This window comes from Centropristis striata, chromosome 3, assembly GCF_030273125.1.
Source record: "Centropristis striata isolate RG_2023a ecotype Rhode Island chromosome 3, C.striata_1.0, whole genome shotgun sequence".
NCBI classification, from domain to species: domain Eukaryota; kingdom Metazoa; phylum Chordata; class Actinopteri; order Perciformes; family Serranidae; genus Centropristis; species Centropristis striata.
Window position 1 is genome coordinate 2,374,869 of NC_081519.1, and position 112,500 is coordinate 2,487,368.

A 112,500-nucleotide genomic window follows, 5' to 3' on the forward strand; every position below is an offset into this window, starting at 1 on the left:
GTCAAGTAAAGTCTTGGTGTTGCTTAGAAAGAGTCAAATCTGTTTACTAGAGCAGTAGTTCTCAACCTTTTTGAGTTGCGACCCCCAATTTAACATGCATGTTGTCTGTGACCCCCACTCACTGAACACAATCTCACACGCACAGTTCAGATCATACAACACATTTTGGACAAATAATGAGGCACAAAATGACCCAAAAAAGACACAAAATGACCAAAAATGACATGAAATTACCAAAAAAAAAGACACAAAATGACAAAAAAAAGACACAAAATGACCAAAAATGACATGAAATTACCAAAAAACACACAAAATGACTAAAAAAGACACAAAATGACCAAAAATGACATGAAATTACCAAAAAACACACAAAATGACCAAAAAAGACACAAAATGACTAAAAAAGACACAAAATGACCAAAAATGACATGAAATTACCAAAAAAGACACAAAATGACCAAAAAAGACACAAAATGACTAAAAAAAGACACAAAATGACCAAAAATGACATGAAATTACCAAAAAAAGACACAAAATGACCAAAAAAGACACAAAATTACTAAAAAAAAGACACAAAATCACCAAAAAAGACACAAAATGACCAAAAAAGACACAAAATGATTAAAAAAAGACACAAAATGACCAAAAAAAGACACAAAATGACTAAAAAAAGACACAAAATGACCAAAATAAGACATGAAATTACCCCAAAAAGACACAAAATGACCAAAGAAGACATGAAATTACCAAAAAAGACACAAAATGACCAAAAAAGACACAAAATGACTAAAAAAAGACACAAAATGACCAAAAATGACATGAAATTACCAAAAAAAGACACAAAATGACCAAAATAAGACATGAAATTACCCCAAAAAGACACAAAATGACCAAAAAAAGACACAAAATGACCAAAAAAGACACAAAATGATTAAAAAAAGACACAAAATGACCAAAAAAAGACACAAAATGACTAAAAAAAGACACAAAATGACCAAAATAAGACATGAAATTACCCCAAAAAGACACAAAATGACCAAAGAAGACACAAAATGACCAAACATGTTAAAGTTAAGCGTACGCTGCAGTAAACTATAGTTTATTAGCAAAGTTAAGAAAAAAAAGTGGCACGTAAGAAGCATTTTTTCTTAAGAATACTTTGAGAATCCGGCCCCAGATGTGTTACTCTTTATGAGGCATGTTTTCTTGTCGCATTTTGCATTATGGTGTGTTTTCTGGTACTTCTACTGCTCTGTGTGTGGTATTTAATATTTGGGATGTGTAATAAATGGGAGCTGTTAGAATAAGACCTATTATTTTAACACAAGATGGTGCTATATAACATGGTCTCACAGGAATCCGTGAAATAGCCACGGATTTGCTTAACTCAAAATCCGTGGAATAGCCATGGAATCACTCAAATTTCCGTGAAACTGACACGGATTTGGCTACAATGCAAGTTAATGCCAGTCATATCCCGTGGCTATTCCAACATACAAAGTGATTATGTACATTCACTGAGTGAATATTTAGAAAATAAAACATATATTTCTCGCTAGAAATGTGATCGAAATCCATTTTTATGCAGAAACTAAGTCAAAATATTGATTTTTTTCACTAAAAATGAGAAAACTCAAAAACTAAAAAGTTTTTTGTTCTGACCGCCGGGACCTTGAAAGTCACGTGACTTGGAACAAACCAATAGGAACAAATATTAACTTGCATTGTAGCGAAATCCGTGTCAGTTTCACGGAAATTTGAGTGATTCCGTGGCTATTCCACGGATTTTGAGTTAAGCGAATCCGTGGCTATTTCACGGATTCCTGTGAGACCAGGTTCTGCTATAACATGGTAAGCAGGGACAGGTAACTCGGCAGGTGATTCACATTATGACTTGATTACTGATTAACCTATGGGACGGCCTCAAGTGTGAAATGCATAAAAAGTGGTTTGTAACAAAGCGTTTTTTTTTTGCCCTTGAAGAAATAAAAGAAAAACCTGATGTAACCAACAAACCTGTGTGCTGTCCTCTTTCTTTAACAATACACTGTAAAAAAAATGTCAATTTTATGGTGAAAAACTGCTAAACCATGACAGTTAAAGGCCGTAAAATGATAAATGGGTTAATTTAGTTTCAGTAAAACACTGTACAGAAACACTGTAAATGTATATGTCAGCCAAAACAGTATTTTTTTTTAACATTTATTATTAATAAAATTATTAAAAAGACACAAAATTACCCAAAAAAATACACAGAATTACCAAAAAAGACACAAAATGATTTAAAAAAACAACTAAATTACTTAAAAAAGAAGCAAAATGACCAAAAAAGACAAAAAAATATTTTTAAAAAGACACAAAATGAGCAAAAAAGACACAAAATTACTAAAAAAAGACACAACATTTTAAAAAGACACAAAATTACCAAAAAGACTGAAAAACCTGATGTAACCAACAAACCTGTGTGCTGTCCTCTTTCTTTAACAATACACTATAAAAAAAATGTCAATTTTAGGGTGAAAAACTGCTAAACCATGACAGTAAAAGACGTAAAATGATAAATGGGTTAATTCAGCTTCAGTAACAATTAAACACAGTAAATGTATATATATCAGCCAAAACAGTATTTTTTTTTTAACATTTATTATTAATAAAATTATTAAAAAGACACAAAATTACCAAAAGAAAATACACAGAATTTCCAAAGAAGACACAAAATGGTTTTTAAAAAAAACGAAATTACTTAAAAAAGAAACAAAATGAGCAAAAAAGACAAAAAAATATTTTTAAAAAGACACAAAATGAGCAAAAAAGACACAAAATTACTAAAAAAAGACACAACATATTAAAAAGACACAAAATTACCAAAAAGACTGAAAAACCTGATGTAACCAACAAACCTGTGTGCTGTCCTCTTTCTTTAACAATACACTGTAAAAAATGTCAATTTTAGGGTGAAAAACTGCTAAACCATGACAGTAAAAGACGTAAAATTATAAATGGGTTAATTCAGTTTCAGTAACAATTAAACACTGTAAATGTATATATCAGCCAAAACAGTATTTTTTTTAACATTTATTATTAATAAAATTATTAAAAAGACACAAAATTACCAAAAAAAATACACAGAACTACCAAAAAAGACACAAAATGATTTTTTAAAAAAACTAAATTACTTAAAAAAGAAACAAAATGACCAAAAAAGACACAAAATTACTAAAAAAGACACATTTTAAAAAGACACAAAATTACCAAAAAGACTGAAAAACAATTAAACACAGTAAATGTATATATATCAGCCAAAACAGTATTTTTTTTTTTTTACATAAAAAAAAAAAAAAAAGACAGTACTCCACTGTAAAATACACTGGCACTGTGTTTGTAGCAAAAATATACTGTAATATATATACAAGCCATCACTTTTGCATTTATTTTCTGTAAAAAATACTTTTTCTCACTGTTAAATGTACTAAACACCATATCTCTAGCAAAAATATACTGTAATATTTAATGGTAAAATCTTTAAATTATGCAGCATTTATAAAAAAACAAAACATTACTCCACTATAAAAAAAACACTGGCAACGTGTTTGTAACAAAAATATACTGTAATATATATACAAGCCATGACTTTAGTACATTTAACAGTGAGAGAAAAGTATTTTTTACAAAAGATAAATGCAAAAATTTAACACCAAATCTCTAACGAAAATATACTGTAATATTTAATGGTAAAATCTTTAATTTATGCAGCATTTATAAAGTATTTTCTTGTCAATTATATGGCAGAACAGCGTTTCTTTTGATGGAAAAACGTTTTATTTTTTACGGTAAAATATGGAATAATATGGCAATCTTAAATGGGAAATCAACAGTGCTAATATAATTTTACCGTAATATTTAAAAAAGTTGCACAGTGTACGACCTACACTGTAAAAAAAAAGTCTGTAGATACTTTTACAGTGACCGTAAAATGATAAATTGGTTAATTCAGTTTTAGTAACAATGAAACACTGTAAATGTATATATCAGCCAAAACAGTATTTTTTACAGTTTTATTTTTTGAAAAATACATTACTCCAATGTTAAATACACTGTAATATGTATTAAATATATATATATATATATATATATATATATAAGCATCACTGTAATTTTTGCATTCCTCTTTTGTAAAAAAATACTTTTTCTCAATGTTAAATATATGAAACACCATATCTCTAACATAAATATACTGTAATATTTTATAGTAAATTTTTTAATTTATGTGGCATTTATAAAGTATTTTCTTGTCAATTATATGGCAGAACAGCGTTTCTTTTGATGGAAAAACTTATTTATACAGTAAAAAATGGAATAAAATGGAAATCTTAAACGTGAAATCAACAGTGCAAATATCTTTTTACCGTAATATTAAGAAAAGTTGCACCGTAATTATTACGGTAAAATTCTGGCAACCACAGCTGCCGTTTTTTTACCATAAAAACAACAGGGTTTTTTTTTTTACAGTGTACAGTATGCTGAAGGTTCACAGACATCCAATAAAAGTTGACACAAATATAAAGGCCAAAATAACACTTTACTTTATGCATGTTGGAGATATAGTGTGTTGAATTTCAGGAAAATATGATGGTACTCCTGTTGTTAATCATGATAAGTAATTAGATATGAGAATAGGGCAGATTAAATAATGTATAGCATCTGCCAAAGTGCATTTTCAGAATACAAAAAGAAAAACAAAATAACATACAATTAATGCAGCAAAAATGTAAAATAAATAAACAGAAAATAAGTGGAAGTGGGAACATGTCAAAAATGTTTTTTTTGTTTTTTTAACTTTATTTAAGTATTCAATTTACAAATTATGTCAAACATTAACACATAACACAATACATAAGAGCTCTTTCACAGATACAAAAACAAAAAGTCAATAAATGAAATAAATTAATTTACTGAATATATTCCCAAAGTCTCAGATAAGATAGAACCTAAATAATAATAAATAAATAATTAAATACTAATAGCTAATACAAAATCATAACATCATAAAATGCCAGAGAGTACATCAAATATCTTTTCATAGTAATCTAAAAATTGTGTATTCTTTTTATTTTTAATCAGGGCTAAGGATTTATAAAGTGAATTAAATTCAACCAAAAAATGAGGAAAGGTTGGCTTGGAGGCTGAACATTTTTGCTTATGAATAAAATATTTTCCCAGTAAAATGAAAAAATTCACTAAATACTGAAGACACTTGTTCTTCTTATTTTCATAATAACATATAACATATTTTAGGGAAAAACAGTATGACATGTTAACATGGGTGAAGACATTTATTTTGTGCAGAATAAGATAGTTATGATGACATAAATCATTAAAAAAAGAAAGAAAACAAAAAAATGGAATAAAATAGAATCTATTTTTCACAACACTTTCCCAAGTGCCCACAAGTGTCATGAATATTGGGTAAAAATAAATAAATGTGGCTCCACATATTGTACATATTGAATTATTGTCATGTTTCCAGCCTCTCCTGTCCTCTCCCCTCTGCTCTGTGTAAACAGCCTCTCCTGTCCTCTCCTCTCTGATCTGTGTAAATAGATTTTCAGTGAACATTTGTCATATGACCATTTGTCCCAGGAGAATCAATCATGGCTTTACAATGTCTCTGAAGGGCAGAATTTAATGTTTTTAACAGGATCTGGTTCGTGCAAACGGCATAATGTAATAATAATAATAATAATAATAATAATAATAATAATAATAAATAATGTATAGCATCTGCCAACGTGCATTATCAGAATACAAAAAGAAAGACAAAATAACATACAATTAATGCAGCAAAAATGTAAAATTAATAAACAGAAAATAAGTAGAAGTGGGAACATGTCAAAAATGTATTTTGTGCACAATAAAATAGGTATTATGACATAAATAATTAAAAAAAGAAAAGAAAAAATGCAGGTTGAATTTCTCTGATAAATTATGTTTTAAAAAATTTAAATAAAATAGAATCTATTTATACAACACTTTCCCAAGTTCCCACAAGTTTTGAATGAATATTGGGGGGAAATTATGGCTCCACATATTGTACATATTGAATTATTGTCATGTTTCCAGCCTCTCCTGTCCTCTCCTCTCTGATCTGTGTAAACAGCCTCTCCTGTCCTCTCCTCTCTGATCTGTGTAAACAGATTTTCATTGAACATTTGTCTTATGACCATTTGTCCCAGGAGAATCAATCACGGCTTTACAATGTCTCTGAGGAGCAGAATTTAATGTTTCTAACAGGATCTGGTTCGTGCAAACGGTTTATTTTTGGCAACATTTTAAATTAGACATGTAGAATAAGGTGATTTTGACAGAAGTATCACTATATTAACCTTTGTTTTGGTTACTTTTTCCAACGGAATCTTTTGTAACTTATAATCTATTCTCCCATAATGCCTGTTTTCAGTTTCTTTCTATGATACGTGGTGTATTTTCGGCAATTACTTAAATTACTTAAAGAAAGCATACAGGGTTCAAGAGGATAAATAAAAGAAACACAATGACCAAAAAAAAGACACAAAATTACAAAAAAATACACAAAATTATTTAAACAGACATAGAATTATTAAAAAGACACAAATTATTAAAAAAGACAGAGAATTATTAAAAAGACACAAAATTACCAAAAAGACTGAAAAAACACTAACTTACATAAAAAAAGACACAAAATGACCAAAAAGAAATACACAGAATTACCAAAAAAGACACAAAATTATTTAAAAAAGACACAAAAAAGACACAAAATTAATTAAATAAAAAAACTAAATTACTTAAAAAAAGAACAAAATGACCAAAAAAGACACAAAATTATTTTTAAAAAGACACAAAATGGCCCAAAAAGACACAAAATGAGCAAAAAAAGACTCAAAATGAACAAAAAGAACACAAAATGACCAAAAAGACTGAAAAAACACTAACTTACATAAGAAAAGACACAAAATGACCAAAAAAAATACACAGAATTACCAAAAAAGACACAAAATTATTTAAAAAGACACAAAAAAGAAACAAAATGACCAAAAAAGACACAAAATTATTTTTAAAAAGACACAAAATGACCCAAAAAGACACAAAATGACCAAAAAAAATTAAACAAAATTACCAAAAAAGACACAAAATTATTTTAAAAAGTCACAAAAAAGACACAAAATGAAATAAATATAATAATACATCAATAAAAGACAGATGAAACAGCAGTTTTTGCTTTAGATTTGAAACTACAGACTGTAACAACGTGAGATTTGCCTCTTAACATGTTACACCTCTTCCTCCTCACTCTCTCTTTCTCTTTCCCTAAAATAGAAACCAAGCAACTGCTGCTGTCTGTCTAATGATGCGTTCACTGCTCTGGGAAAGATGTAGTAGAAATGAGCTTTCACCTAAAAAAAAGCTAAATAAAACATGCAATCTCTAATTAAAAACTTCTTCATAAAAGCTCCTCTTTGTGTTCAGCCCTAGCTGATAATGCTCCCATTAAATCTCTAATTTACTTAATTAGTTTTTTTAATATTTTAATTTATTTAATTAATTACATCAATTCACTGTGATTTTTTGTTGGAATTTGCATTTTCTAATCAAACTTATTATATTTTTGTTTATATTTTATTTCTTTACTTTTAGAACTGGAGGTATATACATAGACTATATATATATATATATATATATATATATATATATATATATATATATATATATATATATAAAGACAATAACAACAGCAAAAAGAATTGTGGTCCAAATGTAATGTTTTCAGTAAAGTTACTTCTATTGATTTATTTTGACCCCTACCATGTTTTGTTACTTCATTACTTTATTTATTTTTCATTTCCCTTTATGTTTTATGTACGTAATCTGTTTAAATTAAAGTATTATTGTTTATTTGTATCATTGTATTGTTTGCCGATTTTTAAAAACACATCTGTCAACTCAAGACAAGTCAAAGTTTATTGATAGAGCACATTTAAAAACAACCTCAGTTGACCAAAGTGCTGTAGTTATTTGAATAAACAAAATCATACACAAATATAGTAATCAATAAAAAACAATGGAAACAATAAAATACTAGATAGATAGACAGACAGACAGACATACAGATATATATATATATATATATATATAAAAACTTTGACTTGACATGACATATGTATTTTTACAAATCAGCAAACAATACGATGATACAAATAAACAATAGTACTTCTAACGTATATAGTCGCTGTGCACTTGTGTTTTTTATGCACGCTGTTAACTGAACTTTATTTGTTTCACGGCACCTTACATTTTTATACCGTATATTTATATTTTATTCAATCTATCTATCTATCTATCTATCTATCTATCTATCTATCTATCTATCTATCTATCTATCTATCTATCTATCTATCTATCTATCATCTATCTATCTATCTATCTATCTATCTATCTATCTATCTATCTATCTATCTATCAAGTATTTCATTGTTTCCATTGTCTTTTTTTATTTATTACTATATTTGTGTATGATTTTGTTGTATTTTAAAAAGGAAATAAAAGAGTAAGAAGTAAAACAGACTAAGATACCATATATTTATAGTTTCTTCTGCACTACAATCAATACTCCTTCTTTAGACATTTTTATTTTCCTTGCATTTTATTGCTTAAATCTATCTATCTATCTATCTATCTATCTATCTATCTATCTATCTATCTATCTATCTATCTATCTATCTATCTATCTATCTATCTATCTATCTATCTATCTATCTATCTATTTGTGTATGATTTTGTTGTATTTTAAAAAGGAAATAAAAGAGTAAGAAGTAAAACAGACTAAGATACCGTATATTTACATTTTTATTTTCCTTGCATTTCATTGCTTAAATATGCCTAGGTTGTTCTTTTTATTTAATTGTGTTGTTTTTTTGTGTTCTCTGTGTGTAATGCTGCTGCTATCTATCTATCTATCTATCTATCTATCTATCTGTCTATCTGTCTATCTGTCTGTCTGTCTATCTATCTAGTACTTCATTGTTTCCATTGTCCTTTTTTTATTTATTACTATATTTGTGTATGATTTTGTTGTATTTTAAAAAAGGAAATAAAAGAGTAAGAAGTAAAACAGACTAAGATACCGTATATTTATATTTTATTCTGCACTACAATCAATACTCCTTATTTTATTGTGTTGTTTTTTTGTGTTCTCTGTGTGTAATGCTGCTGCTATCTATCTATCTATCTATCTATCTATCTATCTATCTATCTATCTATCTATCTATCTATCTATCTATCTATCTATCTATCTGTGTATGATTTTGTTAAATTTTAAAAAGGAAATAAAAGAGTAAGAAGTAAAACAGACTAAGATACCGTATATTTATATCTTATTCTGCACTACAATCAATACTCAAACTGCTTAAATATGCCTAGGTTGTTGTTTTTATTTAATTGTGTTGTTTTTTTGTGTTCTCTGTGTGTAATGCTGCTGCTATCTATCTATCTATCTATCTATCTATCTATCTATCTATCTATCTATCTATCTATCTATCTATCCATCCATCCATCCATCAAGTATTTCATTGTTTCCATTGTCTTTTTTTATTTATTACTATATTTGTGTATGATTTTGTTGTATTTTAAAAAAGGAAATAAAAGAGTAAGAAGTAAAACAGACTAAGATACCGTATATTTATATTTTATTCTGCACTACAATCAATACTCCTTATTTTATTGTGTTGTTTTTTTGTGTTCTCTGTGTATAATGCTATCTATCTATCTATCTATCTATCTATCTATCTATCTATCTATCTATCTATCTATCTATCTATCTATCTATCTATCTAGTACTTCATTGTTTCCATTGTCTTTTTTTATTTATTACTATATTTGTGTATGATTTTGTTGTATTTTAAAAAAGGAAATAAAAGAGTAAGAAGTAAAACAGACGCATGCTGGGCTTACACCAAACGATTTCCCAGTCCCAGACTAAAAACTGAAAGTCTTTAGTAATTCTAGGAGTTTTACTGGAGTCACAGCGCTCCGTCATCTCCATGGTTAAGTGTAAGGTAGTAATCTGCTGTTTCATATCAGTCTTTTCCTAGTCTTGGGTTTGGATCATATCAAACGTGTTTGATATGATCACAAGTCGCAGTGACGTAACACAATCAACAACCAATAGATGAGCAGATCGGCCAGTAAAACCATAGACATATATATATATGACATATATATATATGTCTATGAGTAAAACCACTTCGACAGGAAAAAGTTACATCATAACAATAATGTTAGTAAGCTCAAGCCTAAATACAAATATAGAGATGCAATATCTTTACGGCCGCAATCGGGATTTGGGGGCGCTGTTTCTTAGTAAAGAGAACAGTAGGGAGACCCAGTTAAAATGTATAAATAAATGTATGCCTATACATAAATAAGTAATAAATAATCGATAATTAATGTATGATTAACTAAATGAGAGTTGAAAGAGCTGATAAATATAAGTATTCAATTAAACACATAATTAAATAGGACATAAATGTATATCATGAATTCTTTTCTAAATTTTCCTTTCCTTTATTCTTCTTTATCTATTCTTCTTGTCTATTTTTACTGTAAAATAGTCAACTTTTCATGTCGGAAAAACAGAAACCCCTTTTCAGCTTTGTGAGGGGCATTTTGTGGCGTCTTCTTTTTTTTCCCCCCAACACAAAGCATTGCAAACACAAACATTGCATGGTAGGTAAAAAATGCCAAAGGAAATCTAGTTGTAGTCTTGTAAATAGTGACCCTGCAAGATTCACAGTCTTTGTAGAATCTCAGTGTGAGACTAGGCTGGGACTAAAAACTCTAAACTCTTGTCTTTAGATGTGAGCAGGTGTGAGCTGATAGTCTTGCAGGAGTCTTTCCAAATCTTTTCAAAGTCTTCTGGTGTATAGGTAGCATAAGATGTTGCATCTAATTTGCCCACCAGATGGCACACTGAGCACTTAAAACTCCTACAACTTCCGAAGGACGTGAACGCAGCGTGACAAAGGAAGCGAAACCGACACAGACGTCTCTTCGCCCCATGTGTCGCCCCCACAGGCGAAAGTAATGTCAGTTTTAACAACCGACACAATCATTCCAGTTACTTCCCGGTGCCGGTAACGTTAACTAGTCTGTGGTCCGAGTGTTCTGTGCCCCGAGAGAGAGGATCTCTCCGCGGTGTCGACTTCCTCCAGAGCCGGCAGAACCGGTAAGAAGAGTTCCAGCCGTTCCTCATAGACCATCTATGGTATATATATATATACAGCCCCAGCGTTAGCATTAGCACGGCTAGCTTGCTGTGGTTAGCTTGCTTCAGACGCCACTGGAGCTAGCGTCACTTAGCTTAGCGAGCTAACTGAGCTATTAGGCAACAACAAGAGTGAAAATAACGCTAGTTTTAACTCTCTGGAGGCTTTTTTTGGGTTATTTAGTCCATTTATGAATCCTTTCCATCCTGCCTGTATACACAACTTATAGAATGTTTAAATGCCATGTTGGTATATATATATATATATCTATATATATATATATATATATATATATATATATATATATATATATATATAAATATATATATATATGTAAGCATCACTGTAATTTTTGCATTCCTCTTTTGTAAAAAAAATACTTTTTCTCAATGTTAAATATATGAAACACCATATCTCTAACATAAATATACTGTAATATTTTATAGTAAAATCTTTAATTTATGTGGCATTTATAAAGTATTTTCTTGTCAATTATATGGCAGAACAGCGTTTTATTTTGATGGAAAAACTTATTTATACAGTAAAAAATGGAATAAAATGGAAATCTTAAACGTGAAATCAACAGTGCAAATATCTTTTTACCGTAATATTAAGAAAAGTTGCACCGTAATTATTACGGTAAAATTCTGGCAACCACAGCTGCCGTTTTTTACCGTAAAAACAACAGGTTTTTTTTTACAGTGTACAAATATAAAGGCCAAAATAACAATTTACATGCATGTTGGAGATACAGTGTGTTGAATTTCAGGAAAATATGATACAGGTACTCCTGTTGTTAATCATGATAAGTAATTAGATATGAGAATAGGGCCAATTAAATAATGTATAGCATCTGCCAAAGTGCATTTTCAGAATACAAAAAGAAAAACAAAATAACATACAATTAATGCAGCAAAAATGTAAAATAAATAAACAGAAAATAAGTGGAAGTGGGAATATGTCAAAAATGTTTTTTTTGTTTTTTTTAACTTTATTTAAGTATTCAATTTACAAATTATGTCAAACATTAACACATAACACAATACATAAGAGTTCTTTCACAGATACAAAAACAAAAAGTCAATAAATAAAATAAATTAATTTACAGAATATATTCCCAAAGTCTCAGATAAGATAGAACCTAAATAATAATAAATAAATAATTAAATACTAGTAGCTAATACAAAATCATAACATCATAAAATGCCAGAGAGAACATCAAATATCTTTTCATAGTAATCTAAAAATTGTGTATTCTTTTTATTTTTAATCAGGGCTAAGGATTTATAAAGTGAATTAAATTCAACCAAAACATGAGGAAAGGTTGGCTTGGAGGCTGAAAATTTTTGCTTATGAATAAAATATTTTCCCAGTAAAATGAAAAAATTCACTAAATACTGCAGACACTTGTTCTTCTTATTTTCATAATAACATATAACATATTTTAGGGAAAAACAGTATGACATGTTAACATGGGTGAAGACATGAGAACACAAAAATGTATTTTGTGCAGAATAAGATAGTTATAATGACATAAATCATTAAAAAAAGAAAGAAAACAAAAAAATTGAATAAAATAGAATGTAATTTTCACAACACTTTCCCAAGTGTCCACAAGTGTCATGAATATTGGGTAAAAATAAATAAATGTGTCTCCACATATTGTACATGAAGTTGTCATGTTTCCAGCCTCTCCTGTCCTCTCCCCTCTGATCTGTGTAAATAGATTTTCAGTGAACATTTGTCTTATGACCCTTTGTCCCAGGAGAATCAATCATGGCTTTACAATGTCTCTGAGGAGCAGAATTTAATGTTTCTAACAGGATCTGGTTCGTGCAAACGGCAAATTAAATAATGCATATAGCATCTGCCAACGTGCATTATCAGAATACAAAAAGAAAGACAAAATAACATACAATTAATGCAGCAAAAATGTAAAATTAATAAACAGAAAATAAGTGGAAGTGGGAACATGTCAAAAATGTATTTTGTGCGCAATAAAATAGGTATTATGACATAAATAATTAAAAAAAGAAAAGAAAAAATGCAGGTTGAATTTCTCTGATAAATTATGTTTTAAAAAATTTAAATAAAATAGAATCTATTTATACAACACTTTCCCAAGTTCCCACAAGTTTTGAATGAATATTGGGGGAAAATTATGGCTCCACATATTGTACATATTGAATTATTGTCATGTTTCCAGCCTCTCCAGTCCTCTCCTCTCTGATCTGTGTAAACAGCCTCTCCTGTCCTCTCCTCTCTGATCTGTGTAAACAGATTTTCATTGAACATTTGTCTTATGACCATTTGTCCCAGGAGAATCAATCATGGCTTTACAATGTCTCTGAGGAGCAGAATTTAATGTTTCTAACAGGATCTGGTTCGTGCAAACGGTTTATTTTTGGCAACATTTTAAATTAGACATGTAGAATAAGGTGATTTTGACAGAAGTATCACTATATTAACCTTTGTTTTGGTTACTTTTTCTAACGGAATCTTTTGTAACTTATAATCTATTCTCCCATAATGCCTGTTTTCAGTTTCTTTCTATGATACGTGGTGTATTTTCGTCAATTACTTAAATTACTTAAAGAAAGCATACAGGGTTCAAGAGGGTAAATAAAAGAAACACAATGACCAAAAAAAAGACACAAAATTATTTAAACAGACACAGAATTATTAAAAAGACACAAAATTACAAAAAAGACTGAAAAAACACTAACTTACATAAAAAAGACACAAAATGACCAAAAAAAATACACAGAATTACCAAAAAAGACACAAAATTATTTTTTAAAAACTAAATTACTTAAAAAAGAAACAAAATGACCAAAAAAGACACAAAATGACCCAAAAAGACACAAAATGAGCAAAAAAAAGACACAAAATGAGCAAAAAAAGACACAAAATTACTAAAAAAGACACAAAATTTTAAAAAGACACGAAATTACCAAAAAGACTGAAAAAACACTAACTTACATAAGAAAAGACACAAAATGACCAAAAAAAATACACAGAATTACCAAAAAAGACACAAAATTATTTTAAAAAGTCACAAAAAAGACACAAAATGAAATAAATATAATAATACATCAATAAAAGACAGATGAAACAGCAGTTTTTGCTTTAGATTTGAAACTACAGACTGTAACAACGTGAGATTTGCTTCTACACCTCTCCCCCCTCACTCTCTCTTTCTCTTTCCCTAAAATAGAAACCAAGCAACTGCTGCTGTCTGTCTAATGATGCGTTCACTGCTCTGAGAAAGATGTAGTAGAAATGAGCTTTCGCCTAAAAAAGTAAAAGAAAACATGGAAACAATAAAATACGAGATAGACAGACAGACAGACAGACAGGCAAACAATACGACGATACAAATAAACAATAGTAGATAGATAGATAGATAGATAGATAGATAGATAGATAGATAGATAGATAGATAGATAGATAGGTAGATAGATAGATAGATAGATAGATAGATAGACTTTATTTATCCCAAGCTGGGAAATGACAGTACTTATAACGTATATAGTCGCTGTGCACTTGTGTTTTTTAACTTTGTTAACTGCACCTTATTTGTTTCACAGCACCTTATATTTTTATACCGTATATTTATATTTTATTCTGCACTACAATCAATACTCCTTCTTTAGACATTTTTATTTTCCTTGCATTTTATTGCTTAAATATGCCAAGGTTGTTTTTTTATTTAATTGTGTTGTTTTTTTGTGTTCTCTGTCTGTCTGTCTGTCTGTCTGTCTGTCTGTCTGTCTGTCTATCTATCTATCTATCTATCTATCTATCTATCTATCTATCTATCTATCACACTGTGCAATAACAAAATAACAAATAATAGCCTGGTTCATTACATACTGTCTATGCACTTTATGTGTTTTTTATGCACACTGTTCATTGCACCTTATTTGTTTCATAGCACAAACATTTTTATACTGTATATTCATATTTATTCTGCACTGGGATTCTATTCTACTCCTTAATACATACTCCTTCTTTAGACACTTCCTTTTTGTTATTGTATTTTTATATTTTATTGCTTGAAGTATGCCTAGGTTGTTCTTTTTATTTAATTGTGTTGTTATTGTCTCTGTGTGTAATGCTGCTGCTACACTGTAATTTCCCAGCTTGGTATAAATAAAGTCTATCTATCTATCTATCGATCGATCTGTCTGTCTGTCTGTCTGTCTGTCTGTCTGTCTATCTATCTATCTATCTATCTATCTATCTATCTATCTATCTATCTATCTATCTATTTGTGTATGATTTTGTTGTATTTTAAAAAGGAAATAAAAGAGTAAGAAGTAAAACAGACTAAGATACCGTATATTTACATTTTTATTTTCCTTGCATTTCATTGCTTAAATATGCCTAGGTTGTTCTTTTTATTTAATTGTGTTGTTTTTTGTGTTCTCTGTGTGTAATGCTGCTGCTATCTATCTATCTATCTATCTATCTATCTATCTATCTATCTATCTATCTATCTATCTATCTATCTATCTATCTATCTATCTATCTATCTATCTATCCATCCATCCATCCATCCATCCATCAAGTATTTCATTGTTTCCATTGTCTTTTTTTTATTTATTACTATATTTGTGTATGATTTTGTTGTATTTTAAAAAAGGAAATAAAAGAGTAAGAAGTAAAACAGACTAAGATACCGTATATTTATATTTTATTCTGCACTACAATCAATACTCCTTATTTTATTGTGTTGTTTTTTTGTGTTCTCTGTGTATAATGCTATCTATCTATCTATCTATCTATCTATCTATCTATCTATCTATCTATCTATCTATCTATCTATCTATCTATCAAGTATTTCATTGTTTCCATTGTCTTTTTTTATTTATTACTATATTTGTGTATGATTTTGTTGTATTTTAAAAAAGGAAATAAAAGAGTAAGAAGTAAAACAGACGCATGCTGGGCTTACACCAAACGATTTTCCCAGTCCCAGACTAAAAACTGAAAGTCTTTAGTAAATCTAGGAGTTTTACTGGAGTCACAGCGCTCCCGTCATCTCCATGGTTAAGTGTAAGGTAGTAATCTGCTGTTTCATATCAGTCTTTTCCTAGTCTTGGGTTTGGATCATATCAAACGTGTTTGATATGATCGCAAGTCGCAGTGACGGAACACAATCACCAACCAATAGATGAGTAGATCGGCCAGTAAAACCACTTCGACAGGAAAAAGTTACATCATAACAATAATGTTAGTAGCTCAAGCCTAAATACAAATATAGAGATGCAATATCTTTACGGCCGCAATCGGGATTTGGGGGCGCTGTTTCATAGTAAAGAGAACAGTAAGCAGACCCAGTAAAAATGTATAAATAAATGTATGCCTATACATAAATAAGTAATAAATAATCGATAATTAATGTATGATTAACTAAATGAGAGTTGAAAGAGCTGATAAATATAAGTATTCAATTAAACACATAATTAAATAGGACATAAATGTATATCATGAATTCTTTTCTAAATTTTCCTTTCCTTTATTCTTCCTTATCTATTCTTCTTGTCTATTTTTACTGTAAAATAGTCAACTTTTCATGTCAGAAAAACAGAAACCCCTTTTCAGCTTTGTGAGGAGGCATTTTGTGGCGTCTTCTTTTTTTTCCAACACAAAGCATTGCAAACACAAACATTGCATGGTAGGTAAAAAATGCCAAAGGAAATCTAGTTGTAGTCTTGTAAATAGTGACCCTGCAAGATTCACAGTCTTTGTAGGATCTCAGTCTGAGACTAGGCTGGGACTAAAAACTCTAAACACTTGTCTTTAGATGTGAGCAGGTGTGAGCTGAGAGTCTTGCAGGAGTCTTTCCAAATCTTTTCAAAGTCTTCTGGTGTATAGGTAGCATATGATGTTGCATCTAATTTGCCCACCAGATGGCACAATGAGCACTTAAAACTCCTACAACTTCCGAAGGACGTGAACGCAGCGTGACAAAGGAAGCGAAACCGACACAGACGTCTCTTCGCCCCATGTGTCGCCCCCACAGGCGAAAGTAATGTCAGTTTTAACAACCGACACAATCATTTCAGATACTTCCCGGTGCCGGTAACGTTAACTAGTCTGTGGTCCGAGTGTTCTGTGCCCCGAGAGAGAGGATCTCTCCGCGGTGTCGACTTCCTCCAGAACCGGCAGAACCGGTAAGAAGAGTTCCACCCGTTCCTCATAGACCATCTATGGTATATATATACAGCCCCAGCGTTAGCATTAGCACGGCTAGCTTGCTGTGGTTAGCTTGCTTCAGACGCCACTGGAGCTAGCGTCACTTAGCTTAGCGAGCTAACTGAGCTATTAGGCAACAACAAGAGTGAAAATAAAGCTAGTTTTAACTCTGTGGAGGCTTTTTTGGGTTATTTATTCCATTTCTGAATCATTTTCTTCCTGCCTGTATACACAACTTAAAGAATGTTTAAATGCCATGTTGGTATATATATATATATATATATATATATATATATATATAGATATATATATTTTTTTTCAGCACAACCTCTCCTATATGACCTAATAATAATTGCTTTTTTATTCTGACTTACTGGATCAACATTACAAAATGGCTAATAAAGACTAAAAAAGACACTATATGATTAAAAAAAGACACAAAATGGCCAAAAAAGACACCAAATGACTACAAAATGACAAAAAAAAAGACACAAAATGACTCAAAAAGACACTAAATGACTAAAAGAAGACACTAAATGACTCAAAAAGACACTAAATGACTAAAAGAAGACACTAAATGACTAAAAGAAGACACTAAATGACCAAAAGAAGACACTAAATGACTAAAAGAAGACACTAAATGACCAAAAGAAGACACTAAATGACTCAAAAAGACACTAAATTACTAAAAGAAGACATAAAATGACTAAAGAAGACACTAAATGACTAAAGAAGACACTAAATGACTAAAAGAAGACACTAAATGACTAAAAGAAGACATAAAATGACAAAAAAAGACACAAAATGACTCAAAAAGACACTAAATGACTAAAAGAAGACACTAAATGACTAAAAGAAGACACTAAATGACTAAAAGAAGACATAAAATGACTAAAGAAGACACAAAATGGCAAAAAAAATTACACTAAATGACCTAAAAATGACACAAAATGGCAACACTACTAATGTCAGTTAGTTAAGCTGTTTTGTGTCGCAATTACTGAAAAAAATAAAAAAATAAATAACACTAACACTAAATCACCCAAAGCATTATTTTCTGCATTATATATTGAGTAAAAAATATGCCTTCGATAGGCCAATAATAATGGTCAATTGATATATCTTTTGGGTGTATTCAAAATTTTAGAAACCCCTCTCACTACACTACTCTTTAAAATTGTACCTATTGTAGCTTAATTGCAGACACTATTATACAGAAAAATGTAGCTCAAAGTAGAGCATTAAAAATGACCATAAGTGTAAAATTATAACCTCTCCACAATAGTTTGTACAAAACCGAGCCTTTACCCAGGAGTATTAAATAAACTGGCCACTAAGAGGATATAAAAATGTTAATTTTAGCAGCATATTTGATCAGTAGTCCAGTCCAGGAACTGTTTATACAGCTATCGGTTTCTAACCAATGTTTAATCTTTTCAGGTATCCCTCAGAAAGAAAAGATGCCTCAGAAACAGAAGTCCAAGTCCTGGACGGAGTTGAAACAAAGTGGAAATGAAAGTTTCAAGACGGGCCAGTACGGAGAGGCCACCAATTATTACAGCCAGGCAATCAAAGAGCTGGAGAAGTCCAGTAAGTGTTTCAACATTCATACACACTGTACATGGGTGGTTGACGTGACGCTCAATTTTTGTGTTCCCAGTGACAAATATTACTAAAATTTGATAATATTTCATTAGAATTAATGTTTTAATATGCAGTTCATTCTTCTACATCTAATCCATCTGCAAACAATGAGTATCGTTCTTCAACTATGCAAATATTCTGTTTTGAACATGACATTTGTCCACCTTTCTTCATTATCAATTAGTATGTCAGTTTTTCTCATTTATTTTTTGTTGAATCACTTAATTTCTTAGTCCAATTACAATTTCCCAGAGCCCAAGTTGGTTTATCTAAAATAAAAAAAATTCAGATTACGAATAACAAATTAGAAAATCTTAACATTTGAGAAGCGAGAACCAGTAAATATTTGACTTACTCGAGTTTAAGTTGCAAAATTTCAGAAATTCCTCATTTTTTCCCCCTCTTAAATGTGTTGCGACGTTCTGTAATATATATATTTATGTATATATATGTATATGTATATTTATGTATATGTATATATATATATATGGGTGGTTGACGTGACGCTCAATTTTTGTGTTCCCGGTGACAAATATTACTAAAATTTGATAATATTTCAATAAAATTAATGTTTTAATATGCAGTTCATTATTCTACATCTAATCCATCTGCAAACAATGAGTATCGTTCTTCAACTATGCAAATATTCTGTTTTGAACATGACATTTGTCCACCGGTGCAACTGTCCTAGGTAGCATTACTTATCTTAAAACAACTGTAATTTAATGAAAAATTAATCTAAATACATTAAAATACTTGAATGCATGTCATACGAGTGTTTACTTAATGAATCTATATCAGGGGTGTCAAACTCAAATACACAATGGGCCAAAATTTAAAACTTGAATAAAATGGCGGGCCAACATTGAACAAATAAACCTTTTAATATATACCAAACATGTTTTGCTTTAACATTAAATATGGAACCAGCAACGCTTATAAACATACAATATATAACTAAATAGTGCAGACATGCAAAATCTAATTTCAAATAAAAAACACATCAATGTCATTAATTTATTAAATAAAAATTAAATAAAAATCGTATGCCTCTTTTCTATTTGCATCCTTCTGATTTAAATATCAAAATAAACTTTTTCAACAGGTTAATACATTTAAAAATAAAATAACAATAATAAATCTAGTATTAGCGGTAAATGCGCCGTATAATACCGGCGGGTCAGCTTTTATAGTACAATAATAAGATAATAATTTGATATTGGCTCGCGGGCCAAATAAAATTACACTGCGGGCCAAATTTGGCCCGCGGGCCAGAGTTTGACACCCCTGATCTAGAGGATATAAGTGTTAAGGTCCCTATGTAGAGTTATTATGACACATGACATTTTGTCCTCCTGGAGCAACGCCATGATGTCGATATAAAACAGGCATTAATGTGACCACCCCATTACTGAGAGGGGTCCTTCCAGAACCAGGAAGGACAGAAGAATCTCTGGACACAAGATCACTTCTGTCTCAAATTATTATAATATATTATATTATTATACAAATATTTTCATAATATTACTAATATTTCCGTGCAGTGTTGGAACTGGTCGTCTTCAGGTAGTCCCTTGGTACAACGCAGTTTAAGCATTGATCTGAATATTTTTTATCAATTTACATTGATTGATCATTGAAAATAATGTAAATTGATAAAAATATTCATAACTAATATGCCTTGGGCTTATCTATCTTACCTGTCCAACATTCTCTGAATTAAATAATGACATTCTTTATTTTGTTGCACCGGTGGACACATTTTAGGACTACCACACCAAAAAGTTAATAATATGCTAAATATATGAAGAATTAGAAATGGACACATTCAGTTTTGAATTATGCACATATAAGGGAATATAATTGTATGTCATTTGACATATATTTTTGAATTATTCTTTTTTTTTCACTTTGAATTTGAGTTCACGTCAACCACCCACATTTAGATGTTTACTAGGTGCAAGTTTATTGACCAATGGGATGATTGAAAAAGCCATATCTGCATACGCATTTATTTAAATCAGTAATGAGTTTGAATTTTGTCAGGTTAAAAATATACTTTTTAAATGGTTACCGCACCAATTTGTATACAGAGAAGTTTTGGTTTCTTTGGATACCCATCAAGCAGATAATATCACAGGGAGAATACAATGAATAGTGAATCAGTTGTAGATGGAAACAAATATTTGTCTGTGTCTTCTTAGATGAAAATAGTTTTTACAGAGTGTAATTTCTCTCCTCAGATAAAAAGAACCCAGAGGATTTGGGCATTTTGTACTCAAATCGTGCAGCCAGCTACCTGAAAGATGGCAACTGTGCAGAATGTGTCAAAGACTGCAATATGTAAGTGTTTTTATTTGTGATTTATTACTGTTTACTTATTAACAATTTTGTACAGTGTTATTTGTGTATACATTTTTGTAGTTTTTGTTTTTTGTGTGTCAAATCACGTTATTTTTAGGTATACCACATTATTATAAATGTTCATCTTTCAGCAAAATTAAATAAATACAATTTAAAAAAATTAAATGTGAAAGTAAATAAATAGGGAAATCAATGCAACAGTAAATAAATACAGAAGCAAATTGAAACAAATGTCAATTAATGTCATTTTATAATGAGTTACTTTTGATGTTAGCAGCTTGTGTCCTCAATATTTTGTCCATGACGTTTTCAAAATAAGTCAGATTTAAAAAAATAAAATAAAAAGCTAAAAAATAAATAAAAATAATGATAAATAAATAGAAAAAAATAATAGGTAAAAACATAGAAAATTGTAAAGTTATAAAATTAACAAAAATAAATGAATTTTAAAAAATATTTTAAAAATGTATCATGTTACCAAATGAATGAATAAATACATGAGCACAAATCCAGGCTGTGAAGTGTTACAATGCACTGCTTAAATAAGTGTGTGTGTGTGTGTGTGTGTGTGTGTGTGTGTGTGTGTGTGTGTGTGTGTGTGTGTATTTGTCACTTTTTGTAGCCTGAGGAAACATTTTGTCTTTAAATTGTTTACAGAAAAAAAGAGAGAAAAAACCCTAAACGCCGGAAAATGGCCCCAGATTGACAAACATAAACGCACATTTGAGCTCTATTTTAATTAATAAAGTAATAATCAATCATGAACATGTTAAACTTACCAAGCACGCATCATTGTGTTGTAGTTAGGATGTTTTTCTAGCCGTTGATTGTCTGTTAAAGCTTTCAGTCTTTACCTTGTTCCAGCTGGAGATTGAGCCTCTTGATGAATATATCTTAACTAGTAAATTGACCATCTTTTTGTCCTCAGGTCTCTGGAGTTGTCTCTGTTCAATGTGAAGTCTCTGCTGCGTCGTGCTGCTGCCTACGAGGCTCTGGAGCGCTACAGGCTGGCTTACGTAGACTACAAGACCGCTCTGCAGATCGACTGCAACATAGCAGCTGCTCACGACGGCACCAACAGGTACCTGAGCTGCAGAACGGGCCCAGTGTCACATATTAGAAGTGGCCAAGAGCTTTAAGATTCATCCACTCTGGGAATTATTTTAACCCATAAGAACCTATGGTGACACGGGTGTAACAAACACTTTAAATCTTCTAGAATCTCCCATATTCAGCTTTATGCTTCACCTTAACCCATTAAATCCCAAAGCGACATATACTTAACACCCTGGGTGTGACTGGAAACAGAAATCTAAAGTAATTTAAACCCATTTAACAATTTTAATCTGTTAGAGTGTCCTTAATTGCATTTAACCCTATTAGGGATTGTTATTTGTTTTTATTTATTATTGATTTATTATTATTTTGTTACTAAAAAACCAAATCTGAAAAATAATTTGTTGTTGCACTATTGCACTATTAATGTCACAATTTAAATATATGTTGTGGAGATGCAGAGAAAAAGGCAAATTTGTGTTTCTGTAAGCAGAAAAGGTGTTGAGTTTATTTATATTAAAATAAGAAATATCATAAAAAATAAATACCATAAACACCCAATGTGACATATATGTCACATCGCAGATCTTTGACATTTAGGGGTAGTATTTTAAAAAAACATCATCAGAAATGTTCACTTGGTCTGTGGTATATCCCCCATAATTTTCGTTCAAGGATAAATAGGTCTGGGTTCTTATGGGTTAAAAAGATTAGGGCCGGGACTTTAACGTGTTTAATTAAGATTAATTAATGACACAAAAATTAACGCGTTAAAAAAAATTGACGCATTTTAATCGCGTTTATTTTTGCACCGCGGAACGTTTCTCACTGGATGAGTTTCAGGAGGACCGATTATACTGGAGCACCAACTAGCGTTGATGAGTTGATGATCCTGCCTGTATACACAACATAAAGAATGTTTAAATGCCATATATATATATATATATATATATATATATATATATATATATATATATATTTCAGCACAACCTCACCTATATGACCTAATAATAATTGCTTTTTTATTCTGACTTACTGGATCAACATTACAAAATGACTAAAAAAGACTAAAAAAGACACTATATGACTAAAAAAAAGACACTAAATGGCCAAAAAAGACACCAAATGACTACAAAATGACACCAAATGACTCAAAAAATACACTAAATGACTGAACAATACACTAAATGACTAAAAAAATACACAAAATGACTAAAAAAAGACACAAAATGACTGAATTATGTGTTCATTAGCAAATATTAAGTCTTTATTTTCAACTGACAATAGTGAGTATAATGGCTCCACTCAATTAAAACTAATGTAGTTCACCACAACTAGCGTTAATGAGTTGAGACAACAACAAACCACATTGAACATGAAGGAAGAAGCTGATGAGACCTTTGGTTGGCCCCGTGGATGATGGGACATTTAGTTACTAAAAACCAATGGATGGAAATGACAAAAAAAGACACAAAATAACAAAAAAAAGACACAAAATTGCTAAAAAAAAATAAAAAGACACAAAATTGCTAAAAAAAAGACCCCAAAAGACCCAAAAAGGGCACAAAATAACTAAAAAAGACACAAAATGACAAAAAAAAGATACAAAATGACCAAAAAAAGACACAAAATGACTAAAAAAGACACAACAACAGACACTGATCGATAAGAGCATGGTTGTGTTGCTAGGCAACAAGGAATTCACATATCACCATAGCAGCACATCGAGCCTCAAGTATCACCTCAATGCTAAACATATAGCAGCTAGCGGCTAGTGTGCTAGCTAGCGTGGATTGTGTTTTACTTCAAAAACCAAAGTATTCTAGTTTACAGAAGGTCGACCTACTTATAGGCTACCTGGATTTATGAAATGTTCTATATTTATAAATATGCTATTGCTACACTTAATGGCAAAAACTGCACTGGTCTGTTGGACTTGAACAAAAATAAACAATATTTTTGTTGCTTAAGCTTATGTATTCAGTCATTATTCAATGGTATACTAAAAATCCATGTGAAAAAAATTACTTCTCACTGTTCTCAAGTCAAATATTTATATGCGATTTAAAATGCGATTAATTTCAATTAATTAATTACAAAGCCTCTAAATAATTAGATTATTTTTGTTAATCCAGTCCCGGCCCTAAAAAAGATACTAAAATACTGAATCTTGTTTCTCTCAAATGCACATCTGTCTTGTCACAGTGCCAAAACAAACATGAATCCACATCTATAACTTTGAAATAGGTCGGCTTCCTGTTTATGGGTCAAAGACGAATAAGGATTTAAAATGTGAAAATATATGAAAGTGTCTAAAAATGCCTATTTAAGCTCTTTCTATGTTTATTAGACTGTTCTGTATACAACTCAACAACAGAGAATAACTTTAAGAATGAAATTTGCATATTTTTTGTGGATTGTATGCAAAATGTATAAAAAATGTCCTTCCCGGGTAACGGGAATGGATTTTAAAATAATTCAAATTTCTACCATTGTTAGCTTATAAAAGTTAATAGATATCAATTTTTAGAGTTCAACCAACAATTACTGCTCAGAAAAACATAGTTTTATCAAAAATGTTTGCGATGTATTTGGTTAGTTATACTGGAATGGGCTTATTAGGTGCTCTTGATCATACAATCTTTCATGCCAAAAAGAGAAGAAAACTGGAAAATGTATTAGAATACTTTACAGTAAAGGCAAAAATATTTGTCATTGTATCCTCAACTCAAGAAAACCTGATTGTGTAAGATAATATTACATTTTAGCTTAAATTACTTCACTGCATCACTGTTACCCGGAATGACATGTTGTTATCCAGGAAGGACGTACTGCAAGATTTCAAAGTTTTTCACTACTCATGAATATATCTTTTCAACAGTCATACATAGTATGAAGGGAGAGACACTGAGAACTGTTAAATATTTGAAAAATAATTTTTCAATCTTGATTTCAAAAACAGAACTGACCGTTTAACAGAAGACAAGTCAGGTCGAGAAAGAAAGAAAGAAGGAAAGAGAAAGAAAGAAAGAAAGAAAGAAAGAGATGGGGTCAATTTGACCCTTGAGGACGGTATGAGGGTTAAATGTAGGCATTTCATAAATTAATTTTGCCGGCATTTCATAAATTGTGTGCGGGGGGTTAACGACTCTGCCTTTTGAATGATCACAAATGAGGCCTCCAAACAAATCTTCATAACTCAAAACTGAGGATCTCACTATGTAAATTCATACATTTTCAGAAAGAGTAGGACCTGATGTATGTAGGGATGTACTGTATAAAGTGTTCATGTAGTATGAAATATGTGGACATGTTCATAGTTCAAACTTGGAAGAAGAAGGAAATCTTAACTGTTTCTATCATGAATTGAAGAAAAAATACAACTTAACATCATAAAATATCAGACACACATAAGTCTATTATTAATATAATATTACAATATCAACTTGATGCTTAAAAAATACGAAATAAAATACTATATTCATCAACATGTCCATTGTGGATAACAGAGGACATGTCCTGGGTAACAGAAGATCTTCGTTATCCAGGGAGGACATATTGTTATCCAGGGAGGACAAATAAGCTATTTTCCCGCCAAAACTTGGCCAAACAATGGCCTAGATAACTAAAACATAACGTAGTCTTCATCACATCAATGATAGATTTCACATGGAAAAGCCATTTTTTAAATAATAAAACCAGCATATGTTTTATTAGCGTTATCCAGCAAGACACATGATTTTAGGACATCATACACCAGTGACCAAAAAGGTCCAAATATCAGCATTTAAAGAGAGACTTATTGACCTTTCAAGAAGTTGTCTGGGTGCATCAGAGTCTTCTTGATTATGATGTAGCTGGTCAAATGACTACAGAAATGCTTTATGGGTAATAGTGGAATTTCAATGTCTGTTACCCAGTGAGGACATTAGGGAAATCCAAAAATGCGGACAAAAGTATTACCTGTGTAAAAATGTAAAAAAGCCTTGGGTTGTTACTGTATTAGTAGGTATTATTGCAAACAACACCACAATTATGCCCAAGTAGATTATGTATACATTTCTTAATTTTTTTTTATATTTTGTCAAATTTTTATAGTTAGATTTAAGCCCGGACGTTACTCAGGAAGGACATTTTGGTACTTTTGAGCACCATAGCTCCTTAAATGTTTATTTCTTACAATAGGTAATGATATAAGTAAGTAAAGAGGAGTGAGTTGGAGAACATAATGTAGTGTTTTAAAATGTTTATTTATTTATTACATAATAAATATGCTTCGGACCCTGAAATTGAGACGTCTCGTCTTTGACCCTTATACAGAGCACTTCTCACATCAGCCAGCTTGTCGTCTAGTTTGTGAGAGTGTGTGGCTGAATTTGTGTGCGTTTTTTTCTGTCAACCTGTTGTTAAAGTCAACAGGATGTTTTTATCTTTCCAGCCATCTTTGATGCTCTCTTTGCTGTCTGCTAGCTGTCCATTTGTTACCTGTGTTAATTTTGGCCGCTAATTTAGATTTATGCTGCATCCCAAAGCCCTTAAGTTTCGCCTCCTCTATCCTCTATCCTCGCTTGAACCGGAAGTTCTTTCGCGGGCGCCATCTTTAAGACCGTCCCAAAGCTCTTATTTGTGATCGGAGGATAGAGGATAGAGGATAGAGGAGGCATATCGGAGGAGGCACAAGCGAGGATACACGAGAGAATCCTATGCGGAAGTCTTTTAGCGGTGGCCCCGCCCCCTGACTCGTTGAATAGACGCAGCAGCTGATCGGACTGATGTTATACATCAACATCGCTGTAGTTTGATACCGGAGTGAAGACAGATCACAGATTAAACTAAAGTGTGTCACCACAAGTTTTATATTTTATTTATATGATTCACCATGTAATTAAAATCTGTTTTATTGTGACTCTGAACAACAAAAACACCACAAACATATTTCTACATTTATAATAAATTAAGAGAAACATCGCTCTAGAAGTTATTTTCCTTTTTCCTTTTTTTCCTTTTCGTGATCTGTTTTTTCCACCGTACAGATTTATTATGGATATTATTAAAGTAAAAAAAAAAAAAAACAGTAGAGAGTCTGAGAGTCTGTCCTTCAGCAAGAAACACTTTTACATCGTTTGTCATTTTCATCAGTACCACGCGAGGCTGATCATTACTGAGTGACATAATTTACATTTTACCTTCATCATCTAACCTAATAAAATATTGGCCGGTGTTCAGCGGACACAATCATGTTCTGGTATATTAAATAATTAATTTATCACCAGGATCGTCTACTACGACGGCGTATTAGGGCAATATACGAAATAAATAAATAAATAAATAAATAGGAACCCAGGGGAGAGGGACCCAGCCACCATGGCATGATTAAAAACAGATAACATGAGATGATGGTACTACATCACCACATTTCATTCCTTTCTACCTGCGGGATGTCTCTTCTTCTCCATCACTCGCTCTGTTTAAGGTGTTTTATCAGAGTGATCCGACTGACGCTCCTCCTCCTCGCGTTCACACGGAGCGCTGTCTCTCTTTCAGACCTCCTCTGCTCCTTGTTGACAGTTACAGTGTGTAACGTTCGTCTAAACTTTTTTCACAGCAGCAGGTTTATTGTTCCCAGCCTTCATTCCTCACGGTCATCCTCATGTGATGCGTCTTTACGCTGCCATGGAGCCGGGTTTATGGAATCTTTATTCATCTTTTTGAAGTGTGTGTGTGTGTGTGTGTGTGTCTGTGTGTGTATGTGTGTGGCACCGGACGGACCCAGTGAGGCATGGACCAGTATTACCCCCCCTCCCCCGGGTCCGTATTTTTTTTTCATACTTGGCCCTAATAGTTGTCCTAATACAGCAGCAAATAATAATTAATAAATTATATAAAGACATTCCCGTGCCCCTGAGCTGGACACAGTTCACAGTATAAATACACAATGGAGGTTGTTATTCATGTGCAGGTGTTTGTTAAACAGAGAAAACACTTATTATTATTATTATTATTATTATCATCAGTGCATGTCTCCAGCTGTTAAAGCGACTGACAGCTGATCCAGCTGTGATCTGCTGCCGCCGTCATTAGAAACGGACGTCGCTTCACGTGACGCTCCGGAGGGAAGGACGTCCCATTTGTCTTAAATCGTTTCTCCTCTCCTCGCTTCCCTCACTTGCGTCTCTCCATGCATCCCCGGTGGGCGGGACTAAGATGCAAGTGAACGGCGCAAGTGAGGGACGCATAGATGCGAAATAAGGGCTTTGGCACGCAGCCTTAGTCCTGGTGTTTAGATGCTTGTTAGTTTTAGTCACCCTTCACAGTTTTTGTCTGGTTTTAGTCCATGTTACAACCCAGTTGGGGTCTAGGGAAAAGGGAAGGTAACACAACGCCGGTGTACTCAGGCAAATACAGATTTTTATTGAGTAACAGCAAAATAATAATAATAATAATAAATAATGCATCAGTTTTATATAGCGCTTTTCAAAATACACAAAGACGCTTTACAAAATAAACAATGTTAACGAAAGGAGAACCTTCTTCAGGCTAGATACAAGTGGTATAAGGTGAGGCAATGAACAAAGGGCGGAGGGTGGCGCCAACTCATAAAACAAACAAACTAAAACAATCTTCCTAACTCGCTTTTCCCTAAAACTATCTTTCTACTTAAAAACAACAAACAAAGGAACTCTGGCTGACTACGCTGGTTTACTCTACACAAACAAAAATACAGAAATGCAACCACCCATAAACTAGTGAGACTAACAATGTAATAATCGGAGTGTGGGGTGAATAAATGTGAAAAAGAAAACCTAAGCCTAATGCCCAATAAACAGGAACAGGAACAATTCGAGCCTCAATTTCTCAGACACACACTGGGTTCTCAAAATACCTTATAACAAAGAGATACACAAAGCCATACAAAGACAAAGGAGGGCCGTCCACAGCCGCGCCAAGCTGCTCTTAAAGGAATAGTTCGGAATTTTGGAAATAGGACCTCATTTCCAACTTAGCCGGTGTGATATAGGTCGGTGGAGACCGTTTTCAGCACATTTTATGCAGTCCTTATTAGGGCTGCAACTAACGACTATTTTAATAGTCGACTAGTCACCGACTATTGAAACGATTAGTCGACTAATCGGATAATTAATTTTTTCTTAAATTTAGCATGAAGTTGCTTTAAATATGTGGCAAATGATAATAAACACAAGAAAGATGGGTACTTAAATGAAAAATGCATCTTTTATTCAACAATTCAGCTGCTGATTCATAAAAAAAAAAAAATAAACCTCTGTCCATTTTTTCTGGACAGGAAAATGTGTTTTATAAAACTGTATTTCTGCTCCATCAAGTGGGTGGAACTGGTTCTGGGTTCTGGATGTAGTCTGGGTTGAACTGGGCTCACCTGTTGGAACCTCGTATCACAGACCAGCACCAGTACTGACTCAGTGAGGAGCCTGTTGCTGCTGCACATCTGCTTCTTCTGCAGAAAGGCTCCATGCTGGCTCTCTGCTTCAGACTGCATGCATTTAATCTAAAATACGTTCGTCAGACATAACGTTAAAGCTCTCTTTTAAAGCGAAATAAACAAAACGTATCGGCTGAATGTTACTTGAATCTTACCGAGGCGAGTCAGACTCCGTTTGGTTCAACTGCCCGACGTGCTTTCTATTTAAATGCTCGTGCATCGCCGAGGTGCTGCCGTGATACGCAGGTCTGCTTTGCAAACCTTGCAAGTCATTTTTTTATTGCCGTATCCAGGCTAAAATGCTCCCAAACTTTCTAAGTGTTGGTACGTGTAGCTGTGTTGGACGCCGCAAGCGCGTACGTTACCGCTCGCGCTCGGCAGAGATTGTAATGAAGTGAGATGCCTCACTCTGTTGGAAAAACACGTCTGGCGACAATAGTCGACAATGGAATTCATTGTCGACTATTTCTATTATCGATTTTTGTCGACAACGTCGACGAATCGTTGCAGCCCTAGTCCTTATAGTTGCACAAGTCACTGTTGCTAAACTGGTGTTGAGCTAGCGCACGTCAACAGTAACATCCAGCCTGTCACTAAAAACAGCTTTACCTGCTCCGCAGAACACCTGAGACAGATGCATTATAACGTCGGACTATCCATGTACATGTCTGTGTTGATAGAATCATTTTAGAAATTAAACCAACCTTGCATTTTCAATGTTAAAACATTTTGAGGGACTAGTTTCTCAGCAGCAGCGGAATTTTACCTTGTGGGTTAGTAGTAGTGCGTCAAAACCAAACTGGTATGGCTGATTTGATAACACAAACTCATCCTCGTCGTCCTCAAACTCCGAAATCTCAGCATGGCTGGCAGTGGCCATAGTGTCCTGCTATCCTGTCTCCGCTATGACAGCACCTAAATAAACTCGCATGATTGTCAGCGAAACCGAAACCGTCTTCCACTGTAGCCTCACTAGCCTGGAGATAATATCACTCCGCCGCTGCCGTAGCCCAAGCAACAACCGGGAACAAAGTAGAAGCTATTCCAATGCTATGCAAGGTTGGTTTAATTTCTAAAATGATTCTATCAACACAGACATGTACATGGATAGTCTGACGTTATAATGCATTTGTCTCGGGTGTTCTGCGGAGCAGGTAAAGCTGTTTTTAGTGACAGGCTGGATGTTACTATTGACGTGCGCTAGCTCAACACCAGTTTAGCAACAGTGACTTGTGCAACTATAAGGACTGCATAAAATGTGCTGAAAACGGTCTCCACTGACCTATATCACACCGGCTAAGTTGGAAATGAGGTCCTATGTCCAAAATTCCGAACTATTCCTTTAAAGCCGCGCTGGAGGCAGGTGCGGCAGGTGATTGGACGCCAGACCAATCAAGTGGAAGAAGGCGGAGCCAGGGGAACACTCGATACTCGATCCGGCCTTCGGTGGAGGTGTTGCCCAGCGGGGATTGCGGTCCTGAGGCACAAACAAAGAAAAACCCAAAACACACACAACGTACCCCAAGGACGTAACGGTCCACTACAATTAATACGTTTTAGTCCAGTTTAAGTTGACAAAAAGTCATTACATTTTAGTTTATTTTTAGACAAGGTGTTTCACTTTAAATCGTTATTTTATTTGCTCTCTTCTAATTTATTCTTGGTCTTAGTGCTGTCAGATGTCCTTTTTAGTTTTTATTATATCTGATCAGAGGAATTAAGTGTTAATAATGACCGTAATCATCCTAAACCTCCTCATCAGATGATGTATTTTTTTGTAATTCAAAGTTTTTATTATCTTTTCATTTTTACAACATACAAACAAACATCAAACAAACCAGACAGGATGGAGGTCATAAAAAAACAAAAAAAAACCCAATAATAATAGTAAATAAATAAAATAAAATACAAAATCTGAAAATAAATTAACTAAAAACAAGACAGGCAAGTGAGTAGGCATGGAAAGCAAATTAACACATCTGTCTACCAAAACAATCCTAGCTTTCTTTTATCATATTTTCACAATTTAATCTCCCCAACATCTTCTCACATGCCACAGTCTCAGATCAGATATTTGATTTCAGTCAATCTAGTCGAGCAATTAATCATGTCAATCAGTCAAACTTATTTCTTGCCATTGCATTATGAAAAACATCTATTAAATTGAATTAATGCAATTCCTATGATTAGTAATGTGCCGTTCAGTAGCAGCCACCTAGCCGTCATGAAAGCCAATCCACATGAACCAACTTGGACAAATATGCAGCAATCGAGACCCCGAATCGACCAGGAAACTTTATTGTTAGCCTCATAGCATATTTGCCTAAGTCATATTTGAGCGTTTCAGAAAACAAGAAAAAAAAACAATACATACATCACACTGGTCTTTTTTTGGAACGAACACAGAGTACTTCTGCTCACTGAAATTCTGAAAATATGAACAGGTTCACTGCAAAAACTCAAAATCTAACCAAGAATACTTATCTTATATCTTGTCAAAATGTCTTATTTCTAGTCAAAACAAATCTCTTTACACTTGCAATAAAAAGTGTTTTGCTAGCGTTTACATCACTTCATCATGCCTTGTCGCAGAAATGTGATTAAAAGTAAAAACACACTTCTCCTAATCCCTTTGATTGACTGAAAGTACATTTATTGTCTAGAAAGTTGAAGAAACACGAACTAGCTTAGCAGATGAATCAAAGAGAAGACTTATTACCTCTTTGTCATGCGGTCGGCCATGTTTGTATGGAGTGGCAAAAATGCCACACAATGTCAAAGAGATGACGAAGGCAGAAAGTGATTTTGGACTCTAACAAGTGTTCAGATAGGGAGAACATAGACAATAAGGCAGAAAGATGCAGCAGTAGTAGGAGAGTAAAGTTAGGCAGATATCACAATTTGGCCAAAAAATGACTTAGGCAATTATGCTATGAGGCTAACGTTGTGTAACTTTAAACTTTATTTTCCCAGGATGACGAAGGCGCTGACGGAGGCAGACGGTCTCTCCTGGAGGGAAAAGCTGCCCCCCATCCCCACCGTCCCCATGTCTGTTAAAGAGAAGCTGGCCCAGAAAGCTACAGCCAACGCTGCACCAACAAACCCAACACCCAAACAGAACGGCACCAGTCAAACCAACAAACCTGGTGAGAAGAATTCTTCTTATAGCAAACCAACTTTGTTTCTTTTATTTAGCTTAAAAGACATAAGATTAGATTAGATTAGATTTTATTTGTCATTGCACAGAAATACAACGAAATTCAATGCACTCAGGTACTGGACTCATATAAAAAAAGCATAATAAATAGTAAATAACAAGATACATTCTTATCATCTCATCCCAATAAATAGTAAATAGAAAAGATACATTCTCATTCTCTCAGCACTTAGTATATTCATGTCATTCATTCACTGTACCATCAATTTAGTGCCATTGTATGCATTAAAACAATACTGTAATGTATTGTTTTAATGCATACAATGTAATGTGTGTCAGCTAATGTATTTTTATATACCAGTTTTATTATCTCTTTAGTAGGGCTGCACCGATTGCAATTTTCTGGCCGATCGCCGATTTTTAAAAAAAAAAAGCCTGACCTGCCGATTCCGATTTTGGCCGATACCGATTTTTATTGAAAAACAATAACACAGCAGTATTTTTCTTTAACAAATAAAGGAAATCACAATGTCTGAGGTAGTTAATGAAGTATTGAACTTAAAATAAATGGCAACAATTTACAGGACAAACTAACAAAAGAACTGCAACCATAAATAAATAAAGTGTCCTGAGTTTTTGGTTTAGTTATAGTAAAACATACATACAACACAGTCATGCAGAAGTACACAAACTTTCAGACCTTTGCGGAGGAAGATAAGATCACTAGATAGTCTAATCCAATCCACTTTATTTTATTTAGCACAATTTTAGCAAACACAAGGTTTCCAAAGTGCTGCACAAACAATAAATGGATAACACAATATAAAGAGATGTAGTAAACAATAGAACAGTAAAATGCAATAAGATAAAATAAATTAAAAATGGGATAAAAATAAAATGTAAAATGTACCGCCCGCACAAAATAAAATATTCATGTATACAAATAAAAACAAAACATAAAATCATAAAATCAACATAAAATCAACACTCTACGTGGTGTTAAGATAAGATCGGTTTGACGTAAAAGAATCGGCCAATCGCCGATTTGGCAAAATTAAGGAAATCGGTGCTGATCGATTGGCTAATTGTGTAGAAAATTGTAAGAAAAAAAAGAAATTTTTGGTATTTAAACCTGGAGATGTTTAAGAGACAGCTGCATGTTCACACCAAGGTTATTATAGTTAACGAAAACTAACAAAATAAAAAAAAACTAGAATTGAAAAAAGATTTTCGTTAACTGAAATAAAAATAAAAACTAGAGTTTTTAAAAAAACGATAACTAACTGAAACTGTATTGTGTGGTTACAAAACTAACTAAAATTAGAGTGAAAATGTCCTTAGTTCTCGTTTTTGTCAACTTTTTTTTCATTCATAATTCAGTGTTTCTATTTGAACATGCAACACATGGTGAATATGTTTACTGAGACTGGGATGTTTACACTAGAACCAAAATACAAAACACCCAGAACTGTAAGAGTTAATAAACTTATTGGGGCTGAGATGGATAAAATGGCAAAATTGATTATGACCTCTTTGAATCACGCACCCAACATATAGCCCATTACAAAAAAACTAAAACTAATAAAAACTAGACTAAAACTAATAAAAACTAGACTAAAACTAATAAAAACTAGACTAAAACTAATAAAAACTAGACAAAAACTTAACTAAAACTAAGCATTTTCAAAAAATAAAAACTAAACTAAAACTAGCAAACTCACTCTAAAAACGAACTAAAACTAACTGAATTTGAAAACAAAAATTCACAACGAAATGAAAACTAAAACATATGAAAAATCCAAAACTATTATAACCTTGGTTCACACCTTCTCTAGAAAACACCTTTTTTTTTCTTCTTCTCTGGTCTTCCCCATCACCTCAGCTCCCAGTGATAAAGACCTGAAGAAAGCTCAGGTCCTGAAGGAAGAAGGCAACGCTCTGGTGAAGAAAGGAGAGCACAAGAAGGCCATAGAGAAGTACAGCCAGAGCCTCAAACACAACCCCAACGAGATCACCACCTACACCAACAGGTGGGTCACCTCTTCATTCACACATCTTTATCTTTTATCCCTTTAATGGTCCATAGAACAGGTTGAGCTGCTGGCTGAAACTGTGTTTGACGTGTTCGTTTCTAATATATAAAGAGACGCCACAATTTCTTGTGGACATACATTTCTGTAAATATCTCTTGGAACTGAATGTTGATATCTATAACAGCTGTGTATCCTCTGACGGCTCCAGGTCTCTAGTTTGTGTTTATGAAATTTCACAAGGCTGTTATTATCCTGTGTGTATGTGTATATATATATATATACACATACACTACTGGTCAAAAGTTTTAGAACACACCAACTTTTCCAGAATTTAATTGAAAATGATGCAGTTTAATGTCTCAGTGTACTCTGAAATTAATGCACATTTGCAACATTTAAAATTCTTTATTGAGCATGATAGTGTTTGAAAGTAAAAAAAAGATTCAAAATCACATATTATGTTGGACTAAAGGACTAAAAAAAGACACAAAATGACCAAAAAAAGACACCAAAAGACACAAAATGACTAAAAAAAGACACAAAATGACAAAAAAAAGACACAAAATGACTTACAAAGACATGAAAATAATTCAAAAATGGACAAAATAGCCCAAGACTCCATAGAGTTAAGTTGTTAACCCATTTCTTGTTCCCTGAAAAAAGGCCTACTTGTATAATTCTGAAATGTACATTATTTTTCAGTTTTGGTTAAGCTTACCTTTTTTTATTTACCTCTGGCAGTTCACCACTTACCTTTGGACCCTTTCAAGCTGTTCATTTGACTTGAACTGCTTGAATTTCAATAAAAAACTGGAAAAATTGGGGTGTTCTAAAACTTTTGACTGGTAGTGTATATATATATATATATATATATAAACAAAGGTGAGCAGGAAATATTTATTTATGTATTTATTGGATCTCCATTAGCACCAGCACATTAGCATAGCTATTCTTCCTGGAGTCCAAACATTAAATCAAATTATCCATTCTCCGAGATCATCAACAAAACAAAAACAACAACAACAACAACTGTCATTACAGTCACAACACATATACAATCATAGACACTGACAAACATGTATCACAAGACATGACACAACACTTGTACAGTAAAATTAAGAGTCCATACACAACATACAAACACCATAACATAACAAACCTACAGATACCAAAAAATAAATAAAAGATAAATAAAGAAAAAGAAAATATTGTTTATACGAAGACCCTTGTGGATCCGTAGAGTTTAGCTCCTGCAGCTAAAAGAAACTGTTTTAGCAAAAAATATATAAAATATATAACATTTAAGAGGCTGAAAATTGCATTTTCATAATAACTAACAATTAATGGATGACCAAAATAGTTTGTGATTATTTATCTGTTGTTTGATGATTTCATTAGTCGTCTTTTTGCTGCAGCTGTGATTTACTTATTACATTAATAAGTGAGAAGCACCATCTTGTGGCACAACAGCAAACCACAGCAAATCTGTATGTTGATATATTTTCATACATCAGTTAAATCAGGGATGGGCCACAGGGCCTTGAAGTGTCCCTCAGTACAACTACGTGCATTTGAGCATGAAATCTTAAAAGTGCAGTGTAAAAATGCACAAAATAACTTATTGCAATTAATTTTGTCTGCTTGCACAGTAAGTGGTTATTTTTTATTTGCTTCAAACCTTTTGTGTTCCTGTTTAATACTGTTATACACTGCAAATGATTTGGTTTTTAAGATAAAACAAACTTAGATTTACAAGTGTGAGATAATTTATCTTGTTTTAAGAGTTAATTTCTTATTTTAAGCGTTCAACATGCTTATTTCTAGATTTAACAATCTTAATTTAATAAATCTTGTCAAGGTAAATTATCTGTCCATGCAGCAAGATCATTTCCCTCAGATTTACTGTTTTTATCTGGTTTTTAGACTTAACACCTTTTTTGCAGTGTGCATGCATTTCAGCATGAAATATGTTAAGTTACTGCACTGTAAACATATTTAAAATAGCAGTTTCATCATATCTGGTTCAGTACACGCTCCTATATGTGGCCCTGTGGTAGTGTCAATGAAAAACTGTGGTCCCCTGCAGCGTTTAACTCATTGAAGCCTGGAAAGCGGATACGTCATTTTGTAGTATTTGTATAAGCTCTCAAATACTTTTTGAATTTCATTTCTATCTGCTTCAGAGGCTGAAAAATCTATTATTTAGTAGAAGAGTTGACACTTTTTTTCCCAGAATTTTTCCAGAAATTAGAGGCTTATTTTAAAATCACCCAGCGATTTTTCAGGCCTCAGTGGGTTAAGTTGCCCATCCCTGAGTTAAATTATCAACAGCAGTTTACTCATATTTGATTAATCATTATCACTGACTTGTATTCACAGTCATTCTACATATGAAGTTGTTTTCTTTAATGGTTTAAACATACCAGGCATCTCTTTATAGACGTTCTCTGGTGTTTGATTCAATGTTGTGTGTGTTTGTGTGTGTGTGTGTGTGTGTGTGATCAGGGCGCTGTGTTACCTGTCAGTGAAGCAGTACAGAGACGCTGTCAGAGACTGTGACGAGGCTCTGGTGATTGACGGCAGCAACATCAAGGCTCTCTACAGGAGGGCTCAGGCTCACAAGGAGCTCAAGGTGAGCCAGTATTTTAGAATATTCCTCGTTATGAACGCCACTTCCTCATTTACACGCCAGAGTAATGAGGCGATCGCCCCAAAAAAAAGTGTCTGTCTGGAGAATTTCAGGGCGGGTGACAAAATAAAAAGCATTGCCTGCTTGATAATTGCTGATGTTTCCCCCTGGCAGCTTCTCCTCATCAGTATTCAACACACACACACACACACACACACACACACACACACACACGACACGGTGAGCTCAGCTCTGTACAGCTGCAGCTGTCGACTTTGTGTTTTTTGAGGTTTGCATTTTAGGAATAAATGTCCAGAAAAAAGAGTTGTGGCTACCCGATAAAACATAAACCAGCAAATCAATCAATATCCTTTATTTAACCAGGTAAAATTCATTGAGATTAAAATCTCTTTTTCAAGAATGAGCTGGCCAAGAAGGCAGCGCCATGATAAAATAAGAACAATCAACAACAATTCTCATACACTACATTCAACATCAATTAAAGTACATACAAGATCAGGGACCAGACTATATGAAGATTGAAATGAGTACAGTTAAAAATTAAATAAATAAACTGGTGACAGATGAAAAAGACACTAAAGTACAACCGACGATGCATATAGCTTCGTTTTTTTATCCCGTTTCTATACCTGGATAACCAAGAAAAAGGCGTGTTCCTCATCTCAGGTCTTTGTGAGCTTGATCACAAGATATATTTCAGGTGTAGAATTTAAATTTGGTTAGATTTGACTTTATGAATCCCACAGCGGGGAAATGTCTTTGTTCCAGCCGACCACAAAATTTTCACACAAAATTATTTCCCTTAAAGATAAAAAATAAACGATCTAAGACACTAAGAACTGTTCCTATTGTTTGTTTAAAAGTAGTGCAATAAAAATAATATGTATATATAATCGTGATTACAATATTGATCAAAATAATCGTGATTATCATTTTGGCCATAATCGTGCAGACCTACTATAATATTTGAACTCTTCCAGCAGGATAATTTCCCCTTAACCTTGAACACACCATGCTTTTTTGCACGTCTGCTTTCCATATTTGCATCTAGAGATTTGATTGCTTTGTGGAGACCAACGTCTCTTGCAAATGTGAATATGTAAATAATTGATCTAGAAGACATATCAAGACACAGATTACACGTTATTGCCTTGTGTCAATGGGAACATTATTTTCTGTAGCGTTTGTTTTAATATGAACGTTTTGTGTCTGGGATGAAAACCTGCAGTCCAACCCCAGGAGTGTTTTTTACTCTAATCCTTTAATTTAATTCTAAACAAGGTTATAATAGTTTTGGATTTTTCATTAGTTTTAGTTTTAATTTCGTTGTGAATTTTTGTTTTCAAATTCAGTTAGTTTTAATGAGTTTTTAGAGTGAGTTTGCTAGTTTTAGTTTAGTTTTTATTAGTTTTAGTTTTTTTGTAATGGGCTATGTGTTGGCTGCGAGATTCAAAGAGGTCATAATAAATTTTGCCTTTATTTCCTTTGGTTTATCCATCTCAGCCCCAATAAGGTTATTAACTCTTACAGTTCTGGGTGTTTTGAATTTTGTTTGGATTGTAAACATCCCAGTCTCAGTAAACATATTCACCATGTGTTCCTGCATGTTCACTAACCAGCAGATATTTAGTCAGAGCTACATAAATACATTTCACATCAACCAAAAAAGATGATGCAGTGTTTCCCGTACATGAATTCTGCACGTGACTCGGCTGTAGCGCGAATATAACTGAGTTACCCGAGGTACCTTTAGTTAAAAACACCTTTTGCTTTTTGCATAAAGTTAATAAATTAACAATTAACAAGTTAATACATTCCTTGGTCACCTTGTGAATCCACCGTAAGAGCTACGAGGTGGGAAAACAATAGCAAACATTATCATTAGCACTAGAGCTAACAAGCACTTTTACTATAGTTAAGACAACAAATATAGCCACTAATATATATGACAGAATAAAATAAACTTTAACAAACCTTGTGTCCTGCCAGTCAGCCACTATAGAAGCCTTTTGATACTTTATATCAACTTTATATGAATTACTACGCACTCGTTATTATTTACCGTTCGTTTTTTCATTTAACCGTTCCACCTGTTATTTCCTGTCACTACCTTTCAAAATAAAAGCACCCGTTTCACACTTGACAGCACCTTTTTTTCAAAATAAAAGCATCACAACGTTGTAAAACACCTAGGAAATTTACAAACATGAAAAACAAGCTATAAAATACAAACATACCAATAGGAACCTTGCTAAAGGTCATTTACAGTTGTGTTTAAAATAAATGTTAAAGTGATATAGTGATTGGAGTATTTACTACTTTTTACTGCTATATTTGATTTACTCCACATTAACAGTCTCATCATAACATGTGTTCCTATCAGTAGCAGCTCAAAACCAGATAATTTACTATATTTTATAAAGCAGTTAAATTAATATTAAGCAGAATTTAGTTCAGAGTTTTGGTCCGGGCCCCGTAACTTTCGTGGTATTGGTCATGTGGCCCCTTGGGGACATTAATTGCCCACCCCTGCCCTAGATGGTTATTTTTTTTAAAATCATTTTCTAATACTCAAGAGTTAAAAGTATTTTAAGCTTTATTTATTTATACAGACTAAAAAAAAAAATCATATTTTTCTATATATTTTTCAGTATTTTGTAATATCGTCAAGAATATCGTTATCGCAAAAAATCCCCCGAAATATGGTGATAATCTTTTAGGGCCATATTGCCCAGCACAACCCAAATCAGCCTGCAAATGATTCGTGTCACCGTTTCTTTTTTTTTTTACATTTATTTTTATTGAGCGCTGATAGTACAGGACATGTACAGAAATACAACATTCACAAAAGAAAACTTTGGACCAATGCTCACATCATTTTTAGTTTTTTGTATGAATTATCCCCCCCCCAAAAAAAAGTAAAAAAAAGAAACAACAAACAAAACCAAAACAAAACATGTAGGACACAGTATGCATTGCAATAACAATAATAATACTTATACTTATAGTAAGGAAAAATAATACAAAAAACAACAACAAAAAAAACCAACCTAGGCTCACCATTGCTGATGTCGTGTACTACACACTACTGTTCACATGAATGAATGTCACAAGTGTAAATGCTAATGCTAATGCTAATGCTAGAGGGCTGCTAAGTGGCTTTAAGTGGGCACAACCTTAAGTTTACCCAAGTATGTCAGCACTGGATCCCAAACAGAAAAGAATTTATGTGTCACCGTTTCTAACCCTTAACTTTTTCTTTTTATTGATTTTTCAGTGAAAAAAAAACCCACAAACATATAATTATACACACAGAACAGGTACATCAGACAGGGTCATCCATAAATACAGCAAAATACAATGGCAGGTTTTGTTCTAAACAAAGGGCTGACAGGTTATCCACAAGGTCACCGGTACAAAAAATAAAATAAAAAAGAACCCCATAACAAGCGGAAATGGAATTTATATATACATAATTATACTCGGGGAGAAACACTCCTGACCCAGAGGAATAATACAATAATATAAAATAAAAAGATGTTCCCACACAGAATATGTAATCACCTCTCATATATGTAGTACCTCCATTTCTTCCAGTATTGGTCCCCTTTTTCAGTACTGCATCTCAGGGAAAATGTTAACATTTCCATATTATAGATTTGCTCAACTATTCCTATCCAGTCTGAAATTGTTGGACACTCCTTGCTTAGCCATTTCCTGGTTATTGCCTTTTTGCTACTAGCCAATAAAAGTTGTAATAGGTAGGCCTGGGACGATAACATATTTTGCTGGACGATATATTGTCCCACAAATTATTGCCGATAAACGATATTATTGTCAACATGATAATATATCATAATAATGCACACCCTTTCAAATACAATACACTTTTATTTCTCAGTGTTTTTTACCATTGTAATTGTAATTTTAAGAACGTTTAAATATCCTAAATAAATAAAACAAACATTTTTTTTTTTTTTTTTTAAAGGGCAGCATTTATTTTGCGATGTAGCAAACTCCACTTTCTGTGAGCGCACAGCGTTTATATTGACTTTGTCGACCAGTGTTGACTGTCGGGACGAAGGCTCTGCATCTCCAGGTGCAGTTTTTTTCCCCAGCTGGGAAAACTGGGTCGGGTGGTTCTGCTTTAGATGGGCATGCAAGTTTGTTGTGGTGGCTTTTTTTGTTGCCACCACTTTTGAACAAATTGGGCATACAGGCTCGTCCGTGTGTTGATGGGCTCACCTTTTTCATTCGGTTTGAAACCAACATATTCCCACACCGGGGCTGTGGCGTTTGGCTTTGCAATCATCTTTTTTCCTGGCGTTGCTCCGCACGAGGCTCACCTGCTGCACTCTGTGTGTAGCCGATGCTAGCAGCCCTGCCTTCCCCACAGAGACAAAGAGACTGGATGACTGACAGGAGGGTTCACTCCGCTCATTCTGCTATGGAACAAAAGAGATCCAGCACAGAGTGAACCCTCTTGTCATCCAGCCTGCTTGGAGGCAACAGACGAGGAAAACAAACACGCATGCGCATGGCGATATATCGAGGCTGGCAAAATTATTGAGTTAATTTAATTTATCGTGCGATTAATTGATTTATTGATTATCGGCCCAGGCCTAGTAATAGATATCGGTCTTGTTTACTTATCTCGGTTGGTATGTTTCCTAAATAACCCTTCACTGTTTAATCCGTGCAGGAAATCAAAGCGTGCGAGGACGACCTGAACACGCTGCTCAAAGTGGAACCAAAGAACATGGCTGCCCTGAAGCTGCTGCAGGAGGCGCAGAAGAAGAAGTGACGACACATCAGGGAGAGTGGAGGCGGCGGTAAGGATCTGTCACTGCGTCCAGAAGGGAGGGGAAGTTCTAATCAATGATGATCTCATTACAAGTCAGGTGACAGAAAGAAAGAAACAAAGAGCTGAGCAGTGACACGATTCAGCTGCCTGAAGTCAAAGACTTGACCTGCGTTTCCCAAAAGCCTCGTTCACACCAAACACATGTCTGAGCGCTTCATTCTGAAAGGAACAAACATGAGATTTGGTCTCCAGACGCTTCTGGGAAAACGCAGCTTTGGTTGACGAGGGTGTATCAGGAAGACGCCTTTTGCCATGTTTCTATCCACCCGTTTTAATGTCACTGAGTATTTATGGTTATTTATAAGAGCTGAGATTATTGACACGCGTCATAGTTCTTACTGGGAATAAGCCTTTACTGTCACCACATAAAAGTTCAGCAGGTAATTGGCTTCACGTGGAGCATCCTAAAAAACGTTAAATTGATCAGTTACTATAGTTGCACGCAGTCTTTAAAGTTGGAAAAATGCTTAATTTTTGCCATTATATTTTTTTAAGGTTAGCTTTATGCTTAAATTTGGGATGTTGTGTAAAACTTAAAGGCCGAGTGCATATCTCAGTGGCATTAAATGATCTTCAAATGACAACAACATGGTTAATCGCTACTATTTGTGTGACAATATTTCGTCCAACAAAAGTGTTTATTGTTGTAGTTCTGGCCGTTCATGTTCTTCTGTTACCTGAAGGCATCGTAACTTCTAGCATGGAGGTTATTCATGCAACCTGCAACTAAATCCTGCACCAGGGATGGGCAACTTAAATGCTGCAGGGGGCCACAATGTTTCATGTTCACTACCACAGGGCCACATATAGGAGCAGCACTTAACCAGATATGATGAAACTGACATTTTAAATATGTTTACAGTGCAGCAACTTAACATATTTCATGCTGAAATGCATGCACGCTGCAAAAAAGGTGTCTAAAAACCAGATAAAAACAGTAAATCTGAGGGAAATGATCTTGTTGCATGGACAGATAATTTACCTTGACAAGATTTCTTAAATTAAGATTGTTTACAGTGCAGTAACTTAACATATTTCATGCTCAAATGCATGTTTAACAGTATAAATAGGAATACAAAAGATATGAAGCAAATACAAAATAACCACTTACTGTGATTTCTTTTTTTTTTCAGTGCAAGAACAGCAGACCAACATTAATTGCATTAAAAGAAGTAATTTTGTGCATTTTTTACACTGCACTTTTAAGATTTCATGCTCAAATGCATGTAGTTATACTGAGGGCCACTTCAAGTGAGGGTGCGGCCCGTAAGTGGCCCCCGGGCCTCCTGTTGCCCATCCCTGTCCTACACACTGAAATGTAACTTTAATTGACCAAACGGTGACAATCCACGGCTCCACATCAGAATCTGAACATCCAAACCAGACCAACCCACCTGTCCAAGCTTTCTCCTCTCTAAACCTTTATTCTGTATTTTAATTACAAGTAAACAACCATTTTTCACGTAATGTTCTACACTCAGGTAGTTTACTTATTTATCCTATATTTGGTTTTCTGAGGCTTTTCAGTGTGTCTGTGTTTGATTGATATCTCTTCTCCTCTTCGTCTTCTTCTTCTTCCTCTGATTGTGGTGAAACTCTTCTTACAAGTCAGATTGTACTTATGACATGAAGGTAGCATTACTTAATTTTTACTTATGTCAGTTTAGACTCGACAACCTCTAAACGTCTATATCGGTGACGTCATCGTCCTCATAATGTTTTCCTGCCTCTGTCACTCCACTAAGAGTTATATTCATGTTTGTTTGATGACTTTTAGAAACCGCTTCAGTTTGTTCTCTTTCTGTTTAAAAGACAAATATGTGAAACACGTGAAATTATCCTCAAACGGGTCATCATACACAAAGTACTGTCTCATTCTGCAATATCATTTTTTATTTCTTTGTTCCATTTCATTGTGTTATTATTGGGAAACAAGTTTAAAAAAAAAAAGTCTCCTGGGTGTTCCTCCTGTAGCTTGGCAATCTCCATCTTGCCTCAAGTGCCTGTCTTCTTCCTCCGTCTGCTGCTTTGTGTTAGTTCTCAGCCACAATGTTAGTTTCTGTTTTAAAAAATAAAATAAATTGCACCTCAAGTTCTGAGTACCATGGAAGCAGAGTTATGAAAACGCATCATCATCACTATAGGAAACTGAGCTCCTTTTGTTTTATCTCACTTCATCACGTTTCTGCTGTTTTTTGTAATTAGCTTTTTTTTCTTGCTTCTGTTTTAACTGCAAATAAACTTAAAAAAAAATGAACAGAACCAGAATTACCATGTCTTTTTATGATATTAAAGCAACAGTTCTACATTTGGGAGATGTGGTTGTTTGTTTTTGGCTGCAAAATGACGCGTTTGGGACCAAACGGGAGAAGAACCACCCGCTGGACAACTACAGGGTTCAGATGCTTGAAATCCTTGAAAATGGTTGAATTTAAATGTATTTTCAAGGTTTAACCCATAAGAACCCAGACCTCTTTACAACATACTTAACTTATATTGTCTTAGATTGAGTCATCTATTGATCATTATTATTACTGTTTATATATTTGTTTTCGCTTTCTGGGGTGGGGATTCTGTTCTGAGCGTTCCTGTATGTCTGTGTTTTATTGTGAAAAAACGTAATAAACAAAGTTTAAAAAAAATAAAAAAAATACAGATAATATACAGTTAATATCTGTATCTTTAAAAAATATATATCTGCACTGTAAAAAAACAATTGTATAAAAAATTAAAATTAAAAATAAGAACCCAGACCTATTTATCCTTAAAGGAAAATTATAGGGGATATACCACATAGAACACATTTCAAAGATCTGTCATGTGACATATAAGATACATTGGGCGTTAATTGTATTTGTTATTTCTTATTTTCAAATTTAAAAAAATTAGACATTTTCTTCTTACAGAAACACAAATTTGCCTTTTTCTTTGCATCTAAACATTTATCAAATTTGTGACATTAATAGTGTCACAATCAATTCATTTTCAGATTTGTTTTTAAGTAACAATAATAATAAATCAATCATAAATAAAAACAAATAACCATTTGCCTTTTTGTTTGCATCTCCATAACATATATCAAAAAATAATTTGTTGAGTTCCTTATTAACGGAATAGAATTGTTAAATGGGTTTTAACTTAACCTCGTCACAAAAAATACGCTTTCTAGAAGATTTAAAGTGTTTGTTACACGGTGTCACCATCAGTTCTTATGGGTTAAAAAGTGCTTCAAGGATTTTGGATAAAGTGTTTGTAAATGCTTGAAATTCTTCCTGTATTTCTCTTGCAATCTGACTATATCCATCTCTAGACTATAGATAATCACATGTTCAATGTAAAAATAATGAGTAGCCTATCTGAAATGAAGAGCGTCTTCTAAAAGTGTAACACCATCTCTGTTGCTATGGTTCAGTGAAATCTCCCCTTTTAGTATGTAAGTACTCATCTAAAACATGCAGTTTACAACAGGTGGAAGATACTGGAAAAGCTTGAAAATTTACCTTGGAAGTCCTTGAAAAATGCTTGAATTTGACCACTGCTAAAGCCTACGAACCCTGTTTAAAGGTCTTTTTTTCCCCTTTTTCTGTTGGCATTCCCACCACCAATAGGAGTGCTGAAGTGATGTAAGCTAGAGCAGCTGTTCTCAACCTTGGGGTCGGGACCCCAATTGGGGTCGTGAGATGATTTCTGGGGGTCGCCAAATCATTTTGGAAGTCAGCTCTGTCTCCACTGTGTTAAAGTGTTCATGTGTTTTAGTCTTTTTGGGTCATTTTGTGTCTTTTTTTGGTCATTTTGCCTTTTTTTTTTTTTTGTAATTTTGTCTTTTTTTTTTTAGTAATTTTGTCTTTTTTGGTCATTTTGTGTCTTTTTTTGGTCATTTTGTCTTTTTTTTTTTTTTTAGTAATTTTGTCTTTTTTGGTCATTTTGTGTCTTTTTTTAATCATTTTGTGTCTTTTTTTTTTAATCATTTTGTGGTCAATTTGTGTCTTTTTTGATCATTTTGTTTCCTTTTTCTGGTCATTTTGTTTCTTTATTGTGGGTGATCTGAACTGTGTGTGTGAGATTGTGTTCAGTGAGTGGGGGTCGTGGACAACATGCATGTTAAAATGGGGGTCGCGACTCAAAAAGGTTGAGAACTACTGAGCTAGAGGGCGGTTAAAAAGTCAAAATCCTGTTGTATTTTCCCTGCAGAACACACTGTAAAGCCGGGACTTAGCAGTTTTTTGTCAATTTGTCTGTATTTTCTTCAGTTTCTGTGTTTTTCATTCTGAGTTGTAGTGTGTTTTCTGTGTGTCTGTTATTTAAAAAAAAGTGTTTGTTCGATCAATCATTGTACACGTACGTTACTCACGGTTCCTCCTCTGAACATGTTAATCACACTGCAAAAAAGGTGTCTAAAAACCATATCAAACAGTAAATCTGAGGGAAATGATCTTGCTGCATGGACAGATAATTTACCTTGACAAGATTTATTAAATTAAGATTATTAAATCTAGAAATAAGCATGTTGTACGCTTAAAAATAAGGAATTATCTAACACTTCTAAATCTAAAGTTTTTTTTTATCTTGGTAAGAAACAAATAATTTGCAGGTCACTCTGCTCGAGCCAGTTCATCACTGCTTGCAATTAATTTTTTTTATTTTTTTTAATGTATCTCTTTTGTACATTTTTTGTCTTTTTTGGTCATATTGTGACCAAAATATGATGTAAAAAGACAATTGTTTCTTACTAAGATAAAAAAAAAAAAAAAAAAAAAATTTTGTGGGGTTTTTTGTCTTTTTGTCTCCATTTTGTGATTTTACATCTTTTGTTTCTTTTTTTTAATGTCTTTTTGTGTCTTTTACATCATCTTTTAGTCACAAATTGACCAAAAAAGACAAATGTACAGAAGAGAAATTAAAAAATAAATAAATAATTGCAAGCAGCGATGAACTGGCCAGAGCACAGTGACCTGACAATTATTTGTTTCTTACCAAGATAAAAAAAAACTGTCAGGTCACTCTGCTCGGGCCAGTTCATCACTGCTGGCAGCTTTCATTTATCTTGTTTTAAGAGTTAATTTCTTATTTTAAGTGTTCAACATGTTTATTTCTAGATTTAATCATCTTAATTTAATAAATCTTGTCAAGGTAAATTATCTGTCCATGCAGCAAGATCATTTCCCTCAGATTTACTGTTTTATCTGGTTTTTAGACTAAACACCTGTTTTGGTGCAGATAGGATTTTTGGGACTCATGCCAGCTTGTTTCAAGTCTATGCTATGCTAAGCTAACTAGCTGTAGCTTCATAGTTGCCATATAGACATATAGAGTTGTGCCCACAAACATATTGTATAGAATTATTTATAAAAGAAAACTGTCGAGTTGGAAGAGAAAACTAGTCAACCGACACATTTTCCAGCAGAATAATCGTCTAAGAACAATAAAAAAATAAAAAGAGACACACAACTAATGTTAGAAGACTTCAGTCATTCCTATTCACCATTAACCCGCCAATGAATATTTGGTAGCAGCAACTTGTTTTTTTAATCACAATCCACATCCCAATGTTGGGAATCACACCAGGAAAAACATTTTGTTGACATGTTTGAACTTCTCCGTCCTCAGCTGCAGGAGATCCCAAATCGAAAGTGCAACTAACATTAAGAAACGAGACGTGACTCATCATAGATCTGCTCCAATTGGAGCAAAGGTGAAGCTCAAGGACTTCCTTATAAGGAGAGGCCACTTACAGAAGAAACAGTTCAGGAAACGTTTGTTTTAAGACACAAGGAAGTTATGAACTACAGCTTCATTAACCCTTGTGCATCATTTGGGACATTATTGACCCAGAATTGTTTTGAGCATTTCATATAGGCTGAAATATGTGCCACCAGAAACTGAATTTGAATTATTTATATTTGAATTTATACTGTATAATTTGAATCATTGCATTGAAAGACTGCAAAGAATTGTAATTTTAAATTTAATTTATTAGTTTGGGACTTGAACTGAATTTTAATTTTGTGATCTGAATGTTGATTTTCTGCAATGAATTGTGAGATCTGAATGTTTAGTTCCAAACTAATAAATTCAATTTCAAATTACAATTCAGAGTCAGTCTTTCAATGCAATGATTCAAATTGTACAATACAGATTCAAATTCAGTGTTTTAATGCAATTATTCAAGTTAAGCAATTCAAATATAATTCATTCAAATTCAGTTTCTGGTGGCACATATTTCAGCCCATAATTTCAGCTCTGTTAATGCATATGGCAAATTTTGGCTATAGTGTTGTTTTTTAAAATTAGAAGTTTTTAAGTTAAACCTCAGGTCCTTATAAGTGATAATACATCTATAATATAGAGTATCCTGAGAACTGACGCTTAGACACTTCAGAAACCCATAAAGATAAAATTACACACATTTGCTGTGTCCCAATTTAAAAATGGCGAGCGAAGAAACAGCGACGCCGGCGGTGCAATATGAATTTAAATATAAGTATTTTCAGTTTACACTGAATTATATCACATAACTTACAAAACTCAAAGTCAAGCAAAAAGTATGAATAAACAAATGGCAGAATATTAAGCTAAAAGATAATAAACGTCATCTTGATACATTACCAGTTCAGTTAATTAATGCCGCCTCAGTCGCTAAAGTTATTAATTTATATGTGTCACATGATAATTTACTAAGTGCAAAGTATATGCAGCTATGCCATTCAGAAAATTATACATTTGTTTATTGTGTAATCTGGGACCGACAGTCTGCTTTAATCTTTTGTGTTATTTATAACCGTTTTTAAACTGAATACAAGCAACTCTGAAGGAGGAATCCTACCAAGGAAGGATCCTTGACTTTAGGATACAGCCATAGAGATCAATCACACTCTCATACACTCCTACGGGCAATTAAAAATCGTATTATTTCATGAATAAACCTAAGTGCGTGTTTTTGGACTGTGGGAGGAAGCCGTAGGACCCGATGAGAACCCATGCTGACACGGGGAGAACATGCAAACTCCACACAGAAGAGCTGCAGGCGGGAGTTGAACTAGCAACCCTCTTGTTGTGAGGCAACAGTGCTAACCACTAGACCACCGTGTCTCCTCCATTACAGCATAAAATCTATTTACTTTATTCCAACAGATTGAACCATTTTCTCATGTTTGCCTCACGGCACAAATTTATTTTCCTGGTTTCTACTATTATACAGTCATGGAGAAAAATATGAGACCACCCAGTGTTTTATTCAATTTCTTGTCCATTTTAATGCCTGGCACAACTAAAGGTACATTTGTTTGGACAAATATGAGCTATTTTTGTTATAATTATAAGAGTTTAATTTAAGAGCTGATATTTAGCCATTTTCCATGGTTTTCTGGATAATGATTTTGGTTATTATTCAAAAAAACAAACATGGAAAATGGCTAAATATCAGCTCTTAAATTAAGCTCTTATAAGCCATTTTTGTTATATTTGTCCAAACAAATGTTCATTTTAATACCTGGCACAACTAAAGATGCATTTGTTTGGACAAATATAACAAAAATGGCTCATAAGAGTTTAATTTAAGAGCCGATATTTAGCCATTTTCCATGGTTTTCTGGATAATGATTTTGGTTATTATTCAAAAAAACATGGAAAATGGCTAGATATCAGCTATTAAATTAAATTCATTAAATTAAATTAATTAAGCCATTTTTGTTATATTTGTCCAAACAAATAATCATTTTAATACCTGGTTCAACTAAAATTACAAGAAGTTGAATAAATGGTCAAATATTTTTTTCCATGACTGTTTATCAGACTGAAAGAAAATCCCCCTTGCATTCAGTTTATGGATTTTTTTAAAAAGTCACAAATAATATAGTTTTTGACAGACATTTTTGTCCACTAAGAACATTGGAGAAACTTTATGAAAGTGATGTACAAGGGTTAAGAATCCAACTATGTCATAACTGAATTACATATTTGAAACAAAATGTTCCTTTTCTTTCGAGCTTTCTGCTTCTCGGTTAAATGACGTTTAAGCTCCAGTATTTATTTCCATAACTGGAGAATAAAGTTGACCACAGCTGTTAATATCTGCCGAATCGTCACCGTCATTTATCTGAATCTGTACTTTTTGTTTGTTTTGTCTCGTTTTGTGTGAAATAGAAGTCAGAATAAAAGTATGCAAGATGCTAATAATATTTTTGAAACCATATATTGTCCGTGTGAACACAGCAGCTTTCTGTTATCCTGTTGAATATTTCTATATTTCTATTTCTGTGAGATAAACCCAAACCTCTGAAAATAAACTGCACATGTCTGAGGATTGGCTGGATGTTTTAAATGCTACTCCAGTAACTTCTTGACATAAAAGTCAAGAACCTTAAGTTTAACTCTTTTTTCAAGGTTTAAGAACTAAATTTGACTCAACTTTTTGTTTCAGGCTTCAATCTTGATCATCTGAGATGGAACGAGATGCTCTTATTTTGGAAAATGAGGAAGCAGGAAGTTAAGTGTACTTCCAGAGAGTTTACAATTCCCCACTTTATGCTTGCGGTAGATTTATCTGAATGTGTACTTTTTGTTTTGTTTGTTTTGTCTCGTTTTGTGTGAAATAGAAGCGAGAATAAAAGTATGCAAAAGCAGCAATAACATTTTTTAAACCATATATTGTCCGTGTGAACACAGCAGCTTTCTGTTATCCTGTTGAATATTTCTATTTCTGAGAGATAAACCCAAACCTCTGAAAAGAAACTGCACATCGCTGGATGTTTTAAATGCTCTTCCAGTGCTTTAGATCGTGTGAAATGCATCGTTTTCTGTTCTTTCCAAAAGAAACTAGGCGTGGTGCATGCTGTGCATCAGGAGACTCAATGAGAAAGTGAAAAACATGCGTCATTAACAGGCTAGTGGTGATAATAAACAGAACAGGGTTGATTCGGAACTGATAAAACCTTTATTTCACTTTAAATTGTCTTTTACATTTTGTCCTGTTTATAACATGTAAGGTGAAACTAGAGTTGGATTTTTTTTTTTTAAAAGACATACACAAATCTAGTATTACTTCAATAACCAGGGTGGGGGAAAGGTGTTGAAGGGTTGTTTGTTTTTTTTTGTAGTTTTCTCATTTTTATTGTTGTCCTTAAGCTAAAGTCTAAATTTTCACAACCACGTGCGCGCTAAGCAATAAAACCGTCACAGAAGCAAACTTTTTTTTTTTTGTCGTTTTTTTAGGATGTTTTTTTTTTCCTTTTTATTTTAAGCATAATACTGGTCAGTAAAAACAAAATGATTTGAGATACCAGATATACAGACAGGCTCGGTGCCACATTCACTACTGCATGGGATAATTTTTTTCCTTATAAAGCGTAGAATAACTGCCTTTTTGTTCAGCTAACGAGAAAAAGAGCGGCAGGGAGGAATAATTTTTTTTTTTTTACCTTTTAAACTTCAGTGCATGAAAACATTTGTCCCCAGCAAAAGAAAAAAAAACATTGAGACACATGACTTTTCTACACCTAAAGAGTGGAATGTCGAGATGGTTAGTGACAAGGTTATTGTGACACTGAGTGGATAAGAAATAGAAAATCTTTTTGAAGAGCGAGGGGCTTTTGATAGAGATTTCTCAAAGTGGGTCAATTTGCTTCAAACATAGAGTTTCTCTCTAAAGGCAGAGGGTCGCTGGAAAAAGAGAAACCACGCGGAGCGATTTCAGACACTTCCAACGTGTAGAAATATTGTAAAATGAGCCAGAAAAATGTACCGTTAACCGCTGATCGGGTGTTTTTTTTCTTCTAAATGCAGTCAAAAAAAAAAAGATAATCCAACATGTTTATGAACTCTAGCCTGAATACATTAACCGTGATCCAAACTACAGGTTCTCACTTCCACAAACAGATGATTGGCTGATCGGCTGCCGGGAGATTTGGCTCGACCTGTTGTGGACTCAATGGGACGCTTAAAATCGCTGCTTCCTCATTTGAACTTTAAAAGAAGATTAGCTGGCTTTAGCCTAAAGCACCGACTGAATAAAGTTGTTAGAATAAAGTCGGCTACACCTGTGTCGCAGTGTTTACTGTAAGATGTAACTTCTTGACAGATAAAAAGTCAAGAACCTTAAGTTTTACTTTCTTTTTAAGGTTTAAGAACTAACTTTGACTCAACTTTTTGTTGCAGCTTCAATCTTGATTATCTAAGATGGAACGAGATGCTCTTATTTTGGAAAATGAGGAAGCAGGAAGTTAAGCGTCCTTCCAGAGAGTTTACAATTCCCCACTTTATGCTTGCAGTAGATTTACATGCTGATAAATGTTGGCATGTCTTCTTGTTGGCAGATCACACCGCCACTGCCCCGATCTGTACCGGAAACATGATTTATTTATTTTCTTTTCTGCGGCATGTGGGAAGGTGTACGTGAGACAGATAACCTGTGAAAAAACATAATTTTTCTCTGCTCTTTATTGCATATGCAAGAATCCATTGCACCTGTATGAAATACAACCAATCAGAGCTGAGCAGTGTGAGACACAGCTGTCAATCATATCATTGCTTGTGTACTGCTAAGGTCAAATAGAAGATTCTGTTACTGCATTGCTTATTTCTCACCTCATATGTTTTTAGAAACATATTTTAGTTACTTTTTTAGCTGGAAAATGACAAAGTTTGAGCCCCCTTTTTTTGAAAACAGGCAAATTTTGTCAGCAGAAAGAGAAGGAGCAGATAGTTTCTTCCTCTTTTTGAGGCAGGCGACGTTTTGATGAAACGCTGCCTGCATCAAAAAGAGGAAGAAATAGAATAGAATAATAATCTGGAGCTTATTAGCATGCAGACATCTGAACCAAATTGGGTTTCCGGTACAGATCGGGCAGTGACACACACGATTCAGCAGCGTATGGAAACTTAAAGACTTTCTGTAGACTTTCTGTCAGTACAAGCACTTAAAGGGGCTCATAAAGGAGGGCGGGGGGAGAAAAAAGTACCAAAAAAATGCCAAAAGCATAAAACAGCAGCTGACTGTAACGGCTTCAAGGTTTTCATTGCAAGCAGGTGTTAACGAACAACATCGACAAAACCGTTTTTTGTTTTTCAAAAGACAGATTTACAGTTAAGCTCTAAAAATGTTTTACAATTTTACAGTTTTCAAAAACCGGAAGGAAAAGACTGATTTTTTTTTTTTGTTATAGACACACACACAAAAAGAAAAAAGAGCAATCGCAAGAGGGGGGAAAAAATGAACATGTTAAGGAATTAAAGTTGAGGGACAGCAGTACTGATGTTCAACAGCACCTTGACTGGAGGTGGATCAAAGGGAGCAGGCAGGTCCCGATTATGAAAATCTTCTCAAACATTAAGATGGAATGTATGCTTTTTTTTTTGTTTTTTGGGGGTTTTTAGTAAGTTTTCAAATCAGTTTTTAGCTCCGAACTGAAAATATGCAGAATGGGTTTGAATAAAACTTAATAAATCTCGGTTAAAGGGGGGAGAAAAAAAACTAAAAATAATAACCGGTGAGTGTTTGATTACACAGCAGATAAAACACTTTTGTTTTTAGACTTGTCAGTGTCACAATACAGCCTTGTAGGAGGACCCTTCTGTATAAACCTCAGCAGAATATCACTGCTGCTCAAACACAAACACGCCCCCTCCCAGCTGAATATTGTTTCTGTTTTTTGTCGCCACAAGATGATGATGATCAGGTGGCGAGGTGGAGGAAAAACTAAGCATCACAGTGTTTGTTGAAAATAAACGGACAGTTTAATAACCATTTTTTTTGTTTTGTTTAAATTGGAATAAAACCAGCCATTTGCCAGTACACTAAGAAAAGCCAAAAAGAGAAGGGATGGACAACTATATGAGTGCATTAACTCACTAGAGCGAGGAGGGGGGAGGGGGGAGGGGACAACTATATATGTGCATTAACTTACTAGAGGGGGGGGGGGGAGAACATACTGAGGTGTTAGGAAGGAGGGAAGAGGAGTGAGGGAAGAACAGAAGGAATGGAGGAGGGTAAAACTTGGGGATGTGGCCTCTAAAAGATAATTAATTTTGGAGTTTGGGGATAAAAACCCTCCCAGCGTGCTATAAGACTAGACTGACCAGAGGCCTGCCTTGGAGTGCCATGAACAAGAGGAGGAGGAGGAGGAGGAGGAGGAGGAGGGATGGAGGGGTGATGGAGTAGTTTCTCTTTTTCCCCACCTCCTTTTTTATTTATTCCTTTATTTTTAACATCATCTGTCTGTGAAGGTCAGGTACTATTCATGCTGTTGGTTATACAGAAGGGAAGTCGGGAGGCTGGGCTTGAAAAAGTGGGACGAGGGAATGAACGGGCTGTTTATGTGTACGAAGAGAGGAAGAAGAGAAGAAAGAGGAAGAGAGATAAAAGGAGGAGGAAGAGAGTGGGGATGGGTTAACAGTGAAGTGCGCTCTAGTTCTCTCCGTCGCCGGTTTCGGCCTCGTCTCCCTGGTTTTCTGATGTCCACAGCTGCAGGAAGGAGACAAGAGAAGAGATTTTAGTTCTTCCTGTTTTATGTCAACAGTCCTACAACAACTTTAACAGTAAAATACATCCAAAATACATTAGAAAAGTGCAGCAGCACGAAAGTTCATTACAAAATGCAGCACAAATTTAACCCTCCTGTCGTCCTTCCGGGTCAAATTGACCCGATCTGTTTTGACTATTCCTTCTTTCCTCCCTCCTCCTGCCTTCCTCTCTTCTTTCCTCCTTACTTCCTTCTTTCCTCCCTCCTCTATCCTCCGTCCTTCTTTCCTTCCCTCGCCCTCCTTTCTTTCTTTCCTTCCTTTCCTCCCTCCTTCCCTTCTTTTCTTTCCTCCTTCCGCTATCTCCTTTACTTTCTCTCTTCTTTCCTTCCTCCTGATTTCCTCTCCTTTCCTCCTTCCTTCCTTCTTTCATCCCTCCCGCCTCCATTCCTTCCTCTATCCTCATTTCTTCTTCCCTTTCCTTCCCTCCTTTCTTTCTTTCCTCCTTCCTTTCTGCCCTCTTTCCTTCCTTCCTCCCTCCTTTCTGCCCTCTTTCCTTCCTGCCTCCCTCCTTTTCTCCCTCCTTCCTTCTTTCTTTCTTTCCTTCCTCCTTCCTTTCTGCCCTCTTTCCTTCCTGCCTCCCTCCTTTTCTCCCCCCTTCTTTATTTTTTCCTTCCTTTCTTCTCCTCCCCTTTCTTTCCTCCATCCTCCTTCCTTTCTCTCTCCTTTCCATTCTTTCTCCTTTTCCTCCTCTCTTCTTTCCTTCCTCTATCCTTCTTTCTTTCCTTCCTTCCTTCTTTCCTCCATCCTTTTTTACTTCCCTTTGCATCCTCCCTCTTCTTCCTTCCTTGACCCGAGGACAACAGGAGGGTTAAAAGACAGTTTGTAGAATCAAACCATTGAATTATAGCCGTTTGGATTAAATGTTTAGGAATAACTGGTCAAATGCATTTGATCAGAAAACAAATAAAATACAAAAAAACAAAACAAAACAATACAGCTTTAACCAGTATCATTGATTGTAATCCTGGACATCATGAATCCAGGCAAACATGGCTTCTATAAAGAGTAGCGTCCTTTCAACCAAAATAAACAAAACATTTTTAAATAAACCCCCCCCAAAAAATATAATAAGCCCAACACCTAACATTAACCTGTCACTGGAAACAACTCAGAGGTTATTATAGTTAACGAAATAACCAAAAGTAGAATTGAAAATACATTTTCGTTAACTGAAATAACAATAAAAAGAGTTTTTTTTCAAAAACGATAACTGAAACAGTATTTTGTGGTTACAAAACTAACTGAAACCAACTAAAATTATAGTGAAAATGTCCTTCGTTTTCGTCTTTGTCAACTTTTTTCATACGTAAACCTTTTTGGTTGATATGAAATCTATTTCATCTATCTGGTTTTATGGCTTAATAAACTTATTGGGGCTGAGATGGATCAGACAAAGGAAATAAAGGCAACATTTATTGTGACCTTATTGAGTCTGGCAACCAACAAACACTAAAACTAATAAAAACTAAACTAAAACTAAAGCATTTTCCAGAAAATAAAAACTAATTAAAACTAGCAAACTCACTCTAAAAAACTAAATGATAAAACTAAACTAATAAAACTAATGACAAATCCAAAACTATTATAAACTTGGTGACAACTCATAAGTTTGTCATCATTCACTTTTTATTTTTATTTTAAATATGGCAACAACAGTTGCTCCTAAAAACTTGCATTACATTTTCAATGAGGTAGGATTCTGTTATTATAACTATTAAATACGGTGTATAGGTAAATTATATTTATGTTTTGTAATACAAGAAATGTTTAGACAAGGATTTTAACTCGTCATATTTAAGGAGAGGGGGTGGGAGTTTATACGTTTTACTTCTTCTTACTCCTTTTCAAATATGTATTCTACATGTTAAATGTTTTGTCTGACTCTTTTTTTATTATTTTGTTTTCATATTCGAAATAAACTTCAATTAAGCAATCAATAAAAACGCCTGATTGACAGGTTGCCTTTTCAGTAAGCATGTCCTATTTTACTCGTCCATATTACTTTAAACTGGACCATCATTTACTCAACGAACATCGTGCAGTATTAAAAAAAAACAGACTTGCAACTGGGACCATTAACCTTTTTTTTTTTTGCATCATAGGGCGTTGCCCAGGGCTACTTCCACTTCCTGTACGTGGTCTCAGACCGCGGTTTAAGCCCCGCCTCCTTGAGAAAAACTACCTGCATGTTTAGGTCAGGGTGTCAAACTCATCTCCTGCTTGGTTGGATCAAAAACCAGCAGCTACACCGCCATTTTTAGAATCAGTTTGACACCCTGTTTTAGGTATTTCCCTTCTCTAACACCCCTGATTGATACGATACGCTCGTTATCGAGCCTGTGAGGACCTCCAGCCAAGTGATAACGAGCAGATCATCATCAGGTGTGTTAAATTAAGGAGATACCTACAAAAATACAAAAAATCAGGGTAGCACCTCTCAGAGATATAGTCTGTGTTTAATCCACTGCAAAATATAAAAAATAGCCGCCAACAAATGTACTTTTTCCTTGGTTTGCTGCTGATTACAGTGTCCCAACTGTTTTAGGTAATTACTGAGCCCTTTAAAAATGTTTTAGCTGTAATATCAATTTTAAAGATTTATGTCCTCAGTAGGAACAGAGTGTCATAGACAAGGCTGGGAAATACTTCAGTAAAGTACTATCTAACACATTGTGATCTTGTGTTTTTTATGCATTTTGTTGACTTGTTGTACATGAAACTTGATATTGATACATTAGTCATCTACACTAACAGAAACAGAATAGACTGGAGCCTAGGGCTGGGCGATATGGCCCTAAAAATCACGATATTGCAGGCTATTTTTGCAATAACGATACTCTTGACAATATAAGAAATACTTAAAAAGATATGATTTTTTTAGTCTGTATAAATAATTAAAAATCTAAAATGTAGTTTGAAGTGCAAATCGCAACAGTTGCCAAATACAAAACAACTTACTCTTGACTCTTGAGTATGAGCAAATAATAAAAATATCCATTTAGGGGTTCCGGGGGCATATTTTAATGACATTTTGTAAAGGAGAATAAAGGTTCTTGTATGTTTTATTTAAGGCATCTTATTTTGACAGTCTTCTTGTAAGTTCTGTGGTGGATTCTCTTAACACACTGTGCTCTTATTTTGAAAGCTGCGTGTGTTTAACAACAGAGACTAAGTAGCTTTTTGTGATTAAAACGACTTAGTCGAAGTAGGAACGTTGCCAATATCATGATATGCATTTTTTTTTTTTAAACATAAGAAAAATATACTGATATTATTGTGAACGATATGATATGGCACACCCCTACTGGAACCTTTGCTGTACAATTAAATGCAAGCTTAATAAAACATCCCGTGCATTTTCACTTATGTTTGATTATGATCAAAGTTAGGCTAACACACAGTAAATACAGATGTTCTCTGATACATTTTGGTGCATGAAATGGTCACACACAGTGTGTACTCACAGTGAGGTTGTCCCTTAGTAGCTGCATGATCAGCGTGCTGTCTTTGTACGAGTCCTCGTTCAAGGTGTCGAGCTCGGCGATCGCTTCGTCGAACGCCTGCAGGGACCAACACAGAACATGTCAATACTTCTTAAAAATAACTAACATCCAAGTTAGATTTCTCTCCAGTTCCTCCTCTACGTTTGCTTTAGTTTTCTTATCATGTTAACCAGGGATGGGCAACTTAAATGCTGCAGGGGGCCACAATTTATCATGTTCACTACCACAGGGCCACATATAGGAGCATCACTTAACCAGATATGATGAAACTGACATTTTAAATATGTTTACAGTGCAGTAACTTAACATAGTTCATGCTCAAATGCATGTTTAACAGTATAAATATGAATACAAAAGGTTTGAAGCAAATAAGATTTCATGTTTTTGGTAATTTTGTGTCTTTTTTTGTTCATTTTGCGTCTATTTGTGTCTTTTTTGTGTTTATTTTTGTCTTTTTTGTTCATTTTATGTCTTTTGTTCATTTTGTGTCTTTTTTTGTTCATTTTGTCTTTTTTTGTTCATTGTCTTTTTTTGTGTCTTTTTTGTTCATTTTGTCTTTTTTGTTCATTTTGTGTCTTTTTTTGTTCATTTTGTGTCTTTTTTTATTCATTTTGTGTCTTTTTTTGTTCATTTTGAGTCTTCTTTTGTTCATTTTGAGTCTTCTTTTGTTCATTTTGAGTCTTTTGTTCATTTTGTGTTGAGTTTTTTTTGTCATTTTGAGTCTATTTGTTTATTTTGTGTCTATTTGTTTACAGTGCAGTAACTTAACATATTTCATGCTCAAATGCATGTTTAACAGTATAAATAGGAATACAAAAGGTTTGAAGCAAATAAAAAATAACCACTTACTGTGATTTTTTTTTTTTTTTCAGTGCAAGAACAGCAGACCAACATTAATTGAAAGAAGTAATTTTCTGCATTTTTACACTGCACTTTTAAGATTTCATGCTCAAATGCATGTAGTTGTACTGAGGGCCACTTCAAGTGAGGGTGCGGCCCGTATGTGGCCCCCGGGCCGCCAGTTGCCCATCCCTGATGTAAAGTAACATGTAGCAGCCTTTTGAGCCAAATTATTCTGAGTCGAGTTGGATGTTGTGATTTTTTCCCCCACAGTGGTGTGAACTTTATAATGCTCCACTAGACCTGAGTGCTTCTGTTAGCGAGTGTCTACTTTTCTCTAGACATAGTCTCTTGAGTCTCAGGGTTTAAACTGGTGACATGTGGAGTCTGTCAGGTTTGGAGGACTGCAGCTCTGCCAGGAGAAGAGCTCAGCAGCTGGAGGGACTCTGTTCCAACTAGCAACCTGTCTGTCCACCTGTCCCTCACCTGTATTACAGGGGTGGGCAATTAATTTTCCCAAAGGGCCACATGACCAACACCACGAAGGTTGCAGGGGCCGGACCAAAACTCTGAACTAAATTCTGCTCAATATTAATGTAATCGCTTTATAAAATACAGTAAATTATCTGGTTTTGAGCTGCTACTGATAGGAATACATGTTATGATAAGACTGTTAATGTGGAGTAAATCAAATATAGCAGTAAAAAGTAGTAAATACTCCAATCACTATATCACTTTAACATTTACTTTAAACACAACTGTAAATGACCTTTAGCAAGGTTCCTATTGGTGTTTTTGTATTATATAGTTTGTTTTTCATGTTTGTACATTTTCAAGGTGTTTTACAATGTTGTGATGCTTTTATTTTGAAAAGGTGCCGTCCAGTGTAAAACGGGTGCTTTCATTTTGAAAGGTAGTGGCAGGAAATAACCGGTAGAACGGTTAAATGAAAAATAATAATAATAACGAGTGCGTCATAATTCATATAAAGTTGATATAAAGTATCTAAAAGGCTTCTATAGTGGCTGACTGACAGGACACAAGGTTTGTTAAAGTTTATTTATTCTGTCATATATATTAGTGGCTATATTTGTTGTCTTAACTATGGTAAAAGTGCTTGTTAGCTCTAGTCTAATGGGCTGGATGTGGCCCGCAGGCCGCCCATTGCCCAGGTCTGCTGTATTACCATAAAACATGAGGGAAATAAGGAAATGGTTGTGCACCCACCTGCTTGGCCAGAGCGCAGGCCTGCTCTGGCGAGGTGAGGATTTCGTAGTAGAAGACGGAGAAGTTGAGGGCCAGGCCCAGCCGGATGGGGTGTGTTGGCTGCATGTCCTTCTTGCTAATGTCGAAGGCCTGCTGGTAGGCCTGCTGAGAGTTCTCCACCGTGTCTGTAAGACAGAAAACACACACATCAAACACAATTACACACTGTCATCCTGGACAATTCATCTAAACTCGACAAATGGTTGGTTGCTCCCTGAGCCTCCTACGGTGCAGGAGAGGATCTTATAGTAAATGACATTTATCTTATGGAGAGGATTAGCTTCTCCCTTCGCCTTTTTTTTGGGGGGGGGGCTATTTTGTCCATTTTTGAATCTTTTTTTTGGGTTATTTTGTGTCTTTTTTGGCCATTTGTGTATTTTTTAGTCATTTTGTGTCTTTTTGGTTGTTTTGTGTCTTTTTTAAATAATTTTATGTCTTTTTTCACAAAGATAAATGTGTTAAACTGTGGTCCAAGTGGGTTAAATATGTTAATCTGGAACAGACAGAAGGACTGTATGGATGACCCTCTAATGCCGTTTTGTACTTAAATCATTAGACCCAATAAAACATTAAATAATAGTTTGTATTACTAACATTTCATTTCGAAACTCCCTGGTGGATAATTTATTTTTCTTTTCTTTCCTATTTGCACTTTTACATATGCATACCTTTCCCAGTTTGTTCAAAATGTTCAAATGTAAAACACTTAACTTTCTGTATCTTGTTTCTTGTTTTGTAAACAAAAAGTGTCAGTTGGTGTAACCAGGTACTTTTCCCCCATAAAAATCTGATTATATACAGGAAAATAAATGTGAACTAAAATGAGAAAAACATTATGGTATATAACAAATTTTACATAATTTGTCAAAACTTTAGAAAAAAATGTTTGTTTTAGAATATGTTCTGCTCAATATTGACGAAATGTGTAAATGTAGAAATACTTAAAATCATTTGATGTCATGTTATGATGATTATTACATGTATAAATCCACTTAAATACACTGTAGGTGATAGGGTTGTCAAAAGAATCGCTATTCAAAAAAATATCGATACTAAAACGTATGCGGATACAATACTCATTTTCAAAAGTATCGAGTATCTGAAGCTTGTTATCATAGTTGCAGTTTCTTTTTGCACAACTGTTTTTATTATAAATATTTAACCTGTGGTTCTGTTAATTTTTACATGTTGCATTTTTCTTGTTAATAAAAATATTTCTGTTAAATTTTGGGGTCTTTGATACTTTGTGGTATCGAAAATGGTATCGAGTATCGAATATTTTCCTGAGCATCGGTATCGAGTTGAAAATTTTAGTATTGTGCCAACCCTATTAGGTGGATAAAGAATTTAATATTTATCATTCTTTTGTGGTTACACCATTTGACATCTTGCCAACCTTTATCTTATTTATCACTGAACCTTAAACTCTATCAAGAGGAACCTGTTTTACTGTGAGCTGCAGTGAATATATTCCTCTGAAAGCTACAAACGTGCTGCTCTGTGAGGCTAAACTAGAGCTACATGCTAACATTAGCATCCATGCTAACAGCTGATATTAACCAGGTCTGCTGTGTTTACTGTCTTAGTGTGTTTAGCACTAAATTAGCACTAAACACAAGCTATAAATGAGGCTGATGGGAATGTCATTAGGGCTGCTTGATTATGGCTTATTTTGGTCGATACTGAGAAAAAGATTATTAACATGATTACTCAATGACTTTGGAAACAAAGAGTCTGTTTCCGTGGTCTTGGCTCCAGTTGAACTAAACCTGCCGCTGCCGGGCTCAGAGAGACTTTGGGCTGTTGGAAAGGGCTGAAAGCTCTCTGTTGGAAACAAACAGGGCTGATTTATAATGCGGCTCATTAATATTTTCCTCGTTTATCTTGTTATCATAATTGTTGGAAGCCAAAATTGTAATTTAAAAGTAAAATTATATGAATTACGCAGCTCTAAATAACATTAGTTTTGCATATTTTAGCTATGACCTGAAGGGCACAGTAAGAAGGTTTCTCCTTAAAAACAATGTAAAAACTCTTCATCACTTATGACGCAGTAGGAGTGTGTGTGTGTGTGTGTGTGTGTGTGTGTGTGGCAGTGTCTGTATCTGCAGTGACCCCGAACTCTGCCTGGAAACAAACTTTTAACTCTATCTTTTTGGGCTATTTAGTCCATTTTTTAATCCTTTTCATCCTGCCTGTATACACCACTAAAATCATTTTGTGGTCATTTTATGTCTTTTTTTAATCATTTAATGTCTTTTTTGGGTCATTGTGTGTCTTTTTTGGGTCATTGTGTGTCTTTTTTGGCCATTTTGTATCTCTTTTTAGTCTTTAGTTTGTGTGTCTTTTTGGTTGTTTTGTGTCTTTTTTTAATCATTTTGTGTCTTTTTTGGTCCTTGTGTCTTTTTTAAATCATTTTTGTATCTTTTTTTAATCATTTTGTATCTTTTTTTTAGCCATTTTGTATCTTTTTTTTAGCCATTTTGTGTCTTTTTATAATCAGTTTGTCTTTTTTTGTCATTTTGTGTCTTTTTATTCAATTTGTGTCTTTTTTTAATCATTTAGTGTCTTTTTTGGGTCATTTTGTGTCTTTTTTTTTGGTCATTTTGTGTCTTTTTTTGGTCATTTTGTGTCTTTTTTTGGTCATTTTGTGTCTTTTTTTGGTCATTTTGTGTCTTTTTTTGGTCATTTTGTGTCTTTTTTTGGTCATTGTGTCTTTTTTTAATCATTTTGTGTCTTTTTTAGTCCTTTAGTCCAACATAAAATGTGATTTTGAATCTTTTTTTTTAACTTCCAAAACACTATCATGCTAGTCTGATGGAGGCAACAAGTCTGCCTTTAAGAATCAGACTATTTAAAATGTTGACCTGATGCAGCAAGATGGAAAGTCACGGGGTCACCAAAGTTATTATAATTCATCCTGAGGGGAATAGGAATTTCTGTATAATTTGTGCAAATCCATTTTGTAAATGCAGAAAAAAAAAAGGTAAGCTTAACCAAAACTGAAAAATAAGTAGGCCTTTTTCATGGAACAAGAAATGGGTTAACAACTTAACTCTATGGAGTCTTGGGCTATTTTTGAATTCTTTTCATGTCTTTGTAAGTCATTTTGTGTCTTTTTTTTGGTCATTTTGTGTCTTTTGGTGGGGTTTTTTAGTCATTTTGTGTCTTTTTTTGTCATTTTGTGTCTTTTTTTTTAGTCATTTTGTGTCTTTTTTTTAGTCATTTTGTGTCTTTTTTTTAGTCATTTTGTGTCTTTTTTTTAGTCATTTTGTGTCTTTTTTTGTCATTTTGTGTCTTTTTTTAGTCATTTTGTGTCTTTTGGTGGGTTTTTTTTGTCATTTTGTGTCTTTTTTTGGTCATTTTGTGTCTTTTTTTGGTCATTTTGTGTCTTTTAGTCCTTTAGTCCAACATAAAATGTGATTTTGAATCTTTTTTTTTTACTTTCAAAACACTATCATGCTCAATAAAGAATTTTAAATGCTGCAAATGTGCATTAATTTCAGAGTACACTGAGACATTAAACTGCATAATTTTCAATTAAATTCTGGAAAAGTTGGTGTGTACATACAGTAGTGTATGTGCGTCAGTCTGAAACCTTTGTTTTAGGACAATTAGTGCACATGTCAACCTGCCATCAGTAAACACAGTAGAGGAGTGTCACTATATACGCTAGGCTCAATTTCCTTTACAATGGCTGCTAAGCATTATGGGTTACTGTCTCTTGGCAACAGTCTGGAGGAGTCTCAGCATTAACAACAGGAGCTGGAGCAAAAGGATATAAATAGACGAGCAAAGAACTGTTTGATGAAATGATTAGGCTGTTTTTTTCCTGTAATCTTCATCTGATTATTTGTTTGTGACCTTTTGAAGGTGCTACAAGTCTGATTGTTAGTATCGCTGTCAGTGACTTGGTATGAATAATGTCAACGAATGACATCACGGCTGAGACTGTTCCCATAAACGGCCATTTCTCTCTCTCTGCCACATACATGATGAAAATATTCTCAAATGTGTTTTTATTCCCTCCACCATCCACACAGTGACTTTCTGCCTTAGAGACATGGAGCAGATCATCAAGCTGTGTGACCTTTAACCACATGATATAAAATACAGTGTAGACTGACCATCTTCTCAGTGACCGCCTTAATTATCTACTGCAGCTATTCTCAACCTTGGTTTTCATCTTTTTTGGTCATTTTGTGTCTTTTTTAAACTAATTTTGTGTCTTTTTTGGTCATTTTGTTTCTTTTTTTGATCATTTTGTTTCTTTTTTTGGTCATTTTGTTTCTTTTTTTGGTCATTTGGTGTCTTTTCTGATCATTTTGTTTATTTTTTTGATCATTTTGGTTCTTTTTTTGATCATGTTCTCAATTTGTGTCTTTTTTCAGTCATTTTGTGTCTTTTTGTGGTCAATTTGAGTCCTTTTTTGCTTAATTTTATGCTATTTTTTGATCATTTTGTTTCTTTTTTTGATCATTTTGGTTCTTTTTTTGATCATGTCCTCAATTTGTGTCTTTTTTCAGTCATTTTGTGTCTTTTTGTGGTCAATTTGAGTCCCTTTTTGCTTAATTTTATGCAATTTTTTGATCATTTTGTATCTTTTTTTGATCATTTTGTGGTCAATTTGAGTCCTTTTTTGCTTAATTTTATGCAATTTTTTGATCATTTTGTTTCTTTTTTTGATCATTTTGTTTCTTTTTTTGATCAAGTGGTCAATTTGTATCTTTTTTGGTCATTGTTTTATTTGTGGTAATTTTGTGTCTTTTTGATAATTTTGTGGTCAATTTCTGTCTTTTTTTGATCATTTTGTTTCTTTTTTTGGTCATTTGGTGTCTTTTCTGATCATTTTGTTTATTTTTTTGATCATTTTGGTTCTTTTTTTGATCATGTTCTCAATTTGTGTCTTTTTTCAGTCATTTTGTGTCTTTTTGTGGTCAATTTGAGTCCTTTTTTGCTCAATTTTATGCAATTTTTTGATCATTTTGTATCTTTTTTTGATCATTTTGTGGTCAATTTGAGTCCTTTTTTGCTTAATTTTATGCAATTTTTTGATCATTTTGTTTCTTTTTTTGATCAAGTGGTCAATTTGTATCTTTTTTGGTCATTGTTTTATTTGTGGTAATTTTGTGTCTTGATAATTTTGTGGTCAATTTCTGTCTTTTTTTTGATAATTTTGTTTCTTTTTTTGGTCATTTGGTGTCTTTTCTGATCATTTTGTTTATTTTTTTGATCATTTTGTTTATTTTTTTGATCATGTTCTCAATTTGTGTCTTTTTTCAGTCATTTTGTGTCTTTTTGTGGTCAATTTGAGTCCTTTTTTGCTTAATTTTATGTAATTTTTTGATCATTTTGTATCTTTTTTTGATCATTTTGTGGTCAATTTGATTCTTTTTTGGGTAATTTTGTGTCTTTTCTGACAAATCCCAAAGTATCAAGTTGTTACTCTCCAAGGAGTCTCTGTCTTGAAGTTGACTGTTACACACTCAGGAGGTCAGAATGGACCTTTAAACTGATAGCAAAGGACTTAGATTAAAAGGAACAATAAAATATTAAAATATATATATAAATGCACAGACAGAGAGATGTTTTAGTTATTGTCTGCTTCATTATTTGTCCAAAATTCGTCGTATCAACTGAGTTTGTCTGATCTGAACTGTGAGATTCTGTTCAGTGAGACAACATGCAGGTTAAATTAGGGGTCATAACATTAAAAAATGTTGAGAACTACTGATCTACAGTAATTATACTGCCTCAACATTAATACATTATTTAAAAGACACTTAAACCACACGCTAAATTATGCTCTTAAGGTCTTCAACTCTTTGAAGACACAGCTATCCCTGCTGACTTTCCATCTTTTGGAGCTTCAAGCTCTCAGCAATAAAAACGGTCACTTTGACCATTTTACTGCGAGCAATGAAAATGTTTAACTAGTTCCGTTTAATAAAAAGGAATATTTACTCTGAGAAACACAGCAAACAGTAACCAACTCTTGTTTGCGCAATAAAAAGAAAAAAAGGCACACTAGGTTAGGTTGATTAGCCGACTGAGTAATGAAACCTCCCTTTACTGAGTCAGACTCCCTCAGTCAACAAACGTCCGTTAACAAGACACTGAATCCTACTAAGCTCCATATGGAGGACGGAGCTGACAAAATTAAATAGTAAACTAACTCAATATGGCATTAAATGTACAAAAAAAATTGTAAATAAACAAATGTATGCATCTTCTAGCACAACACGACTTGTCACTAGCACTTATTACTGCACTAAAGGCTCTTATTGCACTATTCCTTGATTGTTCCCCTTTTTTCCCGTAAGTCGCTTTGGATCTGGTCTGAAAAATGACTAAATCTAAATCTAATTAATTGATGTGAATTTTTTTTCCATTTTAATGTTTTTTATTTACCTTTGTGCTAATTCTCCTACTTCTGTATCATTTTCTTTCTACATTTCTTTATTAATTTCTTCATTATATAAAAGGAGATGGCTGCTGCTGTGTCTTTTTTTGGTCAATTTGTGTCTTTTGTGGTCATTTTGTGGTCAATTTGAGTCCTTTTTTGCTTAAGTTTATGTAATTTTTGGTCATTTTGTGTCTTTTTTGGTCAGTTTGTGTCTTTTTTTTATCATTTTGTGGTCAATTTGTGTCTTTTTTGGTCATTTCGTTGCCTTTTTTGGTCATTTTTTGTCTTTTTTTTTGTCTTTTTTTGTCTTTTTTTGGTCATTTTTTATCTTTTTTTGGTCATTTTGTTTCTTTTTTGGTCATTTTGTTTCTTTTCTGGTCATTTTGTGTCTTTTTTTTGGTCAATTTGTGTCTTTTTTTTGGTCAATTTGTGTCTTTCTTGGGCCATTTGTGGTCATTTTTTGGTCAATTTGAGTCCTTTTTTGCTTAATTTTATGTCATTTTTTGGTCAATTTGTGTCTTTTTTTTTTGATCATTTTGTGGTCAATTTGATTGTTGTTTGGATAATTTTGAATGACGTATCCTAAATGATAAGTGTTGTAAATATATCGTCTCCATTATTAAAATGGTCACACTCACCCTTCTTTGTGTCCCCAGCAGCCACCTCTGACAGGTATCTGTAGTAGTCTCCTTTCATTTTGAGGTAGAACACCTTGCTCTCCGACTGAGATGCGTTGACAATGAGGAATTTGTCGAGCAGGTTCTGAAACAGACAAGACGACAAGGAAGGTTTAAAAACAGAATTATGAAGATCGACTAGCAGATTATTCTGTCTATTCCTCATACAGGAAAAAAACTGCCAGTACAAAAGTAAATAGACTTGATTACAGATTATTTGTGTCTCGCCACTGCAGCCTTTGCGAAATCAAGTGTTTGTTTGAGGCGTGGCGTTGAAGTTACCAACCGTGTGTGACGTGGAGGGTGTGGACACACACACACACACACACACACACTGCATAGTTAACATGTACGCCTGCACTGCTGGTTACCAACGGCTACTGATAAGAATCAGTCTTTGGTGGAAAGGCACTGAAGCTGCTGGTCTTTTGGCGGTTCTTACCAGCACATTGAGGCTGCAGGACGCTTGTTACATGGTAGATCTGGTTCTATTACAGGGATGGGCAACTTAAATGCTGCAGGGGGCCACAATGTTTCATGTTCACTACCACAGGGCCACATATAGGAGCAGCACTTAACCAGATATGATGAAACTGACATTTTAAATATGTTTACAGTGCAGTATCTTAACATATTTAATGCTCAAATGCATGTATAACAGTATAAATAGGAATACAAAAGGTTTGAAGCAAATAAAAAATAACCACTTACTGCGATTTCTTTTTTTTTTCAGTGCAAGAACAGCAGACCAACATTAATTGCAAGAAGTAATTTTGTGCATTTTTACACTGCACTTTAAAGATTTCATGCTCAAATGCATGTAGTTGTACTGAGGGCCACTTCTAGTGAGGGTGCGGGCCGTATGAGGCCCCCGGGCCTCCAGTTGCCCATCCCTGTTCTATTTTATCCGTTTACTGAAGGCATGACTTCCCTGTTGGGAACCACAGTATTTTGACTCCTGTGAACTACAGAATGTTGTATATCAATGAGCAGGACTAAGTTTTGCATCAATGCAATAAAGTACCTTGATTTGTCAGGTGTCTAATTTGCTGGATTTGACAAAATTGCAGTTATTTCATCCATTAATAGTTTGTTTTTTTCATAAGTTGTACCATTTTGCTATATGGGTCAATGACGTGATCTAACCCAGTGTCAGTTGGTGTAACCAGTCATTTTTCCCCCATAAAAATCAGATTATATATACAGGAAAATAAATGTGAACTAAAATGAGAAAAAATACAATCCACGTTTCCATTGCTACACCATGGTATATAACACTTTTACATAATTTGTCAAAACTTTTGAAAAAAAATGGCTGTATTTAGAATATGTTCTGCTCAATATTGACGAAATGTGTAAATGTAGAAATACTAAAAAAAAAAATTAATTTGATGTTTTTAAAAATGAAATTATATGTATAAGTCCACTTAAATACAATGTAGGTGGATGAAGTATTTAATATTCATCTTTTGTGGTCTGAAACAGTTAACAATATATATATCTATATAGATATATATATATATAGAGATATAGATATATATAGATATATATATATATATATCTATATCTATATATATATATCTATATCTATATCTCTATATATATATATAGATATATATAGATATATATATATATATATATCTATATCTATATCTCTATATATATCTATCTATCTATCTATCTATCTATCTATCTATCTATATCTATATATCTATATATCTATATATATATATATCTATATATCTATATATCTATATATATATATATATATATATATATATATATATATATCTATATCTATGCATTTTGTTAACTGTTTCAGACACTTTTTGTACACTTTCACCCATCTCTGCTCCTCCAACTGTTTCAGTGCCCACTCAGCATGAGAAGCGAGGCAGCAGTCAGAAGTCTGTAGTGGTTAACACGCCCACCAACAGCAGTGTGATCAACCAAAAAATGACAAGTACGAGTGTTTCTCCTCGCCATCCAGCAGTGGGCAACACGTTGTGAGCAATGTTGCACCCACACCGTTTGTTCCTCAACATCCAGTTTACAGCAGGGCTTAATCCCGACACAGCACCACGGTTGAGTTTTAGCCTGCATGCACGTTATTTTTCAGCATAACGTTGTTGGAATAAAACAGCTAACAGACTGCAGAGTGCTGCCCTCGGTGAAACAGGAGGTGATAGAAACTGACAGCAGTCAACACTCACACTGAGCAGGAAAGGAAACAACGCTGGAACATGTCTTGGCTTAATTAAAAGCAATTCATATTTTTAAATTCAATTTTTCTAGACTATTTAAAAGAAGAAATATCTGAATCCCAAAATTGAAAACAGAATACCTATCCAACGAATGAATATCCCAATAGTTAACCCATTTAAGCCGGGAAAGCATTACCGCATTTCTACCGTTCTTGTGTTATTCTACCATTAAAGGCGGGAAAGCAGATACGTCGTTTTGTAGTATTTGTGGTTTTTTCCACCTATTTTCAGTCTCTTGGCCAATGAAATGCATCAGAATACATGTGGGAGTGTCACAATGCAACATGGGACTTTTCCAGAACTTTGAAATCACCAAAAAAAGAAAAAAATGACCACAAAAATACACAAAACGACTAAAATAAGAAATAAAATGATAAAAAAAGACACAAAATGACCACAAAAAGACTAAAATAAGAAATAAAATGACAAAAAAGCCACAAAAAGAAACAAAATGATAAAAAAAAAGACACAAAATGACTAAAAAAAAAAAAGACACAAAATGACCAAAAAAAAGACACAAAAAGAGAATACATGTGGGAGTGCCGCAATGCATCATGGGACTTTTCCAGAACTTATAAATCATGGTGAAGACGACTATAGCGGAGGGAGCTCAGATATAACAGCTATAAGCTCTCAGATACTTTATGAATTTCATTTCTATCTGCTACAGAGGCTGAAAAATCTATTATTTAGTAGGAAGAGTTGACACTTCTGTTGAATCTCCAGAAAAACTTCAGGTTTTAGGGGCTTATTTTAAAATCACCCAGAGGTTTTACAGGCATTTTAGGCCTAAATGGGTTAAATATTTACACCTAGCCCTAGTTTGTAGTCGACCTATCAGTCTAAAATAGAAGTTACAGGAAAATAGCACAAACAATCTCTTCCCGAAGTCAAAACAGAACAAATATACTGTGTATTGGGGATTTATATATTGATGATATTGGTCTAATCAATAGGTAATAGCTGCTAGATGATGTCAGAGACGTATTTTTGGTCCTGCGGATGCATCAAAGCGATCCTCTGCTGAGCGTCCTGCTGCTTTAAGGACAGCCTGTCTCCATCCGTCCTTCCCTCCCTTCATTCCTTCAGCACCACATCACTGCAGAGGCTTCCCGTTTGACCTTGAAGATATTATTAGAAGCCTGCTCAGGCGCTAAAAATCCAAGTCTGGATTGACCTTGAGCAATTTGTCTTGTAACCTCCTCTCACCTACTCAGGACCTTCCAGTGTGACGCTTGTTCATGAGGAACTGAAACCGTTTTAAAAACGCCACAAGGTATTTTTTCCACATGCCTTCTGACAGGATCTGAGCTCCACATTTTGATCTGCTGAGTAAGACTCAACTCACTCTAGCCTCCGTCTTGTATGTTAAAGCAAAACTGTCCACAAATTAACCTGGTGCTGAAAGATAAAGACACGCTGGGTTCCTGAGACTGGAATGGCAGCTTTTTGGTTATCTAGAATCTATTTTTAACATAAAAACCCCCAAACTAGTGGCACACTGGTGGCCTGGAGATTAAGGCTTTTTGCCAAGGGCACCTTTTTCATCAGCACCCCATTGGGCCACTGCAGTAGCCTTATTGAAATTAATGAGTAGGCTGTTTTTTGTTTTTTTTTACCCATTTAAGCCAGGAAAGCATTACTGTATTTCTACCATTAAAGCCGGGAAAGTGGATACGTTGTTTTGTAGTATTTGTGGTTTTTTCTACCTATTTTCGGTCTCTTGGCCAATGAAATGCATCAGAATACATGTGGGAGTGTCCCAATGCAACACTGTGATTTTTAAAAAAAAACTTTCTTAAAGGTTTGGACAAATAAACTCATAAAAGCCACAGGTATAAGCTCTCAAATACTTTTTGAATTTCATTTCTATCTGCTAGAGAGGCTGAAAAATCTATTATTTAGTAGGAAGAGTTGACACTTCTGTTGAATTTCCGGAAAAACTTCAGGTTTTAGGGGCCTATATTAAGGTTTTTCAGGCATTTTTCTAGGCGTTTTAGGCCTAAATGGGTTAATGCAATGCTGCTGTTAAATATGGTTTTATTCTTTGGTTCAAAGAAGGTCATGAGCCTAAAGGTGGCGATATGTTAAAAACAACTAGTTTGTACGACATCGTCAATCCAAGTCGGAAGGCAAACCTGTCTATTTAAATATATCTTTTAGCCATTTTCCCAATCTTTATTTTAACCCATTTAAGCCAGGAAAGCATTACTGTATTTCTACCATTAAAATCAGGGGCGATGTTGTGTTATTCTACCATTAAAGCCGGGAAAGCAGATACGTCGTTTTGTAGTATTTGTAGTTTTTGTCCACCTATTTTCAGTCTCTTGGCCAATGAAATGCATCAGAATACATGTGGGAGTGTCGCAATGCATCATGGGACTTTTCCAGAACTTATAAATCATGGCGGAAGACGACTATAGCGGAGGGAGCTCAGATATAACAGCTATAAGCTCTCAAATACTTTTTGAATTTCATTTCTATCTGCTACAGAGGCTGAAAAATCTATTATTTAGTAGGAAGAGTTGACACTTCTGTTGAATTTACAGAAAAACTTCAGGTTTTAGGGAGTTATATTAAAATTGCCCAGGAATTTTAGGCCTAAATGGGTTAATAGAGAAAGGGAGAAAAAGGGGGTTGAGATGGGAAGTCATGCAACAAAGGACTGAGGGTCGGACTCAAATACGGGTCTCTACGGTAAAGACTAGCAATAAGCCACCAGGACGCCCCCAGCACACCTGTTTATAGCTGTTCCACTGGCTTCACTCAAAGGAGTGAAATGACTAGTTTACATAGGGGCGAGATGCAATGTTTGGTTGGCATCTCACCCTGATGAGTTGGGTCGATTGCTTGTTTTGCCATCTGGTCCAGTGTACAAGCGTACACCGGTTAGATTTCATGTTTTGGAACAGATTTCACTGAACCAGCTTTTCGTCATAATGACACTTAGTTTTAATGCCGGTCCAACCCTTAGTTGTTTAAATTGCTGCTTACTCAGGGTTGCTTGAAATCCTTGAAAATGCTTGAATTTAAATGTTGTATTACCCTGATGTCGATCCTACGTGTGATAAATGTAAAGGTGCTCCTGCCTCACTACCACGTGTATTGGACATGTCGGTCTTTAGGTAACTTTTGGACATCGGTTTTCCATGCACTATCAGAAATCCTTCATCATCATATTGGGCCCAATCCCTTGACTGGTATTTTTGGCATCGCTCCAGATTTGAATTTATCTAAAGCTATGCTCCAACTTTTTAGCTTTTGCCTCTTTACTAGCCCGACGAGTTATTTCACTTAAGTGGAAGGACACAGCTCCTCCTTCCTATTCACATTGGCTCAGAGACATGATATCCTGCATGAATTTAGAAAAGATTAGATACACTATTCGGGGATCAGAGAATAAATTCCACAAAATACGGCGCCCCTTCCTGGTATTTTATGAGAAACCTTCAACAATAATTTCTGAGTAGAGAAAGTGCTTGGAGTAGAGAAAGTGCTTGGATTTTGGATAAAGTGCTTGTAAATGATTGGAATTCTTCCTGTATTTCTCTTGTAATCTGACTATATCCATCTCTAGACTATAGATAATCACATGTTCAATGTAAAAAATAATGAGTATCTATCTGAAATGAAGAGCGTTCCTCCTAAAAGTGTAACACCATCTCTGTTGCTATGGTTCAGTGAAATCTCCTCCTTTTAGTATGTAAGTACTCATCTAAAACATGCAGTTTACAACAGGTGGAAGATACTGGAAAAGCTTGAAAATTTACCTTGGAAGTCCTTGAAAAATGCTTGAATTTGACCACTGCTAAAGTCTACGAACCCTGCTTAAAGGTCTTTTTTTTTCCTTTTTCTGTTGGCATTCCCACCACCAATAGGAGTGCTGAAGTGATGTAAGTTAGAGGGAGGTTAACAAGTCAAAATCCTGTTGTATTTTCCTCCTGCAGAACAGACTGTAAAGACGGGACCTAACTGGTTTTTGTCAATTTGTCCATATTTTCTTCAGTTTCTGTGTTTTACATTCTGAGTTGTAGTGTTTTCTGTGTGGTGTCTGTTATTTTAAAAAAAGGAAAAAAGGCTGTGTGTTCATGTGTACTGGAAAAGCTTGAAAATTTACCTTGAAAGTCCTTGAAAAATGCTTGAATTTGACCACTGCTAAAGTGTACGAACCCTGTTACTTCATACAATTGTTCATGGAAGGGGCGGCTGTGGCTCAGCTGGTAGAGTGGCTGCCAACTGATCGGAGGGTTGGTGGTTCGATCCCCAACCATGGCAGCCCATGTCCAAGTATCCTTGCACAAGATATTGAACCCAAAATGTCTCCCGATGCTGCGTTCATCGGTGTGTGAATGAATTTTTTTGGACATTTGTGTCTTTTTGGGTAATTTTGTGTCTTTTTTAAAGTAATTTAGTTTTTTTCTGTCATTTCGTGTCTTTTTTAAATTATTTTGTGTCTTTTTTTAAATAGTGTTGTCTTTTTTGAGTAATTTTGTGTCTTTTTTTTGTAATTTTATGTCTATTTTTAAGTAATTTAGTTTTCCCCCCCCCCCAATGGTGGCAGGTGGCACCGTTTAGGGTAGCCTCTGCCACCAGTATGAATGTGTGGGTGAACGGGTGAATGAGCGCTGTCTGTAGTGTAAAGGGCTTTGGATAAAAGCACTATACAAGTGCAGTCCAAGGCATTTACAGCATTGCACTCTGGGAGATAGTGGCCATCTGAGAGGCACTTCCATTGGAGCATAGCTGTGACTTAAAGGGCGTGTTGAGATCGACAGCAATGCTCAATAATCAATAATCACAGCTTCTGAAAACATGCAGAAGCATCTGGCACCTGGTTTGACTTTTGCCACAATGCAATCTATCATCACCTACAGACAGTACAGTGCAACAATCACATGCAAACACATTCTGGGTGGATTGCCTTGCATGGAAATAAGAGTAATTCTACCAAAAAACAAAAAAAAGCTCAATAACAACCTGCCTATGAGACAGGGGGGATAGTCACCATACTGCAGTAGTTCTCAACCTTTTTGAGTCGCGACCCCCAATTTAACATGCATGTTGTCTGTGACCCCCACTCACTGAACACAATCTCACACGCACAGTTCAGATCATACAAACTCAATTTATATGACGAATTTTGGACAAATAATGAAGCAGACAACAACTAAAACATCTCTCTGACCAAAGATTACATAAAATTAAGCAAAAAAGGGCTCAAATTGACCACAAAATGACAAAAAATGACCAAAAAAAAGACACAAAATGGCCCTAAAAAGAAAAATGACAAAAAAAAGGCACAAAATGACTAAAAAAAGACATAAAATGACCAAAAAATTAAACAAAATGACCAAAAAAAAGACAAATTGACCACAAAATTGTCCAAAAAAGACACAAAATGGCCAAAAAAGACACCAAATGACCAAAAAAGACACAAAATGGCCCTAAAAAGAAACAAAATTACCAAAAAGACTAAAACACATTAACACTTTAACACAGTGGAGACAGAGCTGACTTCCAAAATGATTTGGCGACCCCCAGAAATCATCTCGCAACCCCAATTGGGGTCCCGACCCCAAGGTTGAGAACAGCTGCCATACTGTACACTTTCTACAATATCCATGTCCATTATGAATAAAACAAGTGCATTCACTTAAAGCAGCTTAAAACAAATTCTCGTTTTTCACTTTCGGATCCGGCCAAATTATTATTCAGAAACTATAAAAAGGAGGATGACTGGGAAAATTCCTGCATAAGATAAAATACTGTTACTGGGGTATAGTCTCATAGCACAAAAACACCCCATTTTGTTTTTAAACCTACATACAGGCAGTCCACATCCCCCTCTACACACACACACACACACAACACTACATGCGACTTCACATGACTTGTGCTGCCTTTCTTGTCAGGAACAGGCAGATACTCTCTTGCCTCGGCACCATAAAGGCACAAAAATAAAGCAAAGATACCCAAGTGAGGTAGCAAAAAAAAGAGGAAAATTAAAGCTTTGTTTGACTCAACAGCTGCCAATACTGCTGCTAGCAACAATATCACTTCCCCCCACGAGTAAACTTGTGACTGGTATTCTTTCCCCTGCCAGGAGGGATCAGTGGCTCTTCCTCCACTGCTCTCCCCGTAATAACTTCTCTACCACTCATAGTCTAGACAGAATTGTCCAAAAAGTGAAAGTGAGGAGCATTTATGGGGTACAAGTCAGGAACCGGCCTACTTTACTTATTCCAAGGGTGCTGCATAAAAAAAAAAAATGGTTCCCAAGTGAAATTTTGAGTTTTTGACCTTCTCATTGTTGAGAAGGTCAAAGGTTGGACCATTTCCCCTTAGTTTTATTGTCAGTAGGCAATCAAAGATGAGGAAATTAAGTTTCTAGATCTATAGTCTAGGGTCAGAGCAAGGATATAGTGGAGGCTCAGTGCCTTTTTTATGTATATTTATATATATGCAAAATATCAACTTTTAAGGTGAAATTAAGCATTATTTGTGTGTTTTTTTTAAAGCCGACATAAATATTCAATCGATATCACTTTTAAATGTTCCAGTTGGTATTTTGCATATATATATATATATATATATATATATATATATATATATATATATATACACTACCAGTCAAAAGTTCACTCCAATTTTTCCAGTTTTTTATTGAAATTCAAGCAGTTCAAGTCAAATGAACAGCTTGAAAGGGTCCAAAGGTAAGTGGTGAACTGCCAGAGGTAAATAAAAAAAGGTAAGCTTAACCAAAACTGAAAAATAATGTACATTTCAGAATTATACAAGTAGGCCTTTTTCAGGGAACAAGAAATGGGTTAACAACTTAACTCTATGGAGTCTTGGGCTATTTTGTCCATTTTTGAATTCTTTTCATGTCTTTGCAAGTCATTTTGTGTCTTTATTTAGTCATTTTGTGTCTTTTGGTGTCTTTTTTTGTCATTTTGTGTCTTTTTTTGGTCATTTTGTGTCTTTTGGTGTCTTTTTTTGGTCATTTTGTGTCTTTATTTGGTCATTTTGTGTCTTTTGGTGTCTTTTTTTGGTCATTTTGTGTCTTTTTTTAGTCATTTTGTGTCTTTTGGTGTCTTTTTTTGTCATTTTGTGTCTTTTTTTAGTCCTTTAGTCCAACATAAAAAGTGATTTCGAATCTTTTTTTTACTTTCAAAACCCTATCATGCTCAATAAAGAATTTTAAATGTTGCAAATGTGCATTGATTTCAGAGTACACTGAGACATTAAACTGCATCATTTTCAATTAAATTCTGGAAAAGTTGGTGTGTTCTAAAACTTTTGACCAGTAGTGTATATATATACACACATAAAAAAAGACACTGAGCCTCCACTATATCCTTGCTCTGACCCTAGACTATAGATCGAGAAACTTAATTTCCTCATCTTTGTTTGCCTACTCACATAAAACTAAGGGGAAATGGTCCAATGACTGAGCAAGATGAGCAATTTGGTGGCCATTTGATACAAATTAGAAGGTCAAAAACTCAAAATTTCGCTTGGGAACCATTTTTTTTTCAGCTCCCTTGAGATATGTAAGGTAGGCCGGTTCCTGACTTGTACCCATAAATGCTCCTCACTTCTTATAGGAGGCCTTTATTCTGAAATCCATCTAGACTATCATCCCTGTCCACCATCTCCACCCATCTTCTCCTTTCTCTCTCTCCATCTTCACACCCCCTCGCTCCCTGCCGGCCCTTCCCCGTCTCCCTCCGTACCAGCACGTCTTGGCAGATTTCTTGGAGTTCAGTCTCAATCTTCATACGGTATTCGCGAGCCATCTGCTGTTTCTTCTCGTTCCCCTCCGTCTTCTGCTCGATGCTGGAGATGACGCGCCAGGATGAACGGCGAGCCCCCACCTAAAGGCAAACAACAACAACAACATCAACCAAAAACCATTAGACAACAGGGTCCGTACTGGTGCTTGAAATCCTTGAAAATGCTTACATTTTAATGGTGTATTTCCAAGGTTTGAAAAGTGCTTGGATTTTGGATAAAGTGCTTAAAAAAACGCTTGAAATTCTTACTGTATTTCTCTTGCAATCTGACTATAGATTATTTTTTTATTTTTTTATCTTTACTGAGGCCAACAGGTTACATACAACATAAGATATTTTCCCTTCTTAAAAAACAAAACATAATTTCTCTTATATGTACAGGTTCCTGATACATAGGAAAAGAAAAGAAAGGAAAAGAAAACTAAATCATAGAAAAGATAACCATCAGGATTTTCATTCTGTATCCATAGATATACATCATCAGTTTTCTTCCCAGGCCCAATTTTTTAACATTTTTACGTATTAACATTATGAACAGTTAGAACATAAGAGGGAGTTTCACTTTAATTCTCTGAAAGAAAAGAAAAAGGGACATGCATACACATAGATAATTACAACAAGACAAAAACAAAAAATACGATAATCACATGTTCAATGAAAAAAATAATTGAATATTGCAATTTGCAAACTGTACTTTTGGTTGTGTAAAGTGTAAAACCATCGCTGTCGGTATGGTTGAGTGAAATTACCCCTTTTAGCATGTAAGAAATAATCTAAAACAGAAAACTTTCAACTGTTGTAAGGTCCTGGAAAAGCTTGAAAATGGACCTTAAAAGTCCTTGAAAAGTGCAGTTGAATTCGACCGCTGAAAAAGTGTCTGAACCTTGATTATAAGACGACATCTTCTACACGTCACTGTAGTGACCAGGATTAAAACCTAAAATTATTTGCAGTTAAGTCTGAAATTATTTTACTGCAGGTTTTGCAGACGAGAAAAAAAAAAAACACAACATTGTAATTTGATTAAATACTAAAAAATATAAAGTATGAATAAAGACCTTACATTATCCCCCTGCCTCTTCATGGATGAGAGGCTGAGCAGCCAATTTTTATAAAAGATGGCAGCCTGTCATCACATATGTGACTGAGTTGATCTGATGCATCCAATTTTCATTTATTTTATTAAGGTATTTTTTTTAAATCTTTTTTTTATTTTTTTAATGAGCATACTTGGCATCCTGTGTTTATTTATGTATTGGTATTATTAGCATAATTGTTAATGTTTCTCTGCTTTTTTGCCTCCCTATATATTATTATAATACTATGTTTTTTGTTTTGTTTTGTATTTATTTTTCTTTTGTGGTTCTTTGTTCTAATGTACCCTTTAAAAAACAAAAATGTGGAAAACAGCTGTGGAATAAGTTATGTCTTGTACTGATGCTTATGAAGGCTAATTTCCAATAAAAAAATATATAAACAAAAAAAAAAAAAAAAAGACCTTACATTATTTCAAGATGTATTTGGTGTTATTGAGCAAATGAGATAAAGATCAAAGCCATATTTCCTATCCTAGCATTAGGACATGACAGTGCATAAAAGCCTGCTTCCCCATCATGTGAGGCCTACATCCAAACTAAACAATACAGTGACTTATACTATGTTCCTTGTGGGGTTACAGCAAGTACTAAAAACATGCAAGATAAAATGTACTGAGTGGTACTCAATGTTGGCAAGCATTGAATAAAAAAAAGCAAGTAAACCTCAATGATAACTAGAGCAGCAGTGCTGGAAAACCTGAGGCTGCTCTTACATAATCTGTGCTTTTATAGTTAGTCTATAATATCTTCATGGGAAAAAAAAATCTAGAAGTGACGAGCTAAATATATTAAAAGAAGCCAAATGTCAATATATTAACTGTCGTACTATAAATGCTGAGAATAGATATTATAAGATGGATTACAAATGTGTGAGGCCTCTAATATCTTACTGAAGAGGACAGCTCTGCTTTCAAAATGGCTTTTAACAAGTGACGAGCTAAGACAGGATATATAATATAGTGTACAGTCGGAACATTATGTCCGGTTGCCCCAAACCACCGCGAAAATGTTTTCCCGAGAAAAATTTGGCAGTCATTTGAGAAAAGACAGAGGCCATAACTTCAGAAGCAAATGTTCCTAGCTGCCACGAGTGTTAAGTCATTATCTTGAAATACACCACAGGTGTTTAATATGAGCGCTACAGTATATCGCCAACACTGGCATGCTTTTTTTTCTGACTTTTTTTTTTTTTGATCCATCTCCTCTACAGCCTGTCCACTGCTCCTGTCTGCATGTATACACTAGATTATTTACTTAAAGTCAAACACATATATGTATGTATGTATGTATGTATGTATGTATGTATGTATGTATCAAGGTTATAATAGTTTGGGATTTTTCATTACTTTTAGTTTTAATTTCGTTGTCTTTTTTTGTTTTTAAATTCGGTTAGTTTTAATTAGTTTTCAGAGTGATTTTTGCTAGTTTTAATTCGTTTTTATTTTTTGGAAAATGCTTAGTTTTAGTTTAGTTTTTATTAGTTTTCGTGTTAGTTTTATTTTTTTTGTAATGGGGTATTTGTTGGGTTTTAGATTCAGAAAGGTCACGATAAATTTCCTAAAACCAGATAGATGAAATAGATTTCATATCAACCAAAAAGGTTTACGTATGAAAAAAATTGACAAAGACGAAAACTAAGGACATTTTCTAGATAATTTTAGTTTAGTTTTAGTTAGTTAGTTTTTGTAACCACACAATACAGTTTCAGTTAGTTATCGTATTTTTAAAAACTCTCATTTTTATTTCAGTTAACGAAAATGTTTTTTCAATTCTAGTTTTCGTTATTTAGTTAGTTTTCGTTAACTATAATAACCTTGGTGTATATATATATATATATATATATATATATATATATATATATATATATACATATATATATATATATATATATATATATACATACATACATACATACATACATACATATAATGGAGTTCTTTGCTCCAGCTTGTTCTGCCTAGAGTAAATCTGCTTCAGTTTGTTATTAGTTCCATTTCAATGGATTTAGTTTAGGTGAAATTCAAGCACTTTTCAAGCACTTTCAAGGTCCATTTTCAAGCTTTTCCACCATCTTACAGCTGTGCTGTAAGATGGTGGAAAAGCTTACATATTTCTTCGAATACATACATACCAAAATTTATTATTTTAAGTTTTCATTTCAGGTTCTCCGACTCATTATATTTCTGTTCTATAGGATTTTGTTGTTAAAGAAATGCAGAGACAATTTTAAGCACTTTATCCAAAATTCAAGCACTTTTCGAACCTTGAAAACACTTTAAAATTCAAGCGTTTGTAGTTTGCATACATGCTGCCTCCTAATATTGTGTTACGTTGTAAAATCCAACTGAAGACTGAATGTTGACTCATTCAAATCTGTTCATCTATGTTTCAACTTCATATACATTCTTAGTTTGACACTGTTATTCTTCAACTTAGTTTATGGAGAAAATGTACCCGTTAAACGTGTACCCGTTTATTTCAGAAAATCTATTATCTGCATTTTGTTGTAAAATATGAGAAACTGGTAATGGGCTTTTTGTAATTATTTATAATGAGACTGAAGCTTTTGCTCGCTGCTTTTGAGTGGCTGAGTGCCTCAAGTTAACCCTTTGATGCACAACATGGGTCTAAAGTGACCCGATATGTATGAGTTTTTATGTTCTATATCTTTGCAATAAATTATTTTCATCATTCAGTATTCCAGATTTTCCTCGATTAGTTTGTTTTTGATCATCATACATCCTAATTTTTTATGTTTTATTTTATTAATTTTTGAATGAAATCCCTTTTTGTGTCACTACCCTTCCAATGCACAACATGGATCAAAAATGACCCAAATCCATGTTTTAGCTAGTTAGTTAGCTTTGCAAGCTACTTAGCTAAAAAATGCTTAACTACTTGGCTAAGTATTTAGCTAAGTAGCTTGCTAAGCTAACAACTTAGCTAACTACTTGGCTAAGTATTTAGCTAAGTAGCTTGCTAAGCTAACAACTTAGCCAACTTCTTAGCTAAGTATTTAGCTTAGTAGGTTGCTAAGCTAACTACTTAGCTAACTTCTTGGCCAAGTATTTAGCTAAGTAGCTTGCTAAGCTAACTACTTAGCCAACTTCTTGGCTAAGTTTCTTCTTAAAGTATGAGAGGCAAAACGGAAATAATGATCAGTTGTTATAAAAAAAACAAGATATTTAAAGAATACTTGGAATATTCAATCATAAAATAAGTTGATATCAAAAGATAGAGCACAGAAACACACAGCAAGCATTAAATAATGGGTCATTTTAGATCCATGTTGTGCATCAAAGGGTTATAGAAACTTCAACTCGGAGCATCTACAGATTTGGTGGGCCGCAAAAAAAACGTTTGAGCCAATAGATGGATGCCATACCACGTTCTTGTAGGCGACAGAGAGCAGGTTGCGCTCCTCGTTGCTGAGCTCCACGCCCTGCTCCGTCACGGCCTTCATGGCAGCCGCCATGTCGTCGTAACGCTCGGCCTGCTCTGCCAGCTTGGCTTTCTGCACCAGGTCGTTCTTATCCATTTTGAGGCTGCAGGGAGAAGAACGGGGGACCGGAAGACAGAGTTAGTGTTTGGACTTAAGCGCTGAGGCTCTCTCTTTACCAGCTGGAACGGGCAAAAAAGAAAAGACAGAGTGGGAGATTAGGCAGAATCGATGAGAACGACACAAAGACAACTGTGAGAGATAGTGGTGTGCAAAGATCTGAGGGACCGTGATATAAGTGGAGCGTGCAGAAGAAGGGGAAAGAGTTAAGGAAAAGGGAAAATCACTCAAGTGGAAAAGAGTATTGGGCGAGAAGTTGAAACATGTATAAAGATGCTTAACCATTTCATAATCAAATCACTTACACTGGCTAGGCAAAGGATAATTATAGTCACTGAGTGGATCCTAATATCACACACAGAAAGGTAACAAATAAAATGCAGCAGCAAAGACCCAGCAGCACTTTTTAAAAATGTCAAAAACCATTTCAATTCCAGCTCCCAGTTATTTCATCCCCGAGGGGTTTCTGCTCGCCAGATGAATCTGTAGGTCTAAGTAGGCCACAGCCTCGCCTCCATCTCCTTCATAGCACTGTTAACTCTGCACTCTGGGCTTTTACCACTTTTAAGCATCTACAATTTAATATTCAAATGATTTTAATAACTTGTATATCCCTTACTTCTACACGTAAAAGTGCTAAAGGGTAAACTATGGCACCAGAATCCAGGTACACCCCTCAAAAATGCAAGCCAACAAGTTTGGTCACTTGGTGGAATGAGAACTCTTCCACCAGAGGGAAATTCAAACACCACCCACGGTTCACTGATGTTGTGATGCCTCTATTTGTATTTAATTGTATTTAATAGTTTATGTTAACGGTGTTTTAAATGTTGTAACTCATCACTTTTTATGCTGCTTTCTTGGCCAGGTCTCTCTTGCAAAAGAGATTTTTTAATCTCAACGAGACTTTTTTTTACCTGGTTAAATAAAGTATGTGTGTGTATATATATATATATATATATACATATATATATATATATATATATATATATATATATATGTATATGTATTCCTGTAGGTTAGCTTCGTTTGTACCATTAAGGCTGAGTCCTTGCTGCGGTGGACCCGGGTTCGAATCCGGCCTGTCCGCATGTCTTCCCCTTTCTATCCATCACTTTCTAATAAAGCATGACCAAAAAAGAATCTTAAAAAAAATTAAAAATGTAACAGAAACTCCCAGGAAATGAGGGAGGAGGAGGGTGGGTTAGCTTCGTTTCACTACGACATCGTCGGTAAATCAAATAAAAATGACTTACTTCTACACATAAAAGTGCTAAAGGGTAAACTATGGCACCAGAATCCAGGTACACCCCTCAAAAATGCAAGTCAACAAGTTTGGTCACTTGGTGGAATGAGAACTCTTCCACCAGAGGGAAATTCAAACACCAGCCACGGTATTCCTCTAGCTGACTTTGGGCTTGAGGAAGGGTTTTCTTCTAGTTTCTTGTACTCTTTTTTTTTTTTCCCCTCTCTATTAATTACATTCTGGTTTTCAGCCAAAGCTGTTCCAAGCATTTTGTGTTTTTTTTCTAAGAGACTTTATTGGCAGATATCAGATTTAATTAAAATAGTTTCAATGAACGTGGTCTGCAGTCTGATCCGAGTTGTTTAATGTTAAGTCTCCGTGGATACCAAGTTCTGATCTAATACAATAAACATTACCTTTGATTAACAGAAAATGAAAGCGAGCCAAAACTTATTACATACTTGAAGTAATTCCACAAAGAATTAAAAGCCTGTTGTCTGGCTTTTTATTGTTCTTCATCATTGACAGCAGTCACAGCAGCTGTAGATGTCTATATTAGCTTTTCTAAATACAACACTGCTGTTTTATTTGAGTATTGCTGCGTGCAGAACTGCTCAAACTCTGTCGTGTTTCATGGGGACTGAAGGTGAACAGCGGTTTTTAAAGTCCTGCCACAAACTGATTGGACCGAGGTATAACGTTAGCTACTCCAGGATATTATTAGCTTTAAGCCTTCCTTGTGTGGATTCACACTAACACAAATAAATCTCCAAAGTCACAGTTTAAATAAAAAAACACTGCAGCAGCTTTTACTTTTAGAAATGGCGTCATGCGGATGTGCAGTGCCTGGCTTTAGAACAGTCAAAAAGCTTATTTTTCAATCATTTCACAGATCATTCTTCCAATTTGTTTCAGCATTTACCATATCTTCCTGCATATGCAAGGTGTAGAGAAGGTATTGTGCAGTAGCTTTCCCTTTAAGATCACTATGCTGTCAAGTTGCAACTGGTAAAGCACCCGTCAATACTGTGAACGGTGTCTTCTGTCTCAGCATGGAAACCTGCATCTCCTTTCGGAGGCCTCTCTCACTAGCACTCTTCTCACATCGACAGTTAGCTTTGTCTTTTTAGGAAAAGACTTCTGCAGGCAGATTTCCAGTCGTGCCATTTTTTTCAGATTTGATCATCCTATGACATGATATACAGTCATCGAAAAATTATTAGACCAGCCTTGTTTTCAATTTCTTGTTCACTTAAATGCCTGGGACAACTAAAAGGTACATTTAGTCATTTAGCAGACGCTTATCCAAAGAGACTTACAGGGAAAAAAGAGGAACAATCAAGGTATAGTTGGTACAGTTTTTTGGACAAATATAACAAATTAGCTCACAAGAGTTTAATTTAAGAGCTGATATCTAGACATTTTCCATGGTTTTCTTGATAATTTTTGGTTATTATCAAGAAAACTATGGAAAATGTCATTTCAAAATGACCAATTTGATGTTTTAGTGGTTACATTATGTGTATCAAATGCACATTATGTTGACATCATGGTGACCATTGCCCCTCCCAATTATTATTTGTGTATTCACCATGAAATTTAAAAGAGGCGGTGCATTCCCCCATGTGTTAACATTGTTCAGTCCATTTAATTGCTCATGCTTGTAAGCTAGAGCGGCACAATTTTGGTAAAAATATCTAGTTGTGATTATTTGAGCTGATATTGCACTTGTCATGTGATTTACGATATTGGAAGGAATGATCATTTTTGCACCATTATTCTCATTTTCCAGTTGAAAATAAATTAAAAATGTTACAAATGGTGTATTTTTTTGTGAGGATCTGTGCCAAAACAAATAATTCTGTCTGTAGAATACAATTTGTAGGCAGGGATCACAATAGTTTATTCAGAATTGTATTTTTTTTAACATGTTTTATCTTTGATATTGTGCCTCAGGTGATTTTGGATATTGCACATGTCCATATTGAAATTTCAGTAAAGTTTAGAATAATTGTGCAGCACTTAAATCATTTATCCCAGAGGTACTTTTAAATCACTTAAAAATAATTATCAGTAGCTCACATCACTCCAAGGATGGACAAGACAATATTTCCCATAAGTCTATACACATGTCATACTGCTTTGGTAGCTAAGGGGCAAAAAAATAATCAGAAAAAAAGTAATTCACAAATATGATCCTGTTGCCACTCTGATGGACTTCCTGTGGTTTATAGGAAGAAAAGCCTCACAGCTTGGACCGCACCAATGGCACCGTTCCAGTGCTGATTCAAGCGCTGAATCATAAAATCAATTATCTGCTAATATTGAATGCAGTTCTATTCATCCACCAAAAAGCAAAATGGTGAGACCATTAGTGTACTGGGTAATTATATATTCTGGTACCCATTTCCTCCATTACAAGGCACTTATTGGGAAGAAACCAGAGATCCCTCTAATTTCAACAGTATTGTTTTGTGGTTGACATAGAATCTCATAGTTTTTTAAGTTCCTTAATCGAGTGCGAGGTTGTGTTTTAGCAGCACCTTTTAATTGCATTAAATTGGTTTAAAAGGCAATAAATAAAAGATTAATTACCCTCATTATGTATTTAAATACATACAGATTAATCAATAGACAAGACACTGTTGGATTTTGTATTGGAATGCTAAACCACTTACAAAAAATGATTGCAGAACAGTTGCTGTTTACTTTATATTTATTCATTTATTTTATGAGCTAATCAATACATTAAATTACTTCTATCTTCATGTATTTTAGATCTTTAACAATACCTAATTGATTGTACATTTTTGCTTTAAAAGTTATTTCTAAAATTCTGCCAAATTTGCTAATTTCTTAACCTTCCATGAGTTAAATGATAGTAAACAATCAGATTCTGGGAAATTGACATGGCCATATAACACAATTAGCTTTAAAAATTGTTTAGACCAAACAATTAGTCTGTTTTTTGAGAAAATAAGCTAATTCATAGTGTAACTGCAGTCCTAGTTATGTTTATTACTGCTACTTTGTTTTACAACTTTCAACACAATGTTAGGAAACCTTAAAATATTGGTGCAAGGTGGTTTTCTGCTATTGCCAAAATCCACCCAGTGTTAGTTTTACTTTTAAAAAAAGTTGCTATTTATTTTTACAAACTTGACAACATGATAATCAAACAACCACAGACAATATAGTTTTATTTTGTATGGAAATGCCAATCTTATGAAAATGTAGTAGTAATGAGGAATGATTAAAAAAGGGTGACTATAATGGATTTCACATCTCTGACAAACATTTAACCTTAAATGTGCTAAACCATGATTTTACTTGTAAAACCAGTTTTTTTAAGCTCACCGTTTCATGTGTGAGTGGTATCAGGTTTATCAAACTAAACTCCTTCAAAAACCTTTTCCATTGATTTAACCACTATGTTTTTTTCAACAAACCAATGAATTTGAAAGGGGCATTAGTAAGCACAAACAGGAGAACATGCACATTGTAAATGTTAGGGAAACAGTAAAGGCTTTTTTGGCAAAGTTGAAAAGGAAGTGAATCTTCAGCCTGCTACAGGCTGCATGTGGCTTTAGTTTAGTTTAACTTTTTTATTTCGAACATGTGCCAGTAACACAACAAATGAAACTGAAAAACAAATAAATCCAATGAGAATAATCAAAACAATAGCAAAAAAAAAAGCTATAATGTGAACGCAACATGTCCAAAAAGGAGTAGGATGAAGTATATGCTTATTTAAACCTACCCCTTCACTACTCAATTGACATTTTCCCCCCCTAAACATACATATTTATATAATACATATTTACAAAAAAATAGATTAAATAAACAAATACATAAATCATTTATCACATATGAAAACACCCGATTGTTAAAGCCCTTCTTCCTCCATGTACCTCGTGAAAACCATGTGTTTGTACTGCTTTTTAACACGGTGCTGTCATTTCAACAACGTCTTCAGAGCTAATCTGATTCATTTGAGCATAGTCAGGGTTAACAATTTAACATTGCGTAAAATAAAGCTGATTGTGGCTACAAGTAGCGTTAGTTAACCGCCTCAGCGACCCGCAAATCGGTTAAAATTGATCCAAATTGGCCTCTTCGATCAGCTGGCAGGCCACCAACATGCTATCACTTAGCCATGCTTGCATGGTTAGCAGGCTTATGCGCACCGAGAAAAAAAAACGACTACATCATCTAAAACAGCACACAGAGACACGCTGGAGAGCCTGTAAAACCATCACCTCGCTTCACGTTTGACAAGTACGCTGCAAAAAAAAAAAAAGAAACACCCATCCAGGCCTTGAATATTGTGTCCTGAGGGTTTGGTCGGCCTGCTAGCAGCTACGCCCTCCTTGTCGCATTCCCCTGCGGAATTTTAAGATGGAGAGATAGATTACCAGCTAGCATGCTAACTGGACGTCATAGCACGGCCATTGGCTTTAAAACGTTAGCTTAGCTGATAGCATCGGCTGACCCAGATCACTTTGAATAGCGGACACAATTATTATGTGAGCTGAAAGTTAAGCTGAAATGATTAAATGCATTAAAAGGCATCTGTTCCGCTTCACCCCCTGTCCACTGTTGGTTAGATGATATCAAAAGAAAACGGTGTAAAAATGTAATGGAGGGGCTGGTACCATTAAGGCTGAGTCCTTGCTGCTGCTGCGGCGGACCCGGGTTCGAATCCGGCCTGTTCCTGCCTTTACCGCATGTACCGTCACTTTCTAATAAAGCATGAAAAATGCCTAAAAAAATAATCTTTAAAAAAACCTCTCGTTTAAAAATGTAACGGAAACTCCCGGGAAATGAGGGAGGAGGGTGGGTTAGCTTCGTTTGTACCACTAAGGCTGAGTCCTTGCTGCTGCGGCGGACCCGGGTTCGAATCCGGCCTGCCCGCATGTCTCCCCCTTTATATCTCTCACTTTATAATAAAGCATGACCAAAAAATAAATCTTTAAAAAAAAAAATTAAAAATGTAACGGAAACTCCCGGGAAATGAGGGAGGAGGAGGGTGGGTTAGCTTCGTTTGTACCACTAAGGCTGAGTCCTTGCTGCTGCGGCGGACCCGGGTTCGAATCCGGCCTGCCCGCATGTCTCCCCCTTTCTAATAAAGCATGACCAAAAAATAAATCTTTAAAAAAAAAATTAAAAATGTAACGGAAACTCCCGGGAAATGAGGGAGGAGGAGGGTGGGATAGCTTCGTTTCACTACGCCATAACAGGGCAGAGCAGCGGACATCGTCGGTAAATCAAATAAAATCAAAATTACTTTATTTATCCCCGAGGGTGAATCCAGTTAATCTGGTAGAATATCTGTTAGAATGAGCCTGATGGCTGCAGGAGTGAAGGATCTTTTGTATATCTCCGTCCTGCAACGGAGAGAGAGAGAGTCCACTGCTGTTTTTTTTTTTTTTTGGTCCATAAAGGTTTTGTAAAAACGCTGCAAGGCGAATAATAAATAATAAAGCCAGAAATATCGGTTAACCAGGCAGCTCAGTGATAGCCTTAAACGGGTAAGTTTTTTATTTATTAGCTGTACTTTAGCATTGGCTGCTAAAATGCTGCTTTCAACGACGGCCTCGGCGGCTAAGCTGTCAAAATGGCCAAACTTGGGTGCTGCTGCTTCTCCTCCCTACACGGTCACCGCGCACCACGCATGGCATCCACGGGAGTCTGGGCCTTCACGACCACCGACCGGCCCCGCACCTTACACCGCACATACAGCATTAGGTGCCAGGTGATTTTTTTTAGCGGGTTATTTCTCGCTCTTTGGCCACAAGTCTTGGCCTAAATCTTCGCACCCAGCCCTTAAACCACAATAGGCACCTTCCGCTGCAGAGGCAGGGAACGGGGCCACCGCTGGGGCTGCTGTCCCCCCGCTCCGAAGAGCGTCCTCACCCCGCATACAAGACAATAAACCAAGTGATATGTAAGTGAACTCACATTTAGAGCGTGCTAGGAATCCCGATTTTATTCTGTGAACGATGGGAGTTTATCGAGCCGTCCTCCGCTCTCTCACTGCTCAGGGTATTCAGGGCAGTACCACTTCCGCCTGCTCTGACACTTCCGCTTCCTCTAAACCCCACCCCTCCCCCCGCCAGTATCCATGGCGACCGCGCCAGGGGGTTTCCCGAGCATCTTGCGAGGGGCTTTGACGTCAGAGAGGGACCATGGCAACCGCTACGGGATGACGTGCGCCGGTCTCCGTGGCAACTGTCTCCATGAGGCCGCTGCGCTGCTGTCGTATCTGAGTTCAGCATCGTGTCAGCTGACTGTGTGTGGGTTCTACACTGATTTATACTGTTATACTCTCCCTCCACGCCACCTACACACCCACTGCAAACACTCTACCATCATCTTCATCTCTACTGTGTAGCCTCTGATTCATTTGTGCATTTTAAAAAAGGCTACAAGGTTAATTTATCTGTCATTTCACAATTGAACAATGAAATGTAATTTGTAGCCTCTTGATGCTGCACGCACACACACCAGGGATGCTCAAAGTTTTGATGACTGAGTGCCAATTTAGGGAGCCAGAATATTATTAAAGACCATCAATCCCACTACAAATTACTGAATGCATGCTCTAAAATGGAGGGTTAGTTATTTTATAGATTATTCCATATATATATATATAATATATCAATATATATATATATATATATAAAAGATATATTGATATATTTTTAAATGTGATATGGAATTAGACCATATCGCATATATCAATATAGTTCAAACACAAATTACTGAATGCATGCTCTAAAATGGAGGGTTAGTTATTTTATAGATTATTCCATATATATATATAATATATCAATATATATATATATATATATATATATATATATATATATATATATGTATGTATATATATATATATATATATATAAGATATATTGATATATTTTTAAATGTGATATGGAATTAGACCATATCGCATATATCAATATAGTTCAATTTTTTTCTTTTATATAGGCCTATATATATATATATATATATATACCCTCTGGTATACATTGATTGATATATATTAAAAGGTTTATTTGTTCAATGTTGGCCCGCGATTTTCTTCAAGTTTTAAATTTTGGCCCATTGTGTATTTGAGTTTGACACCCCTGCTATAAAGTCTGGAGCTATTTTGTCCGTTTTTGAATCCTTTCCATCCTGCCTGTATACACCACTTAAAAATGTTTAAATGCCATGTTGGTATATATTTTTTCAGCACAACCTCTATATGACCTAACAATAATTGATTTTTTTATTCTGTCTTACTGGATCAACATTTTGAACCAAAAAGGAACAAAGAAGAAACTCTGTTTTTTTCTAGTAGTGTGACTGTATTTTTTTGTGTCTTGTGTGTTTAGCGTAACAATTTTGGTCATTTGGTGTATTTTTTAGTCATTTTGTGTCTTTTTGTGTCTTTTTTTGGTCATTTTGTGTCTTTATTTGGTAATTTTGTGTCTTTTGTTGTCTTTTTTTAGTCATTTTGTGTCTTTTTTGGTCATTTTGTGTCTTTTGTTGTCTTTTTTTAGTAATTTTGTGTCTTTTTTGGTCATTTTGTGTCTTTTGTTGTCTTTTTTTAGTAATTTTGTGTCTTTTTTGTCATTTTGTGTCTTTATTTGTCAATTTTGTGTCTTTTGTTGTCTTTTTTTAATCATTTTGTTGCCTTTTTTGGTCATTTTGTATCTTTTTTTAATCATTTTGTGTCTTTCTTTGGTCGTTTTGTGTCTTTTTTTAGTTAGTCCAACATAAAATGTGATTTTGAATCTTTTTCTTACTTTTGAAACACTATCATGCTCAATAAAGAATTTTAAATGTTGCAAATGTGACCAAAGGTGTCAAATCTACCATATAAGAGGGTTCCATCCAGTTCTATCATTTGATACTAAATCTATTTGAGCTTGTCTCCAGTTTTACTTGGTATATCATCATCAAACTGAAACTGGCCTCATGGAGTTTACAGCCAGAACTTTAGAGGTAAATGTACAGTAGGGCTCCACGCTGCTTTGTTTTCTAGTCTGATGGAGGCAACAAGTCTGGATTATTTGGAGCTTTTGGACTCCACAGGGTTAATGATGATGCAAGGGTTAGAGCCCGTTGGATTCATAACTCATGGATCCGTGTTTTTGTTTTGTTTATAGTCTTCCACGTTCTAGAGCAGTAGTTCTCAACCTTTTTTGAGTCGCGACCCCCAATTTAACATGCATGTTGTCCGCGACCCCCGCTCACTGAACACAATCTCACATGCACAGTTCAGATCACCCAAAAAAGAAACAAATGACCAAAAAAATACAAAATGACTAAAAAAAGACACAAAATGACCAAAAAAAGACACAAAATGACAAAAAAAAGACACAAATTGACTAAAAAAAACACAAAATTACCCCAAAAAGACACAAAATGACCAAAAAAGGAAACAAAATGACCAAAAAAAGACACAAAATGACTAAAAAAAGACACAAAATGACCAAAAAAAGACACAAAATGACTAAAAAAAGACACAAATTGACTAAAAAAACCACAAAATTACCCAAAAAAGACACAAAATGACAAAAAAACAATGTTCAATGTTCTTTTACATGCCTCTCCTGTAACAAATGAAGATTTAATTCACCATTGCCATTATCTTCTGATCTGCCATCAACTTTTCTGCACAGAACACTCACAGAACCTGCTCAATTGAAGGTTTTGTTTTTAGTTCAGCGTGTTTGTCTGTTTATCAGCAGGATTAAAGTTCTGGCCACATTTTGATGAAACTTGGTGGAAGTGTGTCGTATGGGCCAAAGCAAGAACCCATTAAATGTTGGCCTCCACTCACCAGGCAGACACAGGAATTATGTTTCACTTCCATTAACAATGTAAGGTAGAGCAGGCGTTGGTGGGGGGCGGCACCCTCTGAGTGCACTTGTAGCTTGTTTTTGTTTTAGTTACTCTAAATTTCATGTGAGGCACACAGCACATCAACAAATAACGGAACAATGTGTGTGCACAACAATATTTTATTATGTTCACCTGTTCAACTGCTCGTGAACTCAAATATCTAGTCAGCCAATCACACGGCAGCAACTGAACACATTTAGACACGGTGAAGACGAGCTGCTGGAGTTCAAAGTGAGCATCAGAATGAGGAAGAAAGGTGATGCAAGTGACTTTGAACGTGTCATGGTTGTTGCTCTGAGTATTTCACAAACTGCTGATTTAACCCTGTGGAGTGTCCAAAAGCTCCAAATAATCCAGACTTGTTGCCTCCATCAGACTAGAAAACAAAGCAGCGTGGAGCCCTACTGTAAATTTACATTTCATGTTGGACTAAAGGACTAAAAAAGACACAAAATGACCTAAAAAGACACAAAATGACTTCAAAAAAGACACAAAATGACCTAAAAAGACACAAAATGACTTCAAAAAAGACACAAAATGACCAAAAAAGACACACTAATAGACACTAAATGACTAGAAATGACTCCAAGTCGCCAAAAGCTCCAAATAATCCAGACTTGTTGCCTCCATCAGACTAGAAAACAAAGCAGCGTGGAGCCCTACTGTAAATTTACATTTCATGTTGGACTAAAGGACTAAAAAAGACACAAAATGACCTAAAAAGACACAAAATGACTTCAAAAAAGACACAAAATGACCTAAAAAGACACAAAATGACTTCAAAAAAGACACAAAATGACCAAAAAAGACACACTAATAGACACTAAATGACTAGAAATGACTCCAAGTCGCCAAAAGCTCCAAATAATCCAGACTTGTTGCCTCCATCAGACTAGAAAACAAAGCAGCGTGGAGCCCTACTGTACATTTACCTCTAAAGTTCTGGCTGTAAACTCCATGAGGCCAGTTTCAGTTTGATGATGATATACCAAGTAAAACTGGAGACAAGCTCAAATAGATTTAGTATCAAATGATAGAACTGGATGGAACCCTCTTATATGGTAGATTTGACACCTTTGGTCACATTTGCAACATTTAAAATTCTTTATTGAGCATGATAGTGTTTTGAAAGTAAAAAAAGATTCAAAATCACATTTTATGTTGGACTAAAGGACTAAAAAAGACACAAAATGACTAAAAAAGGACACAAAAGACACAAACTGACTAAAAAAAGACACAAAATGACCAAAAAATGACAAAAATGATCACAAAAAACACAAAAGAAGACACAAAAATGACTAAAAAAGACACAAAATCACCAAAAAAGACACAAAAGGACTAAAAAAAGACACTAAATCACCAAAAAAGACACAAAATGAGAAGACAAAATGACCAAAAAAAGACACAAAATGACCAAAAAAAACACAAAAGAAGACACAAAATGACTAAAAAAGACACAAAATGACTACAACAAGACACAAAATGACAAAAAAAAAAACAAAAGAAGACACAAAATGACTAAAAATGACACAAAATGAGAAGACAAAATGACCAAAAAAAGACACAAAATCACCAAAAAAAGACACAAAATGACACAAAAAAGACACAAAATGACCAAAGAAGACACAAAAAGACTTAAAAATACACAAAATGACCAAAATTGTTATGCTAAACACACAAGACACACAAAAAAATGAGTCCCACTAGAATAAAAACCAGAGTTGATGACAGGATCACACACAATCACAAGATCACATTTATGTTGGTTTTTCTTTGTTTCTTTTTGGTTCTAAATGTTGATCCAGTAAGTCAGAATAAAAAATCAATTATTATCAGGTCATATAGTGAAAAAATATATACCAACATGGCATTTAAACATGTTTTAAGTGGTGAATACAGGCAGGATGGAAAGGAGAGTTAAGGCTTGTTGAGGTCGTGGTGGTGTAAAGGGGGTTGGGGACTCTTTGGACCCTTTTGTCCACAGCCTCCATGTGCTGCTGGAAGTAATCCCAAAGCTCAAATCATCTCAAATCATCTCTTGATCATGACAGAGAGTTTACTGGACTCAAATGGCCCCAACAGTCACCAGATCTCTATCTAACAGAGCAACTTATTGAACATTATTCAATCTGCAGCAACTGCGTGATGCTATCATGTCAATATGAACCAACGTTTACAGCCCCTTGGTGTATTTATGTCATAAAGCCATACGGAGGGTAACCCACTAATACCAAGGTGTACCTAATAAAGTGGCCAGTGAGTGTATATGGGCTATACTCAAAATATAATAATTATAATAAGAGTTGTCATACAAAATGTATATAAAAAACACCTCAACAGATATGTCAAGACAAAAGCTTTGTCTGATTATTTTTGTTACTCATAGCTGTTATATACTACATAATTATTGGCACTCAATAGATTATTCTAAAAACTACTAGCTAGGGAGCCACATCCTACAAGATCTCTAAAGGAAGGTTAGACATACATGTTGTTGTTTCTTTCTCATTCTGAATGCAAAAGGACAAAAAAAGACACACAAAACAACCACAGAGAAAACCAAAATTATTACAAGAACTCAAATTGGAGAGATGTAAAATGACTAAAACAGGGGTCTCAAACTGAAATTACCTGGGGGCCGCTGGAGGCAGTATAAAATGACCAAATCAAAAAAAAAAAAAAAAAGACACAAAATGACCAAATAATTACACAAAATTACTAAAAAAGACACAAAATTATTACAAAAAGGCACAAAATGACACAAAAAGACAGAAAATGACCAAAAGAAGACACAAAATGACCAAATAATTACACAAAATTACTAAAAAAGACACAAAATTATTACAAAAAGACACAAAATGACAGAAAAAAACCTAAATTACTTAAAAAAGACACAAAATGACACAAAAAAACCTAAATTACTTAAAAAAGACACAAAATGACACAAAATGACCAAATAATTACACAAAATTACTAAAAAAGACACAAAAATATTAAAAAAGACACAAAATTATAAAAAAGACACAAAATTACCCAAAAAAACCCCAAAATTATTACAGAAAGACACAAAGTTACCAAAAAGACACAAAATGATTTTAAAAAGACACAAAATGACCAAAAAAGACACAAAATGACCAATAAAAGCAATTAAAGGGACCTTCCACACACAACACGGTAAAGTGCCATTCATATAAAACTCACATTAAACTTTCATATCAAGGTGGGGGCCACAAAATATCGTCACGAGTTTGAGACCCATAGACTAAAAGGTATAAAACAACTAGAAAGATTATAAATATGACTAATATACAAATAGAATAGGATTTATATGGTTATAGCACAGAGAAGCTCTTCTGACTTGGTTAAGGATTTGTGAATTACCTTCCCTCTTTATAGAATAACACATGAGATTAAAAGAAAAGTTAATATGTTACCCATCAAGAAATATTAACTTTGTCTGAAGAACTACTCTGCATGAAAACTTGATGTCGTCACCCACAACTCTGTTGCTCTTAAAGCCTTTTCTGTTTAAATACCTGCACCTCTCTGCAGCAGCCACTAGATGGCAGGAGAGACTGCTGGAAGTTTGAATGTGGCTCTTTACTGCAGCTCTGAGCTGTTACTGTGAATTAGGTAGTATCTGTTTAATAGGATAAAGAACAGTTATATGCTTATTATAGATACATGTATAACTAATATTATCATCGCCATTATTTTGATTTAGAGCTTTAAAAAACACCAACATTAAGGTAAAAACATTGGAAATTTGAAAAAGAAGAAAAAAAGTAGAGAAAACAGCAGAAACATTATAAAAATAACAGATTTTATTTAAAAAAAAATGTAAACTGTAATCATCTTATACTTAACAGCCCTTTATAAGCATATATATGATTAACTTTGCATCGGTTAATCAAGATTTAAAACAAATGTATCAATGATGAAGTAAAATAAGGCAGTTAAAAGTACACACATTTAATGAAATAACATATGAAGACATTAAATGAATATAAATAAATTAGGCATGCTATATCTCAATAAATCATGAGAATTAGGATGTAAAATACAATTCATAATTCATTTAATGCCAATTTTTGATCAATTTGATGCTTTGAAGGCACAAAACTTGCATTACCAACAAATATTAGGTTGAAAAATACAACATTTGCCCATTTTAATGTGACAGAAACACATAATTTAGTGGGTTAAATAAAAGCTAGTAAGGCATAACAGTCACCTGGAAATCTGATAGAACTGAAGGAAAGTCAGACCAGTTTTATTTATATAACCTGCGAACTTCAACTCTCACTTTAGGGAAAAGAAGAACTCTGCCAAGATAATATTTAACAAGAGAAAAAAATAGTAATTGTAATTTAAAATAAATCTCTTATATTGCTCTTATATATTCTAACATCTGCTGCAACAACAGTGCATATAATTTATTACTGGTTGGTAAAATAAGAGGTCAGTTTATTTACTTTATGCTCTATTTTCACAACATGTGTATTCAGCTGCAGAAGACATTCAGAAAAATATCCTTTTTGATTGTCAACAACCTGTAGAGTAATTTTGTGTCTTTTTTAAATAATTGTGTGTGTTTTTTTGTAATTTTGTGTGTTTTTTGGTCATTTTGTATCTTTTTGTCATTTTGTGTCTTTTTTAAGTAATTTAGTGTTTTTTCTGTCATTTTGTGTCCTTTTTTAAAATCATTTTGTGTCTTTTTAAAATAATTTTGTGACATTTTAAAATAATTTTATGTCTTTTTTAGTAATTTTGTGTCTTTTTTGTAATTTTGTGTGTTTTTTGGTCATTTTGTGTCTTTTTGTCATTTTGTGTCTTTTTTAAGCAATTTAGTGTTTTTTCTGTCATTTTGTGTCCTTTTTTAAAATCATTTTGTGTCTTTTTTGGTAATTTTGTGTATTTTTTGGTAATTTTGTGTATTTTTTGGTAATTTTGTGTCTTTTTTAAAGTAATTTAGTGTTTGTTCAGTAATTTTGTGTCTTTTTTTGTAAATTTGTGTCTTTTTTGGTCATCCTGTGTCTTCTTTAAAGGAATTTAGTGTTTTTTAGTCATTTTGTGTCTTTTTTAATAATTTTTTGTCTTTTTTGGTAATTCTGTGTATTTTTAAGTCATTTTGCGTATTTTTTGGTAATTTTGTGTCTTTTTTAAATAATTTTGTATCTTTTTTGGTCATTTTGCGTATTTTTTTGGTCATTTTGTGTCTTTTTTGGTCACTTTGTATCTTTTTTTGTCGTTTTATGTCTTTTTTTAGTCATTTTGTTACTGCCTCCAGGTAGTCTGAGTCTGAGACCCTGTTCTAGAGGCTAAACACTTGTTCTGGTTGTCATTTCACAGACAGCTTAACCAGTTTGCTGTGACCCAGAATGTATTAAATTTAGATCATCATGGTCCTTCACAGGAAGTATTTAATCCGAAGATGTTCCACATCTATTTTAGAGAGACTGGTCTGACAAAATGAATGTATTAATCAATAGTCTATTTAAGAAGAAGTACGTCATGAAAGATGCTGCAGCTTTGTCACAGAAAGTTTAAAAATGACTCAAACTCAGTCACGTCAAAGGTCTGGAGAAGGTGTTTGCTATTTGCCGTTTCCATGGTTACCTTCACCGCTATGTAGAGACTATAAAGTCCATACAAAGTAAAGCATATTAAGATCATAACTCATATACAACAACTTCCTTACTTACTACTAATAATCAATAATTCTGAGGTTATTGAGGGAAAACTCTTAGTTAATGTCTTACTGGTTGTATAATAAAACCATGCAGAATAAGGCATTAATAACTAGAAAATTTCCTCTGGGGAAATTTTGAAAGGGCCACGGGGGCTACTGCCGGTGTGTGTACACTATGATGAGATTCTTCAGAGATTTAAAACTATGCCCTTTAACCTCAAGGTGTGTGTGTGTGTGTGTGTAATTAAAATCACATAAAGTTACTGTGTGTGTGTGTGTGTGTGTGTATGTGTGTGTGCGTGTGTTTGAAGCATGTGTATGCATGTGTGAGGAGTGTGCGTGCTTACGCGCGTGTGTGTGTGTGTGTGTATCTGTAACTGTAATCACATCAAAGATCAAAGCAATCAACAGAATTAACTGACACCTGTTTCTGCATAGTGACAGCAGAGGTGGACAGACTGAAAATTCTGGCCTCGAACAGAAAGCATTTTTGGCAAAACCATAATACCTATCATTGATCCGACTTCACTTTGAGCGTCCTGAGTTCTTCCTGAACGTCTACATATGTTTTTTTTTAGAGAAAAATGAAAAAATAGCTTTGTTAGAGCAATCTAAAAAAACTGTTTTTTTTTCCCTTTTTCCGAAATCTCCCTGCGTTTTTAATATGGGAGCCAATGAGGCTGTTGGTGGTGTTGGTGGATCATCTGTGCGTCCTACGCCCAAACTATAACTCTGACAGCTTTACCAGAGGATTGTGAGGGAGAAGACTAATTTTCCTACGTTTCTATGTATAAATTATTTCTGTAGAGTGAAATTTGCAGCCTGGAGCGCAGTTTTCAAATGTATTTTTTGACAGTTTTTTCTCTCCCTCTACACTCTGAGCGATGACATCACACACTCTGACACGAACATTCCGTGCAATACACACCCATTATAATCTCAGAATTTCTCCAAAAATGATCATGGTCATTGAACAGGGATTGATAAAAAACTATATGACCCATCGAAACGTGGATTAATACACCGATACACAAGACTTGTGTCTACTGTTTAAAGTTTAAATGGAGTCTCTAGGTGAAATTATGCCGGAGAAGTAGACGTTTAAAAATCTCCAATTATTGTTCTTTTTCGCTCATTTTTTGTCGGCCGTCCCATTCATTTCAATGCAAAATTTTGGGCAGTTTTTCACGATTTACGTCGCAAAAAATTTGTATTCTGTAGAGAAAAGTAATAGCACACCGATCCCGATCAAACCGCACATTTTGATATATAATTTGTCCTGCAACTCTTCAAGTTGTAGGACTAGTAGTGGGACGAAATTGCGTCCGCAAGAGGAAGAAAAAGAAATCCACAGTATAACAGTAGTGCAGCACTGGTCGGACCAGTGCTCGGTGCGATTGCCCCGAGGCCCTAACTACTTAATAATGACTAATTAAGAGTCATTATGCTACTTATTTGCATGCTAATAAGCAACTAATTAATGTTGAATATGTGTTCCCTAATATAAAGTGTTTATATAACAATTATGTTTATTTTGCTGCTAAGTATACCAATCAAACTATGATCTTTTTTTTGCACAAATGTGATCTTGCTTCCAGACTTTTGGCCTGTAGTGTAAATGTGCATGGTTGCCCTGCAGTTCAGCCTGACATATGTGACGTATTTGCACTGATTTAATCTTTAAACTGAAGCTCTGTGGTCGATCACAGTGCCTGTAATGATGGATTCCTGCAGCACAAACACATGTGGCCATGTTGAGGTTTTGCCTCTGGCCTGTTTGTCATCAGCTGAAGTGACTGAGAGCTGTCTGGCTTTGATGCAAGACTCAATTCTCTGCAGTCTTCAATCAATCTGAAGGACTTTTAATCAATATGTTATGAAGTCATATAACTCAGGCCTCGCTGTTGCTGCAAGCACTAGAAAGATATACTGAAAATCAATAGAATCACAGTTTCCCAACACAGCCGTTCAGTCCAATGGTGACAGCTGGAAAATATCATCAAGCAGAACTAGAGAGACAGCAGGAGGAAGACACGGCTGATATTATTATTTCAAATTTTATTTATATAGGCCATGGGTCTCAAGCTATTTATCTGGTCATTTTGTTTATTTTTGGGTCATTTTGTTTATTTTTTGGGTAATTTTGTGTCTTTTTTGGTCATTTTGTTTCTATTTTAGTAACTTTGTTTATTTTTTGGGTAATTTTGTATCTTTTTAAAAAATATATTTTGTGTCTTTACAAAATATTAATTAATTAGTAAGTAATTTAGTAATTTAGTGTTTTTTCAGTCATTTTGTGTCTTTCTTTGTTAGTAATTTTGTGGCTTTTTTAAGTCATTTTGTGTATATTTTTTGTAATTTTGTGTCTTTTCTTGGTCATTTTGTGTCTTTTTTTTGTAGTAATTTTGTGTCTTTTTTATAGTAATTTTGTGTCTTTTTTTAATTTAGTTTCTATTTTCGTAATTTTGTTTATTTTTTGGTCATTTTGTATCTTTTTTGGTCATTTTGTGTGTTTTTAAAATATTTTTGTGTCTTTTTAAAGTAATTTAGTGTTTTTTCAGTCATTTTGTGTTTTTTTGGGGTAATTTTGTATCTTTTTTTAATTTATTTTGTGTCTTTTTTGGGTAATTTTGTATCTTTTTTAAATAATTTAGTGTCTTTTTTTTTTAGTAATTTTGTGTCTTTTAAAAAAATATATTTTGTGTCTTTTTAAAGTAATTTAGTGTTTTTTCAGTCATTTTGTGTCTTTTTAAAGTAATTTAGTGTTTTTTCAGTCATTTTGTGTCTTTCTTTGTTAGTAATTTTGTGGCTTTTTTAAGTCATTTTGTGTATATTTTTTGTAATTTTGTGTCTTTTCTTGGTCATTTTGTGTCTTTTTTTATAGTAATTTTGTGTCTTTTTTATAGTAATTTTGTGTCTTTTTTTAATTTAGTTTCTATTTTCGTAATTTTGTTTATTTTTTGGTCATTTTGTATCTTTTTTGGTCATTTTGTGTCTTTTTAAAATATTTTTGTGTCTTTTTAAAGTAATTTAGTGTTTTTTCAGTCATTTCGTGGTTTTTTGGGGTAATTTTGTATCTTTTTTTAATTTATTTTGTGTCTTTTTTGGGTAATTTTGTATCTTTTTTAAATAATTTAGTGTCTTTTTTTTTGTAATTTTGTGTCTTTTTTTGGTCATTTTGTATCTTTTTTTGTCATTTTGTGTCTTTTTAAAGTAATTTAGTGTTTTTTCAGTCATTTTGTGTCTTTTTTTCTCAATAATTTTGTGTCTTTTTTTGGTCATTTTGTGTCTTTTTTAAGTAATTCAGTTTTTTTTCTGTAATTTTGTGTCTTTTTTCAGTCATTTTGTGTCTTTTTTTGATCATATTGATAGTGCCTCCAGCGGCCCCCAGGTAATTCGAGTGTGAGACCCCTAGCTGGCTCAGAGAGAGAAAGTGAAACAGCAGTCATGAAAACCTGTAGACTGTATAAATAAAAACACAGGGAGAAAGTCAAGTAAGGACGAATCAGACAAAAGGAAACATAAATAAGAAGAGAGATGGAACCTGATAAAAACATGCACTCTATCTTCATTATCTTATCTAGATGTTAACACACAGGTTCCTCCCCTGAGTGTTAGAACATGTAGTGAACATGTTAGTTAATGTTTCTCCTCGTCTCTGCTGCAGATTGGATCTCTGCTGCATGTTGGAGATTCCCAGGAGAGCAAAGGTTCAATTCCTCATCCTGGTGTTTAGTCCGCACCATCAGTCACTCTGACACGGAGCCAGAGCGCCACATAAGGCCTGGTTTTGTGTATTTTTTTTGTGTATATATATATATATATATATATGTGTGTGTGTGTGTGTGTGTTTTCCTTTGATTGGAGATCTTTCAAGGCGTATGTTGAACATCAGAGCATCACATTAAATGGGCCGTAAAATTTGAAAACACGATCTACATTGAAACATAACTTTACTTGAGTTGATTGAGATTCAACTTACCTGTGGTTTGGAGATGGTTCTGTGTACGTCCAGTCCCAGAATAAACAAGAACATGCTGCTTGTTGACTTAGAAAACTGCAGATTTTTAGTTTGTTATGTACATGAAACATTCCTACATGTAGTCTTGACAACAATCAACCTCGACGAAAGAAGTCAGGAGTCTCAAACTCAAATTACCTGGGGGCCGCTGGAGGCAGTATCAAAATGATCAAAAAAAGACACAAAATTATTTTAAAAAGACACAAAATTATTACAAAAACACACAAAATTACTTTTAAAAAAAAGACACAAAATTATTAAAAAAGACACAAAATAATTTAAAAAAGACACAAAATGACCCCAAAAAGACACAAAATAACCCAAAAAGACACAAAATTACAAAAAAAGACACAAAATTACTTTTAAAAAAGATACTTAATTATTAAAAAAGACACAAAATTATTTAAAAAAAGACACAAAATTATTTAAAAAAAGACACAAAATTATTACAAAAAGACACAAAATTACCAAAAAAAATGCACAAAAATACTAAAAAAAAAAGACACAAAATTATTACAAAAAGACACAAAATTACTTTTAAAAAAGACACAAAATTATTTTTTTTAAAAAGACACAAAATTATTTTTAAAAAGACACAAAATTATTTTTAAAAAGACACAAAATTATTTTAAAAAAGACACAAAATCACCAAAAAAGACACAAAATTACCAAAAAAATTAATCAAAGGGACCTTCCACACACAACACGGTAAAGTGCCATTCATATAAAACTCACATTAAACTTTCATATCAAGGTGGGGGCCACAAAATATCATCACGAGGGCCACAATTGGCCCGCGGGCCGCGAGTTTGAGACCCCTGACCTATAGTGATATTCATACTCAGCAGACAGGTGTGTCAGCACAAACAGTGTCTCCTGACTGACAGCAGGCTGACAGGTTTTATTATGCACATAATAGATCTACAGTATGAGTTCATGTACACACTTCACAGCTTGAGTCATCAAAGAAGCATCCAAAACACAACAGGAAGAGCTCTAATCCCTGTTCTCCTGTTCTCCTGTTCTCCTGTTCTCCTGTTCTCCATGCTCTATAAATAACTGGCTCTTCTTGTTAATCTGAGGAAGCAAGCGGGAGCCGTAAAAAGAGAAAGAGGCAGCTCAAAGGACAGCTCCTGCCTCATGGAGCCTCCAATCATTTCCTGCATTCCTTTAACCCTCTGGAGCCTCCGAAAGCACCAAAGCTCTTCTTCATCACATCCAGACATAAAAACAAAGCAGACCAAAACTAGACACAAAAAGACACAAAATTACTAAAAAAAAAAGACACAAAATGACCAAAAAAGACACAAAATTATTAAGAAAAAAGACACAAAATGACTGGGAAAAAAACACTAAATTACTTTAAAAAGACACAAAAGGACAAAAAAAAGACACAAAATGGCATAGAAATACACAGAATTACCAAAAAAGACACAACATTATTTAAAAAAGACACAAAATGACCAAAAAAAGACACAAAATGACTAAAAAAGACACACAATTATTTTAAAAAGACACAAAATTACAAAAAAAGACACAAAATTAATTAAAAAAGACACAAAATTACAAAAAAAGACACAAAATTATATAATATATATATATATATATATATATATATATATATATATATATATATATATTACCCCCCCAGGTAATTTGAGTTTGAGACCCCTGGTGTTGGTTGTATGTTGTCAAGACTTCATGTAGGAATGTTTCATGTACATAACAAACTAAAAATGTGCAGTTTTCTAAGTCAACAAGCAGAAGGTTCTTGTTTATTCTGGGACTGGACGTACACAGAACCAGGACAGGATATTAAAAACCCCACATGATGGAGGCTGTGGTGGCTGCACGTGAGTGTGTGTGTGTGTGTGTGTGTGTGTGTGGCGATGTATTTCTTCTCAAAATAACATCAATGTAATGAGGCAGATTGATATCAGAGGGCAAAATGATTCACAATTTTATTTTTAATCTTTTATGGCGCCAAGTTTAAAAACAGGCTCTAAAAATACAACGATGGAACTTTAAAGGAAAACACTTACAGTTCTTTGTGGAAAATGTTAAATTGAGGAGAGAAAAAGAGAAAAGACATTGTGCACTGCAAAAAAGGTGTTTAAAAACCAGATAAAACAGTAAATCTGAGGGAAATGATCTTGCTGCATGGACAGATAATTTACCTTGACAAGGTTTCTTAAATTAAGATTATTAGATCTAGAAATAAGCATGTTGAACACTTAAAATAAGAAATTAACTCTTAAAATAAGATAAATTATCTAACACTTCTAAATCTAAAGTTTTTTTTTTATCTTGGTAAGAACCAAATAATCATCAGGTCACTCTGCTCGGGCCAGTTCATCACTGCTGGCAGCTTTAATTTATCTTGTTTTAAGAGTTAATTTCTTATTTTAAGCGTTCAACATGCTTATTTCTAGATTTAATAATCTTAATTTAAGAAATCTTGTCCAGTTCATCGTTCCTTGCAGCTTTAATTTATCTCTTTTGTACATTGTACAAAAAAAGACACAAAAAATACCAAAAAAAGACAAAAAAAATTAGAAAAAAAACACAAAAACACCAAAAAAGACACAAAATGACCAAAAAAAGACACAAAAAGGCACAGAATTATTAAAAAAGACACAAAATTATTGGAAAAAGACACAAAATTACCCTAAAGTGCCATTCATATAAAACTCACATTAAACTTTCATTAGAAATTTACTCTTAAAACAAGACAAATTATCTAACACTTTTAAATCTAAAGGTTTTTTTTTTTATCTTAGTAAGAACCAAATAATCATCAGGTCACTCTGCTCGGGCCAGTTCATCACTGCTGGCAGCTTTAATTTATCTTGTTTTAAGAGTTAATTTCTTATTTTTAAGCATTCAACATGCTTATTTCTAGATTTAATAATCTTAATTTAGAAATCTTGTCAAGGTAAATTATCTGTCCATGCAGCAAGATCATTTCCCTCAGATTTACTGTTTTTATCTGGTTTTTAGACTAAACACCTTTTTTGCAGCGCACACTGTAATAAATTATTCTGGAGTCATTTCATTTTACTTAATATATTTGATAAAATGTATTAAATATAAATGTGTCCTTGATTTTGAGGCAGTAGTAACTTTCGATATAAAAATGTGGCTATTCCATGGATATTTGTTCCTATTGGTTTGTTCCAAGTCACGTGACTTTCAAGGTCCCGGGGGTCAGAACAAAAAACATGGCGGACAGTTCTCTCATTTTTAGTGAAAAAAATCAATATTTTGACTTAGTTTCTGCATAAAAATGGATTTTGATCACATTTCTAGCAAGAAATATATGTTTTATTTTCTAAATATTCACTCAGTGAATGTACATAATCACTTTGTATGTTGGAATAGCCACGGGATATGAAAAATGAGAGAACTGTCCGCCATGTTTTTTGTTCTGACCGCCGGAACCTTGAAAGTCACGTGACTTGGAACAAACCAAGAGGAAAAAATATCCATGGAATTTCATTTTGTGTCTTTTTTAATAATTTTGTGTCTTTTTTTTAATTTTGTGTATTTTTTTTTACATTTTGTGTCATTTTTGTGTAATTTTGTGTCTTTTTTGGGTCATGTTGTGTCTTTTCTAATCATTTTGTGTCTTTTTAAAATTTTTTTGTATATTTTCTTGGACATTTTGTGTCTTTTTTAAAGTAATTTAGTTTTTTTCTGTCATTTTGTGTCTTTTTCTGATGGGATATGATTGTCATTAACTTGCATTGTAGCCAAATCCGTGTCAGTTTCACGGAAATTTGAGTGATTCCGTGGCTATTCCACGGATTTTGAGTTAAGCGAAATCCGTGGCTATTTCACGGATTTTGAGTTAAGCAAATCCGTGGCTATTTCATAGATTCCTGTGAGACCAGGTTCCTTAAAAGACTAAACAATAACAAACAAAAACAATAAATAGATCAAGAGGAATTAAATCTTTCACAGCCATAAATTGCACCCAATAAAATATAGAGACACAACAGACTGGAAGAGAAATATCACGGGATAAAATAAGAAATTCCTTGATTTTCTCTGTTTCATGTGTGCTCCTGATGATTAATCCTCCTCGTCAGAGCTCCTCTCAGCTCCTCTGAGTGAAGGAGAAAGAAAGAAAGCAATAATAACTGTGGTTGTGCGCGTGTAGCCCCGTCTCCCCGAGGACCGCCGGGTCCCAGGGTACATCTTCTTAATCTCAGGACGGTGTTAGTGGTCTACTGGGAAATCTGCAGGGACGAGAGATGGCAGAATATAGAGCTGACGTTCTGCTGACTCAGCAGAAAACACAATGAATTCCTGCAGAGGAGGAGCAGATGGAGGAGTGGGACAATCATCTGAAGACTGAGTGCATGTGGCGTGTGTGTGTGCATGTGTGTTCGTGTGTGTGTGTGTGTGTGTGTTCTTGTACTTCCTACATAGTGAGGACCGGAACATGTTTTTAACCAACAGAGTGAGGACATTTATTCTAAACTAAAACTAGCAAACTCACTCTAAAAACTAATTAAAACTATCTGAAATTAAAACTAAAACTAATGAAAAATCCAAAACTATTATAACCTTGCAAGGGAATTCACTGTTCCAATGAGGGTCCTCACAAAGATAGAAGTACAAGAATGTGTGTGTGTGTGTGTGTGTGTGTGTGTGTGTGTGTGTGTGTTCTTGTATTTCCTACATTGTGAGGACCGGAACACGTTTTTAACCAACAGAGTGAGGACATTTTTGCAAAGTGAGGACATTTCGGCCGGTCCTCAAAATTACAGTGAAAATGTCCTTCGTTTTCGCCTTTGTCAACTTTTTTCATACATAATGAAGATGGATCAGACAAAGGAAATAAAGGCAAAATTTACTGTGACCTCTTTTAATCTCCCACCCAACAAATACCCCATTACAAAAAACTACAACTAATAAAAACTAAACTAAAACTAAAGCATTTCAAAAAAATAAATACTAAACTAAAACTAGCAAACTCACTCTAAAAACTCATTAAAATAACTGAATTTGAAAACAAAAATTCACAACAAAATTAAAATTAAAACTAATGAAAAATCCAAAACTATTATAACCTTGCAAGGGAATTCACTGTTCCAATGAGGGTCCTCACAAAGATAGAAGTACAAGAATTTGTGTGTGTGTTGCAGAGTAAATAATGATTTTGTGGCCATGTGATTGTATGTTAGGTGGGAAAGAAAACGGGTAGAAAATAGCGGGAAGAGGGGAAACTAGTGGAAAACGCTTGAGGAAAAGGTCGTTTTATCACCTCAATAAGAGAGAAATTGTGTTGCTTAAGATGCTTAAAGTGAAATTTCTTTGTTACAGGCATGCATGTCTGCAGGTACATACTGTACGATGATGCCTGTGAGTGTGTGTCTGCTTTTACTAAATGTCAAAGAAGTACATTAGCAGAGAGCGGCTGGTTCCTCTGAGAATGACTAATGCTACCAGTCATGCTGCTCAGCTGGCTGCCACAAAAACACACGTATACACATTGACGCACACAAACACACGAGCATTGACTGTACAAAATACTTTAATAGTAACGTCTTTTTTGTGCATATGAAGTTGCAGCTTCCGATGCACAAACTCTGGGGTAAAAAAACTGCTTTGGAGTTGTTGGAGAGGAAATGATTCAGCTGCTGTTAGCGACATAAAGTAATGTTTGTTCATGAAGCAGTCAGTGCTGATCTGTGCAGCAGAGCCTCAGTTATGGAGGTGTGGACACAAAATGACAGAAAAAAACTAAATTACTTAAAAAAAGACACAAAATGTCCAAGAAAATATACAAAATGAATTAAAAAAAGATACAAAATGATTAGAAAAGACACAACATGACCCAAAAAAAGACACAAAATGTCCAAAAAAAGGACACAAAATTTAAAAAAAAGACACAAAATTATTATGGAATGGAAAACATAGCCCAAAAAGATTCCATAGTTTTTATTTTGTGACACAAAAAAGGGGGTTTTATTCAAAAAGTAAGAAATGAAAAGAAAAAATGAGGATGTATGATGATCAAAAACGAGTTATTTGAGGAAAACCTGCAACACTGAATGATGAAATTAATTTATTGCAAATATACAGAAAACTAGAAAATTTCCTCTGGAGAAATTTTGAAAGGGCCACGGGGGCTACTGCCGGTGTGTGTACACTATGATGAGATTCTTCAGAGATTTCAAACTATGCCCTTTAACCTCAAAATGTGTGTGTGTGTGTGTGTGTGTGTGAGAGAGAGAGAAACATGTATGTGGAGGAGTGTGCGTGCATACGCGCGCATTTGTGTGTGTGTGTGTAGCGAAAATCGCATAAAGTTACCTGTGTGTGTAATTAAAATCACAAAGTTACCTGTGTGTGTGCGTGTTTGAAGCATGTGTGTGTGTGTGAGGAGTGTGAGCACTTACGTGCATGTGTGTGTGTGTGTGTATCTGTAACTGTAATCACATCAAAGATCAAAGCAATCAACTGAATTAACTGACACCTGTTAATGTTCCGAAAGAGTGACAGCAGCCAGAGGTGGACTGGAATTTCTGGCCTCAAACAGAAAGCATTTTTGGCAAAACCATAATACCTATCATTGATTCGACTTCACTTTGAGCGTCCTGAGTTCTTCCTGAACGTCTACATATGTTTTTTTTTCAGAAAAATGAAAAAATAGCTTTGTTAGAGCGATCTAAAAAAAACTGTTCCATATCCCTTTTTCAAATATCTCCCTGCGTTTTTAATATGGGACCCAATGAGGCTGTTGGTGGTGTTGGTGGATCATCTGTGCGTCGTACGCCCAAACTATAACTCTGACAGCTTTACCAGAGGATTGTGAGTGAGAAGACTAATTTTCCTACGTTTCTATGTATAAATTATTTCTGTAGAGTGGAATTTGAGGCCTGGAGCGCAGTTTACAAATTTATTTTTTGACAGTTTTACCTCTCCCTCTACACTCTGAGCGATGACATCACACACTCTGACACGAACATTCCGTGCAATACACACCCATTATAATCTCTGAATTTCTCCAAAAATGATAATGGTCATTGAACAGGGATTGATAAAAAACTATATGACCTATCGAAACGCAAATTAATACTCCAATACACAAGACTTGTGTCTACTGTTTAAAGTTTAAATGGAGTCTCTAGGTGAAATTATGCCGGAGAAGTAGACGTCTGAAAATCTTCAAATAATGTTCTTTTTTTGCTCATTTTCTTTTGGCCGTCCCATTCATTTCAATGCAAAATTTTGGGCAGAAAATTCGTATTCTGTAGAGAAAAGTAATAGCACACCGATCCCGATCAAACCGCACGTTTTGATATATAATTTGTCCTGCAACTGTTCAAGTTGTAGGACTAGTAGCGGGACGAAATTGCGTCCGGAAGAGGAATAAGAACAAATCCACAGTATAACAGTAGTGCAGCACTGGTCCCCACAGCTATTGCTGTATGGGACCAGTGCTCGGTGCGATTGCCCCGAGGCCCTAATAAAAACTTAGCCAGTTCACTTTAGACTCATGTTGTGCATCAAAGGATCAAACTAATCACGCAGGAATCAAAACGTAAGCAAAATGATTCTGTTATTTCCATTCATCCTATTTTTTCTCCACTCTGAGGTCATTCGGTCCTTAAAAAAGGGACAAAAAATAAACAAACAGCGAGACAGAGACATGCCACCGTGGTCCAGCAGCTTGTCTCTGCCCACACAGCGAATACATGACATCACGGGATGACATGTACAGTCACGGCTGTTTGTGTGTGAGAGATATTTAAAGTGACTAAAATAGTGTGCGGTGTCTCTGTTTCAGTCAGGAGGGAGAAGGAGACGCAGGCACAGATGGAGCAGAAACACAGCACAGTGTTTGTTTGCTTTGTTTGCATGTGCTGCCAGAAGCCTTTTCATTTCTTGGCAGACGTTACATCCCAGCAGAGCTCCGCGCTACAAACTCAACCTGCTGAGCCAAATGTACAACAGCAAGCAGCACGGTGATGAAGGGACTCTTCACCTGCTGGTACCTGATGCTGATAGGTCCTTAAAGAAGAGCTCTCTGTAGTACCGACGTCTCCTTAAAACCCTCTGGACCAGGGGTGGGCAATTAATTTTCCCAAGGTCCCATGACCAATATCACAAAGGTTATGGGGGCCGGACCAAAACTCTGAACTAAATTCTGCTCAATATTAATGTAATCGCTTCATAAAATACAGTAAATTATCTGGTTTTGAGCTGCTACTGATAGGAACACATGTTATGATAAGACTGTTAATGTGGAGTAAATCAAATATAGCAGTAAAAAGTAGTAAATACTCCAATCACTATATCACTATTCCATTTATTTTAAACACAACTGTAAATGTCCTTTAGTAAGCTTCCTATTGGTGTTTTTTTCTTATATAGCTTGTTTTTCATGTTTGTACATTTTCAAGGTGTTTTACAATGTTGTGATGCTTTTATTTTGAAAAGGTGCCGTCCAGTGTGAAACGGGTGCTTTCATTTTGAAAGGTAGTTACAGGAAATAACCGGTAGAACTGTTAAATGAAAAAACGAACGGTAAATAATAACGAGTGTGTAGTAATTCATATAAAGTTGATATAAAGTATCAAAAGGCTTCTATAGTGGCTGACTGACAGGACACAAGGTTTGTTAGAGTTTATTTTATTCTGTCATATATATTAGCGGCTATATTTGTTGTCTTAACTATAGTAAAATTGCTTGTTAGCTCTAGTGCTAATGATAATGTTTGCTTTTTTTTTCAAAATAAAAGCACTGCGGTTATATTGATTTCTAATTTCTGGGTAACCTCACGCGGGCCGGACAAGGACAGCAAACGGGCCGGATGTGGCCCGCGGGCCGCCCAATGCCCAGGTCTGCTCTGGAGTCTCCAAAAGCTCCAAATAATCCAGACTTGTTGCCTCCATCAGACTAGAAAACAAAGCAGCGTGGAGCCCTACTGTACATTGACCTCTAAAGTTCTGGCTGTAAACTCCATGAGGCCAGTTTCAGTTTGATGATGATATACCAAGTAAAACTGGAGACAAGCTCAAATAGATTTAGTATCAAATGATAGAACTGGATGGAACCCTCTTATATGGTAGATTTGACACCTTTGGTCACATTTGACACATTTACAATTCTTGATTGAGCATGATAGTGTTTTAAAAGTAAAAAAAAAAAGATTCAAAATCACATTTTATGTTGGACTAAAGGACTAAAAAAATACATAAAATGACTGAAAAAAAGACAACAAAAGACACAAAATGACTAAAAAAGACACAAAATGACAAAAAAAGACACAAAATGACTAAAAAAGACACAAAATTACCAAAAAAGACACAAAATGACTAAAAAAGACACAAAATTACCAAAAAAGACACAAAATGACACAAAATGACTAAAAAAATACACCAAATGACAAAAATTGTTACACTAAACACACAAGACACAAAAATTTTTCTACAATTCTTTATTGAGCATGATAGTGTTTTGAAAGTAAAAAAAAAAAAGATTCAAAATCACATTTTATGTTGGACTAAAGGACTAAAAAAGACACAAAATGACCAAAAAAAGACACAAAATGACTAAAAAAGACACAAAATGACTAAAAAAAAGACACAAAGTGACTGAAAAAGAGACAACAAAAGACACCAAATGACCAAAAAAGACACAAAATGACACAAAATGACTAAAAAATACACCAAATGACCAAAAAAGACACAAAATGACACAAAATGACTAAAAAAATACACCAAATGACAAAAATTGTTACATTAAACACACAAGACACAAAAAAACATTTACAATTCTTTATTGAGCATGATAGTGTTTTGAAAGTAAAAAAAAAAGATTCAAAATCACATTTTATGTTGGACTAAAGGACTAAAAAAGACACAAAATGACAAAAAAAAGACACAAAATGACTAAAAAAGACACAAAATGACTAAAAAAAAAGACACAAAGTGACTGAAAAAGAGGCAACAAAAGACACAAAATGACCAAAAAA

General features: G+C 34.3%; 3 protein-coding genes across 5 annotated transcripts in view; 2 read left to right on the plus strand and 1 right to left on the minus strand.

The window, feature by feature from the left end:
• Nucleotides 1-108, plus strand: part of tgm8 (transglutaminase 8) — a 33,912-nt gene extending 33,804 nt beyond the window's left edge. Inside the window, exon 15 of the mRNA XM_059330265.1 lies at nt 1-108. This exon is cut by the window's left edge and continues 136 nt beyond it. Coding sequence (XP_059186248.1) covers nt 1-9 — 9 coding nt within the window. The 3' untranslated portion in view covers nt 10-108.
• Nucleotides 109-11,119: 11,011 nt separating this feature from the next.
• tomm34 (translocase of outer mitochondrial membrane 34) lies at nt 11,120-45,041 on the plus strand. 3 transcript variants are annotated; one of them, XM_059330260.1, is made up of 9 exons: nt 17,272-17,479; nt 18,942-19,091; nt 21,389-21,488; nt 22,438-22,590; nt 32,998-33,170; nt 35,064-35,211; nt 37,720-37,846; nt 42,567-42,696; nt 43,862-45,041. In XM_059330260.1, exons 2-8 carry the CDS (start codon nt 18,962-18,964, stop codon nt 42,666-42,668), a joined length of 933 nt encoding a protein of 310 aa, XP_059186243.1. In that variant the 5' UTR covers nt 17,272-17,479; nt 18,942-18,961; the 3' UTR covers nt 42,669-42,696; nt 43,862-45,041. The 3 variants fall into 3 exon arrangements, with proteins under 3 accessions (XP_059186242.1, XP_059186243.1, XP_059186241.1); XM_059330259.1 differs by lacking the exon at nt 17,272-17,479 and adding an exon at nt 11,120-11,257 and having other exon boundaries at nt 42,567-45,041; XM_059330258.1 differs by having other exon boundaries at nt 17,273-17,479; nt 42,567-45,041.
• A 6,678-nt stretch (nt 45,042-51,719) lies between these two features.
• On the minus strand, nt 51,720-90,005 carry ywhaba (tyrosine 3-monooxygenase/tryptophan 5-monooxygenase activation protein, beta polypeptide a). Its single transcript, XM_059330262.1, has 7 exons — nt 89,860-90,005; nt 82,479-82,638; nt 77,937-78,077; nt 67,898-68,021; nt 60,815-60,978; nt 58,709-58,804; nt 51,720-55,185 (listed from the first exon to the last, which is right to left on the minus strand). Exons 2-7 carry the CDS (start codon nt 82,629-82,631, stop codon nt 55,129-55,131), a joined length of 735 nt encoding a protein of 244 aa, XP_059186245.1. The 5' UTR covers nt 82,632-82,638; nt 89,860-90,005; the 3' UTR covers nt 51,720-55,128.
• Nucleotides 90,006-112,500: the final 22,495 nt, after the last annotated feature.

Bases quoted from the DNA above. Each gene is read 5' to 3' on its own strand.
- tomm34 (XM_059330259.1), top strand. From the start codon at position 18,962: ATGCCTCAGAAACAGAAGTCCAAGTCCTGGACGGAGTTGAAACAAAGT. The intron at 22,591-32,997 runs GTACCTGAGCTG...TTATTTTCCCAG, and splicing joins GCTCACGACGGCACCAACAG to GATGACGAAGGCGCTGACGG. The intron at 37,847-42,566 runs GTGAGCCAGTAT...TAATCCGTGCAG, and splicing joins AGGCTCACAAGGAGCTCAAG to GAAATCAAAGCGTGCGAGGA.
- ywhaba (XM_059330262.1), bottom strand. From the start codon at position 82,631: ATGGATAAGAACGACCTGGTGCAGAAAGCCAAGCTGGCAGAGCAGGCC. The intron at 78,078-82,478 runs GTATGGCATCCA...GTTTGCCTTTAG, and splicing joins CTGTCGCCTACAAGAACGTG to GTGGGGGCTCGCCGTTCATC. The intron at 60,979-67,897 runs GTGAGTGTGACC...TCTGTCTTACAG, and splicing joins TGCTGGGGACACAAAGAAGG to ACACGGTGGAGAACTCTCAG.